This window comes from Furipterus horrens, unplaced genomic scaffold (assembly GCF_987537825.1).
Source record: "Furipterus horrens unplaced genomic scaffold, mFurHor1.1.pri manual_scaffold_5, whole genome shotgun sequence".
Taxonomy (NCBI): Eukaryota; Metazoa; Chordata; class Mammalia; order Chiroptera; family Furipteridae; genus Furipterus; species Furipterus horrens.
Window position 1 is genome coordinate 153,420,021 of NW_028327175.1, and position 133,948 is coordinate 153,553,968.

General features: G+C 35.5%; 1 protein-coding gene across 2 annotated transcripts; it reads right to left on the reverse strand.

Moving 5' to 3' along the window:
* Positions 1 to 5,864: 5,864 nt before the first annotated feature.
* On the reverse strand, positions 5,865 to 75,972 carry RTKN2 (rhotekin 2). Of its 2 annotated transcripts, XM_090278077.1 has the most exons (12): positions 75,703 to 75,972; positions 69,516 to 69,712; positions 57,396 to 57,454; positions 51,128 to 51,181; positions 49,665 to 49,782; positions 47,075 to 47,269; positions 37,145 to 37,239; positions 25,187 to 25,293; positions 24,163 to 24,294; positions 13,520 to 13,685; positions 8,871 to 8,978; positions 5,865 to 7,407 (listed from the first exon to the last, which is right to left on the reverse strand). In XM_090278077.1, the coding sequence occupies exons 1-8, from the start codon at positions 75,790 to 75,792 to the stop codon at positions 25,187 to 25,189; spliced, it is 915 nt and encodes a 304-aa protein (XP_090134203.1). In that variant the 5' UTR covers positions 75,793 to 75,972; the 3' UTR covers positions 5,865 to 7,407; positions 8,871 to 8,978; positions 13,520 to 13,685; positions 24,163 to 24,294. The 2 variants fall into 2 exon arrangements, with proteins under 2 accessions (XP_090134203.1, XP_090134204.1); XM_090278078.1 differs by lacking the exons at positions 5,865 to 7,407; positions 8,871 to 8,978; positions 13,520 to 13,685; ... (2 more) ...; positions 37,145 to 37,239; positions 47,075 to 47,269 and having other exon boundaries at positions 49,661 to 49,782.
* Positions 75,973 to 133,948: the final 57,976 nt, after the last annotated feature.

Genomic DNA, 133,948 nt, shown 5'->3' on the forward strand with positions numbered 1-133,948 from the left:
TTCCTCAAAAAATTAGAAATGGAACTGCCTTATGATTCAGTGATCCCACTTCTGGGAATACATCTGAAGAAACCTGAAATACTAATTTGAAAGAATACATACACCCCTATGGTCATTGCAACATTATTTACAACAGCAAAGATCTGCAAACAGCCCAAGTACCCATCACTCAATGAGTGGAAAAAAATGCTATGGTACATTTACTCATTGGAACACTACTTGGCCGTAAAGAAAAGGAAATCTTAAACTTTGAAACGGCATGGAAAAACCTGGAGAACATTATGCTTAGTGAAATAAGCCAGTCAGAGAGACAAGTACCATATGATTTTACTTATAAGTAGAATCTAATGAACCAAATAAGCAAAATAGAAATTGACTCATACATACAGAGAACAGACTGACAGCTGGGTGAAAAAGGTGAAAAGATTAAGAAGAAAACTCAGGCACAAACAGTATGGTGATTACTAGAGGAAAAGGAGGCAGGTAGAAGAAGGCAAAGTGGGGATAAATAGTGATGGGAGACTTGACTTGGGGTGGTGAATACACAATACAATATATAGATGATGTATTATAGAATTGTATACTTGAAACCCATATAATTTTATTAACCAGCGTCTCCCCAATAAATTCAATTAAAGTTTTTTAGAAAGACATTAGCATCTCTCTCAAAGCAAACTGTTGCAATTTAAAACATAATTTTCAGCAAGATTTGGAATAACTTTGCCTAGCTTTCTAATTATCAAACATCCCAGATTTGTATTTTTCCTATATTAAGATAAACAGAGGCGGGGCAGTGGAGAGCAATGGGGAAAAAATTGGGACAACTGTAGAACAATAAAAATATTTTAAAAAGATAAATAGAAATGTTTGTTAATATTTCTGTAACTGTTTAATTTGTTAACTGAACCTGAAGGTACTTTGTTTATCTGAACACATTGATCAGCAGGCTTCTCTTCTTAGAGAAAGAGAAGTTTTTTCTAAAAGGAAATGTTAAGTATTTTTGGTCACACTACAGGTATAAAAATAAAATGCTGAAGTAATATAATTGAGCCAGGATTGTTCATTTCTTTTCCCCTCCTCTGAGGCGCTCCATGGGAATAAATTAAGTACTCAGGGAGGTGTATTAAAATAAGGTGTTTCCTTGTGGCTAACAGCACCTGAGTATCCTAGATCCCTACTTTTTTTTTTTTTTTTTCTGATTTAATGTGTTTTATTGATTAAAATATTACATTTGTGCCAATTTCCCTTCCCTCTGCTCCCCTCCACCCGGTGGCCCCCCTCCCTCCAGTTGTCCCCCCCTTTTAGATTATGTCCATTAGTTGTGTGCATACAGTTCCTCCCAACCTCTCTCTGTCTATTCCATTCCCTCCTACCTTGATCCCCAATTCCTATATCATCTCCCTCCCTTTCCCCATTCCCCCTCCCTGTTGACCTCCCCCCAATATGCTTCCCGTACCCACAGTTCCTTTTCCAGTCTCGTTGCCTGTTTAGTTTGCCTTTGTTTCATCTCCCTAGCTTCTGTTTTTTTAAACCAGTCCCTTTAACATCTCATATAACAGTGGTTTGGATCTAATGAACTCTTTCAGTTTTATTTTGTCCTGGAAACACTTTCTCTGTCCTTCTATTCTGAATGACAATTTCGCTGGATAGAGTATTCGTGGTTGTAGGTTTTGGATTTTCATTACTTTGAATATTTCTTGCCACTCCCTTCTTGCCTGTAGGGTTTCCCTTGAGAAGTCAGCTGATAGTCTAATTGGGACCCCTTTGTACATAATTCTTTTCTTCTCTCTTGCTGCTTTTAAGATTCTCTCTTTATCTTTAATTTTTGACATTTTGATTATAATGTGTCTTGGAGTGGTTCTCCCTGGGTCCAGTCTCTTGGGAACTCTCCTTGCTTCCTGGACCTGCAAGTCTATTCCCTTCCCCAAGTCTGGGAAGTTCTCCTTTATTATATTTTCACTCAATTTTTCAAGTTCTAGTTCATCTTCCTCATTCTCTGGCAAACCAATGATTCTTATGTTGGGCCTTTTATAGCTGTCCCAGAGGTTTCTGATCCTCTCATTGTTGCTTCCCATTTCCTCTCGTTGCATTGGTTGACTGCTTGTTCCTTCTCCATATTCCAGTTTGTTGAAATGAACTCTGGATTTGTTTTTCTCACCATCTTTCTCGTATGCGGTTTTGTTCCTTTCGTTATGAAAGTTTTTCGCTTCTTTCTTATCTTTTTCCTGCTCTTTTGTGAATTCCGTAAGCCACCTGATAACAATGGCCCAGAACTGAGCCTCTGACAGGTTTCTTATCTGTTCATCTGTCAGGTTCTCTATCTGCTGCCTGGTGAGTTGTATCACCGGGATTTCTATAGTTGTCTGCCTCATTTTGACAGATGCGTTTTGTTTTCTTGGGCCAGCTGTCCGGTGCAGTGCCGGTGTATGCGTCACAAATCAGCGACCGGCGCCTGCCTGTCCGCGACCTATTTCGCAGCCCTGTGGTGCTTTCTTTGGGGGCGGGGGTCCAAGATGGATTCACACAGTTATTCAGCTAGGAGACCGGGATCCGTCCTCCCGCCCCCCTGGGCCTCACTGTTCAAGGCCATGCGGCGGCCGCTCTCCCCAGCGCTGGAGTCGCGCACCGCCAGGGGCTTGACCTGCCGGGATTCCTCGCTGCCCCGCCGCTCCAGGTGCGACCGCAAACAGCACTGCCCTCTTTAACTCTTACCTGCCCAAATGGCACCGCTGGTTTATAACTTCATATGTTGGGCTTCCGTGTAGTTTTATTTTCTGGAATTTCTAGTTATCCTTTGTTTTGAAGTAGTTGTATTCCTCTCTAGTTGTAGAGGGAGACCTAGCGTGTCCATCTAAGCCTCCATCTTGGCCGGAAGTCCACCTAGATCCCTATTTTTTTTATCAGTGACTTATGCTCTGGGGAAATTCTCCAACACTAACTTAAAACTAAGGTTACATAAACGGACTTTTCAAAGAGTATACTGTGAGAAAAATTATATGCAAACATACTAATAAATGTTAGTTACACCGAAGTTATCAAATATTGGTCATACAATAGTTAGCACCTGCTACTAGGTATGTCTTTGATTAAACCAACTTCACAATACTGTTCACTTCTATCAATCTAACCCAGACAGGAAAAAAGCTAGAAAATGTCTTCATGCATTAGAAGTGTACACAAGTTTTAATCACATGACCTTGCTTCCTTACAAATTTTTGGTATTTAAAAATCATATAATCTGTGATATAATACTTTTTAATCCAGAAGCTTGACACACAATTAAAAAAAAAAAAACCCATTATACAAGCATGTCACTGAAAATAACACACCGTATCTTCAAAAGAAATCTTGTCTGTTACTCAAAGGTAACATCTTTTCTAATAACTAAGAATATACATGATCCGGTATAAATCGTTTTCATACAATTCTTATTAGCAATGAAGCAGTTACATATAAACATGTAAACATTTAAAAATTGTACTGTCTTTGAATTCTAAGTACAAGTCATCTCTAGCTACATTATAGTTTAAGAGAAATAGAACACTGAAGACTATTAGGATACAAATAGTCACCAGGTAATGTCTAATTACTGTTGAATAATTCACTCTTTAAAAAAACAATATTTTGATAAATTCTGGCCCAGAGGAACAGACATTTTTCGGGCCTATGCTCTTCTCTTCTGTTTCTGCTGCAGCACTTGATCTTCACCTGGTGGAGTGTTTCCTCATTCATGGTAACACGGGTGATTACATTCAAATGGCACTTAACAGAAATTGTACCAAACTGCCCTATAATTTTTGTTCTGAATTAATCAACTTCTTGGAAGGTGGCTGAGGTGCTGAACATAAGCTTAAAGAAATATTTCACTGTCCAACCTACTACACATGAGTTGTCTCTAAACAAGGCAGCTTCCATTTTTAATAAATAGTACCAAGTAAAATACATTTTGTTGAATCCTAAAGGGAAAAGATAAGGCATTTATAATAAGTAGATTTAGTTTTTGACATATATGCACATCCATTTTAAAACAGTTGAGGCACTGCGGACAGTTGAAGAGGATTTAATAAAACTCACCAAGAGTTGGCATGACTGATATTTTGAAAGACTATTTACCTTAGAAGGTGTGCATTTATAACAAAATGGCTTCTTTGCCCTTTGTTTAAAAGTTCTCACTTTGTAGCAATTAAAAATAGTATCTTAATGCTGTTGTAAGTAATTTGTATCCTAGAGCTTGAAATGTAAATGTAATTTTCTAAGCTATTATTTTTTCAGACCATCAGAATTATATAAAATATATATTCTGCTTCTCCAATTATAATATTATCAAGATATGACACCTAACTCTTTGCTTCAAGTTTATAGCCTTCATATACCAAGAAACAAATTAAAAAGACAAACAAGGAATGGGAAAAGCCATCTCATAAAAAAACTGAAATGTCTTTTATTACACAACATATTTTTCTCTGTCGTAAACCTTCAGTTTAGGAAATGAGAAAACAAATACTTCTTCTGACGAACTCCTTAACAAAGTGTTTAACTCCGTATTTTTAGATTTTTTTTTTTTTTTAACTGTGAAAGGAAGGAAGGGAAGGAAGGAGGGAGGGAGGGAAAGAAAAAGGGAGAGAAGGAAGGAGGAGCCCCAACTTCAACCCCCTATACCTTTTTGGGGGAACTGAACTAACATTTAATGAATACAATTTCAAAGGAAGTGCAGCTGAAGACTTCAGTCCAATTTCAAAAGCTTTGTAACATACATTAAAATAGGCCCCTAGGAACAGCCTGAATAATTTCGGTGGGGGAGGTAGCCCTTGGTCAAGTTTCACGTAAATGGTTCTAGAAAGAAGGGCTTCAGCCTTGTTTCAAAGTGTCCCACTGAGGGAACAACTGCTAGGTAATTTCTCTATGAATAAATTCTCTTTCCTGTACAACTTAAACCCTTCTTGATATAATATGCATAAGGAGAAATGACAAGAATATAATTTGGAAGTTTTAACACTGGTTTTTTATATGGAAGGCTTCAACATAAAAAAAAAAAAAAGAATGCTTACATACCAGTTTCAGAAACAATTTTGCCTACAGCATATTCTAGCTCAATAATTAAGTGGCAACCACTGTCACAAATGCTATCAAAAACAGCAGTGAGGTTTAAAAAATAAAAATTCAAATAATTACATGCTTTAGATTTTTAATATGCCATTTACTAAATTGGCAATCACAACAGAAATTTACAAGAGCCTTCTAGTTAGAAAAAACAAATTAATCCTACCTTCTTAGGTTTTTATACTTAGTCTCTAAATTCTATCAGGCAAGCATATAGGGTTTCCCTCTCATCAAATACTATGTCTATCCTGATGTCGCCAGTCACAAGAGACCTTTTGTATCATTGCTCCCTCGAGTCCCAATTCTTACTCCAGTCCTGAGCAAACACAAAAGTAACCTGGCAGTTACATCATTCTATATAAATGAAAAAAGACTTTGCTATCTAAAAATAACGAAAGGCTCCATTTAAATTAATGTTATTTTTGTCAAGTGTTCGTTTTACTTTGTAATAATGTACTTCTGATCCAAAAAGAGTTCTTACAGGCTTTAAAAAGATCTCTAGAGATTATATGCAGGGCAGTAATTTAATTCTTATTTTTTGCAATGATATTTAAGGTTCACTGTGATTTGAGATTTTTAGTGCTGTTGCTGACACCTTATGGAAACTTTTATTTGAAAATTCTCATTAGAGTCTGTTCAGCTCTTGTTTACAAAAAGCATCATTACAAAAAATGAATATTTTTGTTCTTGTAAGGTATTCAGCTTCTTGCTATTTATTCCTTATTTGATTTCATAATTATATTTCAGTCACTATGATTAGTTGCTATGGAAATTACCTCCTATGGAAATAATTCTGACGTCATTATTTAAGAATATGACTTTTAATTAATAATATCAATAGCAGATATCAACCCTTGCTAGAAAAAGAAAGTCTAATTAAACATTTTAAAAAGGGGATTAACTCTGGAAGTTATTATCACGGGCCACTTACTGATATTTTTGAATTGACCACTTGCTCTTAAAATAAGTATTAAATAAACTTTAAGGTGTTAATCAGCTACTTATTTCCCTTAATTTCAATGTAATAATGGAAACTAATGCCATGCCTAGAAAAATAAAAGTAAAGAATATTTATTTCATCTACCTTTTCTCTAAACTAATAAATGTATGCGTCACTTATAAGAGTTAACGTCTACAGGATTTTAGGGCTCATCAAAGAGACGACTTTGAATAGCACATTACAAATTCCCTTTAAAGATGAGGAATTTAATATCCCAAATTTATCCCAGGAATTTAAAAGGTCAGTGAGTTAACTACTGGGCGGAACAATAGAGGAGAGCCAGTGAACCATTAGACGAGAATTCCAGAATGCGAAGGAGAAATTTTCTTGGGTGAATTCTATAATTTGTGGTCTGAATAAAACTTTTGAAAAATTCCATCAGTGTTAAAATTCTCACAATGAGAATATGGCTCATATTTAACACATTTTAAATTACTAGACAGTCTCTCCCCAAAGAAATTTTAATGCTTTCTTCTGCCTAGTTCTTGCTCACTGCCTGGTACTAATTTAGGAATAAATTAACCCTTCCAACAATTAGGATATTGTCTAGAGAGTGCCTCTTGCACTCTGCTGGGGGAAATCACTTTTATTATGAAAATCAGAAGTAAATGAGAAATTCATTTCATTATTATAAAACATTTTTATACCATATAACTTATTAATTATTGATTTAAATCACTATCTTATTTACCTAACATAATTTCATATTATTACCTCTAAAGTGCTTCTGAATGAAGCCTCACAGTTACTGATTTTGTAATGTTTTATACAGTCCAGGGTTTTCTATATCTGTGCCTGCAACCATGATCGAGGGTCCAAAATGCCTTTGATAGATTTCTGCCGCGGAGCTAGCACTGGCTTGGCTTCAGAATTGGTTTTAGTGTCTGTTCGTTCACCACTTTTCCTGGCAGGAAGGAGTTTCCGAGGAGCAGCCATTGGTTTCTGCAAGTGATGCATTAGGGTTGATAATTTGGTATCCAAAAAAGAGGTCTGAGATACACTTGTTTTTTCCCAGTTGTCCATAACCAATTGCTCTGTGTTGCTCTGTGTTTTTAAGCAGAATGGAGCTTTATCAGAAGGAGGAAGGGGAGCTCGTCTCTTTTTTCTTTTCCCATCAGGTAACTGCTCACTTGTAGAAGATAATACCTGTTTCTGGATGACCACTTCATGGTTACCATCAAAAACTGTGGTCCAAGGAGGTGGTGAATATTCTTCACGCTGACCAATAAGGAGCTGCCCATTTGTCTCTTCAATTTTTTTTTGTATCATGTCAGTTAAACTTTCAAGTTTTATAGGTGAATCAATGCCTGTAATAATTATAAGAAAAAATACGTGGCAAAAAAATCAAAACAGTATATACTTTACCTGAATTATTATTTTCCAAACCAATATGCTATTTGCAATAGTCATCAAAAACACACTAGGAGAGCAAGTGGTTTTTTAAAAAGCATTTACTTGTGAAAATAACCATACCCACAAAACCAAAAAATAAGGTCATGCACTATGCATTACAGGCACACACATGTTTTACATATATGCATAAATATATGTATTCCTAAGTAAATAAGTCAAGTCCAGCTTACTAAGGAATAGTTACATTAGAATTTTTTCAATTACTTTCCTGGATTTAAAATCTATTCTGACTTCTAAGTAAGAGTGGATTCCATTTCTATAAAAGTCTGGTATGCAAATTGGGACAAACACAATGGATTCTTTCTTGTAGACCAGCCAAGTTTCTTTAATAGGGTAAACAGCCAAAACCAAAGACCCAGAGAAACAGAGTGAATCCCTGATAGCATTTTGGTGATAATTCTGGGTGAAATTTTCGTTGGTAAAAACAAGAGGACAGAGATAAATGTCTATTAAATGGATCACTGGTATTTTCAAATGTGTAAACTCAAATGTGTCCTTTTTAATCTAACATTTTAAAGTACATGTGAGTGCAGGGATATTGGGGGCAAAATAGACTAGAATTTGGTCTTGACTTGTGCTTATTCACAACACTATTAACTGAGGCAATCCTGTAAAGATAAATAAATGCCCTTCAAAATGTAAGAAAATGAAATATTAATGAACCTAAAATTTTTTAATTTTACAAGGCATTAAACTTCACCAATTTTTTGACTTGACCAGTATGGCACAGTTGGTCGGGCATTGTAAAGTAAAGCAAAAGGTCACCAGTTTGATTCCCAGCCAGGGCACATGCCTGGGTTGGTGGCCTGGTCCCCAGTCAGGGTGAGTGCAAGTGGCAGCTGATAGATGTTTCTCTCTCACATTGATGTTTCTCTCCCTCCCTTCCCCTCACTCTAAAAATAAATAAATAAAATCTTTAAAAGAAAACTTTACTATTTTGGGGGGGCCTGAGATGAAACTTCCATTTATTAATATTCATTTATCAATACTACTTTAAAACAAATTTAAAAATATAAAAACAGCACTGAATATGATTATATATTACAATCTGCAACTTCATATTTTCAGAATTTTCATAGCTATTCAACTAATATTTGTTTTAGTACACCCTTATTCATTTTGAAACATTAACATTTTTGTTTGATCTTAAGCAAACTACAAAAATGTGTATTCATTAATTTTGTATTAATTCATCTGTTAAACATGAGTTCCTTAGTATATAATCATAGTCTTTTTTCATTCATTCTCCCTGTGCCCAAAAAATTTTTAGCATTTTAATGTCAATGAATAAGCTGCTTGAGTATGGACAATGTTGTTTTTGTTACCCTGCAGCTTAGAAAAGACAAACCCCACTTACTCATATCATGGTAGACTGAGGTCGCGTCTTTTGTCAAGAACAAAGGTGGTTTCCGTGGTGACATAATCTCAATTTTCATAAGTTCTTCACAACAATGCTTCCATTGGCCTAAGAAAGACAGAAAAAAGCAAGCTAGTTTAAAACATAAATGTGAAGTAGTATATTTCATTTTAATAGATATCAACACATTTTTGCTTTGAAAAATAAGTGAATTTATGAAGCATTACCTTAAGAAAGCCACAAAAATATAGTACTACCCATCATTTTAAGTCCAAGTCTAGGCATAAAAGTAATCTATTATAAAAATAAAGTTCTATGCACACGTTAAGCTAAGATCTCTAGGCTATTAAACACTGTACTACTTCACTAAATGGTCAATAAGTAAAATTTTGATTAATGACAAAAGTCTGTATAAGTTCTCTTCTTTTAAATATTAAATTACAATGTCCAGTATTTGAAAGGGAAAACATCAGATAAAATAGTTACCTAAAAGAAAAAAAAAGTAAGGAGTAGTGGTTCTCAAAAATAATTTCAACTTTGAAAATTCTAATTAAAAAATAAAAATTGGATGACTATTGAGCTCTTAAAAAATCATGCAACTCTAGAAAAATACATTTTCATTTAAGTAAAAGTATATGAAAGCCTATTACTATAAAGACAGAGCACTCAAAATTCTAACAGAATCAATTGTTTTAGGAAGAATGCTTTAAATAAAGCCACTAGGCATTCAGAACAAAAAAATACTCTTGAATAAGTTGTTTCACTTATTAAGTTAAACTTTAAAAGTGTGGACAACATTAATTTTTCTTTTAATTGTGTTTTACTCTTTTCATCTTAAAATAAATTTCTCAGATTATTTCTTCTGAGTGGATATAAAAAACTTAAGTTCTCCATATTTATTGTGCACCTGCATGCTGGATAAAAAGTGCATGAGAAGCTATGTGTCTACCTATTCATGTTATAAAAGTTTAAGCTATTGAGGTTCACCAATCTTAAATTCTTAAAACAGTAGAAAAGTAAATGTAATACACAAGTGCCTTTTTAGACTGATTTATGATCCCTATTTCTTTTCCTTTTATTATATTCTCAATTTCCATATCCTATATCCAACTTAGTTATTTTCCAGGGCTTGAAAATTAAAGACTTTTCATGTTTAGTCAAATTAGCTATACATTTTTGTTGTTTTAAGTCTGTCATAGTAATATGGTAATATATGCTAAATTTTAAATTCATAACCTTAACTGGTAAAGCAACATAAAAACTTTTCAGTATGTTTTATTATAATGCTAAATACAGAATATCATAAAAATTTCAAAATAACCTACATAGCAATACATGAAGGGAATAAAATCTTGAGTTTGAGGTTTCAAAGGTTGCCTTGCAGAATTTAAATCTAGTGGGATCTGAGATCTGATAACTTATTCCTCCTCTCCACTTCCTTTTTAGATAAATATATAAAAGCCAGCTCTTCCTTCTTGGGGGTAGAAATAAAGGCCACATTTAATAATGAAACACTTTAAACTAGCAAACATTTCTCTGTCAAATTTTACACAAATTATAAAGTGCAGTATTTTCTCTATATTTGATGAAGGCTTTTTGATGGTTAAACTGGTAGCAGAATACCAATCATGCTAAAAACTGGAATATAAAGTCACATTATCCCAGGTGTTACCGAAGTCCAAAGGAAAAAAAGGTGGTATGTTCACTGGTCAAGACTTTACAGTTGAAACATTTACCAGTGGATAAACTAGTATGCACAGTTACATATGCTACCAGTATGCTGACATAAAAATAAAGACCCAGTATACAATATTTAATAAATGTTTTATTCACATAAAATCAGTATATTGAAGATGTTCCCCACAATATTTATTGTTATACTATTCCCATCAAAATAATCTGTTATGCTAAACTGCTTATGTAACTCAATATTTATATCATTAAATATTTGAAAAAAAATTTTTTTGATCCACCGTTCTTAGCTCTACCCTTCTGATCAACCAAGACAAGTGGCATTTCCTCTTTTCCATGTTTGTTAGCTCTCAAATATTAAAAATTAACTATTACATATAATAACTATATATGGTACCAGGTGGGTACTGGAAATATCAGGGGACACTTTGTGAAGTGTATTATTGTCTGACCACGGTGCTGTACATCTGTATGTAAACTATAATTTTTTAAAAGATTAAAATAATTATGTGGTAAAAAAAATTAAAAATTAACTATTACATCCTCTTTTCCTTGCAACCTCCACTCCTCATGGTCTTCTTTTATCAGATGAACAGAATTAGTTCCATTAATGTTTTCTCATGATTTCTAATTACCTCACTCTTCTGATTTTCTGCTCTTAAGCAGGATCAAATAACTGAAATTTACTCTAAATGTTAAATTACTCTTACTTTATTGTGACCTGAATGTCTATCCTCTATTTTATTGAATAGATCATATTTCACCTACGGTCACATGAGTCTACACTTATCACTAGGAAGGTAAAAATTTTTAAGTGCAAGTCAATCTTCAGGATAGTATAAACACTTTCATCTTTGCTTCCTATCTCCATACACAATGAATTCTAAAGTCCAAATATAACAGAATTTATATAAAAATATTCTGTCATTTTAACTTCCTTTTATCCTTCCTTCCTGTTTTTAGCTACATAAAAATTATAATACCAGGATTATTTCTAAAAATAATAGTCTTTTGTAAGACAGACTCTCTAAATCAGAGCATTTAGAGCAGTTAAAATTTTAGCTGTGATTAGCAAATGAAAGGAACTTGTCTTTTAGACAACACACCTATATCATCAGCTGAAGTTTTATGAGAAAGCAAGGTAGTGCATGTTGATAATCATGAAACAACATTTAAACATCTACTGAGTGCTCAGGTATGGTACTGAAGGAGAAACAAGTCCTAAAGAATTCATGAAGGCCAAGGAAGGAGTCCCTCACTCTGGTTCTCTGGAGCAAACTGGAAACCTCTTCAGGACTCAATTTTTTCATCTTTAGAGCAGAGGGAAATAATTTCTACACCACTGGGATGTTATGAGAAATAAATGAAGCCATATGGTATGTGGAAGGTAATGAAATGTAGTTCCCTTTTCTCCCCCCTCACCAACCATCACTATAATACTTGACTAGGCCATGGATCAGAGCAGGCTTATAAAACTTAATCTGAGGACTGCAGATATTAACTCTTGAAAGGGTTTCCCAAAACTGCTTGTAAGAAGTCCTAAAATGTCTCTACTTTGTAATTCTATAGAAACTCATTCTAAATACATAAAATACTGGTTGAATCTAACACTAGGTTTAATTTTATAGAAATAGCTATTATCAAAGTCTACATTTTCAATATATAATTTCAACATTTTACCATTGATAAAATCCCTCTTTAAATTGAGACTAATAGAGCCTTATATATTTTATTTACTAGAACTCTATTACAATACTATCACATTGTTTTATAATCCAGGCCATTGGACTGTATTATTGAAACTGAAAAACGATATGTATGGTTTTAAAAAAAATCTCTTTGGATGATGCCCAAGACGATATTACAACAAATCTGGAGTTAATAGAAGGTTACAGGAAAATGAGTCTCCTTTCAAGCATTTCAATATTTTAGGATCATTACTATATCAGAGAAGTTTTTTATTTCTCAAATGGTTTCTTATCAACAACATGAACCGATCTTAAGAATATCATGCTAAGTGAAATAGGTCAGACAGAAGAATTAAGAACCACATGATTTCACTATGTAAGGTATGAAATTGAAAGCAACCAATGAACAAACAAGAAAACCAAAAATTCACAGATACAGGCCCTGGCAGGGTAGCTCAGTTGGTTAGAGCATTGTCCCCATACACCAAGGTTGTGGGTTTGATCCCTGGTCAGGGAACATACAATAAACAACTAATAAATGCATAAATAAGCGGAACAACTTGATGTTTCTTTCTCAAATCAATAAATAAGAACATAAAAAACCCACCTCATAGATACAGACAACAGTATGGAGGTTACCAGAGGGAAAGCAGTAAAGGATAAAGTGGATGAAATACATGATGATGAAAAAAGATTTCACTTTGGGTGGTGGGCACACAATGCAATATATAGATGATGTATCATAGACTTGTACACTTGAAACCTATATAATCTTATTAACCAATGTCACCTCAATAAATTTCATTAAAAAGGAAAATGTATTTGCACAGAATTATCTCTGTGAAAATCTAGTTCTTACTTTCTAAAATATGAATAAATTATCTTAACATAAATAAAAATGTCATAGACTGTCTTCAATGCCTAGTATAAATTCATTCATGTAAGAAACTACTTAAAGTCATAGTTGGCAATCATCCAGTTGACTTTTGAATATTTTAACAATTAAAATGTCATAGACTTCTTCAAAAAAAGTACAAAGCAAACACTAGGAATTCAAAAGCATTCTATAATAGTCAGTAGGCAATGGGAAAGGTTAAGAGAAAAAGCATCAATGCATTGGTGACATAATACCATTTTATTCAAGAGCATAAAAATTTCTTGATTACAAACTATAAGATTATAATATATATAACTTTAATATTTAAATTGTTGTGTGTATCTTTTCAGGATACATAAATACACTACTATAAAATCCAAACATTAACTTACTAAGATCAAAGAAATGCTGCCAGAAGGCTTCCATCCATTTCTGAAGATCTTCTCTACTGTCAGCTGCAAAAATATGAGTTACAACCTCTCCAGCAATGGGACTGATGACAGAGAAACTATGGATTCTTTCCTTAGTATTCTTATTTATTACTCGAATTCTGGTCTCCTAAAAATTAAAACAAAATTGATGTTTTACAGGAGGATTATTTCTGTAATGATCAAGTAAATGTTTCATTGCTTAACTACCATATTTACATCAGATGCAATTATAATTTTATTGCTGATCACTTGGAATTTAAAATATGTAATTTTGAGAATTTTTAATATTTAAACTCAAATCTAGAGGGTTTTAAAAATGCTTTATATTAAAGATACTGAGTAATATTTCAAAGTATGCTACATATAGCACTTATGTTAAATCATATGAGATTAAAATATAACTTGTTTTGATCTCTCAGCTTATGCAGGAGTTTGCTGTCTTTTATATACATATTAAAATTTACAATGAAGCAAGTATAGCATATAATAACTGTGATGTTAATTATGTTAACTACAGTTCCAACAGTAATAAAATAGAAGAATCAGTAAAGTATGTTTCTTATTCTAATATTCATGTAAAAAATACAGCGTTATCAGTTAAAGCAGTAAAACCACAACTTAGTGTTTACTGCAGGAAGTTAGCTTTTCCTCATTAACATTTATTTCATATGAAATATTCATCTACAAAGCTCATAGCCAAAGAGCCATAAAGTAATATTATATAATCCTATAATCCTCATAATGGTAAAAATTATTTTTTCAAACACTGAATGCAAGACTCTAGACCAAAGGCAACGCTTTCATTCATGTTAATAGTTTAGACTTTTTCTGAGCAATATTAAGTACAACATTGTGGTGATGCTTATTGCTTCTACATGTAGAAAAGTCTATTCCTGTCACACACAGGCACTGCCATGTCACATGACAAGCTAGCTATGACTTGAAGTATCCAAGGAAGCTTAGGGAGAAAAGTCTGGAATAGAATTATCTATTATGCAGAGAGGGATTTCGCTGCCGGGCTAATGACTGATATTACATTATTCTAGAGCAGTGATGTCCATTAGAAATATAATGTGAGCCTCATATGTAATTTAAGATTTTCTAGTAATCACATTTAATAAGGTAAAATGAAAATGGTAAAAATAATTATGTATAATAATTATTAATTTTAAATTAATGTATTTTATGTAACCCAACATACCCAGAATACTAACATATAATGGATAAAAAAAAATGTTGAGATTTTACATTTTTTCATACTGAGTCTCCAAATTCTAGTCCAACTTACAGAACATCTCAATTTGGACCAGCCCCAGTTGAAGAGCCTAACAGCCACTGATGGCTAGTGGCTGCTGCACTGGGTATGGCAATTCTAGGGAAGTATGGTCAAGCCTACAGAAGAATGCAGAAGAGTATTTGGCTGGCAGTTATAAAAGCTGGCTAAGAATGGAAGGAAATTCTTCACTTCATTGAGTATAGAGTGAAGAGACTGTATAGTCACACACTAAAACCAACATACTCATATAATGTCTATGTGGACATTACCAAAGTAATAAAGAGTTAGGAAAAAGAATATATCTACTCCCTGAAAAACGGGTATATACATGCAGGTGAAGGCCACATACTACATAAGAAGTCCTTTTCTGAAAGAATTCTTATTCAAAAATCACGAGTAAAAAAATATATGCTGTACAAAACAGCGACATAACTTTGAACCTTTGGAGTATCACAGAATATAAGGATTGGGGACTCTCTTAGAGATGACCTACCCTGTCATTTAAAAACTATAGGAATGTAAGCTCTGCCTGCTGTGGCTCAGTGGATTGAGTGTCGGCCTGAGAGTCAAGTGTCACTGATTTGATTCCTAGTCAGGGCACATGACTAGGTTGCACGTCAGGTCCCCAGTTGGGGACGTGAGTGAGAGGCAACCACACAGTGATGGTTTTCTCCCTCTTTCTCCTTTCCTCTCTCTCTAAAAATAAAATAAATGAACAAACAAATTATTTTTTTAAAAGGTTCACTAAAATAATTTAATATATATATATATATATATATATATATATATAGGAATGTGAGTTGAGAATGACTTTAGGAAGAATCTTTGATATGCTTCTCTCTCAGATAAAAGGTAAGGAGAGAACTCTTTCTTGCTGTTAGTATTTTTAAAAATCCCAAACAATAAAATATGAAGTATTCTTGTTGCTGAAATTATATTCCCTCTACCCAAATCCATTTTAATAAAAATTTATGACTTTTTTGCAGGGGATTAAAATAGATTCAACTTTTAAACGGAAGTGTGATTTTTTATAAATATGTACATTTTTAAAAATATCGAGGTATTTCAAATGAAAATAGCTATATAAAGAATCTGATAAACTGAATCATTTATATCCTTCCAAGAGAATATAATGCAGTGATATATAAATAATATACACACTCCATTAACTCTGGTAACCATAAATAGCACTAAATTTTTTTAAAACATGAGAGGCTTTTAACGGGTGCAAATGAAACACAGGATAGATCGTTTGAATTAGTTTCTATATTTTATCACCCAAATAATTTAACTAATGGGAAAATTTTAAAACAAAAAGTTGCATGTCAAAGAATAAAGTAATTAAACCAAGTCCCCAATAATGTCAGAAAGTTTATGCAAGCTGTTTTTCAGTGTGGACAACGTATAACAGCGTTCAGGACTTCACTTCTCAAACAAAAAGTAGAAAACAGAAGGGGAATTTTAGGACCGTTATCATTAGGGCTCACAGAGTGTATAGATGATGGAAGTATTTTCTCTGTGCATGGTACAAATGGAAATAAGTTGAGTACTTTTGCCTCCACTATTTCTACCACTTAAACTATTGCCTGATAACATGCCTGAAAAATTTTTAATGAATAAAAGAATGAGAAAGAGAAAGGACTCAGATAAGGATAAAAGTTTTACATTGGTAGACTCAGATCCCAAAGATAATCTAATTCTTTAATTTACAGACGAGGAAACTTGTATTCTGAGATACATGTTCTAGCCAATGCCGGAGTTTCCTGTCTTGCTTTTGATAATCCCAAATTTGTAGATGGTTTTGGAGGTTTTACAGTCACCTATTATTGATCTGTGGAGAGATTTGAGATCACTCACTGTGAAATTTTAATCCTTGCTGGCTTGACTTTTGTAAAACAGCACATATTGAACTGCAAACTTCCACAGCCAGCTCAAGTCAATAAAATATGAGAAACCAATTTTGTTAACAAAATGTATTAACTCTTAAGTCAAAGGAAAAATTCTTTTAGGTTGTTCATTATTTTGAATTAAAAGTGTGTTTAAATCTCCATTTCTGTGGTAATGAAAAATTACTAGATCAAGATAGATTTATGAACTGTATCTGACCTTACTTTTGATTATAGGACTTAAAAAATTTTTTTACTATCTACACAGATTATGATCTCTAAAATACACTTTTTTACTAAAAAGAATCAGAGCTCTTCAGAGAAATGGCTGACTCCTAGCCTGGGTTAGGAAGTGTATGGGATAATCCTGGAATATCTTGTCCCCCAAAAATCAAAGATTACTAGGGTTTTATCAAATGGACCAACTTGACGAGGCTTCCCCTAGCCAAAGATGGGAAAATCTGTGTATCAATAATAACATTGAAAATGAATTGATGTATGAAATGTCTTTAAATCCACAAACTCATTATGATAGTTAAAAACTAACTAATTAGTCACGTTTGAAGGATGCTAGGGAACCACTTCATTGTTTTGGTAACTAGGATATGTGGGAAAAAAAAAAAGCCATTATCTTGCCTTTCCTATAAAAATTGTACCTCAACCAAATAGCTGATAAAATAGCGGCATCTCCACTAATAAATAAATAAATAAATTTAAAATAGCACCAGTTTGCAATTCTTAATGAAATAAAAGGATCTAAGCAATGCTCAGAAGTGGATGTTAATATGGGTGGGAGGCTCCGACATACTATATGCCTTCTGATAAAAGTAAATATTTCCCAAGACATATTCTTATTAACCAAACTAAATCTGATCCAGAAAAGAAGAAAAAAGAATATGAAGATGTAATTATGGAAAACTCTGTAGGATCAATGACCCAATTTATTCAAAGTGGATATAATTTTGTGTGTGGGTGTGTGTGGGTGGGTGTGTATGTGTGTGTGTGTGTGACAGAGAGAGAGAGAGAGAGAGAGAGAGAGAGGGAGAGAGAGAGAATGAAAGCTAATAGATTAAGAGATTTAAGAGACCTTATCAATCAATTATCACTGCACTGTATGGCCCTTATTTAGATCCTGATTCAAAAACCTGTTAAAAAAATTACAAGACTCAGAAATTTGAACACTGTCTGAGTTTTTTTAAATTTTGTTTATTGATTTCAGAGAGAGAGAGAGAGGAAGGAAGGGAGAGGGAGGAAAGCAGAGGAAGAGGGAAAGAGGGAAGGAGAGCGGGAGGGAGGGAGAGAGGGAGCAAGAAAAACATCTATTTGTTGTTCCACTTATTTATGCTTCATTGGTAGATTCCTGTCCGTGCTCTGATCAGGATCGAACCCACAACCTTGGCACATCCAGGACAATGCTCTAACCAATTGAGCTACCCAGCCAGGATACTATCTGGATTTTTGACTATATCATAAGTATAACCATTGTAATATTTACAAATAAAATGAAACAATCTTCTTGAGGATTTTCTTCAAAATAATTCTGTGGTGGAGGTAATGTGTGAGGGTACAAATGAGTTTATTTATATTATCCTCTTTATAGATTATCTTGGAACTTAAAAATGAACAATTAAAAAATAAAATACAGTAACTAAAAACTAAGTGCCTGGTTTCTTATCTATAATGCAGAGATAATATTATTTTACTACTATCTTCCTCACAAACTGTTCTAAAGATAAATGAGTTCTTTGAAAGGTGATGGTTCTAAAGTCTTGTTGATCAGGGATGAAGAAAAAGTTGCTGGCTAAAAATAAGATTTAGACCTTATATATATATACTCTAATAACAAATAAAATATATACTTTCATAGTACATGGCAAGGAAAGTTTGAAATATGTAAAGTATAACCATAAATTAAATCAAGCATTAGGTATAATTAGTACTAGTGTGATGTAATCATTTTCAATTTATGTCTATGAGATCAGACATAAACTCCTACTAAAAGGAAAGGCTGTTGAAAAAAAATCTTTTTTGTTGTTGTTGTTGGATTTAATAAAGGTCAGTATGAATGGCTGACAGGGTTCAGACATTAAGAGGACTAACATAATCAGAAGAAAACCCCATGTGCTTCATAATAATTTTGCTTGCTAGGGTTCACAATAAAAGTAATGGTTAAAAGCAAGTAAGTTCAAGACAATTTAACGAAGGTCTATCACCCTAACTAGCGTTACTGACTTGTTTAGTGCAGATTTTATTATTCATGAAAATGAAGTGATGCATAATATTTAAATCGAGGAAAAACTATTGATCTCAAAGACCCATACTTCTTTTCCATTCTACTCCCTACCCCATTGGCAATGGATAAAACTTTGGCTAATAAAATGCTTTCTACAATGTATAGGAGATTCAGTGGCTCCAGATAAGTACCCCTATTGAGAATGTCTACTCAATAACATTCACAGGGAAGTTTTTTGAAGTGAAGCAATCACTTTGAAGTAAATCATCCTTTCAAATTTAGATTGAAAAGAAGAGGGGAATAGCTTTTAGGCTTTTCTTTTCTTCATGTGACTATTTCCACAGATGGCCCCCTATGAAAATTAATGAACTGACTTAGCCTCACAGGAAATGCCATTTAGAAGGACAGGAATTATAGTTAGAGAACAGATCCAGTGATCAAAATAATGGAACTATTATTAATATACCTTAGTAACTGAAAAATGTGTTTTCATACAATTTTAAAGTAGCAAGCAAAATTATTTTCTAAGTCATGAGAGAAGACAACCAAAACAAAGGAACACTGATTTGTATTGAATATTTAACATTATTAAGCATATAAGATCTTAAGAGACTCAGCATTGGAAATATAGTAAAAACTGAAGAAGTTTTAATTGGTGCTTATCTGCTCTACATATCAGAAAATACAAAGTTGACATTTACCAAAACTCCTATTTAAGAATACATTAATACTATATGTCCCTTAAACATTTCCAAAGCAAAATAATTAAAACATTGACATTATATTTAAAAATCAAGTAATTTAAAACACTGACTAAATAAAAATTTATAAGTTTATTGTAATATTTGGGGGCGGGGGGCAGAGGCACAGCATTCATTTGCTACTTCTGGATGGGTAACACCACTCCTATACATACTGTGAATATTGATACAATACCAATATGCAGTACCAATTAATTACTCTGAAAACTGGCAATTTAAACTTTAAACATTTATCATGCCTTTCAGGAGGGACTGTAATTTATTCCTACTTGATGAGAAAAAGTTCTCAAAAAAAATACAGAAGAATGTCAGCTAATATATGCATGAGGAAGGACAGTATGAGAAGAGCATATGCAACCTGCAATCACAAAATACTGTATCACCTCTTACACTACTAGCTAATTATAAAGAGGAAAGCTTAAGAATTTACTGGAGAGAGCTAGTGGTCACCACCTTAACTCAGCATGGTTAATAACAAGACAACCTGATATCGTGCCTTTGAACAGGATGCTCTATAAATTATTTGCCATTATCCATGAAATATTCTTGTAAAAATAATTTAAAAACATCTAGTGAAGCCTCTGGACCTAATTTATGGGTTAGAAGAACAAAGGATGCACAATACTTAAATATTCCTAGACTGAAGGCAAAAGCTAAAAAAACACTTTGGGGACAATGAGAAAATTTGAGTATGAACTGGATATAAGATGATATAAAAAATTATTGTTAATTTGCCTAGTTGTAAGGCTGTCAGAATAATATTTTGTGTGTATGTGTATATATTTATTTCAAATGGATTAGCAAAAATATAAATAAGAGGTTTTATAAACTTTCAGCTATGAGTAAGGTCTTAGGATCTAATATAAAACATGGTGACTATTGTTGATAACATTATCATATAATTAAAATTTTCTGAGTAGAACTTCTCACCAAAAGAAGATTAAAAATAAAAAACTATAATATAATTATTGTAGTAAGGATCACACAATTGTGTTATTTGTTTAAAGTTTCAAACTATACTTTTAAAATTGGTGCATTTTATTTTATGTGAATACTACCACCATAAAGCTGATTAAAATTTAGATAAGTGTAAAGTATTTAGTTTCTTTATAAAAATTTTAAAAAAGAGAGATAAAGCAAATGTGGCAAAATGTTAACTTAAATCTAGGTGGTATACAAGTGACCATTATAGTATTTTTCAACTTTTCTGTAAATTTGAATAATATTTTAAGTTGAGGAAAAATAAGTAGAAATTATTTTAATAGGCGGTAAAATTATATAACAGTTGTATTTTCTTATGTTAAATACATTTCTTGACTAAGATGATATCTGACATATTTAAATAAGGAGACTAGTGGAATTTACTGCTAAGAGTGAACTTTACAAGTGAATAGAAGAGTCCAAAGGAAACCTGAGGCAGAAATAGGAATTGCAAGAAGAGTTTCTACAGAGAATGGGCAGGAAATCAGTGCTGGAGACAATTGGGCTGACAATATTGTAAAGCTAGAGAATAAAAGACTTTTCCATGTGTTTAATCTTTGTGATTAGCAACTAAATTATATCAACCTTCCCAACCTTAACTCTTACCTCATAGTTTAATCTTAAATTCCCTTCTGTACTTTAGACAGAAGTCACAAACAATGGAAGAGATGTCTGTCATCAGTCCTCAGGGTCAAATATAATCCATGTTTTCCTAGTCTATGGCTGAGTCCATACAAATTACTAGATTCATCATTTTCCTGTGAATTTGTAATGGTCAATTGTGGAAGCACCCCTGGGATTTTTAAGTAGGCTAATTTCAGTCATCTCAATAATGGAGTCGATTGACTACAGAATCCTGTAAGTTGCTGGGTCATCAGCCTTTATTACCACAAGGGAAAAAGAGTCAGTTGAAATAAGGTCAATTCAGTCAGGCCATGTAAACACTGTTAATGACTTTTCAGGAGTTAGGTGCTCATCTTCAGACATAAAAAAATACAGTTATACTGCCTATAATAACAGAAGTGCTCCCTTATAACTGTCTTCTAACATTTAAATGGTAAAGATACAACACATGCCCAAGCCATTGCCCCCAGAGGTAGATTGCAGCTTCAGGCTCAGAACCTCAGTTCAGAGCTACTTTTCACTTTCAAAACCGATTCAGAGTGGGTATGGAGATAGGAAAAATCTAATTTTGCCTTCCAATCTAGTACAGTAGTATGTCTATGAGGAAACAGAAAGAGAGTCCACAAGTTTGTACCTACTTCTTTCTCCCCATTATGAAAAGAGTGAGCCATTCAATCCTCCTTACTAGGCAGACAAGTTCCATCTCATCTCTATTTCTTCACTTGTAAAACAGAAATAATATACCTCTATAAATAGGGCTCACTTCAATCTGTTCTGCCCACCTTAAAGAGCTGAGATAAAGTAAAATGAATATCTTGAAGATTGTTTTCAAATAAAACAAATGACTTCAAAAATATTTGTTTAAATTACATTTTAATCTGGTTTATGATTATCCATATTCCTCTGAACAACATGTGAGAAAAGAATTATAGGATTCAATTTTTACTACCTACCTACCTACCTAGTAAACAGGTTAGAGATCATGTAGAATACTTGCCAAAAATATTTAACCTAAATAATTAGTCAAATACAGGTTTGGGGACTGCCTGGACTTTTCAAAAATGTAATGAAAAATTTAAAAGAAAGGCATCAAGAGCAGAATTTAGATGAAAAGGAAACAAACAAACAGAAATAAAAGGCATGGTGACCAGATGAGATTTGTGATCCTTGATGAGGTCTTTGATCAAACAACAAATAGAAGTTAAAAAAAACATTTTGGGGACAACCGGGGTAATTTGCTCTGTATATTAAATATCACTTTATCAACAATAAATTTCATGAGTGTGTTAATATTACAGTTCTGAAGAAAATATCCTTGTTTTTAGGAGAAGCATGTTGAAATATTCTAGAAAAGAAATGTTATGCTTTTTACTACTGACATTGAAATGATTCAGAAAAAATTTAAACTATCTGGAGAGAAAGCAAATGTGACAAAAAAGTTATCAACAGATAAAGAATTTAAGTGAAAGGTACACAGTTGTTCATTATTATTTTCTCTCAACTTTTCTGTACACTTGAAATTTTCAGAAGACTAAGGTGGAGAAATGCTGCTTAGACAAAACAAAACAAAACAAAGAGTTGGAAGATAATTTTAAAATTTTATCAATTTTCCAATAAAATTGTATTTTCATAAACCTAATTTTATAAACCAAAATAAATTCACTAAGTTGTAATACTGAGGTATTATTTAAGAGCAACACTTATCTTTCTAATACACAAAACAGATAAATTAAGTGGACTTAATTGTATAATAGAAGGTCTACTGAAGGATTTCCTTTAAGAAAAAGCAGTGTAATTTCTAAAAGCAGGATAGAAACAGACCATATGTTATTATTGGAAAATGTCATAGAAATTAACTCAAGTGCTTATATATTAGCAAACCAGTATCTACATGTTTTTAAGACATACCACTTTACAATTTTCTTCAAAAGGAAATTTAAAGACAAGTAGAACATGTAGAGGTAACAGCTGGGAAAGCTCATATTATAATATACTTCAACCACTGCAAAGGCAGACAAATTAAAACAACTAGAAACAATTACGTTTAGTCTTTAGGAAGAAAAACTAATATTCTGCCCTAGAAATGTCATAAAGTATTTTACAGAAGGGTTGCTAAAAAGAGGGGGAGGACCTCTAATAAACCTGAAACTAAAATGATAGATGAAGATAAATTTAAGATCCTGGAGTAAAAGAAAGTAAATCTGGCTTAATGTGAAAAGTTTTCCTAAAGATTTGTGGGTAAAAATTTTGTCACTAAATTTTAATCATTTCCTTTATATCAAACGTATGCACGCATGTGTGTGCATTTAATAGATTCTCTAGGTGGTATAGTACTACTTTTTAAATGCAGTGTAAGCACTCAAATATTCTAAATGAACTGTCAGGCCTTCCTGTTCTGACAGAAGGTTGGACAATTGCCCATCAATCCCATAAGAAATCAGAAAGTATAATCAGAAATGTCTTTTTATGGATTCATTTAAATATTAACTAGAAAGAGCATCACTGTAACATGAGCTACCAATTTATGCTTATGTAATCTCTTAATTAAAAAAATTCATAGAAAATTTGAATATCCTCTTAATGTGGAGTTACAGTCTCGGCTTTATAACATATTTACTGGTACAGATTTCCATTTACTATATTTTCTTAGAAATATACAGTATTTCTTTTATGGAATAAGCTGTATAATGGCAAGAAATACAGGGTTAATTATATCTATGGACAAACCAATTTTTAGCCGTACTTCCCTGTTCTTTATAAGATGGCAACAATGTAAACTGCAGAGAAATGTACAAACTTCATAAAACGTTACATCTTTATTTCCAAAATAGCATTTTATTTACCTTGTTAATGGACACTACCAGAGCTGGCTCCACTTTAGCTTCAATTTCTTCTGGAGTGTAAAAACAATAGAGTTTACCTCCTTTCAAAGCACAATACAACCGTCTCCAACTACTCAGACCCTCTAATGTTTGCTGGAAAAATAAAGAAAGAAACTATCAACCTTAAATCATTATGTATCATCTTAACTCCAAATTCAACAAAATACTTAAGCTATCAAAATTTAATTAGTTTTTTTTTAAATTATTAAATGTTTGTTACCCATTAATTTACTTCATAACAAGTCCAAAACCAAAGAGTAAGTTAATATTAGAGAATAACAGCCTGGAATTCTCAACAGCATTAAATACGCAAAATGGAAGTAATGATCACCACATAACTACATACATAAAATTATAAATCAATGCAGTTTTAGAAACGCTAGTCTATTAAAAATGAGTACTTAGAAACTCAGGAAAATTATAAAAATAACTCAACATTCAAAATATAACTTTCCCTTACTGTTCTTAGAACACTGGAAGATGGTGACTACCCTGTAAGAATGCAAATTTTCTTTCCTCTTAATGGAATCTTTTAGAAAAAGCAATTGATTCATTGGAGCCCATAATTAATTATTTACTGAATATAAATAACTATGGTTATAAATAAATCAAGAGTCGGTAGCACAGCAGCAGCTTCGGAAACCCAGAGGCCTAAACTGTGCCAAAAGCTGTCTGCCAGAAAGGCCTTCATGTGAAAGGTGCCGAGCGGCCGGCACCGGTTTCCACAAGGAGGCCTCCGCAGCCGATTCTGTCACTGCGGTTAATGACGCAGAGGGACCTGGTCAGGCGGCTCCTTCGCCACCCAAACTGCGTTAGGCCCCTCCCTTCCTCCTCGTCCTCAGGTCTCCCTCTCTACCTCCCAGTCTATGTCTAACACTGAGAAAACTGTTATTTAAAAGAAGACTCTAAAAAAGTACTTCTCAGTATCAGGATTAAGAGCTAAACTGGAGCGACAGCTATGATAGGATATGTAAAGTCCTCTAACCTACTGATTAAGAAATCCTGCGAACGCATCCTCAGCCACACAAGCTGGCTGGGCGACTAACCGGCAGCACATGTTGCCGAATAAGGGAAGCCAAAACGAAGACTCCTCTATTTAAACAAGAAAGAAAAAAAAAAAACCAAGTTACAAATATGTTTTAAGGTCATTACCCGTTTTGTTCTTTTTACAGCTTTTGTTGGCTTTACATAAGAACATAGGCAAAGGTTCATTGTCTATTCAAATAGCTGTTCCACAGTTAATGACAAAAATAAGAGATGATGATATTAAACAGATAGTTTACAGCATGCTGCACCTGGCAACGACATGGAACTTATAGTCTCTTGACCTCTTGTTTGATCTTAAAGTAATTAGTCAATAGACATAGTTCCAGGCATATAAGTAAACTCATTTAATATAAAAAATTTGGAGACTTCCGGCTAAGATGGAGGCTTAGACTGACATGCTCAGTCTCCCTCTACAACTAAGAAGGAATACAACTACCTCAAAACAAAAGATAACTAAAAATACCAGAAAATAAAACTACATGGAAGCCCAACGTATGAAGTTATAAACCAGCAGTGCTCGTTGGATGGGTAGGAGGGGTGAGAAAACGCGGTCCTGTCTGTGGTTGCAGCGGGCATAGCGGCGGGACTGTGAGAAGCGCCAGGGAAGCAATTCCGGCTGCAGTCAAGACTCGCAGCTCGCGATTCCAATGCTGGGAAGGGCAGCCCTCCCCCCCCCCCCCCATTGCCTCGGACGGTGAGGCCCAGAGGGCGGGGGAAAGGATCCCAGTCTCAGCAGAGAGTAACGGCAGGAATCCATCTTGGACCGCCGCTGGTCGCTGGGTAGTGACGAATGCACAGGGCTCCGCCCCCTACAGCCTGCCCAGGAAGCAAAGCTAAACACAAGACTGTCAGAATGAAGCAGACAACGATTGAAATCCCGGTGATGCAGCTCACCAGGCAACAGATGCGGGACCTGACTGACGAACAAATAGAAAACCTTTCTGAGGCTCAGTTCAGAGCTATAGTTATAAGGTGGCTTACAGAATTAACAAAAGATTTGGAACAAGACAGGGAAGGAATGAAAGCTACTCATACTGAAGCAAATGAAAACACATACGAGACAAGTGGTGAGGAAATAAAACCCAGAGATAAAATCAACAAACCAGAACATAGGGAAGGAGCAAACAGACAACCAGTGCAGAAAGAGGAAACAAAGAGTAAGGAAAGTGAGGAGAAGATCAGAAACCTCTGGGACAACTATAAGCGATCGAACATTCGGATAATAGGATTGCCAGAGGGCGAAGAAGAACTAGAAATTGAAAAATTGTGTGAAAAAGTAATGAAGCAGAACTTCCCTAACTTAGGGAAGGAAATAGACTTATAGGTCCAGGAAGCACAGAGAGTTCCAGAAAAACTGGACCCAGGGAGAACCACTCCAAGACACATTATAATCAAATTGTCAAAAATTAAAGATAAAGAGAGAATCTTAAAAGCAGCAAGAAAGAAGAAAAGAATCATGTACAAAGGGGTCCCAATTAGACTATCTGCTGATTTCTCAAGGGAGACCCTGTAGGCAAGAAGGGACTGGCAAGAAATATTCAAAGTAATGAAAATCAAAAACCTACAACCACGATTACTCTATCCAGCGAAATTGTCATTCAGAATAGAAGGGCAGAGAAAGTGCTTCCAGGACAAAGTAAAACTGAAAGAGTTCATCAGATCCAAACCACTGTTATATGAGATGTTAAAGGGACTGGTTTAGAAGAAGGATCAAAACTATGAACACTAAAATGAAAACCGTATCACAACAACCAATAACAGAAGATAGGAAATCAAAAAAAAAAAAAAAAAAGGCAAACTAAATAGGCAACAAGGGTGGAAAAAGAACTATAGGTATGGGGAACATATTGGGGGCAGGTCAGCAAGGAGGGGTAGGGAGAAAGGGAGGGAGATGGTACAGGAATTAAGAAGCATAGTAGGAGGAAATGGAATAGACAGGAAGAGGTTGGAAAGAACTATATGCACAACCAATGAGCATGGACTAAAAGGGGGGGACAACTGGAGGGAGGGGGGCCACCGGGTGGAAGGGAGTAGAGGGAAAAGAAATTGGGACAACTGTAATAGCATAATCAATAAAACATATTTTTTAAAAATTTAATTTAGTAATTTTTGTATGTCAAATTCTACTTTTGCTCTTTCATTTTTATAGTTAGCAAAGTGATCCTCTGAATAAAATATTTTAGAGCACAACTTTAAGATAATAATTTAATAAACTTTTCACCTTCCCTCCCTCTTCCCCTTCCTAATTGAAGAATATAGTTTTAAGTCATTAGGTGGAGTCCACCAGGTTGGGCATCTGTGCTAGGGTTGAGATGGAGCTGTGGTATACCACAGCCAGGTGAGAGAGGAAGAGGAGGGTGATGAGTAAGGGAGCTGCCAGACACAAGGCATTTCAGAGCCTGAATGGGCTGAGGATGAGAGATCACATGGGGCACAGCCTAGAGCCCAAAGGAGCTCTCTGCTCAGGGAATGGCCTTGGGAGCCAGGGCTTGACCAGAGTGAGGATGGTATCTATGTTGGGGAGCTGCCCCATGTGAGGTCTCAGAACCCGAGTAGAGTAAGAAGAGTGTGTACATTTGGAGGGCGGCCCAGACATGAAAGTCAGAGCCTGAGGGCAGTAAAAAGGCCACCCACACGTTCAATGAACCAGATCAGTGTGTCGGGGCCTGGCAAGGTCATCTGAGTAGATGCACAGCTGGGCACAGGGCATCAGAGCACAGGCAGGCTGAGGAGGGTGTCCACACTGCATCAGGGGGAAGACAGCCAGGCCTGGGGAGGTAGAGTCTGAGCAGGGAGAAGAATGTCCACATGGGCAGAGGGTTGCCCAGAACAGGGAGTCAGAGCCCCAGCAAGAAGAAATCATCCATGTGGAGAAGGGAGAATGGCTGCTTTCAGGGAGGCTGATCAAAGAAGAAAAACCACTAAAGATAACAGAAAACAGTTTTTTCTCACTGTCAGAGAAAGGACTTACACATATGTAGAATGAACTCCCTGTGCTTTGCATTAGAACTGGATGTACTGGTGTGAAGTCATGGTTTTCAACCACAAAGGTTAAGAAATACATGACAAAATATCAACATATATGCATGTATGTAGCTCTGTCCACTGAAGGGAGTCTAGAAAAAGCAACACTCTAATAGTGATACTCTAATAGCAATGAATATAGATAGAGCCGAGATCATGTCTTCTAATTATTATTCTCATGAAAAAGAAACAGTATTCCTTGCAGAAACGGCTGATTACAGGGCTGGGACAGGGAAAGGACATGATAAGCCTGAAATATCTTGTTATGCCATAAAGTAAGGAAGTACTTAAAAATGATGAAGACTTGTTAAAAAAACAGAGGCTATCTTGCATGTGCTCCTACTGGCCAAATTAGAGACAATTTGAACCTCAAATTAAACAATGAGGTTAACAGATTATGATGCACTGAACAAAACAGAAAAACATGAATCCATATTGATATAAATACATCAATGAATAAATTGCAAGTCCAGCAAGAAATAATATACATAGTTTCAATGTACCCCCCCACACACACAAAATATGTATTTATTACAAAAGGAGAAACAAAAGAGTAACTCTACAGTAGAAAAGTTTGGTAAACACCACCACAATCAAGCGATCAAAGTGAACATCATGAGTAATAGTACAAATCAAAATTATATGCTGCCTAATGGGTGCATTGAACACATCAGTTCTCTAATATTTCTCCTAAGATGTATATCCAGGATCTCCAGAATCTTATATCCCAAGAAAATATCAGACAAACCCAAACTGAAGGACTTTCCACAAAACAACTGACTATGATGTGAAAAAGTGTCAAGGTTATGAAAGCTGAGGAAAGACTGAAGAACTGATCCAGATTGAAAGAAACTAAGGAGGCATGATAACTCAAGGCAATTCATGATTCTGTACTGGATCCTTTTGTCATAAACATTATTGGAACAATGAGAAGCACCTGAGCATTAAATGGTTGTAATGTATTATTATTCATTTCCTGACTTGGATGGTTGCAGTGATGTAGCTGGATGTCCTATTAGTAAGAAACACATAGTAACATATTTGGGGGTAATGGAGGAGCAACATATAAGTAACTTGCTTTCATATATATATATACATATATATATATATATGTATATATATATACACACACACAATTTTTTTGGCAGGGGGAAAAAGATCTTGACATTCAGATTATAAACTTTCTATAAGCTTGTGTATGTTAAAGAAGTTCTTTAAAAAACATTAAAATATACTTTAGTATGTATGAAGATAGATATATAGCCTTCAAATCTATATGAAAGAAGAGCATTGCAGAATTTATTCTGTTTATCAGGGTATAAATAAAGATCAAGCTTACGGCCCTTTGACAACACAAAAATTATTTTTAAAGTTTTCACTGACCCCTGTTGTTAGTACCTATAAAATGGCTAGCCATTGGCTTTTAGTCTCATTGCCCAAAATGTCTTAGTAACTCTGAAAAATAAAACACCTTTGGTAAAAATACAATTATTTAATAAATAGATGCAATATAGCCAAAGTTTCATACATAAGTTAAATTAAAAAGACAAGCCTAAAATGATGAGTACAAAGTAAAACAAAAAAAATGTTTATTAACTTACCTGCTCAACATTCTACTATATATTAGCACTCAACAAACTGTCTGGGACAATTCTTTTTTTTTTTTACTGATACCTTGTTAGAGATGTTATCTTTCAGAAATAAAGGGTTTAACCTGGGAGGAATAAATGCATAAATACAATACAGGAAATACAATACAGAAAATAGATAAATAAATAAATGAGAATCTTCTTTCTCAAAATAGACAAGAAATGAAATAAAAATTCATAAAAGCAGAATTTGAGTAACATAACTGAAATCAACTTTGTGATTTATGAATTTAAAGTTTGAAAGCAAATTTCTTTATATAGTAATCCAGGATTTATTAATAACTAATACTCTATCTGTAAGCTAGTTGTTTTTAAGTCAGGATGCACTTCCTAAAAAAATATAGAATCATAAGTGATGATTAGTTTTCCATACTAGTTCATAAAGTTTGTTCACTCGGTAATGTACTAGAACCTAAATACCACATGTAACAATGTGCTTCTCTGGTAAAATAAGTTCAAATTTCATGGCCCACCAAGAACAATAATTCTTTCTTGATTGCAGTCCTTGAAATGGGATATTGAATGTAGAATTCCTTGTGACATACCCTGCAATCATCTGTTACTTCTGATCTAGGTTTCTTTACAGTTCAGGAGCATTGTTAAATAAAATGTAGTCACAGCTTCTTTCTAATTCAGACAAGAAATATAGCATCTCAGCTAGTCATTTAATCTATCTCAGTATCAATTTCTCATTAAAAAAAAAACACTACCTATCATACTATCATAAGTAGGAGGGTTGTGAAAATCAAATAAGACAATGTGTATATGACATCTATCATTGTATCTGGCACATAATAGATGCTTCTCATAATTTCATATCCAAGGTAGTCTCACTCCCCAAACCAGACCCTTTCCTTTTTTCAATGCTGTATCTCAGTCTTTATGCAATACATTTAATCAAAATACTTAACTCTTCTTTTCTTGGCAAGGGAGGCATTAAGACAAGATAAAATGAAACAGGAAGTGAGAGCAGTTTGACTTTTCATTACTAAAAGAGTTTATCTAATTCATCTGCAGTTTCAAAGGGGGAACAAAATGGTTTTTTAAATGACAGCAACAACAAAAACAATACACAGGCAAGAGAAAGAAGATAGATAACATCTCAGTTCCGGGTGAGTCAATCTTCACAATGTGGTTTCACTGTTTTATAAAAAGCATAAAAATTTCTTGATGACAAATACAAAACTTAAGATATCATTTTGGCTTTTCCCTTCAATTAACAAGAATAAAGTTGAGTTATAAATTTCAAAAATCTTGTATTTCCTTTTGATTTTATAGTTTCTGGTAGATGTTAACAGAACTTTATTTAGAAAAACCCCATTTCATTAACATACTTATATTAATGAAAAAATTAAAAGGTGGCTTTTTTTCCATATAAGAGTTTTCATTTTAATTTAATTATAAAATTTAATTACAAGTTTTTAATGAATACACAGTTCTAGGAATATACCTATTACATAAAGAGTTGGGTACATAGGTTATTGTTTTCAGTGGAATATATGAGTTTCAAAGTCAACAGTTTGGCGTGTTATTGTTTTAAGCATAGGTCTTCTCAGAGTCTTTAATATTTAATCAGTATTGTGTTTCTCTAAGAAAAAGCTATAACCACATGTTCCCATGCTTATTTGCCCATGAGCTTTTTATTAAAGGAGAATCTAGTACTATCTTAGGGAACATTGAAGACAAATGAGGAATTCCTGCTAAAAGTGATGCTTCCTTTGTAAATTTTATTCTTTTCCACAACTTTTCAGATGATTTGTTTGAAAGAATGGGGCCTTTCATCATCAAGTCCATTCACACATTGATAGTATGTTGAGTTTTCAGTTGCTTTCACAGTTATCGTGCCTGACCAGAAAGCATAGCAGAAAGAGCACAGCTGGTCCTGGACTGTTTAGAGTGTAGTTCGACCACTTGCTAGCTGTATGATCTAGTATGCTGGGTTCTCTAAACTGTATTTTACTCATCTGTAAACTGTAAATCATAGTAAAATGAGGAACTTGCAAAGGTAACAGAGCTAGTCAGTGGTAGAAATAGAATATGAATCCAAGGCTGATGGCTATACTACTAACCACTTCATTGTAATGTTTTCTTATAACTACATCTCACAGTGACTAAGAATAAAAATGTCTTTAAAAGTATTTGTTTCCTTATTTATTTACTTCTACTTTATTGTGGTAAGAACACATAACAGGAAATACATCCTCTTAGATTTTAAATGCACAGTACAGTTGTTAACAGTAGGCATTATGTTGCACAATAGATCTCTAGAACTTATTCATCTTGTATAACTGAAACTTTATAGCCGTCGATTAGCAATTCCCCACTCCCCCCTCTCCCAGCCCCTAGTAACTGTCATGCCACAACCCCTCATTTCTATGAGTTTGATTATTTTAGATACTGGCTATTTCAGTTAGCATAATGTCCTCATGGTTCATTCATGTTGTCACATATTGTATAATTCCCCCTTTTTTGAAGGCTGAGTAGTGTATCATAAAACAGTGTCTGGCACATAGTAGGCACTCGATATGGTAGTAATATTGATAATCCTGCAGAACTGGTACAAATAGGATGAAAACAAACTTCATTTACCAAATTTTCTGATAAAATTGATAATATTAGTGCTATTGCAGACTTCAAGTTTTGTGTGATGAAAGGCTACACTGTTCAGACCACTCGTCCTGAAAACTACTAAAAATGCTGAATTAACTATATTTTAAAATTATTGCCCAGAGCAACAAAAATAGTGGAATTATATCTTTCATAGTCAAAAAATTTTAACTGCCAAACTTGCATAGTCTATAAAAAATTCTTTCAAGAATGAAGCAAAACAAAGCCATTGCACAAAAACAAAGGTCCAAGAGGTATGCCACCAGAAGAACATACTAAAAGAAATTTCATGATACTTCAGGCAGAAGGAAAATTATCCCAGATGTACATAATAAGACATAAATAGTCCAAAGAAACATGAGGATAAGTATTAAATGCATAAAATATAAGGGGGACAAGTAGTAATGGAAAAAGAAAAGAAAAAAATCTTGTGAGGTTTAAAAATCATATAGAATTATAATACATAGCAATAGTACACAGGTCAGAGAAATGGAGCTTAACTGTGCTAAAGTCCTTGCATTCTCTGAGGAAAACGTAAAACTATCTTTTAACTTTATATTTTAATAAGTACTATTAATATTTCTGGAGATAATTTCTAAAACATGAGAAAAAGTCGTCGTCGGCAGCCGTCCGTCTCGAGAGATGATGGTGTAGCTTCTTAAGAGTCTATCTGCACCGCCGAGAATGGCTGTGCAGTCCGACTCGGGAGTGACACGGTATCTGTCTCCTCCCGTGTTGAATCGACCTCTTACGATGACGCTGGAGTGTCCTCTCCAGTGAAGCTGAAGCTACAGAGCCTGGGCAGGGTGATATGGAGGGTCTGCTGTTGCCCATGCAGCAGACCCCCCCCTCTCTTCGCAGCTGAAGGGTCCAAGGGAAAGACGGAGTCAATACAGCTTGGCTTCAGGTGCGCCGCAGGAGTTGCCGGTGTTGACTACAACGTCGAACCGCCTTAGGAACTCCGGCTCCGGATTTTCTGTCGGGGTTTACTCCCTTAGCCTTTCCCCTGAAGAGGTATGCCGCAAGGCAGCGGAGGTTTTTTGGAGTCAGAGTTTTCCTTCTCTGATGTGCCCTGACTGGAAGATCGAACCAGCGACACTTAGCTCGCAGGCCGACGCTCAATCCACTGAGCCAAACCAGCCAGGACTAATGAGAAAAAGTATTATAACTTTAATTAGAACAAGGAAAAACTGAATTGATGAAAGTATCAATTCTTTAAAAAGTAAGAGAGAACAAAAAAACCACCATGGAATAGATGAGACAAATAGAAAACACAGTATATGATGGTAGATTTCAACCCAAGTATTTAATGTCATATAATATGGGTTATAAACTATATGGTATTAAATGGAAAATGACTAAAAGCTCTACTAAAATAAAACCCACTATTATCGTCTGACTGGATAAAAGTTTAAATCTAATGTATAATCCTGCTAGACAAAGCATATCAACAATATAAAAACAGGTGCAGTTTGAGGTAAAAAAATTGAAGAAAATACACAATTAAAAGTGTGTGAGTTAACACACAGGAGACTTCTGGCCAAGATGGAGGCCTAGAGTGACACTCTCCATCTCCCTCCACAACTAAGAAGGAATACAACTACTGCAAAACCAGAAATAACCAGGTGTTCCAGAAAATAAATGGAAGTCCAACATATAAAGTTATAAAGAAGTGGTGCTCATCTGGACGGGTAGGAGGAGTGAAGCCAGGGTGGAGAGGTCAAGCTGTGCTGCCGAGGCAGCAGCGGTAATGGTGGCGGGATGATGGTAAGCACAGACACCCATATTTAAGGGGAGGCAAGAAGCGCCTGGGGAGCATCCCCAGCTGTGGACCAGACCCGTCAGTTTGCGATTCCAATGCTGGGGAAGGCAGACCCCCATTGCCTTGGACTATGAGACCCGGTGGGGGTGGGGATGAAGGAGGAGGCTCCCGGTCTCTCAGTGGAGAGTGAACAGCAGGAATCCATCTTGGACCCCCACCCCCACAGAAAATGCCACAGCATGGTGAGAAGGGTCACCTAGTTATGATGAGTGCACGGGACTCCACCACCTATAGCGTAGGAGGTGTGACAGCCCCACCCAGGAAGCAAACGTAAACACAAAACTGTTAGGATGGCACAGATCATGATAGAGATCCCAGTGACGCAGCTGACCACACAGCAAATATCTAATCTAATGGAACAGCAGATAGAAAATCTTTCTGAGGCTCAGTTCAGAGCTTTGGTTCTAAAGATGCTTACAGACCTAACAGCAGATCTTAAGATGGGGAAGGAATGAAGGCTAGTCCTGTAGAAATGAACAAAAACACATACGAAACTACAGTGGTGAGGGAAAGAAAACCAGGGACCAAATTAATAAATAGGAACATAGGGAAGGAACAAACAGCCAACCAGTGCAGAAAGAGGAAATGAAAAGTGAGGAAAATGAGGAAAGGCTCAGAAACCTATGAGACAGCTAAAAGTGGGCCAACATCTGAATCATAGGGTTGCCAGAAGGTGAAGAAGATCTAGAAATTGAAAAATTGTGTGAAAAAATAATGAAGCAGAACTTCCCTAACTTGGGGAAGGAAACAGACGTATACGTCCAGGAAGCACAGAGAGTTCAAAAAAAACTGGAGCCAGGGAGAACCACACCAAGACACATTATAATCCAAATTTCAAAAATTAAAGATAAACAGAGAATCTTAAAAGCAGCAAGAGAGAAGAGAATTATGTACAAAGAGGTTCCAATAAGACTATCAGCTGATTTTGCAAAAGAAACTCTGCAGGCAAGAAGGGATTAGCAAGAAATATTCAAAGTAATGAAAAGCAAAAAACTACACCACGATTACTCTATCCAGCGAAGCTGTCATTCAGAATGGAAGGGCAGAGAAAGTGCTTCCAGGACAAAGTAAAACTGAAAGAGTTATCAGATCCAAACCACTGTTATATGAAATGTTAAAGGGACTTGTTTAGAAGAAGGAGGATCAAAACTATGAACATTAAAATGAAAACTGTATCACAACAACGAACAACAGAAGCTAAGGAACTGAAAAAAAGGCAAACTAAGTAGGCAATGCGAGTGGGAAAAGAATTATAGGTATGAGGAACATTTTGGGGGCAGGTTATCAGGGAGGAGAAAGAAGGGAATGGAGGGAGATGGTACAGGAATTAAGAAGCATAGTAGCAGGGAGTGGAGTAGACAGGAAGATGTTGAGAAGAAGTATATGCACCACCAATGGGCATGGACTAACTATGGGGGGGACAATCAGAGGGAAGGGGGTCACTGGGTGGAGGGGAATAAGGGGAAAAGAAATTGGGACAACTGTAACAGCATAATCAATAAAGCATATTTTAAAAAATTGTGACTCAAATAGCAATGGCTTAATTTATATAAAGCAAAACAGACGTAACTATGGAAACTAGAAAAATTCACAATCATCAGAATTTGTTACACCTCTCACAATAATAGAGAATATGTAAACTACAATAATTATTTCTATCTATTTCTATATGTTTTTTTGTGGATAAACTACAATTATCAATATATCATCCAGAGAGAAAAGGATTAAGATTAATTTAGCCCCATCTTTTCTTATATCCTCTGCTACCAACAGAAGGGTTGGATTTCTCAATTTTAAATTTAGAAATAAGATAGGTCTTTTATTGCCAACTAGAAGGTGGTGAAGTAATCAATTTGAAGTCAAAGACAAGGTTTCAGAATATACAAGAGTTCTGTTTCCACTAAGCTAGCCTCACAAACAAATATCTGGCAAATGCATGGAGAGAAGAAAATAAACTGTTCATTTCTAGGGAAAAAGGGACAGACATATTTGAAAAACCCATAGAATCACTCATGCCTACATTATTTAAGCCAATACCGACTTCAGAGGAACATATAAAAATTAGAAGTTATTACTCTCACCACATATATGAGGTCTGTCTGGAAAAAGTCTAGCCATTGTTAATATAACAAAAGTGCTTTACACAACATCGATGTAACCTAGCAGCCAAATAGAGTAGACTGGAATGAACATGTGTGAACAATGAGAACTTCACTGTACTGGTCAGTGGGGGCGGTAGATGATGTTGAATGAGCATGTGTACTGTGTGGCTGTCACATTTGAAATGACTGAGGGAGTAGAGCAACAAATCTGCACCAAACTTTGCATTAAGCTTAAACATTCCTCCACAAAATCATTTGGATGATTCAGAAGGCTGCTTTGGGCAGCTTCATCACAACACACCCGCTCATGCATCACATATTGAGTAGAGTTTTTTATGCACCATCAAATCACCCAGGTGATTCAGCCCCACTCCAGCCTAGATTTGGTGCCCTATGACTTCTAGCTTTTCCCAAAACTAAAATCACCTTTGAAAGGGAAGAGATTTCAGACCATTGATGAGATTCAGGAAAATGCAACAGGGCAGCTGATGGCCGTTGGGGGAACTGTGTTAGGTTCCAAGGTGCCTACTTTGAGGGAGACTGAGGCATCATTGTCCTATGTGCAATGTTTCCTGTATCTTGTATCTTCTTCAATAAATGTCCAATAAATAGTATTTTTTATATTACATGGCTGGACAGACCTCATATATCAACAAAACACATATAATAAGTATAATACAGACTGTACTTACCACTTCCATGAATAGACAGATTATGAGTCTTGAAGCTGTCCTCAGCACTTTCCAAGGTCAGTGTAGTATGAGCTAGCAAACGATACTTTGCACCACTAATAGTGAAAAGAAGAGGTGTTTTAAGTACTCTAGTATATTTTCTATTACATACAATATTTAGATGTTTAACAATGAAAAAGAACCTAAAAAATGGGCGAAGGACTTGAACAGACACTTCTCCAAAAGAGATATACAAATAGCCAATAAAAACATGAATAGATACTCAAGATCACTAGTGACTAGGAAAATGCAAAGCAAAACCACAAATAGATAACTGCTTCACAGCCATTAGGATGGCTGTTATTAAAACAACAACAACCACAAAGAAAAATAGAAAATAACAAATGTTGGCCAGGATGTGGACAGACGGCTGATGGGAAAATAAAATGGTGTAACCACTATAGAAACAGTATGGTAGTTCCCCCCAAATTAGAAATAGAATTACCATATAATTCATCAATTCTACTTCTAGGTATATACCCAAGGGAAAGGAAAGTAGGAACTCAGATATATGTAAAACCATGATAATAGCAGCATTGTATACAATAGCCAAATAGTGAAAGAAGTCCAAGTCAAGGCTGAAAGGATAAAACAATGTATTTACATACAATGGAATATTATTCAACCTTAAAAATGAAGAAAATTTTGATTCATGCTATAACATGGATGAAATGCAAAAACATTATATTAAGTGATTCCACTTATATGAGGTACTTAGGAAAGTCAAATTTACAGAGGCAGAAAGCAGAATGGAGATTTTCAGGGGCTGAGTAGAGAGGAAAACGGTGTTATTGTTTAATGGGTATAGTTTCAGTTTGGGAAGATAAAAACATTCTGGAGACAGATAGTGGTGAGGGTTGTACCGCGTTGTGTATATACTTAATGCCATTGAACCATATACTTAGGCAAATTATATGTTATGTATATTTTACCAAAATGAAAAAAACACATTCAGATGTTATAAATAAGTTTAAAGTTAACATAAACTAACTCTTCATTTCTTTATGCTATTTCAATTTAAGAAAATCTGAAAATTATTTGGTTTAACTTACAAAATTTTCTTTGCAGGATCTCCATTCATTCAAAACTATGAACTGAACACCTAATACGTGCCAAGTCTTATACAAGCTGATGGGCGTGAATGGTAAATAAGACTCAGTATTATATTCTAATACAGGAAAAGGGGGAAAAGGTAAAGGAATAAATAAAATACTGGTGTTTGAAAATTATAGTGCAACTTTTTCTGTGAAAGAAACCAAGGTGTAAGAATGCTGAGGACCTATGCTACGTAGGGGAATCAGGAAGGGACTCTCTGATGAGCAAACAGTTATGAATAAGAGGATGGAGCCAAGCAAAGGATACAGAAAAACATTTTAAGTGGAGAGAAGAGCATGTGCAAAGAGGCTGGAAGAAGACAGTGTGGCTGAGGTAGAGCGAGCAAGGGGGAAACATGGTACAACACAGCGTTGGGAACACAGGCAGGGATTGAATCACCTAAGACTGTGAGCCTTGGAAGCAGGGTGGATTTAATTCCAGTGTAATGGGAACTCATCGGAGAAGGTTAATTAGAAGGATAATGACAGAATCTGATTCATATTTATTTCCTGGAAGTAGGAATAAATTTCCCTGTTCTGGTTTACGAACTTTAAAGATTTATAATTTTTATCGATAGTATTGGGAAATGGAGGGTTTCTTTACTAGTCCCATTTTTTCCCATCAACCTTCCTATGTTAAAATAGCACTATTGCCAAAGTATCTAAAAATTGTGATAATAAATTTCATTTCCTGACTTTCTGTGGTGATAAAAAGTGAAAATTTTTGTTCAGTATAATTGTATTTTCTGTGCTAGTAATCTTAATTTTACTTCAAGACTTTTCTTGGTTTTTTAATTTTCCAAAATAATAAAATCTTAACTCAAAAAATTAAAAAACATGTTTTAAAAAAGAGACAGCAGACAGATGGACAGACAGAAACATACACAAACTAAGGAGGAAAAGAGAGAAGTCTGATGAAAATCTTTATTAATTGTACGGGGCTACCTGTTTCATAAATCTTATCTTACTAAATCTTTAATAAAATCTCTATTACAAAGCAAAATTACATATACATGTAGTAAGTATGCAGTGCATACATTATTTACTTTAGTAAATAATGCCATACCCTACAGGATATTATCCCCTTAAAACCCCCCTCTGGTTTTTTGTTTTTCCAGTTATATTGAGAAATAATTGACATATCGCTGTATAAGTTTAAGGTGTACAGCATGATGGTTTGCTGTATCTTAGTTTTAATATGCAACTAGCGAAGACCAGAGGTATCTTTCAATACCCAATGTTTTTGTCAGTGTTTATGTAGGAAAATTTATGTTTCTGTCTCCCAAACTTTTTTTTAAACAAAAAACAATACATGAGTAAAGTTTCAAGTTACATTCTGAACACAGCTGCTACAATGCAGACTCATATGTAAAATTTTGGAAAAGTTCCTAAGTATTAACAAATCTCCACTGTTGCTGGAGCTAAGTGGCACCAGCTCCATACTCAGCATAGCCATTCTCTGCTGTATTCACTTACCCCGAACAAGTACATACAATGCCTTCCATAATTAGCTCCTATTATGCCCTTGTGTTAGACAATGAGAACCCCCACACCAAAAAAAGTTGAGGAAGTATTGAAAAAAAAGCGGTGGAGAAAACATCAAAGCAATTGAGAACAGCAATTACAGTGAAAGAGCAAACATTACTACACACAAAATGCCTATTAACAATCACATCAGCTGTTTTAATATTTTAAGCATTATTTCGACATGATAATTTGTCACTGATATATAGGTTTTATGGAACTACATCATCATTTTTCCCACTTAAAGTAATAGGAAATAGACTCCTGTTAGCATTTTAATGCAGGAAGAGGTTATTGGCAGTAAGTGGATAACTGCTGCAGGAGAGTGTGTGTGTGACAACAGGCCGGTGTGGCTGGGGGACAAGGAGGGGGAGGGGGGAGGCGATGTCCGACAGTAAGGAGGGGCAGACACGGCACATTACAGTGCTGTGGGAAACGTAATGAGGACAGTGGATTCTATTCTGAGTGACATGGGAAGCGAATGGTAAGTTCTGAGCTATGTGCCATGACCTGACTTGAATTTTTGATCCCTCTGGCTGCTGTATGGAGAGCAGAGCACAGAGGCCAACAGTGAAAATGCAGCCACCAGCTAGAAAGCTAATGCAATTGACCGGTCAAGAGCTGGTGCAGGCCGGGGATAGAGTGGTAGCTGGTGGGGTGCTGAGAAGTGGGAAAATTCTTGATACAGTCTTATAGTTGATCCGCTGTGGACATTGGATGGATGTGAGAGAAAGTAAATAGTCAAGGGCGACTCCAAGGCTTTTGGCTTGAGCAACTAGAAGAATGGAATTGTTATTGACTACACTGAATCTAAGAGAAGAACAGATATGGCAAGTAAAAATTTAGTTTTGACAAGTTATGTTTGAGATATTTTTAGATATCTAGACGGTATAAAGGGCAGGCAGCTAGATATATGAATCAGGAGTTAGGAGAGGAAAAAATATTGAAGAATTAAATTTGGAAGTTACCAGTACATAGATAAAATTTAATGGAAGTTAGAAAGTCAAATGAAGTTCAAGGACTGAATACTGGGACACAAGCCCTCCATCATTTCAAATAAAGCTGAAGCGCAATGAATAAGGGAGAGGTGAGGAACAGTCACTAAGGTAGGAGAAAAATCATGGAAGTGTGTCCTAGAAGGCAAGTTAAAAAAAACTATTTCAAGGAGAGTGATCAATTATGTTAAATAAAGCCAGAAGGCCCAGAAAAAGGAATACTGACAACTGACCACAGGCTCTGGGAACACGTAGACCACTGTTGACCTTGACAAAAGCAATTTCTGTGGGATGGAGGCAACATGATGAAAGCTGACTGAAAGTGTCTAAGAAGGAAGGGGAGCAGAAAAAGAGGAGACAGGGGATAAAAAACTTTTCTGTGAAGAATAGCTATGAAATGGGCAGTAGAAATGAGAGATACTTCAGTGTGTTTGCTTGCGGAAATGATGGAGAAAAGTTCATGATGTAGCGGGGCAGGAGGGGTACATGTACAGGAGCCTACTTTTGAGTAGTCGAGCAGATGGGATCTAGTACACAAGTAGATGAGGCAAAGGCAATTCACAAAGGAAAGCAGCAAATAAAGATCCAAATGCTGGTAGATTTTATAGATGGAGGATATGCAAGCTCTCTTCTGATTACTTCAGCAGTAGTAACAATATATGGAACAGCCATCAGCTTTGAGTACGGAGCGGAGAGGATGGGGGTGCTGGAGGTTTCAGGAGAGTAACATGATGCAAAATTCTTACCCTAAAGAGAAGTGGAGTAGGAAGCTATGGAAACTTAGAATTGCTCAGTCATACTGAAAACTCACTTAAGGTTAGAGATCTGTGTGTCTAAAGTGAGACCAGTCTGCATGGCTCCTGTTCTCCAGCTCCCTCATCTATCCCTCATGAGCACAGGTGCAGAGGAGCTACGAGTAAAATTGAACCAAGGCTCGAGTTTCTCAAAGGTAAGTATGACAAATGGAGAAAAATGCTAGGAAAGCATAAAATGGTAAATCATGGAGTCTTAAGCTAAGTGGGAGCCAGAGCACTGAAGGGAGCAAGCTGGGAATGTGGGACGTGGGAGACAGGGTGGAATACCTACCACCAGGATTTTAGAGGGTGTTCAATTATTAGTACTGACAAGACCTAGAGTACCATCATAGGGTGGATGGTTGAGAAGGGCGAAAAGACAAGATCACTGGAGGCAAGGAGGTCATGAAACTGAGAGGTCAAGGTAATAGAAGGATAGTTGACATGTATTTTAAGTCCATCAAGAAAAAAGCAGGAAGCAGCTATGCTATAGTGTGCATTTGCACTGAGTGATTGGAGAGGTGGCATGCTCAGGAAAGCAATCTCTGCGGCAGAACACGCTAAAATTATGTGAGGACAAAAATAAATGTTTACATTTTTTTTCCTCAGGCCTTAAGAAATGATTGTAACTAAGGCATTTCCTTAACTGCTTTAAGGTAAACATGTAACACATTTGCCTCTAATTCAATGAATGACACATATGAAAATAAGAATACAAAAAAGTTATTGATAACCTCCTCTATGAATGGTTAAATAAACTATGATAGAACCAGCTGATAATGCGGTTTATTAAAATGGTGTTCTGAAGACTGCAATAACTCTAAAAAAGTTGAATGCATAGTATAATTGTGAATATCTAAGTTTCCCCTAAAGCTAGGTATTTAAAAACCTGGAAGAAAAATATCAGTTCAAAGCTATAAAAAGTATTTGATTTAGACTGGTTGAACTGTGAATAACTTTTTCCTTTTCTAGATTCTATTTCTCAAGTTTATATTACCTTTGTAATGAAATAATAAATGTGGTGAAGTGATAGTAAGATGAAAACTTCCCCTAAAAATCAGAGACATGCAAAACATGATGATACTCCATCCACCAATATGTAGTGTAAGGCACTTTGACAGGCAATATCTTTTAAAGGTGTACAATAATTACTTGAGGTAAGCAGGGCAGAGATTTTCAGATGAAGAAACTCAAGTTCAGAGAATGCAATTAACTTGACTGCAGTTAGAAACTGGTATATGAAAAGAGAAGCCTTCTATACTATACTTAGTACCTTTATACTTCATTAAGAAATTGTTTAAAATTAAGGTACTTCTTGTTAAAACAGATACATAGTGACCACATTTTACTGCAAGAGTTTTAATGCACAAAGCATGACTTATTAACTTTTGACTCAAATGTACCACATGATCTAACTACTGGATAATCATTTCTAAAACCTTTAAATAAATGAATAAATTATATTCAATAGCTGAGTAATTCCTCAGTTATGTTTAACACTGCATCATTTTTCACACTACCAAACCATTAACACCCTTATTCCTCAAAACATAAATAACCCATTTATCCTGGATAAGTATTAGCCTACTTGTTTTGTAACTTCAATCTAATTTAAAATGTAGTATAGTGGATTTTTAAAAATTAATACATTTTTTTGTCAAGTAAATAATCTTTCTCAATTTTACCAGTTTTCACAAGATGATTGTTTAAAATGATGTATATTTATTTGCACAATGAAAAATAATGTACTAAATACTTCTTAAGGAGCATAAGGTAGTTAATTCAGCTATTAGAGACACTGGGAAAATCTAGCTAAAGGAATTTCAGTGAGCTAAATTCCACAAATGAAATGAATAAATGAAATCACATGAGGGAGCATGCTAAAAATTACCAAAAATGTTCAGTGTCTTCTTTCAGATCAAACAATACTTTATGATGATATTTCAAGTTACTTCATTTTTAAACCATGACTAATTACAATGGCAATGCTTCCAAAACCAACAATGATCTCACTTTTAAAACATTCTTGTCAGTATAACATTTTCTTACTAAAACATTACACTCATTCCTTCTGGCCAACCCTAATATTGAGTTCCCAAAAGTTTAATCAGCTACAATTTTTAAATCAACTAAACCAATTGTTATAAGATTGGGTGGGGGTGTGTCCAAAAATGTTATGAAAAAAAATTACTACTTTAAATGGTAGTCTAAAAAAAAGGACACACTGTTATCAGGAAGAACAGCTATATCTGATCACATATCATATTACTAGAGGAGATATCTTGAACTAGAACACTGTTAAATAAATAAAATTAATTCCCTAAGCACTCTATTTATTAATGGCATTCTCAAACTCTCATCATGATGCTGAACTGGTCAGTTAAGGAATATCAGGTAAGAGTAGTGCGAGGCTATAGGTTTTACCTCATATACTCTGGCTTCTCACTAGAAGTGCAATAGGATGCTGGTATGAAGAGAATATGATTTGGTGAAATGTTGTAAAAGGTTTTATTCTATCTTTTGACCTACTTTAATGGTATAAATAAATGACATGCAAATTTCATGGAACATGCTCATAAAGAAAATTATTGTTTGGATTCACATACAAACCAAGTAGAATGACAAATCTAAATAGAAGAAACACTTCAAAACAAAGAGGTCAGTCCCTACTAAATGGAACTTAATACCAACTAATTTTACTCTCAAAAATTCCTCTAGGCTTTGAAGAGGAATATAGGTTAAATACAAGTTCTAACATCACTTAGATTATATTCTATGACATACTAAACAATAATTTTAAAATTTTAAATGTGTACATTTTATAATCCTGTGTCAACTTTGTAAACTGAATGCTTCAGTGAGTTTGAAAAAAAGAAAGTACAGAAAAAGCACTGGTCTCAGAACACTAAAAATAGCAACAATAATGGCAAGAGCTACATTTATTAAATACTTACTATATATAAAGTTCATAAACTATCTTTTGGAATCTCATAATGATCCTATGGAGTTAGATAATTATATTATCATAATTATTCCCATTTTACAGAGGGAAAAACAAAAACCCAGAAGGTAAATTAATCTGCCCTGGGTCACACAAATAAACAACAGGATAAAAAGTTTAAATATTCACTGACAAGCAATAAAGTTTTAAACTGTTTGAGAGGTCACTCATCGTTTTTATATGCTTTAAATGTATATAAAACTCTAAAAAATGTCTCTAAGGAACCTTCTAAAAGTAGAGGTCCTGGGAATAATGTAACTGGTCCAGAACATGACTGGTCCTGTCGTCTTTAAATAAGAAATTTTTTTGCTTAAATAAATTTTAAAACTACTGAATTTGGTGAGTACCTCTAAGGTCTCATTCAGTTCTAAAATCTATGATTCGACCTAGAAATACAGTTGCTCATTCAATCACAAAAAATAAATAGTTCCACTACTTTATGGCTGAATTAAAGCACCTTTCAGCAAATACATGACATAATCTTAATGTAGAAAACTTTAAAAATGGCCTTAATTCTAAAGGTTGAAAATCTAAGGGCCCCCTTCTTCCTTTTTAATGACATTTATATTAGGAAAGACTTACATCTTCTATGACTGTTTTTTAGTGGATGGGACCTATTCATGAATCACAAAATCAATTTAATAATTCATACACAGCATTTTTTAAAAACTGAAAATAACTAGAATTTAAAATTTTTGATAATTATTCATAAATAGCAAGCACTAAGTATTGCTTTGTGAAATCTGCTTATGTCGCTGTGTACTCAGTCATAATGTAGAATGTATTTCTTACCATGGGTCTCAATCAAAATAGACTGAAAGCCTCACAATGCTAGATAGAGTCCCAAGGCATTTTTCACATGGAATATATCTGACATGAAAAGAGTTAATTACATTCTCATGATTGATATCTCCAAAATCTATACCTAAAACATTTTGTTTTCGTAATTATAGTAAAATTATTGGCATGCTGAAGAGCCAACTCTACTAAGACATGCAAAGAAATTCTAGGAATGTAGCCCGACCAACAGTTTTCCCAAGAAACAGAAACATAAAACGATTTTCGAAGCAACAAACACAAAGTTTAAAGAAAGTATCTGAAAGAAACCAGGGCTCCTTGAGGAAATGATAATTCCAAGCCTGGGCAGAAACATACAGGACGAAGGTGGAACACCTTGTATCATAAAGCAAAGAAGCTGTCAGAGCTTGGGTTGTGTCAAAATGACTCTGGAGTGAGCTTAAAAGCTCCCCATAGAACAAATATGAGACAATCTGGGTTCAGAAAGAATAATACCTATAAAATATTGAGATACAAATGTATAAAAATTCAGGAGTTTAAATAAAAGATAACACTGATCACCTCCATGGTTGCTAGGATATCAACTTATTATTCTAAAACTGGGTAAATAAAAGAAGCTAGTATTTTTCTCCCTGCCTTTCCTTCATCAGTATTTTTGCATTTATACCCAGAGAGTTCATGAAGGAAAGCTCCTTGAGAGAATTCCAGGTTTAAAAAAAATGCAGGACAAATTCATAAAGTCATCAAATTATAATCCCTAATGAAATAATGAATGATCAGTAATGGCTACTAAAACCATTAGATAAAAGATTGATAGGGAACTTTACAATAGATGAATCAGGCTGGCAACATCTCAACCTAATGATCAATTTTAACATGACTAGAAGTGGGTCAAGGCCTCTTAATGGGAGATAGCAGGATATGTAGAAAGTACATATAATTGGTAGGAGGTATTGTCGCCCTAAAAGAGAACCTGAACCTAATTGGTTCTCTAGATCTACTATCTACCAGTTAGTTGTAGGATGTATGTTTTTTAAAAAGCCACAAATATGGAATTAGCTAAATTCAAAGTATGGGAAATTGTATAAGATTTGGTTTCTTCAATAAATAACAGCAAGAAAAAATGTAGACAGGAAATTGTTAAGGATTAAAGAAATTTAAAAGACTATAATGCAACATTGCAGACCTTGTTTGGATCCTGATTTACACAAATCATAAAAGGACTTTTTCAGAATTGAGGCAATTTGAATAAAGACTAGTTAGATATAAGGACTTATATTTTATTTTGTTAAGTGTGATAATGGTAATGTGGTTTTGGGATAAAGGTAAAATATGTTTTTTAGTCTATAAGAATAAAGCATGACATATAGAAATCTAATTAGCAGACTGATATGTAACAAATACTTTGACATATAGACAGCCCCTTTTCAAGAAAAACACTTTATCTTTCTAGTAGATACTGGAATTCCAAATTACTAAAAACACACTCTCACCCAAATTCCTATTTTCAAAGTAAGGTATTAAGGCTACCTCAGCTGGGTAAATGTCAGACAGCCAAGTTTTATTTCTGCTGCAGGGTGTTTTCTCCACTTAAAATGTGAACACACACCCCACATACAATACTTTAAAATGTCACAAACATATAATTATACTATGTCACTATAAATATTGTATTAGAAACTTACGAAATAGCACAACTGAAGGGCAAACACGTTTCATGATCTTCTTGAAGCACTGAATTTATTTTCTTCCCTGTGGCTTTACTTATAGATGTCTTCAGTTTCTTAGCTAATTTTTTTGGTGTGTTGGTTATAGAAGAGTCTTCTGTACAGCAACTATATACTTCCACCTTTATCTGAAAGTCTGGCTTTGCTTCATTACTAAAAACAAGGGTATTCATAATGTTAAGAATTTAACTCAGTAGAAACTAAAATTATAACATCCTTTGATGTTTTCAAATCAGCTTTGAAATTGGTTTATGTTAATAGGTGTTAATGAGACAGAGTCTCCCAGTGTTTATTTAATATCTAAAATGACCTGAGAGAGTCATTGCAACTTCCAGAGCTACCAGCTTCTAACAAGTAGGTCAATCTTAACTCAATTTAACCAACACATGCAGGCATATTGCTTAAAAAAAAGAATAAGAATAAGATGTTCTAGTCATTTTGTTGACATTGCTATTTCTTCTTGTCATTCCTATAATACAGCTATTTTTAAGGTATGTACATTATACATGTAATTTCCTGAAATGACTATTCTTCCAGAAGAAAAAAGGTTTGAAAACAAAAAAATAGAAAAGAGGAGAAACAAAAGTTTCTTCTGCCAAAACCTTTAGTTTTCATTTCTTTTTCATAGTCAGTTACAGTCCACTCACCATATGCTCTGCCCCACCCCACCCCTTAAATCAGTCCCACCTTTGTGCCTAATAACTCTAAAATGACATTTCAATATTTGGTTATATAGGGGACAACAAACTAACAAACAAACAAATGATATAAAGAGAGATGTTCAAGGCATGAATTCCTTGAGGGCAAGCACTGTCTTAACCTCTGTATTCTTAATCTAGCATCAAAGGTACTCAATAAATATTTATTAAACCAATATGCAGAAATTCTGCAATTTTAGCATACACTAAGATTGGCTTTATCCTTTGTCAGACACAATGAACTACCTTTCCTATAAAAGACTGTGGTGGTGTTACCAACAATGAATACACTTAAAACTGCAAAAGAGTCTGACAGTAGATGTTGCCTGTAGACAAACCATCTGCCTCAGAGATCTTAAAAATGCAGCACAGACTTTTTAAGATTTAAATGGCTAATCCGAGGTTGCATAAATCCAAGGAATAACTTCCAGATATTTTTATGGTTTATTATTTGGCAACTTTTAAACATACAGTATTCCTGGTAATGACTAACAAATGTCAATATTTAGAGGAAAACCAGAGGTTCATAAATATTGAATAGTTATTAAAAACAACCATAACAAAAAGCACATTTTTAAACAACATTTAGAACATTTGACTGCAGTTATTTTTAGAACAATTTAAAATATTTACAGATTTTTTTAAAATTATAAATCATGTGTTGTCTTCCCAAGTAACTTGCATTGTAAAAAACTATGATTTTGTCTTTGTGGTAAAACAAACAACAGCAAAGTGATGTGAAGAAAAGAACCCATTAACAGGATGACCTTGGCAGGAAAAAATGCACTAGCAAGAATTAATGGAAATAAATGTATTTAGGTAGCTAAGAAAAATTATTTTTTAGTCTCAATTATGCAAGCATATGGCAATATTTTCGGGACCTTAAATAAATTGCTTTGGTTCAATAAAGCTTGTAAGAAGGCCTGCACTACTGCTAATAACTCAGAACAATGCATTTTATTTTTCCAAGCTATACAATTTCGTATGGGACACTACACAGAAGCCACAAAATATGGTTTGCAATAGTTTTATTTTTTTTAATGTTATATGAGTGGCAAATCATATAACATTACTCTAAAACCTCAACTATAGAGCTCCATAGCTGAAAATGGAAAAAGCCATGTTAACTGATTTTATTTTAACAGTTAAATAGCTATTAATATTTACAGATTAAGATAGTGTCTTTGAAACCCTGAAAGAAATACGATTCACACACTGACTTAGGTCAATAGAACCTTTAAAGGGGGCCTGGAAAAACTTATGTTAGTTAAAAATGATTTCTATGGCTACCTAAGGAGTTCTTTCTGGTGTTGTATTATGACCACAATAAAATGAGCCTCTAAAAGAGCAGGAGCAATAAAATCAGCCCTGAGGATCACCCAATTTTTTATTGTTTGGAGTACATGAAAGAAGTCCACCATAAGAAAAAGAATATCTTAAATTTTACTAAAGTGCTATGGTACATATTTCAGGACCATCTTACAAATAAAATTGTAATACTACTTTTTAGTATTTCTGTAACTAGAGACATAACCTATTTCGTACCCAAATTCACTCTATATAAAGTATTGTTATAATGAGATTCTTTTGTATTCATAGCTTTGTTAATAAAAATTTATAACATCAGTCAAATATTTACTACTAATATAACATGATTTCCATTTTATTTTAAATTGGAAAATTTCAAATGCAGAAATGAGTTTCTTTTGAATAAGGTGATTTTTAAAATAAATTTAAACATTTAAATATCAAATGCTTCAAAAATAGCCCAAAGACCCAATAATTATGCCTCCCTTAAAAAGACAGAATTTTATATTATTTTCATTCTATAAAGATAAAAAAGTACTTACAATATAGTTACAGTTTCAAAACATATATCTGTAATTGTTTTATCGACAATTACCATGTCAGTATCAAACACTTCCGCACCCATTCTGAATAAACAAAAAATGGCATAGCGCTGTGATCCTAGAGAAAAAAAAAATTTTTAAGCCATGATCTGTGTGACAAATCATGCCTAATTATACTGAAATCTACTTAAAAGTGAAAAATATTAGCTTAAATATTTGTTAATAGATTCTTATTTCTGTACATTGTAATCCTTAACTTTTTATAGTGACTGTTTAGTCAGTATATATTAATATTTTACCCAACTAAAACAATTAAACTAGAGATTATAAAAAATGAAGTTAAAAACATAGGCCTCTAAGAAGCCTAAAATAATCACCAAGCTCATAAATTTTATCCCTAGAAAACCCTTTAAGCTTTAATTAATAGCAAATTTATTATATATATATTATTACCTTTGTCATTTTGGTTTCCAAGTCTACTTAAGAAAAAATGTTTTCTATTATAAGAGGTTAACAGCAGGCTTGTTAACAACAGCAAAACATTTTCCACCAAACTAAAAGCAAGGGAGGAAACCACAAAAACAATAAAAGTAGACATGTGAACACAAGAAAACATAGCTGCTGGGCCTTTTAATTTGGTGATGTTTTTAAAAAAGTATTAGGTGATTAAAGGGCTAAATCCTCATTACTGAGAAAATGTAGCTCTTCAGAAAAACTTATTCTCGACAGTAATCAAAAAGATGTATTAACTCCCACATGTATTCTTTTGTAAAGTAAATGACATTTCTTAATTGAATAACAGATATACTAACATGATTTTGGATTCTTCATATTGAACTAATTATGCCCAATATGATTCAGTTTTTAAAATATGAGTAACAAAGCTATCACAATAGACAAGAAAGATAAAGGATTATCATATCTTTTCTGCTTTGCCTCTAACAGCTAGGAGTCATTTGAGGTTAATTTCCATGACCTCAGCATTACATGGATTTGTGAAGACTATATAAAGCTGTAAATGCTGAAGTGGGGGAAAAAATCAGATCTAGCTAAAAATCTTTTCTCTCTTAACGTCCTGTTAAATAATCTGAAGAAACAAAACAAGGCAGAGAAGATCTCCCAGATTCTGGTCAAATGGAGGAAATGTTGCTTTTACCATCTTTAAACATTTTCTTTGTTCCTCATTTCTCTTCCCTTAACAACTCATTAGATACTGTCCTTACATAGGGTCCTATCAGCAACTAAAAGCATATTAGATATGCATTATCTTAATTAGTATCAAGCAATTACAGCATATTTATACTAAAAATTCACACAATAAAAACCCCCACAGTTCAGCAAAATTTTGCTTATTCTGTCAAATGACATTGGTCTATTTCAGTGTGGAAGCAGTTTTTTCCCCCAATAACACAAACTTACTATACACACAAAAAAATTCAATTACAAATTAAAATTATACGTACCTTCTTTATTGCTGAAGTGCTCAGAGTCTTTCCACATTAATGGTATTCGAATATCTATAAAGAAGGGGAAAAGAAATGACAGGTAATAATTTTGGTAAATTTCATTTCTTAGAGTGAAATGTACCTCTGAATTCCATAAAAGATTCTGACTATTAAAGCCATTAAAATTTATTATTTAAATATTCTAACACAGGTAATATTTTCTTTAAGAAATAGCTTAGACTAGAAATATAAAATCTGTTACATTTATTTACATAATTTACTTAAAAATGCACAAATTATAACTCAAGAAATTAACACTAAGTGAGGTCTATAATAAGCTTATGACATAACATTTTCATTTTGAGATTTATGTTTTTGAAATAACTGAATTATGGGAAACTTTAGTGTTGAATTTCTATTTGGGGTGAGTGGTAGCAGCAAAAGTAGTTAGATACATTTCAAACTACATATAATAGTAGAGGCAGAAAAAACTTGAGAATTTTATCCACTATGCAAACTTTAAAGATGAAGAAAATTTAATGACTTGTCTAAGATCATTGGTTGTTTGGGGACTTAGCTATTGACAAACAGATCCAAACTATTTCCATTAAGAAGATTTAACTTGTCTACAAAAGAATTTGCAGGTCTTTGTATATTCTTGTTACAGACTGCAGCATTTCCCCTAAGAAATAAAGCTAAAGAGAGAAATGCATTACTTATTTCAGTCCAAGAAAAAAGTGTAATGTTCTGAAAGTGATATAAATATACTTTCCCTCATTCACTTATGTTTCAAACTGTAAAGTAATTGTGTTACTGACCTTTATTCCAGAAGTTAATCTAGAGCTGTGATATAGTCAAAACCTTTCCTTCCTAGTTTCCTCCATTCTTTACTTTTAATACTAGATTAAGAGTAGTAACTATTTCTCTGGCATTCCTATGCTCCTTATATATTTCCAAAGTTAGAGGATCAATGTTCTACCAAATAGATTAAGATGTGTGAACTACAGTGTTACACAGCACAGTAAAGATCTCAGTGACATAATTTTAATTATTCAGAGAGTACCAAAACTCTATAAATATCCCAAGTTATTGTGAAAAACTTAAGACAATTCCCTATTACATTTGGGAAGTTTATGTGCATATTTTTCATACCTATTAATTATGCACTTTCAAATAATTACAAATATTTATGAAATAAAGCTGTTTGGCTACATTTAGGTTGTGCTTCACTTTTAGATCCCATGATCTTTTATCTATATTTTTATCTGCTTAGAATTCAGTTTTTAAAGTTCTTATTGCCTATTCCCAGTTTCCTTTCTATAAAAGCTTTATATTAGTCCTTCATCTCTAACCTTCGCAACCAGGTAGGTACATATGAGTGCCCATCCCACTGCTGTCTTAGCAATTTTCATAAAAACATTACCTATTGAGCTCTCTCCTTGTGCCAAGCTAAACACTGTACATATATGTCATCAAACAATAAGTTTTAAAATATGTTTACCAATTTAACAGTCATGTGACAGGATTTAATTGCTTAATTTGCATTTTCTTGATTAACAGTAAAAATGTTAAGACATCTTATTGGCTGACACTGAATCTGTTTGAATCCATGGTCCATTTCTCTCTTTTTTTAAAACATATTATTTATAGTTTGTACTTTTAAAAATTAATTATTTAACCTATATAAGAATTTGGGTTGTTCCAGAGGTTCCTAATCTTCTCCTCATTTTTTTCAATTCTTGTTTCTTCTTTCTGTTCCAGGTGAATGTTTATTTCTTCCCTTTGTTCCAAATTGTTGATTTAAATCTTGGCTCCTTCCCATTGCTGTTGGTTCCCTGTGTTTTTCTTTACTTCACTTTGTATAACCTTCACATCTTCCTTTATTTTGTGGCCATACTCAATCATTTCTCTGAGCATCCTGATCACCAGTGTTTTGAACTCTACATCGGATAGGTTGGCTATCTCTTTAATTTGGTTCTTTTTCTGGGGTTTTGTTCTATTCTGGTTTCTGGGCCATATTTCTTTGCCTCCTCGATTTGGCAGCCTCCCTGTGTTTGTTTCTGTTTATTGAGTAGAGCTGCTTTGACTGCATGTCTTGGTAGTATGGCCTAATGTAGTACGTGTCCTGTAGTGTTCAGTGGCACAGCCTCCCCTATTACCCAAGCTGGGTACTTGAGGTGCACCCTTCGTGTGGGCTGAGTAAACCCTCGTCTTATAGTTGAGTCTTGGTTGCTGTTGACAGATCAATGGGTGGGATTTACCCAGGCAGGTCAGCTGCAAGGACTGCCTGTGACCATTGACCACCAACCTCCACCCTCCATGGAGCATCAGCTGTGCAGGGGCAGGGTGGTGGTGCTCTGACATGGTCTGCAGCTGTCCACTGGGTGCACTGGCCCTGGGGTTTCCGAGGTGGTGCAGACGAAGGTCAGCCCCCACCTCTGCTCTGCCTGGGGTCTCCCTGCCTGAGCTATAAAGCAATCTGGGATGGCTGCCACTTGTGCTGGGCTTGGAGATTCTCAGGTGAAGCCAAGTTGTGAATCTAAGCTGGCTGCTGCTAGTGCCAGGCCTGGAGCTCACTAAGGCCAGCTGTTGCTTGTTTGATAGGATTTAAGTTGTGAAGCATAAGCCAAGACCAGTCATTAATATGGAAAAGCAGGTTGTGTGGGCCCCTAAGTTGGATGGGGCAGAGTCTCTGGGGATATCCAAGGTAGGTCAAACAAGTGTTAGCCATGTTGATGGAGACTCAGTTATAGCATCAGCTTACCAGCTCTGTGGCTCTGTGGGGGAAGGGTTTAGAAGAGAGACAATGGCCTCTGTTGGACTTGATGCCAGACACTTCGGTTTCTCCCTGTATGCCACTGGTGCCTTTCAAGCTGCTGCCCTGGTGCTGGAGCTCAGAGGGAGTGAGTCTGAGTAGATGAGGGGACTGTGTGTGGGCTCATTTTTAAGAGCTGCTTGGAGCTCCAGCAGTTTCTTCCACCCACTCAGTCCCCACTGATTTTTGCACCCAGTTGTGGGGACTTATCTTCCTGACACTGGAATCCTGGGCTGGGGGCCTAGTGTGGGGCTGGGACTCCTCACTCCTGAAATACTCCTCTCAAATTTTTATCCCCATACATGGGTGTGGTACCAGCCCATTCCATGTCTGCTTCCCTCCTACCCATCTCAACGGCTATGGGTTCTTTAATTTTGTAGTTGTCAGACTTCCATTCAACTTGATATCTGACAATTCTGGCTAATGGTTGTTCTGTATTTTAGTTGTAATTTTGATGTGGCTGTGCAAAGAGGTGAGCCATGTCTGCCTGAACCACCATCTTGATCTGTTGTTTTTATTGTAAAGGAGATCTATTTTTGCCATTGTATCTCCTAACTAGTTATCAGTGGTTTTGAGAAGAGCTACCACTTTTTGTATATTTATCTTGAATCTAGCCATTTTTACTGAATTCTTTATTAATTCATATAGTTCAGTAAATTTCCTTAGATTTTCTAGGTCTGCAATCTATTATTTTCAAATAGTACTGAATTTGTCTCTTTCTTTTCAGTAGTTTTATATTTCATTCTTACTGTTCTAGCTAAAATTTCTAAAACTGTGTTAAATTATAGTGATACAATAGACATTGTTATTTTGTTCTTGATTTTAATAGGATTGCCTTTATTGCTTTATAATTATGACTTGGCTGATGTCCTGTCAAAGAGCCTGCGTCTTACTTGACCACAATTGCTGACTCATTTCATTTCACAACTGTTCTTGTTCACAGCTGTTCTTGTTCTATTAGGACAGTATTAACTATTTACACTGTCTTGAGAGGAACACAGACCCTGACTTTCTTTGTTGTATACCCATAGCCTGTGGTCCATCTTGCCTTTTCCCCATGCCTAGCTATGTTAGATTCCCAAGAGGAAAAGGTGAACACACATCTATTTCCCAGGTGGTCAAGTACTCTCTGAAGACAAAAAAAAAAAAAAAAAAAAAAAAAAAATGTATAAACTATCAACTATTTTTCTTAGTTCAAATTCAAATAGTAGAAATTCCTTTCTGATTCTTGTAAATGGTTGACTCAGTTTTAGTTTACAGTGCTCTAACCTTTGTCTTTTTTATGTCTTCATTAACATTTTAATGGAAAACTGAAAGTCATAGGAGGATGGCTAACTTGGTGCTATCAGGCCCTATAAGTCTATCTACCATAATTTTCAAAATAAAAACTGAGGCACTTTGTGAACTGATTTAGCTTTAATCACTGATTAGTAGTCAGTGAGTAAGCTCAGACAACTTTAATACAATACAATTATTTGATGTTTAGCAGAAATAATCACAGTAAACCTCAATTATTCTTTTTACTTTTATAAAGATCTGCCTCATGAGTGGTAAAGCTGGAAATGAAAAACCCAGCTATGTTCTGATAATCAATGTAATCTCAGAAACATATTTTAAAAAAAAGAAAAGGTGAATTCATTTTTAATTTTTATTTTTTTACAAAGATACAGATGAGAAATAATTGTCTAAACAAAGATTACATATACATTCTATTTTCAGATACTTTTACTTCCTTAACTTAATTTAAAATTATCTTTTGGAAAAAAGGAACACATGAAAAAATAAGTTTAATTTCTATACTTGAAAATCTGTGGTCAAGAAAATAGTTTTTCATCTTTCTGTAAATGTTTTTACTTAAGCACTCTTCTAAATCCATGGTTAACACTAATTTCATGAATTGCTGCAGTCAATAAGCTATTATAAAATGACAATAGATGTTAACTCTGTATGTCATTTGAGTGCTCAACAGCAGTTTAACATACCTCATTTGTGTACTGAGTAGTAAGTATTACATTGGAAGCAAGAAATAAACGATTATGTTTAAGTAGTTTTAGAAAATCTCCTTTAAAGGTCTATAATATTTTATCTATCACATTAAAATACTTTAAATATAGTGACCAACATCTATGTAAAAATACTATGTTTGGCATCAAGAGGATACAAGAGGTCTAAAACATTTTATTGCAGCCTTATAATTGGAAAGATGAAAATATTAATAATTATAAACAAGGAACAGATTTTTATATGGTTCAGTTGTTTTTCTGATGAATTTTTGCCAAGGGCAGTTCCTCTGACTCAGGACAATTATATCCCATATAAAATTCAGATCTATCCTTCCTATATGAGAATTTCTGTTTATCCATAAGAGCATTAAAAAAGAAAAATTTCTTGAGTGAGAGGGCCTGAAATGCAGCAGCAGGGTCCCTGGAGCTAAAAAAAAACAAAGCTTTTGGCCAATGACATAACCTAGTTATTACTTAAGGGCCGATGGAGGTCTGTTGTTACCAGTATTTGTACAAGGTGCATTATCTAACTAGCATACACACAAGTCAGCCATGTGTTCATTTCAATCTGTGGCATTTGCATTGTCTTTAGCTTTCTTAACACTTTGGAGAAACTGAGACAACACAGCATAAGTGCCATCTAGTGGTAAAGGGTCTCTTAACTGTATTAGGAATTCAGAGGAGAAACATTATTTCTAGCTGGAATAACAGGGAGGACTTTATAGATGAGCAGACAGATCCTGAAGACAACATAGTTATTTCAAGAGCTAACTGGGTGTCAGAAGCATGGGGTGTGCAGGCGGAACAGGGAGAGAAATGTCTTGGCTAAGGTAGACAACTTATGTACAGGAACAATAGAAAATATGGCTAGAAAAATAGCTGGATCAGAATAGAAAACTTCTGGGGGGGGAGGGAATGTTTTGTCTTTATCCTACAGGCATGAAGAACAGTCATACATACATCCAATCAATATTCACTGAGCAATTACTATGTGCAAGCACTGTGTTAGCTTCTGGGTATATAGTGATGAACAAAACAAACAGTTTCAACCCTCATGGACCTTCTAGTCTAGATAAACATTAAAAACATTGAAACTTTTGAGCAGAAGAGGAGTGGAGAGTCAAAAGACAATCTTCTCCAGCCCAATGCAAACACTTACAGGAAGTCATTTAACCTCTGAGTTTATAAAAAAAGAAAACTACCCTACATATGTCATAAAACTGTACCAAGAAGAAAACTGCATAATATATATAATATGTATGAATGGTTTTCTTAAACTGTTTGTAAAATTCTATATATATATATGTAGAGCATAATGATGAAAAGTGTTTTAAAATAAATATTCTGATAGAGGTATGCAAAATAAAATGAAGAGAATGGACACAGAAAATTTAAAAAACCCTACCAATTCTAGAAAGTTACTTTATAGAATTTATCCAGCAATAAAAGTGATCTACCTACAGCATACCTGATATGGCAACCTTTCCTGTACATGCTGTTCGTTCTTTACTTTCAAAATTCACATCACTGTCAAAAGGAAAGAAACATAATGAAAAAAAAAAAAGAAGAAAAGATCTTTTCTAATAAGCAATGGTTTGAACAATCTTTCACAAATATCTAAATATTAAAAGTAAACATGTATCCATGAATAATAATGATTTCTAGTTAATATGAACTAGAATTTGACTCAAATTTTAAGATGTTTAGTCAACAGCTAACTGGTTTTAAGGGAAATATGTAGAGCTATTCTCTGCTTTTTCATGTAAGTTTTACCTTCCCTGGTGACTGTATACTGGTTTACTCTACAATGAAAGCCTTTTGTTATTACTTACATTTATAAACAATATATAGAATATTTGTCCAGTTCCCAGGAAGTGTAATACCTTGAATCATCATTTCATAAATTATATTTCTAGCTTGCCCAAGAAAGTTAATGAACATTCCAATTATAAACTTGTTGCCCAAGAGTATCTTATCCTTATAAATAAAACAAATATCAAAAAGTTACTCTCTGTCCTATATTCATATGCAGTAAGATAATATTTCATTTCCTTAAAATTCCAAAAAGCTAAGCATATACTGAGACAATAAATTAACTAAGCTGGAAAAGGAAGGGTTGGCTCTGTAGAGGATAAAATGTGGAGAGGAAAATATTATCATGACAACAGGAAGGAGTTTCAAAGGAAATTCTTGGGATATAAAACATTTTCTGGTCTGATTTTAGAATTCACAATTCCTAAAAATTAAAAAATATATACTATTACACTTTTTAAATCTTTTAAAATAGTTATCTACTACTAGACCAAATCAATCCCACCCTTTCATATTTCTCCAATATCCTACTTCCTAATATCCTACCTTTAGAGATTAGCATTCCACAGCTAAAGCAATATATCCAAGAGTATTCTTCTTAGCATGTTTTTCTGGTCTTTATTGAAATTGGTTAGGTAATTAACTGTTAGCTAATTTAATTAGGTACTTCAAGTATGTATAAAATAGAATCTTTTCATATGACTTTTTGATTTTCTAAGAGGGCTTTTAGAGAAAGATTGGGTAGGAGTTTGAAGTATATCTAACCAATTTGCAAGAGTATGACACCATCTCATCGTGTGTCATTCGGTAGGCTGATTAAAAAGATTACATATATTCATTATCATGTGTCCAAATTTGAAAATAAAATATATCAGCCTACTTTTTTTAGTCCCTTACTGGATTAAGCACATAAGTATTATAGGTGAAATATATTTTGAATGAGCTAAAATATTGGGTTGGCCCAAAAATTGGGTTGGTTGGTTTGTTTTCTGTAAGGTGGTTCTTGTAGTGCTTAGTTGTTTTTAACTTCATTTAAAACAAGTTTGTTAGACTGTATTGTGACAGCTGCCATATCAGCATGCATAAACAAACAAACATCAAAATTGGTGAATTTTTTATGTAGCCATTTTAATATTGAAGATGAAAGATGTAACATTTTCAGCTAATTATGCTTTATTATTTCAAGAAAGGTAAAAATGCAACTGAAATGCAATAAAAGATTTGTGTAGTGTATGAGGAAGTTGCTGTGACTGTCCAAAAGTGTCAAAAGTGATTTGCAAGGTGGGAAGGCAATAAAGAGGGAAAGAAGGGGAAGGGTCTAGTCAAAGAACATATATAAATGATCCATGGACATGGGCAACCAGGTAGAGATTGACTGTGGGAGCAGAGTGAGGAGGAGGGGCGAGTGCGGGGGCAGGGGAGAGCAATGGGAGAAAAATTGGGACAACTATAATAGATCAACAATAATTTTTTTTAATAGTGGTTTGCTAAGTTTCATGCTAGAGATTTCTCACTGGATGGTGCTCCACGGTCGGGTGATCAGTTGAAGTTGATAGAGATCAAATTGAGACATTAATTCAGAATAGTCAACATTATACCACACATCCCAAATACTCAAAATATCCAAATTAATGAAGTTATTGGTGAAAATTAAAAAGTGTGTCTTTTATTTTACAGAAAAAACCATATGAACTTTTTGGCCAACCCAATAATTTACTAATGTATTTAAGATAATAAACTTATATGGGACATTTACGTGGTAGTGACAGACTTGCCTACTATGTATAACTAGAGTAGCCTATTAGACTTAAAGGCATACATTCTCAGAATCCTAATTACTTTATGGACACACCAGTATTTATGTTATATAAGGAATTCACTCAGTGAAAAAGAGAAGTCCTCGCCGATTATTTCACAATAATGTTTTATTGAATCAGAAATTTAAGACAGTCAAGTTCAACATTTTATACTTAAGTTTAGTTTGTCATTTTGAAGAGCATTAACTTATTAGTTCATCACAGAGTGAAAAATTCAACTGAATAGTCTACTATATTTTGGTGAATATAATATACTGACAGGCCCACTAGAAATCAAACATAAATCTCAACTTTCTCAAATTGGAACAAGAAATACAATATAAATACAGTTGGTTGGCATTTGTAAGTAATATTTCTGAAAACACCTTCTATATGAGCAATGTATAATATAAATTCTTAAAATACTTATTTCAATGAAAAAATATAAGGAAGCTCTAATATGGTAAGTAACTTGAGTGTTACCGCAATAGGTCATAGATTATGCTCAAGTTAAGATCCATTAGCTATTATTAAATTGGATTAAACTTGAGGCTTTGGCAGGCAAGTAATATTCTGAAATACTAGAATGACCAAAAGCAGACTTGTTAAATATTCACGAAAAAAATTTTTCCCTTCCCAACTATTCAACCACCTGGCAAAGTATAGCTTTTTCTTCCCTGTAATTATAAATTACTTGCATAGGCATTTCTAGGACCAGTCAACGAACTTATTATTGACAAATATTATCAAACTATAATATGAATCCAATTAACTATAAAACCTTACAGAATAATTAAGTCTGTCATTAAAAAAATTAGAGAGAAACTGAAGTAATTTAGCCTCATTTTTTTGAAGCTTGAATTATTTTCAATTCAAGTAACTCCTCAAATTGTTATTTAGGGTGCTAAAATGTGATATTTTCTAATTAATCCAAATTGACAATAAACTTGTTAAACATTATCTGTTTAATAATGTGCTACTGTAACTAACAGTTTGCTACAAAATACTTGTTTGAAAATCTGCAATGTTAATGCCAATTCTAAATACTATAATTAGAGAGAGCCAGCCTGAGGAAAAAGCAAATAACCACAAAATTATTTAAATAAAAGAAGAGCTAAATAATAGTGTACCTTATTCTTAGAAACCAAGTTTAGAGTATTATTTTGCTGTGACTTGGTATGCTAATTTGAAAGACAGATTAAAAATACAAAAGACAAACTTCTTTGTTGTTATATTACTGCCTGTAGGTAAATAAAATGACCAACAGAGGGTGCCAATCAGCTACTTCGTTGCTCAAAAATCTGTATTAAAATTGATTAACTATAGATTACGCTGTTTTATATTGTTCCACATGGGAATGTAAAATAGCATTTCTTTGCCAAAATTAACAAGCCATAATGAGAAATAGCACAATGATAAAAGTATTTTATATTTTCCAAATGAAGTAATAAAAGAATTCTAAATTGGATTCTATTATTTGAAAGCAGGTTATAAAATTCTTCACCTCCAATGCAAATCAGTAAAAACCTATTACACACAAAAATGCTTAACATGGAATTTTAAACCATTCTAAAACTATGTGGTATAAAATTAATACCTTCAAAGTATCTTTAATTGAGATGAGTTTTCTATTTCAAATCTTGACATAAATGTTCAACAGACACTAAATAATACAAAGTTTACAAAAGAAAATCAGTAATATCTATAATATATACTGTTTTATTGTATAACAGCAGTACACAATTTTCTCTTGCAACCTATACTTTTTCTTTTTTTTAAGTTATAGTATATAAGCAACTAGAGTCTAAAAAATTAATTATTGTGGCATTATTAAAATCACAATAATGTTAAATGATACATGTACTTAGGTTCTCTATGTGACTTTCACGAGTATTATTTTTATAAAGCCAAATACAGTATTCCAGAAGTTAAAGCAAAGTTAGATTGGCAGGTTGGGACAAGGGAAAAATATCATTACTGTAAGCTTTGTAAGAATAAGGCTTTTTTTTTTTTTTGTCTGTTTTGTTCACTGCTGAAATATCAGTGCCTAGTATATACAGTAGATTCTAAAGCACTCAATAAATGTTTAGTAAATATTGAATGAAGTGAAATAGGATATAATCATTTTAATGGAGCAGGCTACAGATTTAGACCATAGTCTCAGAGTTGAATGTTATGCATCAATAACTAGTTATGTTAATGAATTTCTGCTAACCTCTTAGCCTCAGCATCTTCACCTGTAAAATAGAGGAAATATCTACCTACCTCATAGCTACTGAATGAAATAATATTTTATATATATATATATTTTTTATATATTTTTTATATATATTTTATATATATTCTATATCATTCTTTGAAATGTTACACAAATACAAAGATTACTTTGTGAGTATTTATATTTTTGGCCTCAGTACTTAACTTGGAGCTTATGTGAAAGAGGCACTAAAACATTCATTAGTGATCAGAGTATGACGTCCCAGTTCCTGTAAAATAATGGTAGCCACCTAAATCAGAATCTCTTCAGGCCTTCTACAAAAGCTTTCAGATCCACAAGAAAAGCAAATAAAATTACCTATAGCCCACATCAATAGCATAACTAGAAAACAGGCTACAATGAACTTTAATTTACATATAAATGAGAAAATTAACTATTGAAACCCAGATCCTGGAGGCCTTACACAAGTAAAGAGTCAGGTACACATTACAAAACTCAGTATCAACTTGTGATGGCCCCTAAAAGAAAAGAGAATGGACCTAATGTAAGACCTGGTGGACACAAGGCACTGGTTCCTGGGGAGCTGAAAGGGAGGGCCTTCAAAAGATCTTGGTTCAGAAGTTAGTCTTGTGAAGAGAGACATTCAACAGGGAAGGCGCCCTTTGAAGGTTTGGCCATCACACACACACACACACACACACACACACACACACATGCAAAGGAGAAGCAGCAAATGAAGTTAAAAATCCCAGAAACAAAATACAGTCATACCTCGGTAATCATCGATGAAGCTTCAGAACTCATCAAACCCCATACTTGTCGCATTTTAACAAGAAAAAAATGTTTCAGCCATCAGCACTTGCTCTGTACTCGTCAGTTCCGGCACTCAGCATGAGTTCCAGAATGAATTAATGACAAGTACCAAGGTGCCACTGTACTATAAAAGAATCAGAAAACCAACCAACAATCCAACCACCCAACATCCAAAATGGCACCATTTATTAAAGAAATTGCTCTTCACAGTTCCTAAAATAGAAAATACTCTTGAACTAAGAAGTCAAGTAAGCCCTTCTACATCCCCCCACCCCATTCCAATCACTTGGCCCTGGAAAATCCTGCACCCTACATGTTTTACAAATGTTAGGGAAAAAAAGGGACCCACACACCCATAGAATGCTACTATAAAATGAAAGTAGAAAGAATCAAAATGTTTTAGCTGATAGAAATACTCCAACAACCACTCTTCAGAAGTATAAGGAACAAAAACTGTAACATGATATTCCAAAATAAATTAAATACAGTAAATAAGCTATTGTAAATATAAAAGAACAAGGAATCTCAAATTTAAAACTAAGACTACTAAATGTAATGTAAAAAGAAGGAAAAAAATGAAGAGCCAAAGAAAGAAATTGGAAAAAAATTCATTTCTGAAGTAAAAATACGAAGTGCCTAAGGACAAAGAGATAAAACTGAAAGTACGTTAAGGTACATGGTGAATGAGAAATTTTTTTTAATGTTTTTTATTGATTATATTGTTACAACAGTTCCAATTTTCTCCCCCTTGTTCCCCTCCACCCAGCACCCCCCTCCCCCAGCAATCCCCAAGTCCATACCCCTGGTTCGTAAAAATTAACTATCCCCCCCTCTCAAATATTAGGACCCTTTGTAATCTTGTAAAGGACAATGAGAAATTTTTTAAAAATGAAATAAAAAGTTTAAAACCATTAAAGAGAAAGTGATAGACATAAAAGACAGACAAAGAAAATCCAACTTCTGTACAAGTGGAGTCCTTAAACAAGAAAAACAAAATAATGAGATAAAATTAATGCTTAATTATAGAGGCTTTAACTCAAGGAAAACTTAAAATAATTGAACTACCTATTGAAAGGGTCCTAAGTAAACTAAAATGCTCAGACTTAGACATTTTCCAGTAAAATTATCAGACTTTAAGCTAAGGAAATCTATTTTCAGCCTCTGTACAAAAATAATAATAAAAGAAAAACCAAGTCATTTACAAAGGAAAAATAACTCGACATAATATTTGTCGACAACAAGACAACAATGGAGCAAGGTTTTCAAGAAACTAGAGAAAACATGTTTGCAAAGGATTTGTATCCAGCCATGCTGCCTTTAAGTACCAAAACTAAAGAAAAGTAAACATGAAAGAATGAGAAGAAAACTGTGCTCATGTTGAGGAATCTACTAGCTAGCTCACCAGCTTCCTCCAAACAGGAGATGATTTGGGGAAGTACAACAAAAAGATAGATAGCAAATAGTATACATGATAATGGCAGATAAAGTCTAAAAGAAAAGTGGAGATACAAGGTTAGTATGTAAATATTATCCACTCCACCAAAGGAGAAATAAGAAATGATCATTTTCTAAACAGAATCACTATAGAAACTAAGGATGCAAAACAAAAGAGGTCTTGCTAAGTGGAAATGAGTCGGGGAGCAGCAGTATAAGCAATGGCAATGGAGACAAGAAAATTCAAGAACTGTTTAAGGGATAGAGATCTAGCACTTGGCTGAAATGAATCTGTGAAGTAGAAATCTGAGAGGGAAGACTATGAAAGTAGTTTGGAATCAGACCACAAAGATCCTGGAATGCAATAGCTCTCTAAAGAATTTTAGTAAACAGAAACCATTGGCTGCTTTTTTAAGAGGAGGACTGATATAAGCAGTCTTTGGAGATAATCTGGCTATAACAAGCAGGGGAAAGATAGGCACAGTCTAGTTTACCAGTCAAAAGACTAGCAAATTGAATTATTGCCTTAACTAAGTAATCCTGTCACCTAAACTCAGGCAGTAAACTGTGTTCTACCCCTCACCCCAATGATCTGTTTACTCAACCAAGAAACTTCATATTCCACTTTTCTGACTCACCCTGACTGTATTGTGAATTGTCCACAAATGGGTATCTTTTGCATATTTAGGCATAAAAAATAGGTGGTATACCAGAAGGTGTTTCATAACTACACATAATTTATTAGAATAAGCTTGTTATATAATTAGGACATTATGTCACTAGGACATTTGACTAGTTACTGATATTCTCAGATATGTTGCTCTAAAAAAAAAGAAAAAGGACAAATGATACGACTATATAACTGATTTATCAATGGAGGGAGGGGGTTCCTTATCTAAACCAAAAAATGACTATTTTCTCAATTTTCCCGAGAATGATACAAAACTAGCACTATTCTAGATACACAGAAGTTAAGTCACTGTATATAATGCATGACTTGGGGCATCAGGGCTTAATTCTTTCCCGGAACCCTGATTTAAAAAGGCTGTAAAATGAAGTAAAAATATTTGCTTACTTTAATAAATTGAGAGAACCGAGAGTGAATATTTATTAGAAAAACACAAAACTCATGCACTAGTTCTGATCTCCTGAATTCTCTGATCAAAAGTTACTATTTGATCACTTCTATGTGTGCTTTATTTTTAAAGATATTTCCTAAAAATTGGTTATTTCAATTATTTTGCTTCACCATCCTTTTCAATACTCTACTACAAGATAACTTTCCCAAACATCCATTTTATGATGTCTCTTTCTTGCAGAAAATAAAATAATAAAGGAGAAACAATTAAATAAATGTAAAGTCCTGTAATAACTCACTAGAGTAGTTTGGGATAGTACAAAGTGCATGGGCTTCTTTTTGGCAGGTGGGGGGTACTCAGGCTTTAAGTCACTGTGTGCCCTTTGAAACAATTATCGAATATTTCTAAGTCCCAGTTTCTGAGTATGTAATAAACAGGTTTATTCCTCTCTGTTTGTAAACATCTTAGCACAATGTCTGGCACCTAGAAAGGCTGTCAATACCAATTAACTTCCTAGCATTCCACATTTTCTGAATCTTGCTATACAACCCCCCCCCCTTCCTTTTCAACTTTGGCTTGATCTTTAGCCTCAACCAAACATAACTTTTCGTTGTTCTTGAATAATTCAAGCTTATCTTCCACCTTCAGCTTTTATTTTGTTATTTTCCTTTTTTTGGAACGCTGATTTCTCCTACTCACCTAACCAAACTCCACCCATCTTCCATGATCTAGAAGATTCAGATCCAATTCTTCCATTAGACCATTCTTACTTATACCATTTCTTACTGATTTGATTCCTCTTTGAAAAAGTCTAATGTATTATCTGTATTTTTTTTTAGATTTTATCATATTAGTGTTAGTAGACTCAGAAAAAGGCTATTTTAACTCTAGTAGCAATGTAAAAACAGAATTTTCTACCTAAACACTATTAAAACCAAGCTAAGGAAAATATCTGACCGTTGAATATTCATTTATTCCCGCATTTTGACAAATCCTGTTTTTCGAGTTTGGATATACTAGCACAATACTTAGTAAGTATTCTACAAGTAGTAGATATTTGATAAATAGTTGATTGACTAATAAAATGTCATAATTTACATGATTTTCTTAAAGGAACAAGAAACCTATTATTAGAATCTCACTAATCTTTAGATCATTTTTATGTAATAAGAAGGTAATAATTATATTTTCCAGTTATATCTGATCCGTGAACTCAGGTTATATCTGCACATAACAAAATGAAGTTATAAACAAAATAATTAATATAGAATACTCAGATTTTCTAAAAGGTAGAAATAATTCAATAAGGGAGACTGTTTTTGTATGAATGATGAAAAAAATACATGTGTATAGCATCAAAGCAATTTTCATCTATCAAAGATAATCAGTAAAGAAACTAAAAATTATACATATCTTCATCTGAGAGCCCAAGATATTTTTTATATCTTTGTTATATAAATCCAACAGGGATTCAACTTATTTAACATTTAAAAAATTATTGACTGATTGATTTTCTAGAGAGAGGAAGGGGGAGCGAAACATCAATTTGTTGTTCCACTTATTTATGCATTCATTGGTTGCTTCTTGTACATGCCTTGACTAGAGATTGAACCTTCAACCTTGGAGTATCAGAACAATGTTCTAGCCAACTGAGTTACCTGGCCAGGGCATTATTTAACATTTTTATACATCAGTTATTTCAAAGAAGTCATACAGCCAAATTAAGAAAATGACCAACTTACAATTCATTTTACAATAGTTTCCCCTTATACATGGTTTCCCTTTCCACTGTTTCAATTACCCACAGTCAACTACACTCCAAAAACATTAAATGAAAAATTCTAAAATAAACAATTCGTAAGTTTTAAAACTGCACACATTTCTTATTTGTATGATGAAATCTGACGCTATCCCACCTTGTCCCACCTGAAATATCAATCATTTCTTGTCCAGTATATCCACACCGTGATACCCGACTGCCCATTAGCCATTTAGTAGTCATCTTGGTTATCAGATCAACTGTTGTGGTATCGCAGTGCTTGTGTTCAAGTGACCTTTATTTTACTTAATGGCCCCAACACACAAGAGTAGTGATCTGGCAATTTGGATATGCCAAAAAGAAGGTAAAAGTTCTCAACTTAATAGGCAGGAAAAAATAATTGTATGCTAAAGTTATCAAGATCTGTAGTAAGAACAAATCTATCTCTGACATTTTGAAGAAGGAAAAGGAAATTTGTGCTAGCTTTGCTGCAAAAGTTTGCTAGTTCAAATTGCAAAAGTTATGGCCACAGCCCTGGCCAGGTGACTCAGCTGGCTGGAGCATTGTCGAGTACACCAAAAGGTTGCAGGTTTGTCCCCAGTCAGGGCACATATCTAGGTGTGGGTTCAATCCCTGGTAGGGGCGTGTACAGGAGACAACCAGTCAATGTTTCTGTCTCTCTCTGTCTCTCTCTCTCTCTCCCCATCTCTCTAAAATCAATAATCAATAGACATATCCTCAGGTGAGGATTAAAAACAAGTTTCAGCCACAGTACAGTACATGGTAAGTGTTTAGTTAAGATGAACAAGGCATTAAATTTGTGGGTTGAAGGAACAGCAGCATTTTATGCCAGATAACACTAAGCCTATAGGAGGACTTCAGCATAAGGGATCCCCCTGAAACAAGTGATACAAAGCCATTTACTGCAAAAATAGGATTATATAGATTCAGAAACAGTTGTGGACTGAAAAATATAAGAATTACTGGAAAGACTGTGTCTACAGATGAAGAAGTTGCTGCCACATTTCCAGCAGAGTTAAAGAAATTGAATATGGTTTGGTACTATCCACAGTTTCAGGCATTACACTGGGGGTTTTGGAATATATCCCCCATAGACTACTATAAATATTTAAAGAACATAAATGTGGAGGACAGATATGGTTCCCAGAGGAATATTCTATATAACTATGAGAGATGATATAATATTTAGTCTCACACTGTACTTAAACCAGTGTTCCTTAAACTTTTCCACTGAAATATCTCCCTTGATAAAAAACCCTTATAAAGGCTTGGAGAAGGAACATATATCCATCCGCATGAGCAGAAGAACCCCAAACTATGCCACAATTCTAAATTTCTCATGCTTCACCTTAAAAATTCATGCTACAAGAAGATGTGCCATATTTATTCTATGGCTTTGCACATCCCCTGATATATAATCCTGTACTCTGTGATAAATGTGACCTAGTTTGAGAAGCAATGACTTAAACCAGTATATGCCATGTCTATTTGACAATTATTTTCCTAGCTTATGATACTGGAATAATTTTATTTTATAATGCAAGGGATAAATGATAATAAAAATTATTTGATACTTTTGAGTACTAATTATGTAAAAGATATTACGATAGGTGTTTTTATATATAATCTTACTTTTCAAATGTAAATATCACCATACCAACTATAATGAAGAAAATGAAGCACAAAGATTAAATAGCTATCCCAAGGAAATACAGCTAACAAATATTAGCTACTTACACACAAGGCTTTATTGTATCACAGTCTCATCAACATTTTATTTTTACAGAAATCTCTTTCTCTGCACTGTGTTTTTACCTTACTTTTCAAGAATTCAATGGCCCTACGAACAGCCCAAAGGCCACTAAAGTCTAAAAAGAAATTTTTACCAGTGCTGGAACTTTAAGACTGATCGGCAATGAGTAATGTAAGACAATTTATTTTTAAAAAAGAAATCAACATGTAGTCACCACATTGAGTCAATTCTTAGGTCCAAATAAGACTTGGCATTTTGAGTAGAATATGATGTACATTTCATACACAAATCCTAGACCTGATCCAAAAGGGTGGTATGGAGTGACAGAGAACAAGAAACAGAAGTTACTAATCAAATCCTGACCTCTCATTAGCTTCTGCCACTAGCTAGTTACATGTCTTAGTAAGTTACTTGCCTAAGACTTATATTTACCAAATGAAGAGAATGGGCTAGCAGATTTTTAAGTTCCCTTGCATTTATAAGATTTTATACCTTTTTAATTTTACTGTCCACTGATTTCAATTTATTTACCTAAGTTTCCATTATGCTTAACTAGTACCTTCTTTATTAGAATACTTTAAGCAATTAGTTTTTCCTTTAATTTACATTTCTTTATACTCGACTATCAATCTTGGTCTTTCTTAAAATATTCTGCCAGTTCTTGCTTTTTAACCACTTAATTTTACAGTCTGGAAGTGCTGAACACAACAAAACTGCCCTGCGTAAAATGCTGCCTTAATAGCAATTTACTCTGAGCTCTACTGTCAAAATGTTTATACCAGAGGCTACTTCAGTATACATAGTTTTTAAAGGCTTGGGTGATTTGACATTTGACCTTAAAGTTAAATTATATTATTTTTTAATTCATATGTAAGCACACCATAAGTAAACTATGTTACTAACCATCTTCCACTCTGATTTGCAATCTGCTCTTCTAATTTCTGTAGCTCCGATGTGTAAGCCATTATTCGTGCATTGCATACCATGAGATTCTTTACTGCATGTAAAATCTGGTCTTTCTGAGTGCTCAGAGAAAGGAGTTTCCATATTCCTTGTTGCATTCGAATTTCTAAATCTATTTTTTCTTGAATGCTGCAGTCCTTAAAAGAGAGAGAGAAAAGCATTTTTTTAAAATAGCCAAAATCTAAAATTATAACATTTTTTACCCCAACAGAAGGAAAATGTACTAGATATCATTATAATTTTATACCACATTCGTAAAGTAACAAAGTTCGAATGCATGATAGTATAAAAAAACAGAGCTATTTTAAAAAGCCCCTTGCAGAACCTTAATTACTTGCTATATTTAGAAGTCTATACAATCTACTGGGCTAAAAGAACAGAAACAAAGATGAGAAACGTGACATATTCTTACCATAACTGTACAAGGTTGAATAATGTCTCCCAAATATTTCTGTCCTCCCAGAACCTCAGAACGTGACCTTATTTGGTGAGGGTTTTACAGATGTTAATTAGTTAAGATGAGGTTATAATAAATTAGTGTGGGCCCTAATTTCAATAACTGGTGCCCTTCTAGGAGTGCCATGTGAAGACACAGAAAAATACACAGAGGAAATTTCATGTGAAGCTGGAGGCAGAGGGTGGAGTAGCGAGACTAAGCCAAGGATCACCAAGGTTTGCCAGCAACCACCAGAAACTGGAAAAGGAAAGGAAAGTTCTCCCCTAGTGCTTTCAGCGGGAGCATGGCCCTGCACATACCTTGATTTCAGACTTCTGGCCTCCAGAAGAACTATGAGAGAATAAATTTGTTGTGTTAAGCCACCCAGTTCTCATCATTCATGATGGTAGCCTCAGGAAACTAATACAATAACATAATAACTAACAGGAACAATATAGCACATGTACATCTTATATAAGCTCTATCACTGGATGGCAAGCTGCAGTTGATGACAATGAATTAACCAAGGTAAAACTTTCCAAAATAGATGCCAATAAAGAAACCAAGATTTAGCATCAGGGAGGAACAGGCTGTTTGTCATGGTAAGTAATGTAAATAAAATCTCAGAAGAAAAAAACTGGAAGCACTGTGCTTAGAAAATGTCAAAAGCTTTAGCTGCCACAAACATAGATTTAGAATAAGTATAGTTTTGGATATATTTTAGTTTTAAGAATCACCATAAAACTACTAAGTAATTTTAGTTCTGAAAGTCTTTTATTCCATACAATGATCTTGCTATGGCCTGACTCTATATACTAGTTTCATATGTAACATTAAAATTCTGACACATACTGTTCTGATTTAATTTACAGTGGCTTTTTAAAAATTATAAATCATCACATACTATACCACAAACATGTAATAATGCTCCAATATGTCTATTTTTAAAATAAAGTGACCATCCTGGTTTATGTAGTAATAAATGAACATTATAATTCACCTTTTAATTGGATCAAAATCTAAATTTTAAAAAGTGAATGGAATCTAATAATTGAAGTTCCAGATGTTGCCCTGGCTGGTGTGCCTCAGTTGGTTGGAGCATAGTCCCACAAACCAAAAGGTTGCAGGTTTAATTCCCGGTCAGGGCACGTGCCTAGGCTGTGGCTTTGGTCTCTGGTCGCAGTTCATAGAAGAGTCAACTGATCGATGTTTCTCTCTCACAGCGATGTTCCTCTCCCTTCTTCCGTCCCTCCCTTCTCTTTCTAAAAAAATCAATAAACATGTCCTCAGGCAAGGATTAAAAAGAACATTTAAAAATTTTTGGATGTTAAAAAGAAAATCTTTCAAAAAGAAAAGCCAAAAGTTAGGAAAGTAATAGCCTATGAATATTGCCCAAAGAGAAATTGAAGTAGATAACTATTCAAATCAGTCAATATACTAGTCACATGCAGAAAACAGATCTGTTTAATTATCTTCTGTAATTATATCACATATAAAAACCTCCTCTTGTAGTATAACTCAAATCTGGTGTACTGTATAAATGCAGGCATTGCTGGTTTTCCTTCTTTACACATGACTGAACTTCAACTCCATTTCATCTTTTTATGACCTGTCAGGCCGAAGGTATATTTATCTTTAATGTAATTAGTAATTAACTATAAGACTATCTATATGATCCATGTGTCTACAGAAATATGAGTAAACTCTGGCAGGCTGGTAAGAATTGAAGAGTACACATAGGGAGCAACTTGAAGCTGGGATGAATAGCTTTACCCCACAACTCATATACAAATAAATACCATCTGGCGCCATTAAATTCCATTTTGCTTTTTAAATGCTACAGCGAGGCAGCCAGTTGAACTAGCACAATGGTTCTTAAAGCTGACGGCACATTAGAATTACCTCAGGCAGAGAGGAAAGCCTTATAAAAAGTGCATAAGCTTATGACCTACCCCCATACAATGAGGATCTCTGAGGGTGGAGCTTGAGAATTTTTTCCCCAAGTTCCTCTGGTGATTGAATATACTGCCCAAGTAGAGAACCATGGCTGGACTACTTGAAAATCCACAGCAATCTGGGAAGTTGCAACAACCTTAAGGAACCAGTAGATGGCCACAGCCACATTAAAGAATTGGTTAGGGTTCCCAGGGTTTCCATCTTGTAAATGAAGACTGTCTTCTCTTCATCATTTATTGATAAAGACTTTATTAAATATAGAGGCTTGGGGAATACAGGAAGAAAAAAAGTAAAATTACGTTTAAAAAAAACCTTATTTGTAAGATTAAATATTTATTAAGGAAATAAAATATATCTAGCAAGTATTAATATTATAATTCTACCCTTTAGAGCAGGGGGTCAGCAAACTACAGCCCAGCCAGTGTCTGTTTTTGTAAATAAAGTTGTATTGGAGCACAGTCACACCCATGTGTAGTGTCTATGGCTCTCAAGCTGTAAGGGCAGAGGTGAGTAATTTTAACGGACCATCTGGCCCACAAAACTGAAAATATTTGCTATCTGTCATTTTACAGAAATAATTTGCTGATACCTAGCCCAACCAAATTAGCATACTTAGTAAACTGTGACTCTGCCTCCCCTGCTCTGTGATGACTGGATATGAATCTGGGGGGGGCTATCGTATTGGCCAGTTTTGTATTCTCCAGGCAACTTCTTTCAGTACATATCTATACCTCTCTGTTCAGGCTATACTACTCTAGCCAATAGAGACTTTATGGAGTTGAAAGACCTGCCTTTAGTTAATAAAGGGTGCAAGTGCTCCAAAGTGCTCCTAGGGTAAGAGCCGATGTCTAGTGCTATCCACAGTAAAAACAATCATTTAATGAGGGCACCCATTGAGCATTTGATGGAGATGCTTACTGACCTCAAAGAGGAAGAGGAAGAAACTAAAATAACACTGCTCCTTCCTCAACCATAATGACACTCAAGACTGATTAGGACCCGTAATAGAAGCATGTTTCCCTGTATCCATTCCTCTTAGAAGTGTCTAAATGCAAGCCTCCAGGGAAAAAAATAGAATGGGGGATGGGGAGTGAGGAGAGTCATACTTTTGCTAAAATTTCTTCTTCAATTTTCTGAATAAGTCAAGTCAACAGAAGTCTATGAAACTGTCCTGCTCTTGTAGCTATTAAAGCCAGGCTGATAAAAATAAATGGATAAAGCAAGACTAAAAATGAAATAGTGAGATGACTTAAAAGTAAAAATCTAGATTATGTAGAAGACAAAAACTTACTAGGATTCAAGAGTTAGACTGGCTCAAAGGAAGTGCAAAGAAAATGGCCTAAGTGCTGGGATTAAGCACTGACTTAAAAAAAGATGAAGTTGGGTGCTAGTAGGGCAACTATACTAACCCAGAGAGAAACCATCAGCTACCTGATGGATATAGTTAAACCATGTTAGCTAAGAAGCCAAGATGAAAGAAGACTGCAAGAAGAATATATACAGTATACATTCTTCTAAAAGAAACTATGTATTTTAAGAATTGTTTACATACAGAATAAAATCTGGAAATTGTAAGTAGTAATCATTCTGGGGAATGGAACTGGAGAAAGAATTCTTCATGTTTCTGTATGCATTCACTTTTCTGCAATGTGATTGTATGACTTCTCAAAATTTATATTTATTAAGGTTTTAAAAGCTTAAACATTTGTAAGAAAAGGCAGGTGACTGCCCCAACTGCTCAGATAAATAGAACAAAAGATAATAACAAAAATAGTCATCTCTCAAACACACCCTGAGTGCAAGGCACTATACCAAGTATTATATTTTAAGGAGGTTCTCAAATTCCAACAACTTTCTGGGACTGGCACATTACCCATTCCACAGCTATGGAAACTGAGACTTAGAAAACACAGGTAACTTATTCAAGGTTGCACAACAAGTAGACTTGGTTTTTACTTTATCTGACTAAATAAGTCAATATTCTATGGCAGCGCTTTTCAACTGGTGTCCCACAATAATTTTTAAAACATGCAATAACTGACTACTTAGTCAGGGGAACTGACCTCTTTTCCCTTAGGCTGTCAAATAAAAGAAATGAAAACCACCAACACAACAATAACTGTCCAGTGTGAATGAATAAAAATTAAGATTTTTTGGTGTGCCACATAATTTTAGTAATAGTTTGTGTGCCATGAGATGAAAAAGGTTTAAAATTGCTGTTCTAGGCTATGAGTAGTCACAGTGACTCCAAAGTTCAAGTAGAGGTGTTTCACTGGTGGACCAAAATCTTTGGTCCTATCACTCCCTATTAGATGGCAAGTTCATTAACATTAAAGGAAGTATACCAAATACAAATTCAGTGCTAGTAAAGTGTAAAATTTTCTTACTGACCCTCAATATTCCTGTCAGGTTGAAATCTATTACTATGTTGCAACTTTTCTTCAAGATTCACATAGAAGGAATGTAAATAATCCAGCTCTTATATATATTTAAATATTTATTTTCATTTCATGTAGCTAAACTTCTTTCATGACCTATCCTCTTTTCTATTTTGTATCATTTCTTAATATTACTGCTGCACATAGCTCAATAAATATATTTTAACCACTACACCAACACCTATATGATGAGTGCAAGAGTCTCCATAAATTGCCAATTCACTAGAAATCAAGATTTTTGTTAAAAATCAGGACAAAGTACATAACCAGATAGGAGAGAATAGAAATATTTTACATCAAAATGTTTGACATATTTGAAAATGCTGTCATAAAACAGCATAAATTACTGACAAAGGCACTGGACTTTTTGCATGATGATCATTGTTTTACTTTATTTTTCACAGTACTATTGAGAACTTCCTAATAATTTGTATCTGCTGAGATTTTTTTTTTAATCTGCTGAGATTTTTAAGATTCTGGAAAAGATAACAGGTTTCTAAGCAAAGATAATATGTTGGGTCATACAAAATTGCTAATATTCTACTAATTTTGACCTATAAAACTGGAAATTTCATATGGTTCAACTTACTTCAGAAGTAGGTAAAAGAAAGTGGAGATTAAGATAAAGATCCACCTTTATCAAAGACATCAAAGTTTTCTTTTAAGACCCTCAAGTTATAAAGAGTGGAAAGAATTCCATTTTAATGACTAGTTTTGCCAAGAAATAATGTTGGTCTATATTATGTAAAAAAGTTTCTAACACATTTACAAGGCTAAATAAAATCACCAAACTTCTAACTAATTCAAAAAGAATCCACTCCCAAACCAAGAAAGTTCAGAGGTTGCATGGTTTGCTTCTCCACCCCGTCCCCGCAAATTTATGTTGTGTGTAAACATTGCTCCAGCAATTGCACTTTCCAACAAATCCAGTAAAATGAGCAAACTGTCCTCTGTTGGCCTTGGGTGGGCTTCTCGGAAATCTCGGGGATCCCATCCCTCTTGCGTCACCTACACTTGCTAAAAGACAAGTGTCTAAATCTTGGGTGAGGAGGGGCAGCGGACAGGTGCTTCCAGAAACGCACCGCCGGGCTCTGGCCCCTTTCATCCCCAAGAAACCAGGGACAGGAGTGTGTGCAGATTGCCAAGCGCCATTAGATCCTCAAAAGGACAGTCTCCTAGCGCTTCCCCTTTGTTTCTCGCCACGGTTGAATACCAGGAAATGCGGGGTGGGGGCTTTCCCGACGAGGAGACAAAAAGACGGCATGAAGGCTTGAAGCCGGGCCCCCTACTCACTCACCTGCTGAGACGGAAGCCCAGCCAGACCGCGCTCGGAGCCCCTCTGGGTCAGCCCCTCCATCTCCAGCGCCACAGCCGAGGCCGCTGCCATTCCTCCAAAGATACGATTTGAAAAGCCCGCCTCTGGCTGGAGCCGCGGAGGACACCAACCGTCCGGTCGTACCAAGTCCCGACAGCAAGAGGAGGGTTGCGGGACCTACGAGTTGCTGCGCGCAGAACAGTGGGCGCGTCCGGCGCCCCTTGCCTTCCACCGGGAAGTTTTCGGAGACCCTAGTTCTACTTACGGTCTGGGATGTGGGAAGTGACTGGCCCATTTAAGGCACTGATTGGGATGTAGGCGGCCTGAGAAAGGAGTGGGTGGGGCTATAGGGAAATTGTCCGCCTCTGAGCGCACCTGACCTAGCTCAGGGTGTTAAACTGGTGGTTTTCAAGGCACACCCTTTGCGTGGAGAGCCTCCTTTCTGCATTACCACCGAGGGCCTTCCAAAGCACTCGGGCGGCAGACTCAAAATTGTACTCGCGGAGCTCCTACAAACAGCTCAGGGACACAAGTTGTCATGAGGAGCCCATGGTCTGGCTCCCCAAGAACCCAGTGACGCTGCTCTTTGCACTCGCTCTCACACAAGGGGTCATTCAGGTCGCGGCCTTACTGACCAGGCTGGTGAGACACCATGTCCAGCATTTCACAAAGCCTGGTCTTTGTGCCTCAGGGTTTCTTTATGATTCCAGATCCCCCTCGCCCAAGATGTCTGTTCCTTCTTGCAGAAGACCTCTTTCCTTACTCCTTCCCCACTTCCGAGGTGACAGCAAAATGGTGGATCTTCCGAGGAACCCATTTCTTGCTGTTTCTAAAGACCAACACAAAGACTTTTTAATTAAAGAGCATGGAGTCTTTAAAGAACCAAAATTGTAGTGCCAAAGATTTCAGGCCCTTGTTAGGTCCTTAAAATTCATTATATCTGGCCTATCCTGACTTCCCCTTGAAAGGGCATCAGAAAGCCTCTTTGGTTTGTCATTTTTTATCCTGAATGAAGAATCTACCAAATCAGCCCTCCCACCCTCTTCCTTCCAAAAATAGGGCGACCAGATTTGTCATTTGCCTGAGATATGTTGTCTCAATGTCCTACAGATTTATTATATACTTGTCCCAAAGTGGATATTAAATTATATGGTCACATTATCCACAAGGCCCTTTAAAAAACGGTTTGAAGATGTACTTCTAAAAATATGAGTGAGTTTCCTTTCAAATGGGTAATTTGCCTCTTTGAGGCCTTTTGGACTAGCCAATCCTAGAAGCTGCCCAGCTAGGAATGACCCTCTCCTTATATTAGAAATGTATGGGCCATTAGAAATGACCTATATATTTACACACACAGCTATAAAATATGAAACACTCAAAATCACCAGTACAGCCCTGGCTGCTGTGGCTCACTTGATTGGAGCGTTGTCACTTAAACTGAAAGGTCTCCGGTTCAATTCCCAGTCAGAGCACATGCCTGGGTTGCGTGCTCAGTCTTCTGCTGCAGTATGTTCAGAGGTTCCCAGAAGGGGAATGTCTGAGAAGCAACCTAATGATGTTTCTCTCACATTGATGTTTCTCTGCCTCCCTCTCTCCCTTCCTCCCTCTTTCTCTAAAATCAATAAGCATGTCCTTCAGTGAAGATTTAAAAAAATATCACCAATACAGAGTTTACATCATTCTCTCCAAACAAAGATCTGAATTTCAGAGTCATTAAGTACCCTTCTCCCAGTGCACACCTCTAATGCTTACTACTTTGTGGCATAATTATCCCCTACTCAAAGTGAGCTTCATGAGACTAGTATAGTACCTGACTCATAAAAGAAGTACGCACAGGAAGCTCATCATCAGATGTATATTATTTTTCATATAACACAGACAGCTCTCAGGTTCACATCAGAATACTGAATTAAACCATCATTTCACTGAAACAGGGGCAAACCAACCAATTTTAAATTGGACATTGATGTAGAAATATTTGAGGAGTAAACACTTGGTATGTAACTGGAGATCATTTATTTATAATACTCGAAGAAAGAGATCCAAGAAAGGCCATATTTAGTTATTATCTGTAGAATAAACAGTTGCTATTAAAGACTTTTCTCTTCGGAGAGATATGATGTGGTCCTATCTCTTTATATTCATCAAGGTATGTAAACAGGAAGTGCTTAAGATGTAACTATTATATGGGGATTAAAATACCCCAGAGTAAGAATGCTGTTTCCTTATTTATCCTCAGTCCTTTCTTGCTACTGCTGGTTTCATCAAACATAGTTTTCTCTGGTGTATGAAATGTACATAAAAATAGAATGATCCATGGAAACTATCAAAAGATTACAGGTTTCACATGTAGTAGTTTGATAAGCTTGAGAATGAATGAATGAACAAATGAAAGAACTCCCAGAAAGTAAGAAGTACAACACTATCTTTGACCATCTCAAATTTTTAGGAGATAACATTTGGGCATCTCTCATTTGAGAAACAACAACTCATCCTCCTTGGGCTCTCACAATAGGTGTATGCTCACCCAAGTGTTCGGGTGTAGGAGCTTCAGCTGGAGGTTGAGTGATAAAATTACTGTCCTACCAATATGACTTCCCATTATAAGTTCAACATTTAATGCTATTAACAATATAAGTATTAGTTATATCTAATATAATGAATAGATAATATTTAATAATTAACTAAATAGGGAATCAGTATTTGACATAGGTAGGACAGCCAATTTAGATAATACTAATAAATATTAAAGTATATTTTTGTTTTCTTCCTCTGACCAGTGTGGCTTAGTTGGTTGGGCGCCAACCTACAAGGTGAAAAGTCACTGGTTAGATTCCCAGTCGTGGCATATGCCTGGGTTGCCAGTTTGGTCCCCCATCAGGATGTGAAGAAGAGACAACCAATCTATGTTTCTCTCTGCATCAATGTTTCTCTCCCTCTCTTTCTCCCTCTCTTCTCCCCTCTTTAAAAATAAATAAAATCTTTTCTAAAAAGTATATATATTTTTTCTTTAGTTCCTATATTCCTCTTTTTAACTCTATAAATGGTCAAAAAAACAAACAAACAAAAAAACCCAAAATACTGAACTTGAAATCAGCTCTCTTACATAATAGACCCATTATTTTGAAAAACGTAATTTGCCCCAGAACAGATAACTGTTATGATATCTCATATCCTCCTAGACTCTCTTAAATTATATACATATATATATATACTCTATTAAAAAAATTCTCTTGGTGCTTCCTTTACTCATCTGTTACCTTGTAGGTAATGAGTTTACAATGAACTTTTTAGACTAGAACTGTATTTTGAATTATATACAAAGAAAGAAGGAACTGAAGTACAGGTGCTAAGCAGAGGTACAACATTTTCTTAAATGAATAGACCATAATCTAGAAAGAGCTGAAGCATCCTATAATCATAAGAAGGATATAGAATACAGAGTCTGAAGATGTATTAGCCCTATGACCTTAGGCAAGCCTCTCATTCTCCTTATCTATTTAACAAGTATAATAATACCCAGCTTTTTTTTTTTTTTTTTTAAGTTGTTGGGAGGCTCAAATGAGATAAGATTTGTCAGAGTACTTTGTAAACTGGTTATCCCACATAAACATGAAGCGTTCCTACTGAAGGCAGAAAACATCAGTACCTATGGGCAAATGTACAGGAGTGACAAAACACTGAGAAATGAATGAGACAAGCCTATGTGAAAAAATATATTCAAGATATAGTATCTACCACTGAAAAATAATTAATATCTAGATTATATAGAAAGAACTCCTTCAAGTCAATAATAATCCAACTGGAAAATGGTCAAAGGTAATGAGAGGCATATGGTAGAAATGAACACAAGTGGCAAATAAAATGTGAAATTTGCAGTCTACAGATTAAGACCTCAAAGATAATATTTTGTAATCGCTAGACCGGTAAATATTCAGAAGTTTGATAATACTAAGGGTTGGTGAAGATACAAATCAAAAGGATGTTTGTTATACACTAGTAGAGGGTGTGTCAAATTGATACAGGTAGATCTGGCGAGACGCTGGGCAGAGGGGAGGGGCCCTTGGAGGTTGCCAGAAGCAGCAGTAAATAAGCTCACCCAGCGGATTGCCCTAGTACCGAGACTGGATAGGAGAGGCCCTGCAGGGAGTTTGCAAGAGGCTGTAAAGAGCGATTGATGGATCGAAAAGCCCTCCTACTCCCTTCAGGAACATGGGGCATGGGGAGGTACAGACGGGCCGTCTAGCCTGGGAAAAGGACTGGATTGGCTAGGAAGCTGAACCCTTCTGGATGGCACGGAAGCTTGGGCTGAGAGATTTAAATGAATGGAGGGCAGAGACCTGGCCCTTCTCTTCCTCTGGGATCCATGCACGAACGTGAGGTCCCCAGATGGAGTCCCAGCACGGCCTGCTGCAGCGGTAAGCAGTGGCCCTGGCCCACGCAGGAAGCTGTGGCATGGTGATAGTGGCACAGGCCGTGTGAGCAGAGTCCAGGGGAAGCCATCTGCCTAGTAGCCTTGTGCTCTGAAGGATAGATAGGGATGGAGTAGGATCTTTGGGCATGGTTTTGGGTTTCAGTCTTCTGGAGAGCAAAGGGTTTTTTTCTGTTTTTCAGAAGAGAGGAGCCTGGAGTCAGGCAGTCTCCTGTTTTGCCAAACTGTGCAACATCTTAATAAAGATCTTTTTCCTTCCCTGCCAACCTTTGTTGTCAGAATATGCCTGTGATCAATGGCAGGTAGCCAAACCACACTTCTATTCAGTAACAAATTTGTTCAATCACTTCTAAGAAATTCAGAAATAACCTGGTAAAGTTTAAAATGTGTATACTGTATTAAGCTATTACATACATGCACACACATACATATATGGTCTGTCCAGAAAGTATCCAGCTATTCACCATGCAAAAACAGAGTCATTTACTGAGGAAAATACAGGATACAAGAAACTTTATATATAGGACAATGATATCTCAGTCTCCTTCAAAGTTGGCACCTTGGGATCTTTGCTGATTGTGGCCCATACACATTCAATATTCTCAGGTGTTCTGCTTGTTGCAGGCCTTCCAGAATGTGGATCACTTTCAACAGATTCTTGGCCATCTTTGAAGCATTTGTGCCACACTTTCATTTGTGCTACATTCACTGCATCATCCCCAAAAGCATTCTGAATCATCTGAATAATTTCCATTGAGGAATATTCAAGCTTAATGCAAAATTTGATGCAGATTCATTGCTCTACTCAAGTAGCTCAGTCATTTTGAATTCACAACCACACAGTATATGTGCTCACTCAACAGCATCTACCACCCCCACAGACTAGTACAGTGAAGTCGTCATTGTTCATGCATGTGCAGTCCAGTCCACTCTCATTGGCTGCTGGATTGCATTGATGTCATACAAACTGTCTCTAGATATAGATATATAGATATAGATACAGATATAGATATAGATATCAGTCCAAATGTTCATTTCAGGAGAGTGGATGCAGAAATTATTGTGATTTACCCAGTGGAATATTCTATATCAGTAATAACAAATAAGCCATATATACATATAACATCACAGTTGAATCTTAGAAATATTGAATGAAGAAAGCAAGCTGCAGAGGAGTACACAGAATATATAATTTTTATAAAGCTGAATAACTAGAGAAACTAAACAATATGTTGTTTAGGAATACATACATGTGATAAAATTTTATATTTAAAAAGGGAGGTAATGCTAAAAACAAAACTCAGGATAGTGACTATCTTGGGGGAATGGCAGAAAATGGGATGGAGATAGAACATGAAGGTATAAAGCTGGTAATATTTTAGTTCTTAAATTGGGTGATGGGTTTGTGAGTATTCATGTTAATGTTTACCTGAATATATATATGTATATATAAAATAATTCTTTTGTATGCCTCAAATATTTCATAATAATACATAATCCTAAAATATTTAAAATATTCTTGGCCCTGGCTGGGTGCATCAGTTGGTTGGAGCATGTCCAGTACACCAAAAGGTGACAGATTCGACTCCCAGTCAGAGCACATACCTAGGCTAAGGGTTCAATCCCCAGTCAGGGCACATTCGAGAAGCAACCCATCAATGTTTCTCTCTTCATCAATGTCTCTTTCTCTCCACCTCTGTCTCTCAAATTAATAAAACATATCCACGGGTGAAGATTAAAAAAATAAAATATTCTTGTACAAATTAAGCAAAGGTGATAATGTACGGTATTTTGAAAGATACTCACTTGGCAATGTAATAGTACATTTTTTGGCTTACAAAATTAGTCTTATATTTTATTGGTTTCCAATAAATCTTACTACATGAAAGTGTGGAAAGCACAGCTGTAATGCAATGATACAATACCTATGCCCGGTGAGAAATGACATTTGGCCATGCGGATTTATCTGTGAACCCTTCAGAGCCACTGCTTGGGAGCTTAGGTTGGGGATTGGGTGGGTGGAATTTGCAAAGGATGAGAGGTTTTGTCAGTGGGTGGGGATGAAATTAAGTACAATTTGAGTTATTACTGTTAATGTGACTTGCATATTACTCATAAGCATAAGGGTATTCAAATGACATTAAAATCAGACGGCTCCTTCCTGAGCAAGCAAATCATCCAGAGGAATTAATTACATGACTTGAATAAATGATTCTCAAACTGTGGCACACAAAGTCTTTCCAAAGTTTATATAAGTTTGGATAGTATAAAAGGAATCATTGTCATGATCTTCAACTTATTGTTCCCATCCTAAAATTGATCTATCTAACAACTTGCCTGCTGTCCAGGCCTCACATCAGTCTCCCTTGAACGATTTCCATTTCCCACTGGACAAAGAAAGGTTTCAACGTTTACCCGTTCCTACTGTATTGCCCCACGGTATAAAAACCATCTGGGGCCCTAAGGGACAACTCAGTGTATTGGTGTTGATGTTGCTGTAAGTGATGAACCAGGGGCTCAGTACTTACATTTATAAAGATGAAAACCAGATGTGCACTTGATGTTGAAACCCGTGTGTTTTAGCATTATATAATATTCACTCATGTGTACATAAAATAACTGGAGCGGGGAAAAGGATTTATCTATCTCATTAAGAGTCATTTCCAGGAAAAATTTACATTTGATGTATTATAATGGTCCATTTTATAATTTGTCATGTACTTATTTTGTTCTTATCAATTGAGTACTACCAATAATTTTAATAATGCAGTCTAAAAGAAAACTCTTGAATTAAATCTTATACTCACATGAAATGTAAAAACTGTATAAAATTCCAATTTATATGCATGTGTTTTTTGCAGAGAAACATGATAGGATGATCAATAAAGACCTCTCAAGCATAAAAATATTTCATATGAGCATAATATTCTGTGGAGGAAGTGGAATAAAATATACAAGTTCAAATAGAAAAAGGAGCAATGTAAATTTTCCAACTTACAGATAAAGTTGTTCATACATATTTTTAAATGAGTGATTGTATCTAGGTATTAAATCTTTAACATTTTGGATTCCTTGAATATACTTAATAAAGATAATGTTTCCAATTATAAATTGTAATTCTTTTTAGTACACCTACAATTATATCCTGTGTAACTATTTAATTATAGGCTAACTCATAACTGATGCCACCTTAAATATACATAAAGGATAAAAAGTTATTTAAAATTCCTTTATGTGTTTTGTCAAAAATATTTTGAAAATTGCTGACTTAACTACCTAATAGCATCACACTACAATACCTGGGTACATCCCTATCTAACAGAAGAGTCTTGCAGACTTACTTCCTCAAATTGTTTTCTGATTCTGTTTCCTCCACTTTCCATCACTCTCACAGTCTCTCTCTAGTTTTCCAGAGAGACTCGGCTCCGTCTCTAGGCAATTTTCCCTTTAGATATATTAATGCCATCAATTAAGCTAAGAACAAATTCTTCTCTTCCTGCTTTGGCTCTGTAAATGTTCCCTATAGATATTCACCCACGTTTTCTCAATCTCAATAGTATCTTGGCTATTCTTAAGCTTTTGCTCCCTCACATAAATTTTTGCATCAGCTTCTCAAGTTCTAAAAAAAACAAAAAAAGAAGTCTGTTGGAATTTTTATTAGAATTGCATTGACTTTGGAAGGAAATGATATATTTAGGATATTGGCATTCCTAACCATGAACATCACATGTTGCACATTTACATCTTCTTTCGTTTCTTTCAATAAAGTTTTACAGTTTTTTTCACAGAGGCATCGCATATCTTTTGTTCAATATACAGGGAGGGGCAAAAGTAAGTTTACAGTTGTTTGCATGGAAAATAATATAATAAATAAATAATAATATAAGAATAAACTCTGTGTTTCATGTACTCACACTCACTTTTTTCCCCACCCTGTTTTTGGATTCCTTATATCTCTTCTTGTTATTTTAAATAATTATTTTAAAATATGTCTTTCCAAGGGTGGAGAAGGGGAAAGAGAAGGGGCGTAAGAAGGAGAAGGGTCTAGTCAAGGAACTAGTATAAATGACTCATGGACATGGACAATGGGATGGGGATTGACTGTAAGAGAACGGGGTGGTGGTGGGAAGTATTGGGGGAAAAAGTGGGACAACTGTAATAGAAAAACAAATAAAAATAAAAATAAAAATAAATAAGAGGCAAATCTCCCCCCCAAAACTATATGTCTTCTATTTGTAGCTAGTATATAAGAAATTAAACTGATTTTTGTCTATTGATTTTACATCCAGATAACTTGCTAAATTCTCTTAATATTTAAAATAAACTGTCTGTAGGTTTTGGGGTTATTCTATGTTGATCACTAAGTGTGGATAATAATTTTGGCTTTAAGGGAAACTCCCCATATTATCTTTGTTTTTCTCCTGCAAGTGTAGCCACCTGAAAAACTTGCTCAGTGTCTCAACAACGTCATATTCCCTGATGTTCACTTTGACTATGTACAGAGGAAAAAGGAAAAGGCAGGGAGAACAAAGAGCCAAGGAGAAAAGTGGACTGGAAAGCCCCTTTTAGGTCTAACCAGGGAACACTCTCTCCCCTTGGAGAGTATCTGCCCACTGGCTTTCACACTTGCTACAGAACAGCACCACACTGTCTCCTATTCTTCTGAGTAGGAATAGTTATTGAGGTTACCTGAACATGTTTCACTAGTTTATATTGGATATTTGGGAAGTACATGACTTACCTTTTTAGTCCACAGATTTTTGATTCAAGAGGAGCCATACCCAGACACAAAGCATATTTCTCCCTGATGTAGGAACTACAGTATATCACTCAGAACTCCTGATCTTTAAGCTTGATGTCCTCACTAAATGACATTTTGTTTTTTCTTCTACAGGAAAAACAGGTACATATTGCCTCTAGGAAAGAGAGTAGATTGAGTATTTAGTGCCTAGAAGGACTGACTATTATAATCAGTGACATTCATCAAATATTTCTTGTTTGGTTCACTGCCTCAGAGGTTTGCCTGTTTGTAGTTAGCCATGATGATGAAGTACAATTTGGCTGAGGAACCATGAACAGAAGTGTTTGTGTATCAGACTTAAGAGCAAGTGTGTGATATGCTATAATTTTCTTTTCCTCTGTCCCAGTGATAGGCAACTTTTCAGATAGTAACTGGTACAATATCCTGGACTTCAGATGGAGAGAACTAAAGACATCTTGTGATGGACATATATTAAGAGCAAGAAATATTTCTTTATTGTTTTGAGCCTCTGGATCTAGAGATTGTTTGTCGCTGCAGCTTTACCTAGCCCATCCTGATTGATACAAGTACCAAACTGAAAGATAGGATTTAAAGTGTAATCTTAGCCTTGACATCTCTAAATTCAAGTTTCTTTACCTGGTATATAGGACTAATAATTCTTTCCCTGTCTGCTTCACAGACTTGTTTTTGGTATCCAGCATTTCAAACATGTTTGAAAAATGTAAAGCATGTGCAAAAATATGCCAGTAGTATCTTAACAAGATTGAATTGGTTTATTCCCATCTATATAATGCCAATCCCAAGAAGAAAACATTAGGGAAGTTATGAAAACTCAAGATTTAACTCAGATAACAGTGGAATGAACAACTTGATAATTTCAGCTTGAGGTGGTGATCATTCCATCTAACATACCTAAAAAGCTACGCACACCTTCTTTTATGACCAGACCTCCTTCAAGAGCTTTCAGTGCTTTTGGAGTTTTATTGTCAGTTAAAAAGTTGTGACTAACAAAAATAAAGCCAAAGATAATTTTACAAGAAAAAAAATGTATTTTGGCCTTAGAAATATTATATTTTTTCTCCAGAGAACAATTTACATTCAGATTGAAATTACCTGATAAGAAGATCCAATTTACCGAAGCAGAAACGTGTTCCCTTTTAGATCATATTCTTCTGCATTACCAAGTGGAGACCAATGCAAAGACTAGAGAGGAAATCACAGTTCAAACCTAGGCCACTCTTTAACTACAAAAAGAGGAAACAAGATACAAATAGAAACAAAGAACAAATTAGAAGATATAAGAGCTATAGAGAAAAAATAAATCAAGAAAGACTACTAGAGTCTGAGGCAGGAGAGGGTTACAATTTCCTTTATTTGTGGAAGTCCTTACAGAGAAGGTGACATTTGAGAAAAAAATTGAAAGAAATTGGGAAGTAAATCATGCCTATTTGGGGGCATAGTCCGAGCAGAGGGAACAGCAAGATAACATTTTTCTCTTTTTTTCTGGACATAGCAGATAAAAGTTCTTTAATGACTGGGATGTTCAGAAAACTGTTTCTTTTTCTTTTTCTTTTTTTTTTTATTTCTGTATCTATGTATAATATAGCTAAAAAGGCTGCATCTTTTAAAGCAATTATTAACATTTGTAATCATATTTAAATATCTCTTTTGGCTCTATAAGAATGAGTATGCTTAACTTAGTAACTGTCAAAAAATATATGTTCTAATATATTTAACTTTGTGCTTGTTCCTCTTTGAGTGTGTACATGTAGGTGAGCAGTTAAAACCCAAGCAGGGGGCCTCAGTGGTTAGCAGCAACAAAAATATTGTATTTTTATTTTATGTGATGTTAAGGTGAACATTTGCTTACAACTAGTTCCAGAGTCAAGTTTATTTAAACAGCTTTGTTTTCAAATCCCATCTGCCTTTCTTTCACCCCAACATTCCAATTTCCCAGGAGTTGACCCTTATCTTCCATTGAGGTCACCATATCAGAAAGAATAAATGACAGGTTTTTGTAAAAACTCAATTCCTATTATTTTCTGAAAACCCAAAGGCAGGAGAATATCCTGTGACCATTTTCCAGAGTGTGTGAGCTTGTTTAGAAGTTCTGCATTGCTTTACAGAGACCAGAAACTGATCACTGAAGCTATCTTCAAGAAGGAACTCTGAGGCTCATGAAATTGATTTTGGCTTGCTGTTTACTATGTTATGAATGTCCAGGCATTTGGGCAGGGCTCCTATCAGGGTAAAGGTAATGATGTGTGATGAATTATTATATATGAAACACTTAGCTCCTCCTCTTATATATAAGATACCTGAAATGGATTACCTATCTCTGTCTTTTCTGGTCTTGCATTGGGAAATCTAAAATTCTGAAACTCACTTTGAACTGTATAAGCTTAGCTGATTAGTTGTGCTCAAATTAGCTGTTAAATAACAGCTAATGCTAAGTGAAAGCTTATTTTTTCCTGATCACTGTTCTAATTTCTATTAACTCTGCCATGAATATAATTTCATTTCTTCAAGTAAGAAAGAAAATCATTCATTTATAAAACATGCACTAAATCCTTTAGTTAAAATAAGTAAATAAATTGAAAAATAGTATATAGTATAAACAAGAAATTTTTGTCACTTGTAATTTAAATAATGTGGCTCTGATTCATTGAAAGGACATTTGTGCATGCTAGTGAATGTAGTCATCAGATATATAGCCTTATTTTTATTATGTCCTAACAATATCTTCATCTTTGGGAGTTTTATTTCTTTGTGTAAGTTGGTATAACATTGTTACTCTTTCTCCCTAGCATAGTATAAATAAAGTCTGATGTTTCACCTGCAGATTTAATATCATATATTTTCTTCATATTTCAAAAGTGTCTAACCAAAATTTTCTTTTAAAATATTGCTATGCTCAGAAAAAGAAACTCATATTAAATAGAAAATACCAGGTAACCTCTCTTCTAGAAGAATTTTCTTCCTGATGCCTAATATCTTATTTTTATTTAATTGAATTCTGCTTTGCTTCTTTGCTTAGTAGTTCCTTGCATTCAAGCTAATTACAGAAATTACACATGAAATAATATGTATTTTGTTATCTAAAGTGAAATTAGTTTCTCCTCTTGGTGGTTACTTGTACACTGAAACAAATTTACCTCTATTAACTGTGTGTAAAATTCATAATATTCACAAAATAAAAAGAATTGTTAAAGAGATCAGGATTACCATAAATTACCTTTTAACATAATCTGGTTTTAACAAAAAATGAATTTTATAAACTTTGAAAATAGCTGTAGAAAGAAATTTTTAATATTCTTAAAAGCCCTTGGTGTATCTTATTTTCTCTGTATCTTAATTAATTAATAGGGGAAACAACTAATTATTGATTATGCACATTAATTACCTTTCATTATTCAAACAAAATATTTCCCCCTGAAAAAATTTAGGTTGTCTCAGAGAACTCATTTTAATAGACCAACTGATTAGATTTGTTAAATAAATAGGTTTTATTATATGTATTTTGAATATGAAAGTGGCTTGGTAATTATCACCAAATGTATAAGGTAGGTGCTCTACTTATGTGTTTCTAAGGTACAGAATAAAATTTACTGTGTAACAATGTTAGCAATAAAGGATCCAGGTTGATGTCAGTTCTTTATGGCCTAATCAGGTCAGAATTTTTGTGACTTGGAAAAATGTATTAGAGGACTTTAAGAGCAAGAAGATTCAATCATAGAATTTTAGAAATTACAATAAGCCTTAGTGACTATCCATCTAGTTCTATTCCATAGTTTTATAGAAGAGGGAAAACTATCTAGTCATTATAAAATATTATAAAATAAAAGAATCTATTACTTATTAAGTACTTTTAATATGCTACGACTGCATATTGGCCATCTCTTCCTAAAGATCTTTAGTAATATGGTAAAATGTTAGCTTTCATTTATCAGATAGTCATATAAACATTGTTATATACTATGTGTCACGCTAGGGTACAAATCCTGTATCTGATAGAATATTTTACAAAATGGTTTTCTGATGTGGACTTTTGGATGACATTTTTGAAAATATGAATTGGTTGTAAATGGTGGGCTACCACAATATTTTTCATCATTTAAAAATTACTGTTTATAATATTGTCAAAGCTTTCATCCAGATAGCAATACATGATTTTTCCAAGAACTATCTCATGTTTATTTTTCAACTATAGTAGTAATATATGAGAGTCTGTTTCCATGATTTGTCTCTCCAGCTGTGAGTCAAACAGTTATAAGTGCTGTTGGACATGTGGACAGTTAAAAGGAAAGAAAGAAAGAGTGAGAAAGAAAAGATGCCCATTACTAAGGATCCTGCTGTGCTCCTTGTTTTCCTGCCTTCCATAGCCAATTGTCATAGTTTGTGTAAGATTCATTAATCACCCAGGAGCTCAGGAGTCTTGGCAGTTGCAATGCCTTTTAAATAAAATGCTTCTTTGACTGCACTATGGTACAGCTGCACCCACCATAGAACAAACATATTCATTCATCTACTGAGAAAGTCACTTTTTCTTTCTTACAATATAAGCAATGTTTCTCTTCAAAAATAAAGCAAAATCTAACTTTTAAGATAGAATGGTTGAACAATAGTCATATCTCTCTATTTTTCTCTCAGGCCAAAAGAATTTATTTTCAGGTTCTATTATGGAAAGGTTACCAATAGAAGTATAACTACACGTAGCATTTCATCTGTTGAATTTTAAGTTTTTAATTTTTCAGATAAAAAGTATTTTTTAAAAAGACTTGACACCTCTACCCCCAGGCTCAATACACATATACCTATAAACTTAGTAAAATTCTGTATGTTGAACCAATTTCACAGGATCATTATTATTTCTTTATGTGGCTACATTTCAAACTTCAAATTAACAAGATTAATATCAAAGGTTATACAACACTAGGTAAAATGTCAGTCTGATGCCATAGTAATCAACTTAACAAATGAGACCACAAATTATTATGAACATCATATTTATGATTGTATGAATAAAGTTATTCATACCAGAATGTGAACAAGATGTCTTTCATGTATCATTAAAATAACTTATGTCAAGTAGTTGGCTAAATTATTGAAGTACTTTCAATATTAATTATTTCATACAAATGCTCAGCAAGAATAGCCAGTCAAAATTAATTAATGATCAGTTAAGCTATATTATTTCTCTTGGCTCTCATTTGCTTTCCTAATAATCAACTTGTTTTTTTCTACAGTATGTCAATATAAAATGAGTCCTAGTCATTTACATTTCTATTTTTTAATAAAACAAAACTGTTTAAAGAAATTAGTGATTCTCTTGTAAGTTATTAATCCTAAGAATATTAAAAATCATGTTTTCATCTTTTAAATTTGACATGCTCATTTTCTCTTTAATTATTGTGCTCTAATATGATAATACTGCAGTAATTTTATTAGTTCTACTTCTAATACATCTTGTAAAAATTGATTTGTTCTAAAATTAATCATATTTGACTTCATACTACAAACTTTCCTCTCATTATTACACTATTGATTAGGGGTAACTTATTTTCAAGATGCTTAGCTAAAAGTATAAAAAGAAACAGTAATGTCTTTAGTTTTTCAATTATTTCATTCTCTGACTTCGATTTTTGTGCCCGTGTTTGGAACACAAATGTCTCACTAATTTAGGCTAGAATCCAAGAAATTAAGAATCAAACTCTGACTTTTTTTTTGGCAGAGGAAACAATATTAACAAAGTCATATTATCTAGTTAGCTACAGTAAAGAATACAGATCTGAAATATCAAGAGGATCAAACCTTTGAATATTAGTTATGTTGAAGACATGCTGGGGATCTGATAAAAGGTTAAGCTCTTCTATGGTTACTATACAGAGTGGAAAAAAATTTGGTTTACAGTTGTGGGAACAGGAAACATGGAGTTTATCCTGTACTATTATTTATTAATTATTATGTTATTCTCCGTATCTATATGAACAACCATAAACCTACTTTTGCCCCAGCATGTACTTGAGAAAGGTACTCCCTTTAATTATTTGTAAAATTTATCATTTCATTTAGTAATTATTCTAAGTTACACATGAATATTAAAGTGGAAAAATTGTGAAAATAAAGGTAGAATAAAAATAAGCAAAATAATTATCTTGAAATCCATTTTTAAAATGATTTCACTTATTTATTTATTTTTAGAGAGAAGGGAAGGGAGGGAGAAAGAGAGGGAGAGAAACATTAATGAGTGAGAGAAAATTCAATTGGTTGCCTCTCAAACACCCCCAAACAGGGACCTGGCCTACAGCCTTGCTGGGAATTAACTGACGACGTTTTGGTTTGAGGACAACAATCTACCCACTGACTCACACGAGTCAGGGCTTGAAAACATGTTTTTAAAAAATTTAAGCCGCCAATCACTCTTAATACTAAGTTTATCCTTTAACTTAATTGGGGTCAGTTTCTCACATTACTGAAAAGTAGTAGATGTTTTCCTAATAACTTTGATTTTATAGCTTGTGTACCTACTTCTATACTGAACAAATGTTATGCTTAGAAAAGCAGACCACTTTTCTAAGTGTTTTCTACACCTTCTAAATATTCTCCCCATTTGAAAGCCTGTTCACTTAGGTAATAACTTAATCTGTTCCATAGCTTTATAATATTTTTTAAAAGTATGAATTGCATATAATAACAGCAGCAGCAGCTAATATTTCTTGGTATCTTTGTTTTACAGTCACGATGCTTCATGCTTTATATTTTCTATCTTATTTAATTCTCACAACCTTGAGACAGATAAATAGATAAGAGAAGAGGAAGAAGGCTCACAAGTTAAGTCGTCGTCGTCGTCGTCGTCGTCGTCGTCGTCGTCGTCGTCAGCCGTCCGTCTCGAGAGACGATGGTGTAGCTTCTTAAGAGTCCATCTGCACCGCCGAGAATGGCCGTGCAGTCCGACTCGGGAGTGACACGGCATCCGTCTCCTCCCGTGTTGAATCGACATCTTGCGATGACGCTAGAGTGTCCTCTCCAGTGAAGCTGAAGCTACAGAGCCTGGGCAGGGTGATATGGAGGGTCTGCTGTTGCCCATGCAGCAGACCCCCCCTCTCTTCACAGCTGAAGGATCCAAGGGAAAGACGGAGTCAATACAGCTTGGCTTCAGGTGCGCCGCAGGAGTTGCCGGTGTTGACTACAACGTCAAACCGCCTTAGGGACTCCGGCTCCGGATTTTCTGTCGGGGTTTACTCCCTTAGCCTTTCCCCTGAAGAGGTATGCCGCAAGGCAGCGGAGGTTTTTTGGAGTCAGAGTTTTCCTTCTCTGATGTGCCCTGACTGGAAGATCGAACCAGCGACACTTAGCTCGCAGGACGACGCTCAATCCACTGAGCTAAACCAGCCAGGGACAAGTTAAGTAATTGCTTAATTTACATAGCTAATCAGTGGCCAACCTGGCTGGGACTTAAACCAGATCTATTTGATTCTAGAGCTTACTTACTATACTATCTTTCCAATTACAATGAAACGGAATAGGATAGAATGGAATGGAATCAATACAATACAATACAATACAATACGATACAAGAGGTTGTGTCTGACAGGGTTTAGAACCACATCCTTATTGCTATTAAGAAAGAATGTCGAGCCCTGGCTGCTGTGGCTCAGTGAATTGAGCATCAGCCTGTGAGCCAAGTGTTGCTGGTTCGATTCCCAGTCAGGGCACATGACTAGGTTGCACGTCAGGTCCCCAGTTGGGGGCGCAAGTGAGAAGCAACCACACAGTTATGTTTCTATCCCTCTTTTTCTCCTTTCTACTCTTTCTAAAAATAAAATAAATAAATAAACAAACAAACAAATAAATAATTTTTTTTTAAAAGAAAGAATGCCGACTTCCAGTCAAGATGGAGGCATAGGTAGACATGTTTTGCCTCTTCATGCAACCACAGAGAGAATTACAGCTATATTCCAAAACAAATAACAACTAGAACTGTCAGAAAATCAAGCTGTATAGAAGTGTGACAACCAAGGATTTAAAGAAGCCAAATTCATCCAGAGAGGTGGAGGGACAGAGTTACAGAGACAGGCGCAAAGGCATGGAGACTCGGTGTTGCACAGAGGCGGTGGCAGAAATAGGTGGTCCCACATCCACAGATATTGGATAAAATCATGAGGGATACCTTGGAAGTGAGTGATCACAGCCTCAGGCCAAACCACACAGCCCAGGGTTCCAGTCTCAGCAAGATAAATACCCATAACTTCTAGCTGTAAAAACCAGTGAGGTTTGGAGTGATGGGAGAAACTGCTGGATTTTCAGGAGAGTCCATTTAAAGGGCCTGCACAGAGTTAGAACACACAAAGATCCACCCACTCTGGGAGTCACAACCAGGAAAACAGCTGGAGGAGTGCCAGTTGCATACAGGAAGTGGGTGAAGTGGCTGGAACCAGGTGAGTGCCCAGCAAATCTCCAGAAGCCCAGCAGTGGAATTGTTCCCTCTCTGACCTCACTCCACACAAAGTCACAAATCATTGAAGTGGGTGGCCCCTGTCTGGGCAAATACCTAAGGCTCTGCCCCACACAATAAAGATGCCTTTTCTAAGACAAGGAATCAAAGCAGCTCTATCTAATATACCCAAACAAATACAGGGAGGCTGCTGAATTGAGGAGACAAAGAAATATGGTCCGGATGAAAGAACAGAACAAAACCCCAGAAAAATAACTAAATGAAACAGAGATAACCAACCTATCAGATGCAGAGTTCAAAACACTGATCAGTATTCTCAGAGAACTCATTGAATATGGCAAAAAAATAAGGAAAGGAATGAAGAATACTCTAAGTAAAATAAAGAATCTACCGGGAACAAACAGAGGAGAGGATGAAGCTGAGCATCAAATAAACAATTTGGAACATAATGAAGGAAAAAACATTCAATCAGAACAACAGGAAGAAAAAAAGAATGCAAAAATATGAGGCTAGGCTTAGGAACCTTGGGATAACTTTAAACATACCAATATCTGAGTCATAGGGTTGCCAGAAGAAGAGGAAGAGCAAGAAATTGTAAACTTATTTGAAAAAATAATGGAAAAAAAAACTTCCCTAATTTGACAAAGGAAACAGACATACAAGTCCAGGGAGCACAGAGAGTCCCAAACAAGTTGGACACAAAGAGGACAATGCCAAGACACGTCATAATTAAAATGCCAAAGGTTAAATATAAAGAGAGAATTTTAAAAGCAGCAAGAGAAATGCATAGATTTACCTATAAAGGAGTTCCCATAAGACTATCAACTGATTTCTCAAAAGAAACTCTGTGGGCATGAAGGGACTGGCAATAAGTATTCAAAGTGATGAAAAGTGAGAACCTACAACCTAAAATACTCTATCCAGCAAAGCTATCATTTAGAATGGAAGAACAGATGAAGTGCTTGCCAGACAAGGTAAAGCTAAAGGAGTTCATCATCACCAACCATTATTATATGAAATGTTAAAGGCACTTATGTAAGAAAAAGAAGGTCAAAGGTATGATCATTAAAAAGGCAACAAATTCACAACTATCAATTACTGGATCTAAAAAAACACTAAGCAAACAACCAGAACAAAGACAGAATTAGAGATATGGAGATCACTTAGAGGGTTATCAGTTGGGAGGGGAAAGGCAGAGAATGGGGCAAAAGGTGCAAGGATTAAGAAGCATAACTGGTAGGTACAAAATAGACAGAGGGATGTTAAGAATAGTATAGGAAATGGAGAAGCCAAAGAACTTATATGCATGACTCATGGACATGAACTGGGGGTGGGAAGATTGCTGGAGGGAAGAGGGATACTGAGCAGAGGAGGTCAAAGGGGGAAAAATTGGAACAACTCTAATAACACATTCAATAAAATATATTTTAAAAAAGAAAAGATGTCGAAACTTTGATCTCTACCAAGGAAAGATAGGGAGAGACATACTGTAAACTCCCAAAGACATCACCATAACCACTCCCAAGCCTAATAAAATGCAGCTGGTATTAAGAAGAGTGGTGAACAGTATGAGGAGGAATTAAGAGAGTTTAGAAACTGTGTCCCTGGGAAAGGGGTGTTGACAGAAACCCAAGACAAGTTCAGGATCTGAATTCACAAGGGCCTGGGTCTCCCTACTGGATAGAAATTGGAAAAGTAGTAAGGCCACAGAAAAGAAATATCTGTGAGGTGTCTAGGTACGTAGGTGCACTGATTAGGATTTGATTAGCATAAAATTATAAAATTACTTAAGTACTTCATAAAACATTTCCATTGAATTACATTGATTTATAATAACTAAACAAAAAATTAATATTTGAATATTATTATCGCAAGTTGCAGTCATAAAGTACTTTAAACATTCATGTTTGGGGGGCTTAAAGAATGTTGAGAAAATTTAGATTCACACAAACTGGTGATGAAAATTGTACTACTTTTGAGCTGCTCACCTTGTAATCTAAGAGGTGTTCTTTGTTCAGTTAAACAGTGATGGCAGAAGTAATTTCACTTGTAGTCTTAAACAAATCGAATTAACATATACATGGTAACAGGTACGTAAGTCTCTAAGTCGGGTGTTTAAATGACAGTTTAAATGTTTAAAAAGTGAAATTTGAATCAAATATTTCTGTAAGTACTTCTGTAGAACCCCAGGGTTCTACTGGCAACTGTGGTAGATTTTGCTCTGTCTACTTAACACAAGATAATGATTTAGCCATACTTTTAAGTTGATCAATAGCCAGTAAATTTAAATTAAAGCAAATACATTGTGTTTTTCTTTGGACAATTAACTTAGTAATTAACAACTTAAATCACTGAGGAAAAAAAAACTTAATATAGCAAAAGTGTTTGAAGCTAAAGACATTAAAAAAGACGTCTAAATATTTTAAATTCTTTGCTATGGCAAATATTAAACATAATCCACAGTAAAGAGAATAACTTATTGATTTCTCACGAACCTATCACCTAGCTTCAACATTTCCAAATCTTATTTCATCTACGATGTCCCCTTCCTTCCAACCCCAGGCATGGGTCAGTTTGAAACAAATCTCAAACAGCATATCATTTCTTCTATGAGTATTTCAGTAGGCTCTGTAAAAAATAAAACCTTTATTTAGACACACAACCACAGTCCCATAATTCCAACAATTCCTATCATCAAATATCTAATCAGTGTGTTTATAATTCTCTTATTGTTTCATAATATTTTTATACCTTGTTTTTATGAATCAGGTAAAATATGTTCCATACATTGTGATTGGCCGATATGCCTCTTAAATCTCTTTTAATTTCTTTTTCTTTCTTCTTGCAATTTACTGCAGGAAAAAAAAAAAAAAAAAAAGATTTTCCCAGTGTTGGGATTTTATTTCCTGTCCTCTGTGTTTCTTGTAAATTGGTAGTGGGAGAGTAGTGGTTCTTATGGGAGGATTAATAATTGTGCACTCCAGTGGACATTTGTCAATGCCTGGAGACATTTTTGGGTGTAACAGTGGAGAAGGGTGTTACTCCTGGAAAGAGACTCAGTATACTGCTAAAAATCTTACAATACATGGGATAATCCCTCACCCCAACACAGAACTATCTGGCTCAGTGTCAATAATGCCAAGGTTGAGAAACTCTGGAGACATGATCAAATTCAAGTTTAATTTTCTCCCAACTTTTCCCAGTTTGTCTAACTATTTTTATCATCTTCACATTATAAGCATTGTCTGAATTACATCAGTTTTAGTTATTTTTAACATATGATTTGAAGTATACCATTAAAAAATATTTAGATGATTTAGAGAGAGTTAAAAACTGCAGTTAGGAATAGCATCCACCTTGGTTCCCTGATCAGATTATATTTTTATTCCTTAAAATATAATTATAACCAGAATAGCTTGGTATCTCAAATAATTGTGCTTGGGATACAAGGCTCATTTTTCTATGTTACTCATTCCAAATTAGTCCAACTGCCCTGCTGATACCTATTTTCTAAACCTATTATGAAAGCTGAGAGAATTTCATGTTTATAAAATTGTCTTGAATATTTGGAGAAAATTTATGCAAAAGGCAGTAACAAGTTTGCTTCTCATATGTACAGCTATAATTAAATTGGAAAATAAAAAAGCCATCTGTCCTGGCTTTTGAAAAAAACAAAGCAATATCATTTAGGAAAAAATTGGAAAGAATGTCTAATTTACAAATGGTTCAGTCTTTAAAAGTGACTGAAAAATGCACTAGAAAATACATTTTTGTTTTACTGAAGAGGCCTACTTTTTTTCTGAAGTGAAGAAAACTTCAGTCCCAATTCTGCCAGTCACCTGAGTATAGTTTATATGTCTTTATGCTCTGTGCTCTTTTACTGTATAAAAAAAATTTAAACAGTGAGGAATGAAATAACATACATTTGTAGAATGTGTGGTGAATCAAAGAGCACATTAATCTTAAATTCTAAAAATGTTTTTATCTCAAAGATTAAAAACAAGATGAAGAAGCCTATTAAATAAAGCTGGTTTTATGTTGCAATTGTACCAAAGCCCCGTTTATGAGATAATAGTTCATTTATCTTCTCAACATAAATACTTAACACACACAAATGTTTAGGTGAATCTATATGAAAATATGGACAGAAAACTGGCTTTCTAAACATGAGTAACCTTTATAAGTATCATTTATTTGGTAGCAGTACACTAATTTATGAGATTTCTCTTAAATATTTAAAAAGTATAATAAAAAGATAAATTTTTAAATGAGAACACTATGAGCAAAATCAAGAGGCAGGTGAGCTCTTGGAGCATTTAGCTAATTCTAGGCTACTTCAAGCTCTCCTGTTGGCCTTGGACAAATTTACTAGCTTCTCTCTTTTTTCATCAATGAACAAACAATGAGATAGGACGTGGGGAAAGGGTGGATAAGGCGGGCCCTTTCCAAGATTCTGTAAGAATTTAAAAATCTGATTATTCTATTATAACTTCTTGTTACAATAGCTCTAATTGATATGACAAAAGCCTAAAAGCGAAGAGTTTTTAATTTTGGTCAGCTGTTAAATTGGCAACTAACCCAGTTTTCTAGCGATCACCAGAAAAAAAAAAAAAAAAAAAAGAGAGATACTTTAATTTAATACTCAAAGTCATCATGTTTGGGAAGTGTCCCCCTAAAATTAATGGCCTTAGAGTTAACAACCCATTTTCTAAGGATACATTTTACTATTTTGATCTCAGTGAGTTCACCAAGAAGCTGTGTTGTTAAACTTAAAAGTTCATTTGGTGACTTCTAGAGTTTTTTTCTTCTGATTATACAAGTCTTTAAGGCCAAAATTCTTTTGGCCTTCTTTTGAGTCTTCAAGTACCCATTCACACTCATATACCCATATTCTGGAACACATTTACTATAATTATTGTGAAAATCTGAGTTATTAAACCCCTATTGCACCCACACTGAATAGTACTGAAAAGTTCAAAATTGTACAAGAAGTTCACAAAGCGAAGAGGAGAAAGTAAAGGAACAAAAATTCCCTAGGGAGATTGAGAGGACAAAAGAAAATTTTCTCAGGCGGGGGCGGGGGTTGGTTCTCCTAAGAACACCTAAGAACACCTGAGTCATATAACTGATCATCCTCAACTTGGCACCTATTCTAAGAAACAAAAACAAATCACTTTATCTCTTAATATCTTTTGTCAAATAAATACAAATTGATTCTTCTTGACTTTGGCCTTGCTATTAAAAGAAATTTGCAAAATAATTCCCCTTTAAACTTATTTTTAAATGTATCCTAATGTTCATATTAACTCAGAATTGACCTATATTCATAGACATCTTGAACTTCATCTTAGAAAAAGTCTTCCTCTGTAGAAATGAAGAATTGTCTCACTTCTTTTCCACTCTCTTTTCACTACTTTAACAATCAAAAGCAATGGAAAATTATAAATTCTATTGAAGTTAACATCTGAATGTGAGAGAGAAGCTAATATTTTGCTGGACAGATAGTGAAATATTTCAGTTTTAAGGCTTAGCATTTTTAGTGCTCTGTATTTTTTTATTAGATTCAAGAAAATATTCAAGAAAGGAGGCATTTATTATGCTTCTGTTATTCTTTCAGAAATTAGAATATGAATAGAAATGAGCTTTAAAAATATTTGAAACTGTATAGATCTATTCTGCTACCATGAGCCTGTTTATTTCAAAGTTTGACAGAAACCTTATAAGAAAACAACAATGTCATACATATTAACTGCATGATACATTAATTTGAGAATATTCATTATGACAAGGAATGAGAAGAACAGAATGCTCTATTTGTTTAAGTGATCCGAAAACTCATTTGGAGGAATAATGGGCTTTCTCTGGGAATCTGACACAGGAAACTATGAGCAGGCAAACACAGCTTATTTAAAGTGTGTCTTTGTATTTGAGTTTATTGGAAAGTTTCTTTGCAGATGAATCCAGGTAATTATTTTGGAAGACAGAGTGTTCTTACGTTGTACCAAGCTAATAGAATATTCAAGTTGCTGCAGTCAGTGAAGTGGGACGCCCAGGGCAGGAAGAAGAAAAATACTACAATGTAATGTAATTGGGATAAAAGAGCTGACCTTTATTTACTACTCTGAGCAAAAGAGATCTCCCTTCCTTTGAATTCCACCTTATTAAGGTAAGCTCTGTTAAGACTTGTCATACCATAAACCCCAGATAGAATAGCTCCCACCAATTCTTCACTCACCATCTCAGTGGCTGCTACTCGCTATTCATAAGCTTAGGTTGCGCTTGAAGGGCTAGACTTTTAAGGTGACCACTTGAGGTCACAGTAGGCCCCCTTTAAGGAACCCTACAACCATTACCACAGGCATCCCTTGGACCACAATGCCCTGAGGCTCCCAGGGGCTTTGCCGCAATTTTTGCTTCAGCCCCCTTTGGCAGCACTACCAACAGCAAAGTTCTCTCTCAAACTAAAAATTTTTCTCTGTGAAGGATACAGTTAAGAGGATGAAGAAACAAGTTATAGATGAGGTTAACATTTTCAACTCAGAGAACCACACACACACACACAAATACTTGTAATCAGTATACATAAGTAATTTTTAAAACAACAATAAGAAAATAAACTCCTGAAATCAAAAAAGGAGCAAAAGACTTGAGTAGACACTTTGCCAAAGAGAATACAGTGGTACATCAGTACTCATAGTTAATTCATTCTAGAGCTCTTGACAAGTGCAGAAGCCATTGAGTACCAAACCAGGAAGCATTTTCTTTTGTGCGGCAGAGTCGTGACGCATACAAGGTCTAGCAAGTGCAGCAAGTCCTGAGCAAGTGCCGAGTGCGAAACATTTTTTTTCTTGTCACAATGCGATGAGTACAGGGTTTGACGAGTTCTGAACCCGTGAGTACTGAGGTATGACTTTGTAGAGAAGGCAAATACCTGCATAAAAAAAGATGTTCAACGTGATTAAGCACTAGGGAAATGCTCATTAAAACCACAATGAGTTACCATTTCAAACTATTAGAATGATTTCCAAAAAGACAGTATCAAGTATTCCCAGCCACTGCAACTCTCAGACATTGCTGGTGGAAATACAAAATGGTACAGCCACTCTGGAAAGCAAGTTGGAAGTTTCTTATAAAGTTTACCATAAACTTATTATCAAGAAATCCCACTCCTAAGTATTTTCCTAATTCAAGGGGAAAACCTATGTTCACACAAAAACCCATTTACAAATGTTTATGGTAGCTTTCTTCATAAAACCGGAAACAATCCAAATGTCCTCCAAAGGGTGAATATGTCAATAAATTTAGGTACATCTGCACAATGGAATTCTTTCTACTCGGTGATAAAAAGAACAAACTATTGATCCACTCAACAGCTTGGAAGAATAACAAAGACATTGTGCTGAGTGAAAGAAGTCAATTTCAAAAGGTTACATATTGTATGATTCCATTTATAGGACTTTTTTTAAAGGAAAAACTCTAACATAGAGAACAGATCAGTAACTGTGAGAGGTTAGGAATAGCATCAGAAAGTTTGGAGTCATGAGACTCTCTACATCCTTGTGGATGGTTACAAGAATCTATAATTATGTTAACATTCATAGAACTATACACATCAAAAAAGTCAATATTATCATACGTTTATTTACAAAATAAAATTAAAAACAAAATGGAAAACCCTCTAGCAACACTATCCCCGTAAAAAATGAATAAAAGAATAATCAAGACGATTTTGAAATAGAACTAGGTAAAAGGGCTTACTCTGCTAGATATCAAGACATATTATGAAGTTACATTAATTGAAAAAATATGGCGTTGGCATAAGAATAAATACAGCAATGGAACTCTAAAGCCCAGGAAACAGGGCAGGGGGATGGAGAAGAGGTGACCATCAACTTTATTTATTATCTTAATACCAAATAAGTACAAAACACCTTTAGGTCTATTTTGAAATCCAACAAATGGTGATGAGATAATTTAATCTTATAAGAAATTTCAAAATTAAAGTTCCACTTGCCAAGAGAAAATCATTTGTTTTTACAGGGGATACTATTTCTTTTGAACATTAAATACTCAATTATACCTCAGAAGTTGGTGTATCATGCTGTGGTGAGTCTGATTTTCCATTTAATATAAAGGAACAGATGTTCCATGCACGCCAGGGACTTGGGGATCTGTCTTCCTTTCCCCATCTCCCACCCACAGTTCCACTGACTGTTCTCTGCATTGTGGGCACATCCACTGCCCAAATTGTGCAACACAGAATCACACAGAATGTTGCTAATCTCCTGACATTTAATCATTATTTTGCTCAAAAACAATTTTAGGCTAATAATAGAGATGAAGTCCTCAATTCAAGGAGAAGTGGAAGCTGAGGGATAAAGTTTAGAGGCAGAAAACAATTTGTGGAAGTTAAAAGACCAATTTAGAATGTGTTATTTATAATCTAAATACATTTCCAATGATGACGGAAGACCAAGAACTAAAATTTTGATTCAAATTAGTAGTAGAGTGAGATTTATATTTTATGAATTCTACTTAAATACTTATGAAATTATTTCATTACTGAATTTTTATGCATGTGCCCTTTAATATATTTTGTTTCAGTTTTGACTGATGTAGTCATTAGGATTTATTGATGGCTTGCTTCTTAGGGATTTACATTTAAGACATATAGAAGATTGTTTTATACATTTGGGTCCCATTTTCCATAATAGAGGGGATTGGGATATGGAGAAGTGTAGCCCTGTCATGTGGAGGCTGTCAGGAGTCCACACAGAGAGGGCAGGAAGCTGGAAGTGATGGTACCCCTGGAAGGGTCGTCCAACTCAGAAGGGGATAGGACCAAAGCCATTAGCCCTGTTGAAGGGTCAGGGCAAAGATGAAAGGTAGGGAGGTAAAAATGTTAATGGACAAAGAGATTTCTAAATACTAGAATATTGAGGTTTGTTTTTTTTTTTAAATTAGGTAAAACCAACAGAGAGTTTTCAATTTTTCAATTTCCCACGTAAGACTGTTACAGAAACAGGGGAGTCCAAAAACAAACCCCAGAGTTTGTGGCTGGGAGATAGGGAAAAGGAAGCAGCTTTCAGAATGCTTCCACACACCTGAGGCTGGTGGCTGGTGTCTTTCATTATGCAAAATTGCTTGGATGCTTCCAAGGCCTCAGGTGGATGGGAGGAGTCTTGAACCAGGTGATGGTATGGAAAGCACACAGAGCTGTTGGTCAGAACTGTTGGCAACACCCGCTGCGTCAGAGGACGCAGTCAGGGATATATAAGCAGCTGCGAACACTTGAGGGGGGCATGCTCTGGGGCTGTCTCCCTCGCTGGCGGGTGTTTGCAGGGGTGCTCTGGAGAAGGAGAGGAGATTCACTCGGTTTACAGAAAGAAGACAGTTTGCAAGGAGGCTGAGAATCCAGGCGGTCCTGCATTGAGAGCTGGAGGGCACCACAGCACAGAAAGGACCTCCCCAATCAGATTGAATGATTGACAGCTGCTGGTAAAGCTGAACTGTGCCTAGGAAGTAGGGAAACAGTGTTTCTGACCTTCCTAAAACTGGCTAGGTTTGGTAGGGGGGAGGCAAGGATATGTGTAACTGTTAAATAAACAATTTTCTTCTCACTCAATTAAACTATTAAGAGTTGTAATTTTGGCGGCGGGCAATCGGACCCCTAACTAAAGAGCCTGTGGGTTTGTTTTCAATTGGAGCAGCCCAGGGGCTCTGTAACAAGATCATTGCAACAAACACTGCCTATTACCTACTCAGCAGCCTTTCCACCCCACTAGAAGTCAGATATACTCAGACAGGGGAGATCCCATGATCTTAGGAAAGACAGGCCTCGATTTCAGACCTCAGCGTGAATCACAAGACCCTAGACCAGTGTGGCCATTCATTCATTCATTCATTCAGTATTACTCCAACAACTACCATGAACCAGGCACAGTTCTAAGCATTAAGGATACAGCAGAGAACAAAAAAGACAAAGCTCCTGCCTTCAAAGAGCTTATAGTCTAGTGGGAGGAGACAAAGAGTAACTAAATACAAAAGCAAATAGACTTGTAGATGGTGGGTTGGAGGGACAAATTAAGCAAGATGAGATATGGAGAGAAGGTTTGAGGTGGGGGTGGTTGTTACAGTAGTCCTTCTCTATATCACAGTTCACTTATTGCGGCCTCACTGTATCACTGATTTTTAATAATATATTTAATAATTTATCATGGAGTTTTTGCTATATTGCAGGATTTTGGGGTACTGTATAGGTAGGTTGTTAAAGATACATAGGTTTAAGAGTGTAGAATATATTTAAGAACATAAGTAGTGTTTATAAAAGTGTGGAAAAGGTTAATAAGGGACTGGGAATGGTTTATAAGTGTGTGGGAAGGGTTTATAAAGCCTTAAAATATATATAAATACTAAAATAAATGTAAGGTTCCTACTTTGTGGATTTTCAACTATCGCGGGGGGGGGGTGTCTAGAACGTAATACCCGCGATAAGTGAGGGGAGACTGTACTTTACTTTTCATCGATGGTTAGAGATGGCCTCCATGAAAGGGTGAGACACACTGGTACCTGGAGGCAGAGGACACACACCGGGAGCGCAGAGGCCTCGGGGAAGAGGCATGCTGGGAGTGCACGAAGAACAGCAATTTGAAACAGGATGAATGTGGGGAAACAGCAGGGAGGGAAGGGGGTGTGGGGCTGAGTACACTTTGGTTTTTGGCCTGAGCACAGTAGGGAAACCGCTGTAAGTGTGAACAGAGGCATGACATAATCTGGAATTTGTTTTAAAAGAAAAGAGCTCTATATCTGTCTTTATCAGGTTAATCAGGGTAGTTACTGTTCTGTGTGTTGTTATGTAGTCCCAGTCATTCTACTGAAATGTAAAAGGACATCTATTGGGAAGGGCTGCTTTGGCCCAACTTTCAATAAAAAACTAAGCATTGTGGGTAGACAGCCTTTGACCCTTTCACCATTTTGCCTGGAACTTGAGACTGATGCCTAGAATTTCAGCATCTGTCTTGCTACCACAAAGTGAAGAGGTATCATGCTATGGACAGTGGAGGTAAAATAAAGAAGGAGCTTGGGTCTTCAATGATATCACTGAACATTTATAACAACCTTTAGCTATCTACCCCCAAACCTTTTGTTAGGTCTATTTTAGTGGGTCATTGTTCCTTGTAATTGAATTTGAGACTGCAACTGGGACCAAGAAATAAAAAAAGAAAACAGTGGTCGTAACACACTTGAAATAGCATTGAATTACCTAAACCAGAGTGGGAAGGACATAACTTCAGAACATGACACAATTTTTTAAAATTGGATCAGTTTAGTTTTATAAAAAAATCCCATAATTGAGTATTAATTATTCTTATTTCTCTGGGACAAGTAAAAGTTTCATCACAGACTAAATTCTAAAGCACAAGGATGAAGCAGCTGGACAGTTCACCAAACTAGGTCCTTAACCATGATCATGAACTTGCTGCACCCTACTAAGGAGCTTGGTAACACTTTAAGGTTGGGTGATCATATATAAATAATTATTGATAGCACCTTCTTTCATCTTCTAAAGTATCTTAGTTTGGATAATAAATTACATCACACATGTACCCATGCACATGAGTGAAAGAATAAAACTTTTCTGAAAAGATATGTAAAGAACTGAAGAAAGATTATTTTGGAAATGGGACTACGTTTGGGGAAGAGTTATAATTTTATTTGTTTAAATTTTTTGTCAAGTGTATGTTTTACTTTCAAAATTTTAAAAAGTTTAAAACATTTAAAGGAAGCACCTACCAAGTAATAAGAAAGATTGTAAACTTCGTTTTTCTTTTGTAGGGAGTCAATCATGGATGAAAATGTCAGATTCTATTGCAAACAACAGCTGGATGAAACAAAAAGCTAGTATTTGAGAGTAAATGTCAGTTACTTGGCTCTGAGAGTATGGTCAAAACACAAGGATGGGATCTTAGATGCCTGATTCTAGTGCCACTTACTCACTGTCACCTGCCCCTGAGATAGCATGCTGTCTAACACTATGGAAGCTCAAGGACTGAACACAGAATGAAACATTTTCTGTAACCCTCACTAAATATTTAACACATGTTTTTTGAATGCTTACTATGCATGAGGCACTGTGCTGGGCTCGGGGTTATAAACTGACCTGCTCTCTCCCATGTGGGACTTACAGTCTAATAGGGGAAACGGACAGCAAACAAGCAAATAAATATATAAAGAATTACAAATTATATTAAGTATTGTGAAGCAAATGAAAAAGGCACAGTGCTAGAGAATAACTGAATGAATGAACTAACACACATTAATTTTGCTGGAATAACTACAAAAAAAAGGTGAAAGTTTTATTTCCTTCTTCTGTGATGGGAGATAGGGTCCAGTCGAAAGGAGACAGGATCTGGGCAGGAAAGTTCAGGTCTGGTTTCACTACACAGTAATACTATGGCTGTAAAAGTGGCAAATATTCTAAGCCTTATTTTTGTAGTCAGCCTTCTTCAGTTATAAGGCTGTTGTGAAAAACAAAAGTTAATCAGTGTAAGTGAAATGCTGTAAAGCACTATTTGTTATCTGTTCTCTCAACAAGCATTTATTGAGTTGGCCTTCTGTGCTAGGATATGGATATTATAAAGCTTCAAGATACAAGCTGTAGTTACAAAGAGTTATCTCTGATTTGGGAAGATAGATAAAAATGTGTAACTATTATGTATGTAACATACTGCTCCCTGATAACAGTGCCAGATAAATGAGCCTTCTCTATTAATAAAGAACAACACTTCTGGGTTTAAATTACATACCCCACAAAGTAAAAGACTTGTGCATGACTTTAAGATCATTTTTGCCAACACTCTAGTCTTTCAAAGAAGAGAATGAGTTGGAGAGATTATGGCTACAGCTAGCCTTTCTCCAGTGTTCAAGCAGAAACTTTACATATTTAAATTTTGATTAAAATGGAAAGTTTAAAATATCTTTTGCACCCTTAAAAACGAGTATTCCATAGAATTAACTCAGTCATTAAGAGTTATTTGGTTCAGAAGTTCTATATTGGTTTTGCCTGGAGAGATGAGATTTTTTTTTTTTTTTTTTACTGAATTGATGAGATATCTTGATTTGTTATCTCTATACCTGTAGATGCTCAGAAATCACTCATGTCAACATACCCTCTCAAGTGGCCTATTTCTTTTTCAAAACTATCTCACTATCTCACATTTCTACCCATGTTTATTTTGATCTTGATAAAGCATGTTATGTGCATGCCGCCTGACACATGAGGTACTTTAAAAAATTCTTGGAATAATTAAGGAGATGTTTCTCAAACAAAACTAAATAAACAACATAAAGGAGTGGTTAAAACTTCTTAAAAATTCATTTGAGCAATTTTATAACAATTTTAAAAGTCTACCTTGCCTTGTGCTCTTATCACAGGGTCCTACTCTGCTTAAGTGAGACCTAATTATTCCTGTTTCTGGATTACTATAGTTCCCTGCTTCCTTCCTTTTCCTATTACAGTTTATCATTTGTCCTCAGCAAGATTCTGAATGATATGACTTTTAACATTTTCTCAATTAATAGTTCTTGTTATGAATAAGATGCAGACAGAAGCAAAGCCATTTGTAGAAAGGAATCCCATGGGTTATTGGCTGATGATTATTTCTTGCCCAGTGGTCACCCTGATGAAAGCAGCGCATCGCTAGGACCCGATGTGGGGACTGGTGCCTGACAGGTGTTCAGTAAGTATTGATTACATAAATTAACTCGTCTCAGTCTTGGGTCTTGCTGATAATGCATGGCACAGGCTAATTTTATACACATGGTAAAGTGCTGTAATAGAAATCATGGAACTTGATTGGCCAATAACTATGTACAATGCTGGGCAAGATGCTTTGTTTCTCAGGGTTCAGCTTTTTAATTTTAAAATGAGGACTTCGGACAAGATCCATACTTTGAGAACATTTTTTGTTAGTTTTGTCTTAGTAATAAAACTTTTTTTTCAAAAGATATCTTAAGTGGCATATAAATATGCTTTATACAGTTACCAAAAGTAGAACAAATTTGATTTGAAACAGGGCCACAAACTCCTTTGCTTGGCAATCCTACATGCTTTCTCTCCCTGAATGAACCTTCTGTCACCTTTTGTGGAACCCTAAGGCCCCAAGAAATGCAATTCAAAAGCCAATGGACTTAGGTATTTCTGATATTCTAGTGTGAAATTTTTATAACCAACATGAAGAGATTTAATAGTGAGAAAGAACACACAATTCTTAAAAACAGCTGGAGTCAAACTCTAGCTCTGCATTACTATGTGACTTTGTTTCTTGTCTATCAAAGAGAATGATGTTGTTTAATAGTGACCTACTGATGAATGACAAGATAACTTAGGGGATAATTGTTCTGGTTACGTATTGTTATAATAGTAACTCCCAAAGAGATGGTGATTAAAATAGCATCTCATGATTTTGTGGGTCACTGTCAAGCAGAGTTTGCTTGGTGCATTGCTCTGTTTGCTTGATGGTATTCAGCTGGAAAATGGGCTGATCTGGAAGGTCCATCCAAGGCAGTTTCATTCACAAATCTGTCTCCTTGGCAGGAGTGGATTTCTTGGAGCCTTGACTCAGCTGTGACGGTCAACTGGGGTGCCAAGCCTTTCCAGCATAGCAGACTTAAGGCCGTCAGATTCCTAAATGGTGGCTCAGGGCTTTAAGAAGTGTGCTCTATCGAAAGAGGCAAAAGTTATGTGGCCTTGGAAATCACATAGCATCCTTTCTGCCCTACTCCATTAGTGGAAGCTGTAATAAGCTTGTCAAGATTCAAGGAGGAGGGGCTAACACCCCACCACTCAATGGGAGGAGTATCAAGAATTTGCAGCCATATTTTATTTATGTATTTATATTATTTTTATTTTTCAATCACAGTTGACATACAATATTATATTAATTTAAGGTGTACAACATAGTGCTTAGACATTTATGTAACTTACAAAGTGATCTCCTGATAAGTCTAGTACCCACCTTGCACCCATGTTTTTAAAACAGTCACTTCAGGATCTGGTTTAATTATTGCAGAAGTCAAGGAAAATTGTTAAGAGTTCATAATACACTTCTGTCCACTGTCACAGGAGAATATTGCAAGCGATTTCACACTTTAAAAAAAAATTTATGTTAGGGTTAAATGTACAAAGTCAAATAAATGAGAACTGAGATTCTTGAATTCTGTGTTTTAGATAAGCCTCACACCTGTGCTGCAGACCATCGTTGGCCAAATTCTTTCCCATCAGTATCATTCAGTTACACGAGGCTTTCCTAGTTAGGCTGTACTAAACTGCTCAAGCATTGTTTGGGTAATGGAAACAGGACTGCACATTTGAAGAGCTGCTTTTGGAATTGTGACTCCAAGAGTTCCTGGCATGTAGGTTTTGTTATGTGACTAGAACCATTTGGATATTTTTTCCTGCCTTCCAGTAATACTAGACTAGAAATAAATAAGTTGAAACTATAGAAGGTATGTTGTGAAGAGAAACATATTGAATGTGGTTTTGGACACAGCTCCTTTTGAAAAATGTATTACAATGTGGAACAAGAATGTGAAAGTGTTTAGGAGGCTAAATTACTTATTGTCCTTGATAATGATAAATGGACTTGGCTGGGCTTTTTCTATACCAATGAAAGGTAACAGGGAGTTTTGTTCCACCACCACAAATGATTTTCTTTTTTACCTCTGTTAATTCCACATACTGCCTAGAGAATTTCTCTCCTATGTGGAATACATAACTCAGAATTTTTAAAGACACATAAGGGAAAACAATTTCAGAAATCAAATTACTTTGGTGGAGAATTGCCACAGAGTTTTTTCACAAAACTAAATAGCAGACTTTTTTTTTTAATGTCTTGCACAAGACCGCTTTATACCAAGTGGGTCTGCAGTCAATAAGAACATAACCACCAAAATGTCTCTTTTAATTATCACAGCAATCTCTAAAACTAAAAGAACAGGTTAAGCCCTTTGTTTAAATTAAAGTAATGAGTCAACTAGAATTCTTGCTATCCCTCAAAGATGTAATAGTTAAAACATATCAGGAAGTGCTGTAGAGCTCGGATTATTACCTAAGTAATGTGCCATCAGTAAAGGGAGGGAAGGGACCTGTTTTGAGAGCTTGTGGCATAAGAGAGATGGGAAAAAGTGGTATTTTCCTGAGTGCATTTTTACATTAAGTAAAATCTGCAATTACTAATAAAGAAGGTCTGTGTTCTTTTGACCAAACAGTATGGACATCAAAGATGAAATGATAAGACCTAAAAAAATAATAGTTACAGGAGAACTACTTAAGTTATCTCCCCTTATCTGTTTCTTAGACTGGGTCTGAATAGACAAATAAATTTTGATCTGAGACAATTATCTGGATAGTGGGGAAAATGGAATGGCTGAGGTAGGGGAAGGGGCACTCTACCCCCATCTCTGAGCCAAAACCAAGTGTGTAAGTGTAGTTGTGTGCGTGTGTTGTGGGGGTGATGCTAAGGGTAGGGACTTTTGCCCCGATTTACATCTGGATCTCTGGCAAAGATAGCCTTGTAAGTTTCCCACATACCAACCTGGGAGTTGGCCACATCAGTATGAACTTGAAAGTTCTCTCCATGGTAGGTATATGGAGGACTAAAGTTTACCTTTCCAGAGCTCTTCTAATTCCTGTGTGCCATGGATTGCACCAAATGGGTGCCTGAAAGCAGGGGTGAGGAATGGGGTAGGGAAGGGGGTGCAAATCAGAAGATTGCTCCGCAGAAGTCAGTAGGCCCCGGGGAGGATGGTCTTATAGCAGAAGCTGTGGGATCAGACTCAAAGCAGAGCCAGATGGAGGATATGGGAGAGACCCAGGAGGTCTTGAGCATCAGCAAGCACTAAGGGAAGACCAAGTCAGCCTGGTAGCACTTCTTTGCCTGACCACATTAAGACCAGATAGTAAAAATGACACCAGTTGCAAACTTCAGCTGCAGATGCCAGCAAGGAAAGCATGACTGGGCAGAAAAGAGACCTCATCAACATGAATCCTAGTCCTCCTCACTTCACCTCCATGAGATGATTTAATCTACCCCTAGCCAGATTCTATGTAGTGAGAATTAAGGTATATCTGATGGGCCACTATTTTACCTAGAGTCACACAAAAGATACTATTAATTCACTCTCATAGGTGGTTACTGTAACTGCTTTTAAAAAATATGCTTCATTTTTTAGTAATACAGTTAGACGGTCCACAAATTGAAACAACATACAGGGATTTACAGGAAAAGTCTTACTTCCCATCCACCCTATCCCCAGTCCCATAATAGCACTCCTCACCAAAGACATTTTAAAATTTACTTCTTCTTGCATCTTTTCAGAGTTTCATTATGCTATTGTCAGCGATGTTAACATATATTCCTAATCTTATGTTTATTTAAGTCAAAGGTAACATAACTATTTGACCCTTGTTTTCTCATTGAAAATATATCACTGGGATTTTCATATCAGTAAGTATATAGTATGGTCATTCTTTTGTTTGCTTTTTTTTTTGAGAGCATTTCATTGTAAGAATGCTTTATAATGTATTTAACTGTTTCCTTATTGATGTGCATAGATAAAATTTTGCTTTTACAAAATGCAGTTAATAGTTCAATGAGTAGCTTTATAAGTATGTTTTGTCTACATGCAAGTATATCTTTAACAAAAAACCTAGGTGGTTGAACTTTAAATGAAGTTGTAAACTGGATGGAGGCATTTATGTCAATGGAGACTGGAAAATTTCCAAGTCTAATTGTCCCAGGCACCGAATGAGAAGTATCTTTTAGGTGATCAGATCAATTAATTGGGAGATAAAGAAGCCACATAATCTTGGTACATCTATGAATATTTTTAGTAAGTTTGTAACTGCTTTAAATCCATAAACACATGTAATCACACATTAAAAATATAATATTGGACTCATAGTCTGCATACTCTTGTAACAGTTGCAAGATGGAGACCAACTAAGGTCAGCTCTCATAAAGGGAGCACTGAAAGGATTTACAAAGAATGACAAGGAAATTTCATTGGGAATCTCAGAGCAGGGGCTAAGTTAAGGCAGGCGCTTGCCAAACATGCTGGAGTGTGGGACTGGGTCTCAGGCAGCGGCCAAGACATCAGAAGCTGGGGTCCTCACCGCAGAACTGCACTGGCTCTATGGCTGGCTGCCCTCCATCTGTCTTTGTGCCTTGCTTCTAGCCACTTTCTGTACTTAGTTTCTGCCCTCCCCAATTTTCAGTTTACTATCTCTTACAGCAGCTCCTCTAGCTTCAACTCTACCAATGAACCTTTAACTGAGCTTTCATCCTTCCTGTATCATACTTTCTAGGATTTTAGTACAAACATCAAACTTTGGCCTGGTCATTTTTCATTAAGCTTATGCAGAAAATAGGTTGCTGGCAAGTCTACTGATTGGTTACTCTTGGATCTGTTACTGATTTCTGAGCCAATCAGCAATTGTCAAGAGAGGAGCCATGTGGTAATACAAGGTTTAACCAATTCCCTGACATAAGAGGGTTGGGTGTGGTTGTTTTCTTTACTACCATGACTGTTCAGGACAGGCACATTAACTTTTCCAATATATCAAATCATGATAACACTTTTCCATGTTTAATATCTCCATGTATGAGCATCAGCCTGCGAACCAAGTGTCGCTGGTTCGATTCCCAGTCAGAGCACATGACTAGGTTGCATGTCAGGTTCCCAGTTGGGGTCGCGAGTGAGAGGCAACCACACAGTAATGTTTCTCTCCCTCTCTTTCTCCTTTCCCCTCTCTCTAAAAACAAACAAACAAATAATTAATTTTTAAAAATCTCCATGTAATTATAAATAACTGCATAGTTGTCTATTACATGGAAATTCTATCATTTGTATTATGAATTCCTATTGTTAGATATTTAAATTTTCTTAAATTATTTTGATAATCCTGTTAAAATAAAATAAAATAAAAAACAGGCTTGATAATTCCTCAAGCAGACATAGCAATTTAAGTCATGTAAGCAAGACTAAATCTAGCTCATTTGATGAACATAGTGAAACTTAGGTTATTTCTCATCAATGCCTCTAATTATCATAAACAAAAATTAAGTCATCTTTCTAAAATGGTAGAAGATAATCACTTTTAACCAATTCTCTGTTTCCTGGAAACCTCCATTTTAATAACCAATCATTATAAATTAGGCTAAACAACTTCCTCATTTTCACGTTAAAGACCCTGAACTTCACACAAGTTATGAATTTGAAGTCTCCCTGTTCTCAAACAGCTTTTTGAAAGCTGTCTGAATTTTCTTTTGACAATAGAAATAACACTCCAAAAAAATAAAAATCAAAGAAAGAGATTGTTTAAAGGTGAGGAACAGTGCCAGCTTCAAGAGTGAGACCTGTGCAATTGTCTTGGGTCACTGTGTTCAGACCAGCCCTGTGCCTGATTTAATGTAGCCTTTTTGAAATTAATAATTTTTGGACAAGGGGCCTTGCATTTTTATTTTATGCTAAGTCCCTCAAATTGTGTAGCCGATCCAGGTTAGAGAATACATGCGACAAAGAGAAAGGATGAAACAGTGATGCATGTTGAAGGAAGGTCAAGAAATTGATCAGAACCTGATCGATATTTCCTCTGTACGTATGTGTAGAAGGAGATGATATTGATGTATTAACTGATGTGTTTTCCCCCCTGTCCTCCTTTGTCTCCTGTGACTCTCCTCACCTCCACTGAGGCGGCTTCTGAGTAGAGCTGGCACAAGAGAAAGAAACAAATAAGGAATTCTTCATGCTTGAGTTTAGATTTGACCTTTGGAATCATAGCAGAAACAATTGTCTTTCTTTGAGTTTCAAGAGTCTGGATTCTGAAAGCTTGAGAACAGAATAATGGTTTTGAAAGAACATGTTCTCAATTCAAGACAGCTTACCAACCCTCTCAAGTACAATATCAGTAAGAAGAAGAATCAGAGGACAGACACTGATGTTGATAAGAGGGAGACCCTGTACTTGGTCCTCATTGCTGGTGCTCGTTCTGGAGAAAGCTCTCAGTGTGGAGCTAGGAGAGTCAGCAAGCTTCATGGGACCCCTCTTAGCAGTGAGGTGGGGAAGCAATAGGGTAGGTATGATGGAAGAGTGTCCTCCTAGAGGAGCCTGATCCCCCCTCACATAGTCCTCCAAACCCAGGAGGGCTGGGGGGAGCTGCAGGATGCTTTCCCAAGAGACCACTTGTTAGAGAGCTGGACTGATGAGACTTCATGATCAGAAGTAAACAGGATCCTCATGTACCCCTGACCTGAGGCTAGGTGGGAAACAGGATGTTTCAGAGGATGCCATTGAGGACAAATGAGGACCAGGGACCGGCATTCTTCCTTGATGCCTTGGCATTGCCTAAATCCCTGGATTAGACATAACCATTAGCAGGGGCAGGGTACTTTATATATTAGGGTAATAGGGTGTAAAAATAGAAATTAAGTCAGTTGTAGAAAAATGAAATATATTTAAAAAACTTGCTCTTGTGACCTGAGATTCTTACCTTCTACGCATATTTTTCAGAGACGCAAATATTTGAACTTAGCTCCCTTAGAGTTCATCAAACACCTGAGAAAAAAATGTGACTTAAGAATAAACACTCCTTTGTTATTTTAAGTGTTTTTACATTTCATTAATAGTTAAACTTGTGTCTGGCTCCTCAGATCCTTTGATAAACATCCCAAAAACAGACACACAATGTTCACATTTTAGAGAAGTGATTTTCCCAACTTGGCATACCTTAGCAGTGGAACCATCTCTTTAAACTAAATACCAGGGTGGACAAAAGTAGTTTTACAGTTGTTCATATGGGAAAAGACACGCAGGTTATGATTATTCCAATAGCTCTATTAACTCAAAAGAATGTCGCAATGGCACAGTACACTTAGGTACAATCTTTTAAGTGCTCAAATTGCCAGCCTTTATTATTCACACGTTCTTGTAGTCTACTTGCTATACCCAAGTACAGTTTGGCAGAGTCCTTTAACCTCCTTGCACCCAGCCCTGTATGAAGAGCCTCAATATACAAATAGCTAGGTGAGGGGCGTTCTGGCGGGAGATCAGTCTCCCCCTCCTTTACCTTTCGTTTTCACCCCTGAGGTGACCCAGGAAACAACACTTGGAACTCTGGCTCAGGTACAAGCTGGAAAATCACAGCTTGTTCCGACTGCTCCAGTTGTCACAGCCTCATTAATAAGAAACAAAATAGCAACACTGTCCTTAGCCGCTGGTCCTCAGTCTCCATGTCTGTGAAGTGAGCAGGGTGAACTAGCTCAATAGTGTAGTAGTCATTAGAATCTCCCAAGTGACTTTAAGGATATCTATGCCTCGTCCCCTTCTCTGCTGAGATTAATCTGGAGTGGGGCCCAGGACTCTGTATTTGTAACTGCCCCCTTTCGCACTACCCATAATTCTAATAGGCAGCTACCATGACAACCATGGAAGAAAGTGATCTTAGAGGACTGTTATCAACAACAAAATTTCATGAATAAGAATTTGGGGAGAAGATCACATTTTAACCAAATCTTTAAGTGACTGGACTAATTTGCTGGTTTGCCTTAATTTGACAATCCATTTGGAGTAAACTCTAGAGGGTAGGAGAGTCCTTTGAGGCCTCATAAGAAGTAGAAATAATACATTTTCAATTTAATTGATGTTAAATCAGACAATGAAGCAGAACAAATTTTATTCTCCTAAGAAAGCAAGAATTTCTCTCTTGCAAAAAGTCCTTGAAATAATTATTTGCCCTTGGCTCCTTGGAAAAGCATGGCTCGTTGCTAGGTAGGTATAGAAGAAAGATGATTTTTTTCATGTGAATGTCAATATTGCCTTCAAGAAGTAGAAATGTTAAAAACGGTTTGAAAAATTTAGGGGTTAGTTACCATATAATTAAACTAAATCTCAGATACAATCTTGCCTTCTCTGAGAAGACTATTATTCTATTTTTTGTTAAATATTTTAAAATTAACCTATAAGGAAATGAAAATGATCATTTTAATCTTACCTCATATTTGTTTAATAATCTCAAATGATTAATTTTCTAATTAAGGAAATGGAATTGATCTTGGAAAATTATCATTTAGTATTCATGGCTGAAATGTTCAATATCTCATTATGACACTTAGTCCAGTTTAATGAAAGTTCTTCTGCAGTTTTCTAAAAGAGCATTCCCAAAATGTATCCTATTGCTGTTGCAAGAGGTTAATGGAGATCTCACACACACACACACACACACACACGCATGCGCAAAATTTATTTCTATATTGGAAGAAGTTTAGGAAATACAGCATACCTATAAAAAAGTTTGGGGTGGAATTACAATACACTAATTAAAGTTATTAGAAATTTTCTCTAAAATAGGTAATTTTTTTTAACTCAAGACTATTTATAGATATAGAATGAAAGGCAAAGACAGATATTTTTTAAAGCCCCATCTCTATTTACTCAAAAATTACAACAAGGAGGAACCCACTTATTCTGATTCTTGGTTTTCCAAATGGAGGTGTTGACAGATAATATGGTCATTCTAAGCAGCTTCTGAGACTCTTAAGCAGATCAAGTTCAGAGTAATGAGATTCTTCTCAGAATTCTCAAAAGAAAGTAGATCAAAAGACACAATTTTGGAGTGAGTTATTTATTTTTTTCCTTTCATCAGGGTGAAGTCCTACATATTATGTAGTAGATGCATTGTCTAATTGGTAGTCACTAGCCACATGGGGCTATTTAAATTAAATATAACTAATTAAAATTAAATATAATTAATTAACATTAAATAGGATCTAAAATTCAACTTCACAGATGCACAGGTCACACTTCATGTGCTCAATAGCCACAAATGAACATTTCCATCATTGCAGGAAGCTCCACTGGAAACACAAGTCTAGAATTCCAGTCCCAGCCATTGAACTCTAACTCAGAAGAGTTTTCTGTACGCCCCTTTGATCTGGGGCCTTCCCTGTCCATCTACACTGATCTTTCCTGTCATAACAATTGGTTTTTGTTTAATATTTCACATGATTTTCTCTCTAGATACTATTTAGTTCCTACTTTAGTGTTCAATTATTTATTTAATTTTCACAATTCTGAGAGTTAGCTGGGATCAGTTGGTTCTTCTTTTTCACATGGCATTGACTAGAATTCTTCATGTGACTGCAATCATCTGTGAGCTTCACATGACCTGGAATGCCCAGGATGGCTTCACCTACATTTTGAGCACCTCCGCTGGGTGACTGGAATGGCTGGGAGTTGGATGAATCTCTATCTTACATTATAGTTCATCTCTTGTTCCCTATAAACAAGTAAAAGCAGAAACTGCCATATCTCTCAAAGAATGTGCCCAACACGACTTCCATCATACTTTGTAGATTATAGCAAGTCACATGAACAGCTGGAGTCAAGAAAGGGCAGGGGAACAGTCTTCATTGACTGATGGGAGGAACAGTTATCTTTGCAGACAATCTATTATACTATCTAATCCCCTTTTCAGTCATCATATACAGTATTCCCTCACTTATCATGGGTATTACGTTTCAGAAACCCCCGAGAAGTAGGAACCTTACATTTATTCTACACTCTTAAACCTATGTAACTTTAACAACATACGTATACAGTACCACAAAATCCCACAGTATAGCGAAAAATTCGCGATAAATAATTAAATATAATATTTTTAAAAATCCCATGATACAGTGAGGCTGCAATAAGTGAACTGCGATATAGAGAGGGACTACTGAGACTGTTCTCAAGGACAGGTATGTAGCATGACTGTATAATGAAAAATAAATAAACTTCACAAAATTTAAATACAGTACTATATACTTATAAATTATATTTCCACAGCCTCTAGGAACCAGAACTAAAGTCATTATAAAGGAAACTCTTAGATGGCCTGTTCATAAGTAAAGTAACTGTGTGATACTAAAATTCATAATTTAAAAATGCAATTGAAAAGCAAGATATCATATTTTAGAAATTGCATTTTCCATCATTAGAACGTTAGTAACTTACAGGATGAGAACATGTGCGTGGAGAGGAGTGGGGTTCAGGATAACAAAGTTTGTAGGAATATACACTTGAACAATTTTTAGAAGGCATTTTGACAATATGTATCAAAATTTAAAAGGCATATCATTTAAATCAGCATTTCTACTTATAAGAATTTACCCTCATTCCAGTAAATCCTTAGTACAATCTTTTTTTAAACACACTCCATATATTGAATGATCTTTTTGTCTCTTGAGGAAAAAGAGAAATATCTAACTGTGACATAACACTTGTTCACAACTAAGTCATATCAGGATCAGCATGCTCCTTTATGAGAAAGAAGAGCTTCACATTATTGTCACAAAATGAACATGTAATATTTGCAGATTATGGAAAGTTTTTGTTAAAGGCATTGTTCCAGCATGCTGTTTAATATTATTTAACAAATTTACATGATAAACTTGGTATACCCTAATCATTTTCCCTTTAAGAAGGTAATTTTTAAAACCAGAACTTCCCTGCCCTTTGAAGATGTCACTTGCCTGTAGGCAAAACTTTCCATGATCATTCTGATAAAACATGTTGAGTCCAGACAGTTCAGATATTTTAAACAATTCTGCTCACCAGCACCAGACTGAAGTCAATGTTGTCATGTCTGAATATTGAATAATGTTGCTTTTAGTAGAGAATAAAAATGCTGTACAATAACTCTTTTAAACTGGCTTCTGGGTCTCATGGGGCCCTGAAATGTAATCTCCATTACTTATTATAACCAAAGTTGGGACTTGCTTAGAGGGTAATACTTGATTTTCAAGCATTTAATTCAATTTGACAGATAAACTCACATACATATACAAACATTTCCATATAAGACTGAACACTGCAGTATCGTTTATAATAAAAAAATAAAGGAAACAACCGTAGTACAGATTCCTTAACCTGGGTGATGTATTGTACATCCATACAACAAAATGCCAATGTATGTAGCTATCAAAATGAAAACATATAACTATACATGCTTGTGTAGAAAGATGTGCAACATATGTTAAGTGAAAAAGAAAGGCACAGAACATTGTGCCAAATATGTATACATCCAATTAAACAATTGTGTATGTGCAAATAGAGACAGAAGTTTTCTGGAAAGAACTCTAAGAATTTTAATAGTTGTCATCTCTAAGAAGGATATGGGATGAGCATGGGGAAGTTTTACTTTTAACTAAACCTTTTTTATTATTTGATCTTTTTAAAAATTATTTTATTTATTTGTTTTCAGAAAGAGGGGAAGGGAGGGAGAAAGAGAGGGAGAGAAGCATCAGTTGCTTGCCTCTGCTATGCCCCCAACCAGGGACCTGGCCTGCAACCCAGGCATGTGCCCTGACCTGGAATCAAGCCGGCAACCTTTCGGTTCACAGGCTGGCACTCAATACACTGAACAACACTGCCAGTGCTATTATTTGATCATTTTAAAAAATCAATCAAGCAAGCACTACTTTTAATATTTAAAAAGTTAATTAAATGGCAAAGAAATAAAACAATTGATAAAAAAAGAAAAAAATTTATAGCTAAAATGTTCTAAAACAATCCCATCTAAATGTAGTTAAACAATCAGTTTACTCTGAAGTACATGGTAGTTGATGGTTTTGTGAAACACAATAAAGAATACAGGGTTTGGAGCCAAACAGATCCAGGGTTAAATCCCAGCTACCCAGCTCTTAGAGTAGAGTTTTGGGCAGGTCATTTAAACTTTCAGAAACTATTTTCACATCCGCCAAATGGATATAATCATACCTTCCTTATGGGGTCATTGCATGGGCAATTATTAATATATTGGTAAAATTCATGGCATACTACCTGTCCCATAGTACTTGCTCAATGAAGGGTTGATACTGTCATTGCATCTAAAAGCAGGGCATAGCCCTGACTGGTATGGCTGAATGGACTGAGTGCTGGCCTGTGAGCCAAAGGATCGCTGGTTCGATTCCCACTCAGGGCACATGCCTTGGTTGTGGGCCAGATATGCAGTTGGAGGCACACAAGAGGCAACCACAGATTGATGTTTCTCTCCCTCTCTTTCTCCCTCCCTTCCCCTCTCTCTAAAAATAAATAAATAAAATCTTGAAAATAAAATAAAATAAAATAAAAACAGGGCATATCAGTGCCCATTATTTGGTTTAAAGAGGTGAGTTTGGGCAATTGGTAAATGTTATTTTTAATATCTTTGTACAAATTTCCTAAGAGCTATACTCATGGAATCAACAGAAAATATTAGTTTCCATTAAATCCATTTCATGATCAGCCTACAAAAGACAACGCTAGTTGAATGTCCTTCAATGGCATTCTTTTTTTACATCTTGCTACTCACAGCCTGATAGATGATTCCTATGTTGAAGACTGCTGGCTTACATGATGGTTTACATCTTAGGGCACTTTCATCAGAAATCTCCCCTCAGACCACGTTTTAAAAAATAAATATTTTTTTTCTTACAGGTTGCATTAGTTAGGGTTCTCCAGAGAAACAGAACCATCAGGATATATATGGATATATATAAGAAGTTTATTATAGGATTGGTTCATGCAGCTGTGGAAGCTGAGAAGTCTTATAATCTCTTATCTGCTAGCTAAAGAATCAAGAAATCTGGTGGGATGATTCAGTAGTTCAAGTTAGTAGGACTGAGGACCCGAAGGAGCTGATGGTGTAACTCCTAGTCTGAAGCCAAAGGCTAAAATCCAGAGGGCCACTGGTGTAAGTGCCAGATTCAAGGCCTGAGAACCTGGAGCTCCAATGTCTGAGGGCAGGAAATTTGGATGTCCAAGTTCAAAATGAGAGAGAGGGAATTCATTCTTCCTTCCTCTTCTTTTTTGTTCCATTCTGACCCTCAGGGATCAGATGATGCCCACACACATTGGTGAGGGTGGATCTTCTTTTTATTCAGCCCACTGAATCAAGTGCTATTCTCTTCCAGAAACAGCTTCACAGACAAACTCAGAAATGTTTTACCTGCTATCTGGGTATCTCTTTGCCCAGTCAAGTTAACTCAAAAAAATAACCATCATGTGAATTTTCTGACTTCACTCCTAAAATATTCTCATCCATCCACAACTGAATATACTGGACTATTTTTTCCCAAAATTGTGTTGGCTTATGTATAGAAATAGAATAAAATGGAGGTTTTGTCTATGTTTGACTAGGCTTTGATACAATAACAGGCCAGCTTGCTATATGAAGTCAAGTAGCTTAATTTATTTGTCACGTATATTTTTTTGAGTAGGATGAGGTATTTAGTATAAAAGTCTTAAAGGAAATAGGTTCTCAATATTCTCAAATTACTCTATGAGCAAATTATATAAAATGTTTAAAATTTTTGTCTAAAACTCTTCTGTCTCTATCTTTGGTAGATATCACCACGTCCAACAAATTTAACAATGATTCCTTAATATCATCCAATGCACAGCCTGTGTTCAAATGTTTCAGGTATCTTAAAATATATTTTTGATTCAGAGTCCAAACAAGATCTGCATATTATGTTTGGATATTCAAAGCCTGTCCAGAGAAAGTCCAGCCATTGTTAATATAATGAGAACGGTTTACGCGACATTGATGTAACCTGGCAGCCAAAGGGAGTGGACTGGAATGTGCATGCATGAACAATGATAACTTCAATGTACTAGTCAGTGAGGGAAGTAGAATCAATTGAGTGAGCATGTGTACTGTGTGGCCATCACATTCAAAATGACTAAGTGAGTAGAGCAACAAATCTTAACCTGTTTTCCATTAAGCTGGAACATTCCTCCTGGAAACTATTCAGATGATTCAGAAGCCCACAGCTGTGGGCAATTGGTGATTGGCAGCTTCATCGTGACAACAGCACTTGCTCATACATCACCTCTCATGCAGGTTTTTTTGGTGAAATATCAAATCACCCAGGTGACACAGATCTCACTGCCTGCCACAAAGAAAGCCAAACTCATGAGACAGGTGCTGGTGAGAAGCATAAAAGGTGATTCAGGTGGTGGCCACCTAAGAAGATGGGAGACTGTTATCCAAAAACCCATCTCCCTATCTTGGTATAGGCAGAGTTTTATAAGGAGGGAGAGGGAAAACATAGCAAATAGATCAAGGGGAGAGGGTTGAGAGTTCTCTGTTGAGTGAGCTACATGCAGACCAGAATGATCTATTTTGATGAGGACCTTGAAACTGGTCAAGTGATGGTATTGTGTGCATCCTCCTGGTTTTCATTTGAAGGTCAGCAAATCTCCCAGAGCTGGAATACCTGAAGATCAGGGTCTGTATCTTTTGGACTTAGTTCCTAGGAATTTAATACAGCCATACTGTTTATCTATAATACAAGCTACATATTAGTCAGAGTCAGCATTTACAGAAGCAATGTCAAAAGGATAGTAGAGTTACAATTTCCCACTGTTACATATATACAATGGAATGTTATTGGTCATAAAAAAGAAGAAAATCCTGCTGCTTGTGACAACATGGGTAAATCAGGGGGTATTATGTTAAATAAAATACACCAAATAGAGAAAGACAAGTACCACCTAGTATCACTTTTAAGTAGAATCTCAAAAAGTTGAACTCATAGTAACAGAGTATAGTGGTGGTTGCTAGGGGTTGGGATAGGGAAAACATAGAGATGTTGATCAAAATGTTTAAAGTTTCATTTATAAAATATATAAGTTCTGAGAATCTAATGTACATGATGATTATAGCTAACATTTATATTGTATGCTTGAAATTTGCTAAGAAATTAATAAAAAGAAAAAGATTATTAACGGCAAAGATTTGAATAACAGAATTAACCTATTATTCAAAGCATAATTATTCAAACCTTGACCTAAATGACAAATGCAGACCACTCCACCCAACAGTGACAGAATCCACTTATTTTTAAGTGTACATGCAAGAAATCTGAATTGATCACATGTTAGGCCACAAAACAATCTCTACAAATTCAACAGGACTGAAAACATACAGAATATACCCTTTGGTAGGATTAAACTAGAGAATACCCACAATTTTTTTTAGAGTAAGCAAATACATTTACATTATTTATGATTTGAAGAAGTCATAATGGAAGCATCTGAAATATAATAAAATGGAGGAAATACTTTAATAAACTCGGGGGAAATTTCATGAACTGGAAACAAAAAGCACTAATTACAATGGAAACATTGAAAAAAATGAACTACATTAGAATTGGAAGTAAAAAGAGTAGTGTCTTTGGGGAGGAGGGTAGAGTTAGTGACTTGAAAGGAATACAAAGAAAACTTCTGGTGGAGACTGGTAACATTCTATTTCTTAATTTGGTTACTTATGTGAGTTTATTCACTTTCTGTTAATTCATCAACCATACCTTTATGATTTGTAGTCTTTTCTGTATGCATATGAAATTTTACAAAAAAATATTGTAAAATGCATTTATAAATAAATCTAACAAAAATATGCAATTTTTAAATAGAAAAAAATTAAAACTAAAAGCTATAAAGAAGATGTAGAGACCTACACTATGTTAATAGATTGACAGATTCAATAATATAATGTCAAGGATTTTGTTAGGCTCATCTAAAATTTTATATGGAGAAGCAATAACCTAAAATTAGCCCAGACACTATTTTATCATTTATTTTTCATTGTGAGAAAAAATACATTTTAACCATTTTATAGTGCACAAGTTCAGTAGTATTTAGTTCATTCATAGTATTCAGCAATCATCATCACAAATTACTCCAGAACATTTTTGTCACCCCCAAAAGAAATTCCAAACCCATTGAGTAATTAATCTTCATTCTCCCTTCTTCCAGTTCCTGAAAACCAGTAATCTGCTTTATGTTTCTGTGAATTTGGATATCATGGTTATTTCATATAAATGGAATCATACAGTAGTATGTTGCCTTTTGTGTCTGGCTTATTTCAGTTAGCATAATGTTTTAAGGTTCATTCATGTTATAGTATATATCAGAACTTCATAATTTTTTATGGCTCAGTAATATTCTATTGTATGGATATGCCACATTTGTTTGTCTGTCAATCAGTTGCTGGGTAATTTCCACCTTTTGACTATTGTCAATAGTGCTGTTATGCACATTGTTGTACAAATTTTCATTTGAACACTTGTTTTCAATTCTTTTGGGAATATACCTAGCAGAGGAGTCATATGGTAATTGCTGAGACTTATGGTAATTCCATGTTTAACTTATTAAAAAACCACCAAACTATTTTCCATAATGGCTATACCATTTTACATTTCCACTGGCAATGTATGAGAGCCTCAGCTTCTGTACATCCTCACCAACACTTATTTTTGTTTTTAAATTATAGCTATCCTAGTAGGTATGAAGTGATATCTCATTGTAGTTTTGATTTACATTTCCTTAATGATTAGTGATATTAAGTATCTTTTTATGTGCTTCCTGATCATTTGTATATGTTGTTTGAAGAAATGTCTTTTTTAAGTTCTTTGCCCATTTTTAATTGGGTTGTTTGCCTTTTTATTGTTGGATTATAAAATATGATTTTCAAATACTTTCTCTTATTCTGTAAATTGGACTTTCATTCTTTTGATAGTGTTCTTTGATGCACAAAAGTTTTTAATTTTGATGAAGCCTAATTTATTTTTCTTTTGTTGATTGAGCTTTCTGTGTCGTCTCTAAGAAACCATTGCAAAACAGTAGGTCATAAAAACCCTTTACTAGTTTCCTAGGGCTGCCACAACAAAGTGACAAACACAATAGAAATTTTAACTATCTCAAGGTTCCAGAGGGTAGAAGTCCTAAGGTAGTAACAGAGCCATAGTCTCTCTGACCCTTCTCGAGGAAAATCCTTCCTTTTCTATTGTGGCTTCTGGTGTTTGCTGATAATCATTGACATTCTTTGGCTTGTAGATGCATCATATAGCTGACTTCTCTCTGGATATCTTCACATGATTTTCCCTCTGTCTGAATCCACATTTTCTCCCTTTTTAAGGAGACCAGTCATATTGGATGAAGGCCTACCCTCATGACTTCATTTTAAATTGATCACCTCTATAAAGATTCTGTTTCCCAGTAAGATCACATTCTGAGATACTAGGGGTTAGTATTTCAAAAGACTTTTTGGGGAGGGCACTATTGAACTCATAACAACCTCTTGGAGTGTTGCTTGTTTGTCACAACTGATATCCTAGTCCAAGGTGGCAGAAAATAATTCACCTGCCTGTAAAAGTTTTTGAAAAAATCCCTCAATGTAGCAGCTTCTTTACCCTGAGAGAGTTCCTAGTTCGGCAAAATAGAGCAAGCTCTTTGCATTAGTCTTTCAGGGAGTGACCAGGCAGGTGAAAGGCAACCATAATTCTTTGAGAACAAGGTTAGTTAGCTCTGCTCCCCCAAAAGGCTGCTATCTTCCAGACCACCACTAAGCTGGGGAGGGAGGGATGGAACAAGGGTGGGTTAAAATGCCACAAAGAATTCCTGCCAGGTTTCAGTTACCCTTTTCTCGATTAAGTGTTTGCTTGGTTGCTATAAACTATTGGCTATTTTCCAGAGTTCTGATAAAGTTGATCCTGGCAGTTTTTGTGTTTCTGTTGAGGCACAGGCCCTTGGAGTTCCTTACTGTGTCATTTTTTTCTGACGTTCCTGAAGCACTTTTTAAGAAATAGAATAACATAGGAGATTGCCATAACAATTATTGAGATTTGTTATTATAAAGCCAGAGTAATGAGATAGTGTAGTTTTGTTTTAGGGTTACTCAAATTGGTCAGTTGAAAAGAAGAAAAAGCACAAGGTAGGCTTCAATGATAGTGTTCCATTTCTTAATTTGATTGATGGGAACCGATTCTTACATATAGTCTTCTGAAAGTATCAAATATTACATAATAAAATATGTCTACAAACTAAGTACTCGGACATTGAGAAAGACACTACTAGGTAAACATAGGATTAAGGATGAATTCAAAACAAATGATGAACTATTTAGAAAGTAACACAAGGAAATTGCTACACATCAAAACCTGAGACTGCTGCAAAAGCTGTACCCGGGAGTGAAAGTGTTAGCCTTAAATGTTTTCATTATTAAAGAAGAAAAACAGAAAAAGGAGTGGATTCATATTTTACATCTTAAGAACATTGAAAAATACAGACAATATAAACCAAAAGATGGAATTTTAAGAGAGGAAAGAAAAAATTAATAAATATAAAGCTTAAAAAGTCTAAAGATAAATAATGCTTACAAAATGGAAAAGATCAATAAAATTAAACTTCTCTTGATCCTGCTTAAGAGAAAAGAGAATAGATAATACAGATTTTGTTCATTCTAAGAAGAAAGCAAACAGGATTCTGTGATTAAAAAATAATAATGCAGGACCACAGGCTACCCCAGAGAGGAGTCAGGCGGAGAGCAGATCTCTGCCCGCCGGCAGAGACGGGACTCGACCAAGTGGCATTGGCGCTGAAGGACAGGAGACAGCGTGCTGCCGGGCAAGTGAGAACATAATTCTCCTTTATATTTTTCTCTAGTGGACAGTGGAGACGGGAGGAAAGTTTGGGGGTGGTAGGCCGTTCTGGAGGAGCCCAGGTGCAGAGGCCCGCTCATCCACTCCTCAACCCTACCATTGGGTCGCGGGGGCGCACATAGGGAAGTGCTCTCATTCACTGGCCCAGGTGCGTGGGGCCGTGAGTCCAGGCATCCCTCGGACACTCCCCAACGGACATAAGATCAGTGCCCCAACGGGCACAGGGAGGGCCCACTGAACACGCAGAGGACTGTGCACAGACACCCCTAGACAGCTCCCGTGGGCGCAGGGCCCCAGGCCGGAAAGCAGACCACTAGCGCAGGCTCTGTTTGTGCCCGCCCAGACGGGTGAGGGAAGGTGGGCAGCTGCAGCACGGGAACAGCGGGAGGCGGCGACCCACGGATGCTCGATTCCACTGAGCGCAAGTGTCCCTGGCCCTGCCCTAAGAGGCGAGAGACCAACTCCCGGAGCTCGGCTCAGGGGGACTGAGGGCACGGGGCGGCCCGCCAGCGCAAAAGCACCTCAGCCCGGGGTCAGTTGGCGCCAATCCCGGGGAAAGCTCTCGGGCCGCCCGCGCGGGCAGGGACACCTCGGCGCGAACGGGGAACCACCGCGGCCCAGCGAAGGCAGGAGCGAATCCCGGGGAAAGCGCTCGGGCCGCCCGCGCGGGCAGGGACACCTCCGCGCGAACGGGGAACCGCCGCGGCCCAGCGAAGGCAGGAGCGAATCCCGGGGAAAGCGCTCGGGCCGCCCACGCGGGCAGGGACGCCTCGGCGCGAACTGGGAACCGCTGCGGCCCGGCAGCAGTGGGCTCCAACCGCGGGGCAAACTCTCGGGCCGCCCGAGAGCGCAGGGGCTTGCGCGCAAGGGCACTCAACTGGCTCCAGCAAGCAGCAAGGGAGCGCGCCCTGCCGGCAACCGCGGGCGCGCACCATAGCGGCAACCGGGGGCGCGCACCATAGCGGCAACCGGGGGGCGCACACCAGTCCTGCAAAAAACAAGAACCTCTGACCTGCCACACTAGACCAGCTGCGGACCCAGTAAAAGAAGGCAACACACCAAGGCTAAAACGGAGTAAAAACATCAATTTTTTTTTTCCAAATTTTTTCTCCCAAATTTTTTCTCCCTTGTTCTTTCTTTCTTCTTAATTATTTCTTTTCTTTCCTTCTTTCTTTATTCTTTTCCTGGGGTTTTTTTGGGGGGGTTTTGGGGGTATATATATATATTTTTTAATTTTTTTTCTCTCTTTTTTCTTTCTTTCTTCTTTCTTCTTTCTTTTCTATCTTTCTTTGTTCCTTTCTTTCTTCCCTTTTGGGGTTTTTTTTAGGGGGGGTTTTGTGGTAAATTTTTTATTTTCTTCTCTTTCTCTCTTTCTTTTCTTTCTTCTATTTTCTTGGGGATTTTTTGGGGGGGGTTGTTTTTCCTTCACCTCTTCCAATAATAACAAACTTTATCTCTAACGTGTTGCATATAACCTCTCCTTCTCATCCTTTCTCTTTAATCGTGGTTTATTCATTTGTGTATCTAGCTTAGCCCCCCTATCACTCTAAATAATATAATATAATTACTATATAAACCCAAATACAATACAATCCCACTTTCTTACTATACTATGTATTTTTCTATCCTTTTCTTCTATTTTTATTAACATACAATGTAAATATTACTAACTGGCTTGCACAGTCTCAACTATTATTAATCTATCAACCCCTCTATCAAAAATTATATTTTTCCTCCCCCAAAACAACTCTTATCTATTCTTCTTATAGTATAAAAGCTCAAATCTCTTTACATTTATATTAATATGGGCTAGTTGGCTAACGATAGCAGGATAGAGTGGGGGATACTTTCTGAGGGTGTGGGTCTCCTGCCTGGGCTGTGTGTTTATGTCTTTAACAGCATATCCACAAAAGAACTCAAGACAAAGCAGATAGAGTGACTCTCAACCAAGTAGCCAGAAGGAAGATCCTATCAAAGGACATCTGAAATATAACCGAACAGCATAAACAAACGACATAAAGGGTAACTCAAGACCATCAGGCTCAGGATATCAAAGAGACTGCACCACTGAAACTCCCAGACCTTCGATAAAGAATATTACACCACAAAGGAGGGAAGTCAAAGCAGACTACCCCCCCCAAAATAAATAAATAAATAAATAAATAAAAACAAAAAGAATCCAACATGGTAAGACGCAAAAATAACCCCTCAATGAAAAGAAAAGAGGAATCCTCAGAAAGAGAGATAGACGAAATAGACATAGCCCAAATGTCAGACATGGAATTCAAAACAATGATGGTAAAGAAGCTCAATATACTCGACATCCTTAAAATCAACTATGACAACCTTCAAGGAAGTTACCAGCAGCTCCAAGAAAATTACAGGGAACTGGCAGAGAACTACACCAGCATAAAAAAAGACATAGAAATTGTTAACAGGAACCAGGAAGAACTTAAGAATACAATCTCTGAACTGAAAAACACAGTAGAATCAGTCAAAAGCAGACTTAACGAAGCAGAGGATCGGATTAGTGAGTTAGAAGATAATGTAGAGAAAAACTCCCAGACAATACAGCAAAATGAAAAACGATTGAAAAAATATGAACAAGATGTAAGGGAATTACAGGATAGCATTAGGAAAAATAATTTAAGGATCATCGGAATACGAGAGGGAGAAGAAAAGGAACATGGAATTGAAAATCTGATAGGAGAAATAGTGACAGAAAATTTTCCGAACCTGATGAGAGGAAAAGCTATGCAAGTCCAAGAAGCACTGAGAGTTCCAATCAAGAGGAACCCCCAAAAACCCACTCCAAGGAACGTCATAGTTAAAATGGCAACATTCCAAGACAAAGAGAGAATCCTAAAAGCAGCAAGAGAAAAACAGCAAATAACATACAAGGGAGCTCCGATAAGGCTATCAACTGATTTCTCAACAGAAACATTACAAGCCAGAAGGGAATGGTCAAAAATATTTCAAGCAATGAAAAACAAAGGCCTACAACCAAGAATACTCTACCCAGCAAGGCTCTCATTCAAAATAGAAGGTGAAATAAGGAGTTTCTCAGACAAAGGAAGACTGAAAGAATACATCTCCACCAAACCAGCATTGCAAGAGATGCTAAAGGGACTGTTCTAAGAAAAAAAGAAGAAAAAAACAAGAGAGGAGAGGAACAGAGGTACAAAGGGAAATGAATAAATACACGTCAATAATAACCTTAAATGTAAATGGATTAAATGCTCCAATTAAAAGACATAGGGTAACGGAATGGATAAGAAAACAGGACCCACATATTTGCTGTCTACAAGAAACACACCTCAAAACAAAAGATTTACACAGACTGAAAGTAAAGGGATATAAAAAAATATTCCAAGCAAATGGACCGGAAAAAAAAGCCGGGGTAGCAGTTCTCATATCAGACAAAATGGATTTCAAAGCAAGGACAATAAAAAGAGACAAAGAAGGACACTTCATAATACTTAAAGGAACAATCCATCAAGAAGATATGACTTTGATAAACATATATGCACCCAACATAGGAGCACCCAAATACATAAAGCAAATACTAGAAGACCACAAAAAGGATATCAACAACAACACACTCATTGTAGGGGACTTCAACACTCCATTATCAACAATAGACAGATCATCAAAGCAAAGAAACACCAAGGATATACAGGCATTGAACAACACACTAAACCACATGGATCTAACTGATATATATAGAACTTTTCACCCCAAAGAAGCAAAATATACATTCTTTTCAAGTGCACATGGGACATTTTCAAAGATAGACCACATGATAGGTCACAAAACAAGCCTCAACAAATTCAAGAAAATTGAAATCATATCAAGCATCTTTTCAGATCACAATGCCCTGAAACTAGAAATCAACCTCAGAGAAAAAAATCAAAGACACCCAAACTCATGGAGATTGAATAACATGCTATTAAATAATGAATGGGTTAACAATGACATCAAAGAAGAAATCAAGAAATTTCTAGAAACTAATGATAATGAGCACACAACAACCCAAAACCTGTGGGACACAGCAAAAGCAGTCCTGAGAGGGAAGTTTATAGCAATACAGGCATATCTGAAAAGGCTAGAAGAATCTCAAATAAAAAACCTAACCACAATGCTACAAGAACTAGAACAACAACAACAAACAAAGCCTAGGGCAAGAAGAAGGAATGAAATCATCAAGATCAGAGCAGAACTAAATGACATAGAGACTAAACAAACAATCCAAAAGATCAACAAAACTAGGAGCTGGTTCTTCGAAAAAATCAACAAAATCGACAAGCCTCTAGCCAGTCTAATCAAGAAAAAAAGAGAGAAGACACAAATAAACAAAATCAGAAATGAAAGAGGAGAAATCACGACTGATACCTCAGAAATACAAATCTTAGTTAGAAATTACTTCAGACAACTGTATGACAAGAAATTTGACAATCTAGAAGAAATGGACAAATTTCTAGAAACATACAACCTTCCAAAACTAAATCAAGAAGAAGTGGAAAGTCTCAACAAACCAATAACAAAAAAGGAAATTGAAACAGTAATCCAAAATCTCCCGGCACACAAAAGCACTGGACCGGATGGCTTCACAGGCGAATTCTACAAAACATTCAGGGAAGAACTAACTCCTATCCTCCTCAAACTGATCCAAAAAATCCAAGAAGAGGGGAAAATCCCAAACTCTTTCTATGAAGCCAGTATTATCCTAATCCCCAAACCAGGTCAAGACACAACAAAGAAAGAAAACTACAGGCCAATATCACTGATGAACATCGATGCTAAAATCCTCAATAAAATATTGGCAAACAGGATCCAGCAATACATCAAAAAGATCATACATCATGATCAAGTGGGCTTCATTCCAGGGATGCAAGGATGGTTTAATATTTGCAAATCAATAAATATAATACATCACCTAAACAGAATGAAAGACAAAAATCACATGATCATATCAATAGATGCAGAAAAAGCATTTGATAAAGTACAACACCCATTTATGATGAAAACACTCAGCAAAATGGGAATAAAGGGAGCATATCTTAACATAATTAAGGCTATATATGAGAAGCCTGAGGCCAACATCATACTCAATGGACAAAAACTGAAAGCATTCCCCCTGAACTCAGGAACTAGACAAGGTTGTCCACTCTCTCCACTCTTATTCAACATAGTGTTGGAAGTCCTAGCCACAGCAATCAGACAAGAAAAAGAAATAAAAGGCATCCAAATTGGGAAAGAGGAAGTGAAACTTTCATTATATGCAGATGACATGATAGTATACCTAGAAAATCCTATAAACTCCACTAAAAGACTACTCAATATAATAAGTGAATTTGGCAAAATTGCAGGGTACAAAATAAATATACAGAAATCTAAGGCATTTCTGTACACCAACAATAAAATAGCAGAGACAGAGACAAAAAAGAAAATACCATTTACTATAGCAACAAGAAAAATAAAGTACCTAGGAGTAAACTTAACCAAAGAGATAAAAGACCTGTACTCTGAAAATTACATAACATTGAAGAAAGAAATTAAGGAAGAAACAAATAAATGGAAGCAAATACCATGTTCTTGGATGGGAAGAATCAACATCATCAAAATGGCCATACTACCCAAAGCAATTTACAAATTCAATGCAATCCCTATTAAAATACCAATGACATATTTCACAGACCTAGAACAAATACTCCATAAATTCATATGGAACCAAAAAAGACCCCGAATAGCAAAAGCAATCTTGAGACAGAAGAACACAGCAGGAGGAATCACAACACCAGATATCAAACAATACTACAAAGCCACTGTAATCAAAACAGTCTGGTACTGCCATAAGAACAGACATATAGATCAGTGGAACAGAATAGAGAGTCCAGAAATAAACCCAGGCCTCTATGGTCAACTAATCTTTGATAAAGGAGGAAGGAACATAAAATGGAGTGAGAAGAGCCTCTTTAACAAATGGTGCTGGGAGAACTGGATAGGGACCTGCAAAAAAATGAAACTAGACCACCAACTTACACCACACACGAGAATAAACTCAAGATGGATCAAAGACTTAAATGTAAGCCGTGACACCATAAAAGTCCTAGAGGAAAACATAGGCAAGAAAATATCAGATATCTCACATAACAATCTCTTCACGGATACATCTCCTAAAGCAAGAGAAATAAAGGAAAAAATAAATAAATGGGATTACATCAAACTGAAGAGTTTCTGCTCAGCAAAAGAAAACATCAGCAAGATGAAAAGGAAACCAACCATATGGGAAAACATATTTGCCAATGACATCACAGACAGGGGACTGATTTCCAAAATATATAAAGAGCTTATACAACTCAACATCAAGAAAACAAACAACCCAATTAAAAAATGGGCAAGGGACCTGAACAAACACTTCTCCGAAGAGGACATACAGAAGGTCCATAGACACATGAAAAAATGCTCAACATCATTAGCCATCAGGGAGATGCAAATAAAAACCACAATGAGATACCATTTTACACCAGTCAGAATGGCCATCATCAACAAATCAACAAACAACAAGTGCTGGCGAGGATGTGGAGAAACGGGAACTCTACTGCACTGTTGGTGGGAATGCAGACTGGTGCAGCCACTATGGAGAACAGTATGGAATTACCTCAAAAGATTAAAAATGGAACTGCCTTTTGAACCAATGACTCCACTACTAGGATTATACCCGAAGAATCTTGAAACCCCAATTCAAAAGAACTTATGCACCCCTATGTTCATTGCAGCACTGTTTACAATAGCTAAGTGCTGGAAACAACGTAAGTGCCCATCTGTAGATGAGTGGATCAAAAAACTGTGGTACATTTACACAATGGAATACTATGTAGCAGAAAGAAAGAAGGAACTCCTGCCATTTGCAACAACATGGATGGAACTAGAGAGAATTATGCTTAGTGAAATAAGCCAGGCAAAGAAAGAAAAATACCATATGATATCACCTAATACAGGAAACTAAAGAACAACACAAACAAAGGAACTAAATAGAACAAAGAGCAGAATAGCAGTCAATAGGGGGGAGGGGAGAGGGAGAGAAGGGGGATAAGTAAGGGAAGGGATTAATTAAAGAGCCTGTATGAAAGACTCATGGACATGGACAACGGGGAGGGATATGATTGTGGGAGAGGGGGTGGGTTGGGTGGGAGAGAGAAATTGGGGGAAAAGGGGACAACTGTAATTGAAAAACCAAAAAAAAAAAATTAAAAAAAAAAATAATAATGCAGGTGAACTAATAAAGATAGCAGGTTTGGGGAAGTTTTCTTAATCTAAGGATGAGAAGCACCCAGGTCTAGAACATTTAGGACTGGTGATGAGAAGATTTCTAGGATAATCTTGAGGTCAGAAGGGGTACAGTGTGTAAAAAAAAATTCAGTTTCCATGTCTAGAACTCAGCTTATAAGATCATATGAGATAAAGCCATGCATGAGTGAATAAATGATGTCAGAATCTGTCTTTCTTTGCAAATAACCACAAGTTGGCAACAAGAGGAAGAATAAGAAATATATCTTATTATTAAGATATTCACTTTTAAAGTGTATTATATACAGATGCAAACTGCATAATCAAGCCCTGGATAATATCTGAACACAATTCCAAAGGGAGATTGTTTCCCCCTCTTTCTCATGTAAGTTTTCAACTCAGGGAATTCTACTTGCTTTGTTTGTTTCATCTTGCAACTTAACACGTGTGTTAGTCACTTCCTGTGTGGCCAGTCTACCATGTGAATAAACTGGATCCCCAGAAACCAGGAAGTATGTGAACAATATCTGTGAAGCTCTTACTCATCATATGTTAATGATTTGCATACTAATTAGTATTTGTCAAGTAGGAGGAGAAACAGGAGCGAGATGGTTAATTTTGATTACCTGCTAGTAATGAACATATCACAATAACATCCTACTGTCCTTTCATCTTGCCAACTTAAAGAAATGAGTCTTTACCTCACTCTACATGGAAATTTTTGGAACAGAAGAGGGCAATTAATAAAATATGGTTTCAAAAGA

Coding starts and splice junctions, on each gene's coding strand:
- RTKN2 (XM_090278077.1), bottom strand. CDS start 75,792: ATGGCAGCGGCCTCGGCTGTGGCGCTGGAGATGGAGGGGCTGACCCAG. Junction 47,270..49,664: donor TTTGAAACTGTAACTATATT/GTAAGTACTTTT, acceptor CCTTGTTTTTAG/TAATGAAGCAAAGCCAGACT. Junction 25,294..37,144: donor TCTGTCTATTCATGGAAGTG/GTAAGTACAGTC, acceptor TTGTTTAAATAG/AGGAGTCTTCGTTTTGGCTT.